This window comes from Vulpes vulpes, chromosome 9, assembly GCF_048418805.1.
Source record: "Vulpes vulpes isolate BD-2025 chromosome 9, VulVul3, whole genome shotgun sequence".
Classification (NCBI taxonomy): Eukaryota; Metazoa; Chordata; class Mammalia; order Carnivora; family Canidae; genus Vulpes; species Vulpes vulpes.
The window spans coordinates 109,482,955-109,592,503 of record NC_132788.1 but is presented as its reverse complement, the minus strand read 5'-3'; the positions used below and the strand labels follow the sequence as shown (position 1 = coordinate 109,592,503).

At 64.1% G+C, this 109,549-nt stretch overlaps 5 protein-coding genes and 2 long non-coding RNA genes across 15 annotated transcripts; 2 read left to right on the top strand and 5 right to left on the bottom strand.

The window, feature by feature from the left end:
- Positions 1-4,352: 4,352 nt before the first annotated feature.
- Positions 4,353-23,313, bottom strand: MIER2 (MIER family member 2). Of its 7 annotated transcripts, none has more exons than XM_072722094.1 (16): positions 23,263-23,287; positions 19,250-19,354; positions 18,343-18,412; positions 17,777-17,867; positions 16,494-16,636; positions 12,860-12,985; positions 12,390-12,513; positions 11,862-11,953; positions 11,395-11,464; positions 9,269-9,420; positions 8,923-9,004; positions 8,748-8,842; positions 7,215-7,339; positions 6,985-7,112; positions 5,792-6,221; positions 4,353-5,327 (listed from the first exon to the last, which is right to left on the bottom strand). In XM_072722094.1, the coding sequence occupies exons 5-16, from the start codon at positions 16,626-16,628 to the stop codon at positions 5,306-5,308; spliced, it is 1,581 nt and encodes a 526-aa protein (XP_072578195.1). In that variant the 5' UTR covers positions 16,629-16,636; positions 17,777-17,867; positions 18,343-18,412; positions 19,250-19,354; positions 23,263-23,287; the 3' UTR covers positions 4,353-5,305. The 7 variants fall into 7 exon arrangements, with proteins under 7 accessions (XP_072578195.1, XP_072578196.1, XP_072578194.1 ...); XM_072722095.1 differs by lacking the exon at positions 23,263-23,287 and adding an exon at positions 22,614-22,690; XM_072722093.1 differs by lacking the exon at positions 18,343-18,412 and having other exon boundaries at positions 23,263-23,313.
- Positions 23,314-29,681: 6,368 nt separating this feature from the next.
- SPMAP2 (sperm microtubule associated protein 2) lies at positions 29,682-40,877 on the bottom strand. 2 transcript variants are annotated; one of them, XM_026019231.2, is made up of 9 exons: positions 40,573-40,877; positions 39,620-39,736; positions 39,295-39,366; positions 38,147-38,208; positions 37,257-37,326; positions 35,962-36,079; positions 33,527-33,686; positions 29,798-29,942; positions 29,682-29,763 (listed from the first exon to the last, which is right to left on the bottom strand). In XM_026019231.2, exons 1-9 carry the CDS (start codon positions 40,875-40,877, stop codon positions 29,682-29,684), a joined length of 1,131 nt encoding a protein of 376 aa, XP_025875016.1. The 2 variants fall into 2 exon arrangements, with proteins under 2 accessions (XP_025875016.1, XP_025875017.1); XM_026019232.2 differs by lacking the exon at positions 39,295-39,366.
- An 18,892-nt stretch (positions 40,878-59,769) lies between these two features.
- C2CD4C (C2 calcium dependent domain containing 4C) lies at positions 59,770-63,098 on the bottom strand. Its single transcript, XM_072722089.1, has 2 exons — positions 62,913-63,098; positions 59,770-62,620 (listed from the first exon to the last, which is right to left on the bottom strand). Exon 2 carries the CDS (start codon positions 62,586-62,588, stop codon positions 61,317-61,319), a length of 1,272 nt encoding a protein of 423 aa, XP_072578190.1. The 5' UTR covers positions 62,589-62,620; positions 62,913-63,098; the 3' UTR covers positions 59,770-61,316.
- A 4,211-nt stretch (positions 63,099-67,309) lies between these two features.
- Positions 67,310-91,052, bottom strand: SHC2 (SHC adaptor protein 2). 2 transcript variants are annotated; one of them, XM_072722086.1, is made up of 13 exons: positions 90,529-91,044; positions 80,785-80,855; positions 79,298-79,358; positions 78,727-78,846; positions 77,410-77,463; positions 77,201-77,252; positions 76,995-77,121; positions 76,064-76,217; positions 75,413-75,476; positions 73,347-73,490; positions 71,301-71,611; positions 69,181-69,314; positions 67,310-67,752 (listed from the first exon to the last, which is right to left on the bottom strand). In XM_072722086.1, exons 1-12 carry the CDS (start codon positions 91,015-91,017, stop codon positions 69,186-69,188), a joined length of 1,776 nt encoding a protein of 591 aa, XP_072578187.1. In that variant the 5' UTR covers positions 91,018-91,044; the 3' UTR covers positions 67,310-67,752; positions 69,181-69,185. The 2 variants fall into 2 exon arrangements, with proteins under 2 accessions (XP_072578187.1, XP_072578188.1); XM_072722087.1 differs by lacking the exon at positions 69,181-69,314 and having other exon boundaries at positions 67,449-67,752; positions 90,529-91,052.
- LOC140593998 (uncharacterized) lies at positions 72,262-74,995 on the top strand. Its single transcript, XR_011994553.1, has 3 exons — positions 72,262-72,464; positions 73,785-74,004; positions 74,108-74,995. It is a non-coding gene; the product is annotated as an uncharacterized lncRNA (long non-coding RNA).
- LOC140593999 (uncharacterized) lies at positions 90,375-92,606 on the top strand. Its single transcript, XR_011994554.1, has 2 exons — positions 90,375-90,419; positions 92,464-92,606. It is a non-coding gene; the product is annotated as an uncharacterized lncRNA (long non-coding RNA).
- Positions 92,607-93,288: 682 nt separating this feature from the next.
- Positions 93,289-98,246, bottom strand: CIMAP1D (CIMAP1 family member D). Its single transcript, XM_072722088.1, has 4 exons — positions 97,665-98,246; positions 96,578-96,685; positions 95,084-95,197; positions 93,289-93,961 (listed from the first exon to the last, which is right to left on the bottom strand). Exons 1-4 carry the CDS (start codon positions 97,765-97,767, stop codon positions 93,477-93,479), a joined length of 810 nt encoding a protein of 269 aa, XP_072578189.1. The 5' UTR covers positions 97,768-98,246; the 3' UTR covers positions 93,289-93,476.
- Between the last annotated feature and the right edge of the window lie 11,303 nt (positions 98,247-109,549).

Sequence of the window (109,549 nt, the reverse complement as noted above, 5' to 3'; positions counted from 1 at the left end):
GGGCCGGGCCCTCCCATGCGGGGCTCCCCCTGCCCGGCCTCCCCCAGGCTGCGGCACCCGCACACCCGCTGTCCCAGCAGGAGCCAAGGGGGTGGGGGGAGGAGTCGCCCGCCAGCTGGAAGGTCTGTGCCCCGCGCACACCCCCCACCCCACCCCGCGGGTCCTGGGAGCGCCCAGGCCGGGAGAACTGAGGCCCTGGCACGGGCACTGGACCCTGGGCTGACACCATCAGCCCTGCCCTGACCTGGCAGGACACAGGACAGCAGGGACTGTCCCTCCTCCAAGGTCACAGCAGGGGAAGATGCCGAGCTGGGACTCAACCCAGGGGCCTGGCCCAGGGCCCGCTCCCTCAACCTCTTAAGACACGTTCACTGCCCCAGTGCCTCCAACGACCCTGAAACAGGAGGATTCTGAGCCCTTCCTAGAGATGAGGGGGTCAGATCCAGAGACAGGCGGCCCTTCGCCGAGGTCAGGCCGCTGGGGCTTCAGCTCGGCCCCACTGACACTTGCAGGGTGCAGGGGTTCCAGGAGGGAGCCGGGCTGGGAGTCGGGGGACAGTGCACAGAGGATCAAGGGCTCTGTGACGCCTGCAGTGGGAGGCGGGATGTCCGGGACCAGCTCCCGAGCGCCCCAGACAACGTTCCCCCCCCTGAGCAGCCCCCAGACACCCCCACACACACACTCAAAATAACCCAGCCCACCCCCAGGACATGACAAAGTCCAGCATGGAAACTCCAGGACCCAGATTTTCCGGCCACGGTGTGGCGGAGAGACGGTGTGGGAGGCACAGCCCTAGCACCCCCCCTTGCCAACCGCACCCGCCAAGGAGTGGGGGGCGGCGGGAGGTTGCACATCCTTAAAAAAAAAACGCAGCTTCCTCCTGCCGCAGGAGTCACTGGACTCCCTCGAGGCGGAGGCGGCGGGAGACTCAGCTTTACTCCCTGGCTGGAGGGTTTTTCCAGTCTGGCCGGGGGTGGGGCTGCCGCAGGGTCCAGTTTCAGGCTCAGCTGGATCCAGCGTTTCTCCCACTCCAGCCGGGCGCTGCTCACTGGCTTTCTGGCCGCCACTCGGAGCAGGACGGACCCCAGGGGAAGCAGGTCCCAGGCTCCAGCTCCCTCCGTCCATCCGTTCACTCACTCGTGCAGCCCGGAATGGATCGTGGGTTCTTTGAGAATTGCCTGATGAGTGACATGCGGACGGCATCCGGGACACTCAGCAGCATGCTACATAAATGTCACCTGACCGTATTCCTGAACTTTCCTCACTTTAAGCTCAAGGTGACCACCCACCCTCAGTTAAAGTAGAGAATGTGAAAGGCTGCACTGGAGTCAACAGGGCTTCCTTCCTGAGTACCTACTGTGTGCTGGGCGGGGAGATGGCCGGGGGCAGCCCGCCAAGGGGACATGGCATGATGCAGGGGCGGGGGGGCTGCGGCTGGGCCCCGGGTCTCCAGGGGAGGCTCCTGTGGGCAGAGACCCTGGGTGGGAAGCAGCGCCGCCTGTTTAGCTGGGAGAAGCGTGGCCGGAGCAACAGTGTGGCCACCTGCCCTCCCCCACTGACCTCAATCTCACCCTGTCCCTAAATACCCGGGCAGGGTCAGGATTAAACTCTAAAGAGGACAGCAAGGATTAGGATTGGGGTCAGGGCTCCTGCGTCTGCTGGCTGGGGTCCCCCACATTTCAGGGAGTCTTCACACTTGGAGTCTGCTTTAACCCTTTACAGAGCACGCCTGAGGCTGGCGAGCCCTGCTCCTGGGAGCCAGACCCCGAGAGCTCCTCCTGCACCTGCAGGGGCAGACTGAGCCCCCGGCCGGTCCCCTGGACACCAGGGTTAGGGTTAGTCCCCTAGATCCACCAGGGAGTGAGCTCAGGGCTCAGAGGCATTAGTTCCCGTCCACCTGATGGGCTCCCGGTGCCTTTGTCTCCAATACAGTGAAGACTGGGGAGAGATGCGTGGGAGGGGGGCAGACAGCGCCTGGCACACAGTAGGTGCCCGAGTGCAGCATTCTTGGCGCTTTCTGTACTTCCCTGAGGGCTAAGTTCCAGCCCCACGTGGGTGTAAAGATTACTTAGAAGTCTACTCCTGGGGCTCAGAGAGGCCACACTGGAAGTTCTTGGGGCTTTATCCCCTGCTCAGGGTCCTGGAGTCGGCCTGCTGCCTCGGTCTCTCCACCTGCATGTCCCTGGGAGGGTACCTCCGCCCTGAGGTTGTACTCAACTGCCTGACCGGGAGCCCAACTCAGGGAGCACCGCTGGAGGGTTAAGGGGCCATGAAACGGTGGAGCAGGCAGGCACTCGGGGTCCCCTTCAGGTCACAATGTAGCATCAGTGAATTCCGGATCCACGCAGGCCACCGACTGCCCCCACACGCCATGTCCACGGCCTCTTTTAAGCTCTGGCACCGTTCCTGTGTCTGCTTATCATCCCCGTCCCCTGCCCTGAGCTCCAGGGCCAGCGGCCAGCACCCAGCAGGCACCCAGTCGACGTGGACTGAAGGAAACACGGCCTAGTGATCAGGAAGGATTGCACACCCACAGCCTGAGGTTGTCAGGCGACCACTGCTCCAGGGCCCCCCAGCCCAGGAGTCGTGGCCAGAGTGCGTGAGCTGCTTACTTCTCCACGGAGAGGGCTCCCCCTGCTGCACCCCCCAACCAGCACTGCCCCATAGCAACTCCCAGCCAGTCTCCCCAAAGCCCAAGTCCACTCCTGTGACCTCTCAACGCCCTTGCATTCCTGGCCAAGAGGGTGCGAGACTTGCCAGTCCCCGGTTCAGTCCCAGGCACAACACAGACGTGGTAATGAGTCTCCTTCAAGGGCTCCTGCGGGAGCTCCTGGGGAGATGCGCACTCCCGCAGGGACCACACAAGGTTCCCACACAGCCCGGCCGGGCCTGCGCGCGTCCACACCCACGCGAGGAAAACGACTCGTTCGGATACAAGCAGCGACACTGGAGACGCGGGGACCCGGGATCCAGGGGAAAACAGTTCACAGAAGCGTCTCTGGAAATGAGCGCCGGCAGAAACAGTGAAGATTCAGGTAACGGTTACAAAAAGGTTAATTTCTACAGGAAAAGGTAGAAAATGAAGAATTTCAGAAGAGAAATGGAAAAAGCCAAGTACAAATACTAGAACCAGAGCATACACGGTGTGACTTCAAGAGCACAGGGACCGGCCCACCCGGGGCGCAACAGCCGCTCAGGGCTCCCGGGAGGGCGGCACCCAGGTCGCGCAGCCGGACACTGGGGCGCAGCGGAGACGTCGGGCAACGGCGGCCCCGCCTCCGGAAAGGCCCCAGCCCTCGGCCCGAGTGGCTCCCCGTCAACGCCGTCAACGCCGCACCGAAGTGCGTCCCAACCAACCTGCTGGTGCCAAACACAAAACGGAGGCCCCCTCGGAGGGGACAGGCACACCCTGCCTGGAGAAACAGGAAACGACAGAAACCAGGAGTCAATGAAACATATTTAAAGTGTTCAAAGTCAACCTGGAATCCTATGTGGCTGCGAAGGCCACGCGGGACGGACACACCGAGGCCCCGACCAAGGCTCCAAAGCAGCCGGGAGGCCCGTCTCGGGTCTCCACGCGGTGACACTGCGCAGTCGTCGCGGATTTCTCCAGAAAAGGCCAACGCCCTCGGGTCTGTTCCCAGGGTGCGCGGCCGCGGCCTACGCAGCCTCGTGGCGTGTGTCTAGGCCTCTGCCCTGCGGAGCAAGACGCCTCGCATCCCAGGGTGCAGGTGACAGCCAGCAAGCGGCCGACGCCTCCCACGACGGGACAGGGGACCCATCGTGGACAGGAAGGCAAAAAAACAGATGAAAGATAAGAATCTCCAAACGCAGGGTAAAAAACACACTGGCGTACGCAGGTGTCTGCTGCAGGGGAGCGGGCGGGAGGCCGCGGGCGACACCTCTGAAGAAGCGAGGAAACTGAAGCAAATCCTCCACCCCGTCTGGACGCCCTGCCATCACCCACGCGCCCGCACCCCTGACCCCATACTGGAAACCCAGCCCTGCAGTGTGCCTCCTGCCCCCTCCACCAGGCTGCCCCCCAAGGTCTCCTGCCCCTCCCACCAGGCAGCACCCCACACACAGTGTCTCCTGCCCCCTCCCCTGTGCAGCCACCACAGGCAACTATAAACTGTGGCCTCGAGCCCCCCCTCCAGGGCCCCGACCCAGAACCCTCCCACCCGTCCCCCGAGCCTCTCCCCGGAGCCTCCTCCCGGCACCGGGCCTGCTGTCCTTGGCCCCCCCGCAGCCCCGTGTGGGCCACAGCAGAGCCCAGGTCACGGGGTCCGCCGAGTGAGCAGCAGCCCCCGCACCTCCTCACCCCGTCCTCCCCATCTACCACAAGGCACCTGTGGGCTTCAAATCAAGTTTAATAAATAAAACAGCAAGGGATTCAAGGCAGTTAGCACTTCACAGTGTGGTCCTTGGTGGGGTGAGGGAAGGTCGAGGCCGACACTGCAGGTGGGCTCGAGCCAAAACCCTCTCCTGGTGACACCCGGGGGTTGGGGAGCGCTGCCCTGGCCCCGCGGAGGACCCCACTCCAATTTGTAAACAGAAACATAAATAAAACTAGGGAAGCTGGAAAGAGAAGGACCGGGCCCCCAAACCACCTTGCTGGGGCGCTTCAACAGAAGTATGACCCACGGGGTCAGGGGAACGGACTGGGGCCGGCCCCTCGGTGCTGCAGGCAAGAGCGCCTCGGTACCCAAGGGGGTGCAGGTCACCCGTCTCCTCGACCCCACACCCGAGGCTGCTCCGGGCCGGAGAGAGGAGGAGGCAAGAGGGGCGTAAAGTGCGGCGTTTCCTGAAGTGGAGAGCAGGGTGGAGGTCGAGGGCGGGCGGGGCCGACGTCGAGGTATATGGCTCTGTGCCCCACGGGGTTTGGCACCGAGTAGCAGCTGCCCCCACCCCGGGCGGAGTGCTGAGGGCGCCCCGGACCGAGGCTGCTGGTGGGGGCGGCATCCTGCCCCATCGGCCCACCTCCCCGGCGGGGCGGGGACACCTTCCTCGCCTCTGCTGGCTGGACGGGGCTGGGCCCTCCGCATCCAGCTGCCCGACGGGTCCTGCGGGTGGGGCAGCAGCCTGGGCCGCGCGGGCGGCGGGGCGGGCACTGAGGGCGCCAGTCTGTGTGTGAGGAGGGCGGGGCAGCCCGGCCACCGCTCACCCCGTCCGTGACGTGTTCTGAAGCAGAGGAGGCGTGACCCGAGGCCCAGGCGGAGGGGGGGGGTCGGGAAGACTGGCAGAGGCGGGCCCGCGGCGGCCCCACGTCCAGTCCAGGCCACGCACGCCCGCCCGCGGCCAGGGATCAACAGGTCATCACGTTACAGCTGCAGGAGGAGAGACCGAGAGAGGGTCAGTGCGGCCCCACACACCGCACGGCCTGGTGCCGACGCCGTGGCTCCCGACCTCGCCTCCCCCAGCAGACCGTGACGTCACTCGTGCTGGCTGACAGGCTCCCCCAGGCAGCACTGTCCTTGGCGCCTGGGGAGGGCTGGTGGCTGGGGCAGGGGTGGGAGGAGCCTGGCACTGGCCCCGTTTGTACCTTTTTGGATTTTGAACCATATGAATGATTTACCTAGTCAAAAAAATAAATAAGCCAAATTAAAAGTAGAGAATAAAAGTAAAGAAACCAACAGAGCCTGCTCCTTGCGGCCACGCCATCCTCGGGCCCTCGGGGCACTCCCCTCCCCTCCCCACCGCTCAGCCGGAGGCTGGGGGCGCAGCAGGGGGCACAGCGGGGGCACAGCGGGGGACACGGGGGGCACAGGGACGGGGCAGGGGCCGCACTCACTGTGACAGGGGCTCCGAGTGCAGCCCGGGGGCCGGGCACGCTGGGTGGGCGGCCAGGAAGGGATTCACGTCCCCAATGCCGATGAGTCCAAACTCGGTGACCGACAAGGCCACCTGTGCCGGGGCCATGGCCTCCTCGGGCTCTCCGTTCATGTCCGCGTGGCTGGAGATGAGGGGAAGCTCCTCGGGGAGGGCCCCCGGCAGGGCCAAGTCCACAGCCAGTCTTGGGCTGCTGCTGGGCTCCGGGGTGGCCGTGGCCGGGGGGTAGAAGGCGGGCTCGGCCAGGGCTGGGGGCCGCCTGGGCAGGGACGCGGCTGGAGGGCTGTCCAGCTGCTGGAAGGGACAAGGCCCCGGCTCCGAGGACGGGAGGCTGTCGGAGCTCTCCCCGGGCTCACCGACACTGCCGGCCGCGCTGTCTACGCTCAGCGGCTCTGCGGGGGAGAACACAGCTGAGGCCCGGTCCCCAGGGCACCCGCGCCGGCCCTACTGGGACCTGGGGCCGCCCCCACAAGGCGCCCCGGGCCTCGGGCTACACCGTGTGCCCCTGCCGCGGACCCTCTGCACTCAGCGTCTTCACACACGTCACACGCACACGCTCACACTCAAACTGTGTGCCTGGCCCAACGGCCCTCGACTGGCCGGTCGTCACTCCCGCCTCTTAACCAAGACCAGAACGTGACAGGCTCAAAAAAATTAAGAGAAAGAAACGACAAAACAGAGTAAGACACGCTAGAAAACGCGGCAAGGTACAGACAGACGTGGAGTTCGAGAAGCCTCTGCACACAGGTGCGTGATTCGGCCCAGAAGGCCGTGGATGTGGTTCCTGGTTCCAAACCACGAACCAACCAGAGTCTGGAACAAAGGACAACGCACACCCCGGAGCACAGGAGACTCTGAACCAAGGTCCTCGTCCCCATCCCCGCGGTCGCCGCCAGGGTCTCCAGTGCCCGGCCAGGCCATGTCTTGGGCCCGTGAGGCCCTGGGCCCGGTCGCCAGGGAGCCCTGGACACACACTGTCCCCTCCATGTGACGAGGCAGCACGTCCCCGTGGCCGCGCGTGGGTGACGCCCCAGGCCCAAGTCTCTGGGGCGGGGAGGCACTGGCCCCTGCCTGCCCGTCAGCCCCGGGGGCCCAGGTCAGGCCACTCGTGAGCAGCGGGCTCCCCCAAGAGCAGGCACCCGCCCACACTCTCACCCGTGTGCATCCGCGCCAGCGGGTCCTGCTCAGAGGCCAGGCCGTCGGCAGCAGGGGGCAGAGGCGGCGAGGAGCGGGGGCGGCCTGCGCCGTCGGGGTCGCTGCCGTCCAGGTCCTGGTCTGTGTCCCTGTGGGGCAGAGCGCTGTGAAGGGCAGCGGGAGGTACCGCCCAGGGGGGAGCCAGCCCAACACCCCCCCCCACGGGGCCCCGGGGAGCCCGCGGCACACACGTGGCTCCGGACGGGCCGTATTTCCTCCGGCCCAGCCGCGTCTGCTGCGAGAAGTAGTCGTAGCGCTCGGACTTCTTCCACAGGTAGTAGTACTCCACGCACTCGCCCACAGACCGCGTGCGCACCTGCGGACGGACAGCACAGGGGTGGCCTCTGCCTCGGGGAGCACCAGCGCCGGACACAGCTGAGGCCGCTGCCTGCCGAGCACACCCTCCCGCCTCAAGCAGGGCGGCACCACCTATGGGCGCGGAGCTGAACCCTGTTCCCACGTCGGGCCCGCCCCCTGCACCCCAGACCACCGTGCCCACACCAGCGGCAGCCCTGCCCCTTGCAGGCCCAGCAGGGATGACGCAAGCCGCATCGCCCACTAGGTGCAGACGGTCGGTTACACGCCAGCGCGGAGCTGCCCACGTGTGCAAACAGGACTCCGTGAGAGGACACGGCACAGGCTTGACCCCGGCTCAAGGTTGTCATTTACAACGAGACACAAAAACCCAGAAACTCTCACATGTAAAGTGCCCCGGGGAGACTGGGTGCCACAGACCCGCGTCCAGCAGGCAGGTGGGCTCCCCGCGTCCGACGTAACCTCTCGCGTCGTAAGATAAACCACAGAGACGAGGAGCACCACGGGGTACAGCATCCATGACCGGGTGTAACGCCAGGGCCCGAGTGTGCACACGGAGGTGGGCACTGACCGCCGGCTCACCCCAAGTCTGTACCTCTGCCACACGCCTCAGACCAACACGACCTCGTGGGTCTGCTACGCTTCCACTAGAAAAACACTCTTTTCGGCCTGTCATCAGGACGTGGGGGCCGCCCGGCAGCCCCATCGCCGGTGATGGCACCGGAGCCCCCGCACTGTTCACCAGGAGGGGCCTGACCCTGCTCCAGGGGCGGGTCTGGAAGGCGGCGGGGACAGGAGCACACGCACCGTCCGCTCTGCTCCAGGAGACCCCTCTGTGCCTCCATCGTGCCAGCGGCTCAAGCTCCAGCAGAAGCCGGAGTGCGTGGGGAGGGAGGCCGCCGCCAGCAGGCCGGGCACAGGGGCACAAGGGCTGCGGCCACGCGCTTACGGAGCGGCCAAGGCCTGGCTGGGAACCTGCTCAGGCCGACAGGCATGGGCCTGGCGAGTCACCACTGCTGGGCACAGCTCCGGGCACCGTCAGCTGAAGGCCGTCCGTCCCACGCCCGCCCTAAGCAGACACCGCGTTCACTCCCACCCGAAGGGGCGCCCGGTGTCAGCCCGGCCCTCCCAGGGCCCGACAGCCCCGTGAGCAGCAAGGAGCCAGGGCTTCCAGCCCAGAGCAGCCCGGGGTGGGGGGGGCGGGGCGGGAGCCCCGGTGGAGGACAGGAATACGGGGCAGACGCCCCAGGCTGTGGCCCGGGGTCCCCTGGGAGTCCTGCACTCAGATGTGCGGAGACCAGCAGCGGCCCGGGGCTGCGCCGAGCTGGGGGGCTGCGCCGAGCCCGTGAGGTGGGCCCAGGCCTACGACAGACTGCAGGTGCCGAGCCACGCGGGAGCCGCATCCTCACCTTGTTGGCCTGGATCAGATGGAAGTTCTTCCCGTGCACTCGGAAGCCGTGCTCAAAGTTCCTGCACTCCTCCTCGCTCCACGCGCAAAACCCATCTGCAGGCGGAGGAAAGAAGGTGGCACCACGGCGCCCAGACACGCAGCGGCCGGGCGGGGAAGGCCGAGGCCGCGCTCACCTCGGATCACCTTCACGTTGAACCGCAGCCTCCGCAGGGCTTCCTCCGCGTTGAAGTTGCACTTCACCAGCTCGTAAAGCGCCTGGGGAGCCACACGGACTTCCCACCGGCCCTCCTCACCCTGCCCGCCCCCAGGTAACAGCAGAGGCGCTCACCGCACCGGGGTGGGGCTGGGGGGTCTCACCGTGCCCACACGGGACAGGGGCTGATGGCACGCCCTCCACCCCGGGGCCTTTCCATTCCCCACGCCCCGCCCCGCCTGAGCCCCTGAGCCCTCTGCCCCGCAGCCCCCGCCGACCTCCGACCTCCGACCCCAGGGCCCTCCTCACCCCGCTGGCGGCCCCACCTGCTCACTGTCTTTCACCACCTCTCCCTCTGGAAGCTGCGACCCAGCCATCTCGTGCCACCTCCGCTTCACCGCCCGGTACAGGAACTCCTCTACTTCCCTCTCAGGGAGGACGTTGGGATCCCAGAGCAGCTGGTCCTCGTTCTCGTAGACTGCGGGAGGGAGGACTGGGGTCACGTTGGGGCACACATCTGCGCCCCGGCCCTGGGAGCAGCTGGCCCCGTCCTCTGGGCCCCCGGGCGCCTCCGCAGGCCCCGCGTGGTTCTCGGCAGCGAGCAGGGACCACACGCAGGTCGCCAGACGGCATCTCCTGACCCCGTGGAGCTCAGTCCAGGACATGAGGCTGCTTCAAGCAACAACCTGCGTTTCTACTGATGGAAACCAAGGAGAGACCAAATTTTTCACAAGATCTCCTGTGACGGCACCAAGGCCACAGAAACCCCGCTGGTCTCAGGATGGGATCCGCACGTCTCCACAAACATAACTGAGGATTTGGGGCGACTACTCGACGTGTGAGCGGCCACGAGGCCGGATGACGAGGCGGGAGGACAGGTGTCACCACACACTTGGCTCCCAGCCACCACAGCAGTGACAGCCAGGGTCCCGTGAGCGCGGCAGGCTCCAGGTGCGATGCCAGCGCAGCGCCCACTGCCGACCCGCACGTCCAACCGCACGCAACAGTCGCCGAAGTCGCCAGCGCCGCACGTGACCGGGACGCCGAGGGAACGGCTCCCCTGGGCCGCACGGTGTGGTCAGGACAGACGCAGACAACCCAGACCTTGGCACCCCGGGGGACGCGGCCGTGCCGGAGAACACGGCAGGCGAGGGACCCGCATCCGGAACGCCACAGGGACGCCCGCGGGTCAAAGAGAAACGAACACAGTGTAAACACGGGGAGGGAGGCTGGGCAGGGCCGCACAGGAGCCCCGCAAGCGGCCAGGACACGGACCCCACCCTCGGACGCCGCTCCTCTCCCGCCACGGGAGCTAAATTCACCAGCACAGATGGCGTCCCGCGCACGAGGACACATGGCAACAGCTGCTCCCACGTGTGGCTCCGGGGGCGGCTCCCAGCCATCCGTCCACCGACAGACACACACACACGCCGCAGCCACACGCGTGGCTAACCACGGCTAACGCCGACCAACCCTCCATTCGCACCAGGAAGAGGCACATGGCACACAAGGGCCGCGTCCACACGCGTGGATTCCACCTCTGGGGTGTGCGGCGCGGCGGAGGGAGAGCCAGCCCCCAGCCCTCGGGACCAAGGCCCAGCCGCTCCCCGGCCGCAGGTGCGTGGCTCGTGGAAGAGGAAGAGGAGGAGGAAGGGGCCCAGAGGCCACACTTCCTGTGGCCGTGGCTGCACCTGGGGAGCAGCTAACAAGGCTGCACCGGGGCCTCTCCTGGAGGAGGGTCTCCTGTGTCCCCTCCACCGTCCCGACCCAGCTGACCCACTCCTGTCGGCTCCGCTCACTGCAGGGCCAGCACACGCGCCGAGCCCACGACCCAGCGTCCAGCCCCGAGTCCCCGCCTCCTCTGTTGGCCGCACCTCACGGCCAGCCTCAGCCACTGACTCATCCTGGGAGACACTCCTGACCCCGGGGCGCCAGCCTGGCCACAGGAAACAGGGCTGGGCCCACAGCCAGGGGACTTCACATCCCGTTCCCTTCACCTGTAAGTGCAGGTGGCAATGCCTGTCTCAAAGGACAACCGGCCCCCTCCGTGTTCTAGGGGGACGGAGAACAGACAGACGTCCAGTCCAGACGGTGCGTGCCCTGAAAAACCGCGCCGGGCAGAGACACGCTGGTCTCGGGAGGACACCTGGGACGAGGCCCGGACACGGGAGGAGCTGGGGGGGAAAGGCATGCAGCCTGATGAGGCAAGGACAGGGCTGTGGGCAGGAAGGGAGGAGCGAGAGGGCGGACGAGCCGAGGGCAGTGGGTGCTGGCCACGCAGGAGGGCCGCCCAGCAGGGAGGGGACGTCCACCTTCTCTGGCCCCAGCCTGGGCCCCAAGTGCCCGGCAAGGACTGGGGAGCTGGTCCTGGGGGGCACACAGCAGCTCCCCTGGCTGCACGGGGTCTCGTTCCTCCTGCCCCCGTGTCCCACGCTCACCCTGCCCGACTTACGTTTCTCACCGTGGCGCTCCAACTGCAGGCCGCTGAGGTCAGCTTGGAACTGAGGCCCCACCATGATCTCCTGCAAGGAAGAGGCCCCAGACGCTCAGGGCTGACGAGGGCCCCAGGGCGGCCGCCCGGCTCCTGGGGCTCATCCGGGCCATCTGCCCAGACACCAAGTCCTGTGGCCCAGAGCATGCAAGGCAGAGGCAGGCGCGTGTGGGTGCGAGCGGCTGTGTCCGCACCCGCCTGCCACCTGGTACAGCCAGGCACGCAGCAAGGGAGGCGAGGCGCGAGCACCCGGGCTTCTGCGGTCCAGCCCCCAGGCTCCCAGACAGGACCTCGGGCCCCGTCACAGGGAGAGCAGCACCGAGGTCTCGGCTCCCGAGAGCACAGTCCAGCCCCGGCCCGGCCCAGCTCAGCTCCCGGGACCAACGCACAGACCTGTGCCCACCGTCCACTGGGTCAGAGCCGCTCACCTTCTTACACTTGTTGGCAGGAAGGGGGTCCTCCTCCGTGTCGGATGAAGCGGAGGAGCCAGGCTCTTTGTCTGCGTCGGCCAGGAAGCAGGCTGCGGGGGAAGGCGGGCAGCTGAGGCACGCCTGGGGCAGCAAGTGGCCCACCCTGGCTCGTGAGCTCTGGGGCGCCGCTGCCTGCATCTGCCCCGACTCCCCGACCACCTGCCCCCCCCCACCGTGCCTTTCCTGCAGGGAGTGTGACCCACACCCGGCCGACAATGGGTGCATGATGGGCTGGGCCAGGGGCCGCAGGCGCCTCCCCCACAGCAGCCGCTAACCCACCTAGCCCCCACCCCACACCGCTGCCAGGCCTCCCGGGGCCTCCCAGGCCGGCCTCAGGGTGCGGCCCCAGGTCTGACACTTTGAGCCACAGGCACCGACCCGCTCCCCCCTCGCATCCAGCACCGCGGAGTCTCAGCTTGCAGAGGGCCCCACCGCCTGCATCCCGAGCCTCTGGTCAGCCCACGTGGAGGGGCAGGGCACACCTACATGCAGTCCGGTTAGGAAACAGGTCGGAGGCCTCGTGGGAGGTCACGGACGGGGTAAGGTCATCAGCCGACGACTGTGTCTCTTCCTCTTCTTCCCCTGAGAGCAAATCCTTCGCTATTTGTTCCTTTTAATGAGAAAGCAAAGAACACGTTTTTGGTTTGTTTCGACCGTCTCAGGAGGACACCTGATAACGGCAATTTCGGGCGCGCAGAGACATGACGGACACGCAGCCCCACCCCACACGTGCTGTGGGAGCTCCTGTGCCGACGGGGGGACCAGGCCCAGGGCAGGCCAGCCAGGGCCGCCCCGTCCACAGAGCATGTGGTGTCCACCCCGTGACCTGGCCCAGGGGAACCGGGCGGCACGTCTCCACGCCGCTGTCCGCTCCATCCCTCCTCCAGCGCCCACTGTGGCAGCTCTGGCCAGCGGCTCGGCTGGGTGACCAGGCCCGACCCCCAGCCCCCACTCACCTTGTCCAGCGTCATGTCCGGGAGGTTGGCTGTGGTGTCGCTGCTCTCGCTGCCCTGCTCCGAGATGGGGTCTGAGGCCTCATAGCCGTAGAGGGCGAGCAGCTCGTCGAGGGGCATGTCGCTGCTCTGCGGGGGCAGGGCCATGTCAGGGGGCTGCTCAGGCGTCCGGAACCGCGCGGCTGCTGCGAGCAGAGCTGCCCGCAGCCGGGCCCCGGCCCCTCCCCCCTACACCCCCAGAGGCGGACGAGACCCCCGCGCCCGGACAGTCCGCGGTGAGCCCGAGGCTGCAGCCTGGCGGGACAGGGCCAGGACCGGCAGCTGAGGGGCGCCCCAGCACACGGGATGCCTCGACTCCTCAATCCTCCGCCACGGCTGCTGACGTGTCATAAGGGGAACAACGGGCCCATCCTGGCGACCGTGAAAGAAGGATCTGGTGAGCTGCAACGTCTGCTTCTGATGAAAACGCCCCGTACCCAGACGGAGGCGGGGTCCAGGCATCGGTGCCCAGACACGGTCGGCCTCGCCGGCGGAGCAGCCCCACCCCAGCAGCTCGGGGGGGGGGGGGGGGGGGGGGGGGGAGGGGGGATGGAGGCCAAACGCCCCGGCGCCGGCGGCGAACGAGACACAATGGGAAGGAAGACACCGGCGACCTGGCGCCCTCCCAGGTTCTGCGCCCAGGTCACCGCTGCACACGCTGGTCCCTCCAGGCCCGGCAGCAGCGCCGTGTGGCTGCGACGTGTCCTGGCCCACAGGTCTCACCAGCCTCCGACGTCCGCCGTCTCCCCAGCGGCCAGCACCCGGCCTCCCTCACGCCCTCCCCGCCGACGGGCACGGTCGCTGCGCCCACCGAGTTTCCACCTGTGCGTGTGCCAGGGGACTGACACTGGGACCTGGGACCCCGGACCACGTCCTCTCCGGCCCCGCTGGGCTGCGCGCGGGGGGACCGAGGGCACCGCCAGGCACAGACCTTACAGCGACCTCCTCGCCGCCCGCGGGGGTAAACGTGCCACCTTCCCTTATGGGCACCCTGGGCTAACGGCTTCTTTAAGTCTCTCAGGGCACACGTTAATTCTCCGCATGAGGCACGGGGAGCACGTGAGCGCCTGCCTGCCACACCCCGAGGGGAGGGTGTGCGTGGGGCCATCACGGCCGCCACACGGCTCTGCTGTGCCCACGGACGGGGCCGGTGAGGACGGACGACTCGGACCCGAGCCATGCCAGCCGCCCCTCCAGACCACGGACTGTGCTCGCGGCCGTGGAAAAAGTCCGGTGTTTGAGCAAAAAACTGTAATACTGGAAAGTCTGGATCTAACAACGTGAGCCTGACGATCTGTGGGACCGGCTGGCAACGTAACACGACACGGCAGCGCTCCTGCTTTTACCCCAGACGCGGTGTTCTCTATCAGTTTTTAATTTAAATCCAAGGTAGTTAACACACTGCAGCCCTGGTTTCGGGGGCAGCGCCCAGTGAGTCCACAGGTGCAGAGACCTCACGGTGCTCATTCCATCGGGCGCCCCCGTGGCGACCACCCTCCGAGGCCCCGTCCCCCCAGCGGCCCCCTCAGTCTGTTCCCAGAGCTCAGGGTCTCATGGTTTGTCTCTCTCTCTGATTTCGTCTTAGTTTTCCCTCCCTTCCCCTCTGTTGCTGTTTTGTTCCTTAAATTCCGCATATGAGATCACATGGCCTTTGCGTTTCTCTAACCTTAATCAGGTTTTAAAAACTGTATTTGAAGGAAACCTAGGTCAGGTATTTAACTAATACATGGATGATTTTGGTTTTTGGTTACTTTGAAACATTTTATATTCATGTTAAACTTTTTTAGATTTTTTTTTTTTTCTTTTTTAAAGAGTAGACTTTTGTCTTTGGTTGTAAGACCAAACTGGCACCAAGAGACACTCGGCACCAAACCAGGTAAATGCCCCGTGATTCCTGCTTTAAAAAAAAACTTTCCCAATACTTGAAAGACAGCTGATGACATCAGTGCTGACGATGTCCAACACCCAGCGTGACCGTACGTGGATGTGGACCTTTGCGGAACGACGTGAGGAAGGGGCTCTGATCCAACAGCATGAGGTGCTTCCGGAGCCCCAGGCCGCACACTCGCTCTCGCCACGCGAGGACAGAGGGGAGGCAGCCACCGCAGGCCAATGAGGGGCCTGGGCAGGAACAGCCGGCCTGACCCTGGCCCCACAACTCTGCTTACCCCACCCTCCCACCTCTGGTATGAACGAGCGGGTTTCTTCGATTGTGCCGTGTGAACGTACATTTGCGAGACGTGTGAGCTGGAGAAACAGTCTGTTGCACACACGTCACATGCAGAAGGTAAAAGACCACACAGCAGGCAAGAGCCACTCCAGGGTCACCACCAACGGTTCCATCGTGACCGTGCACAGGATGCGGTTGTAGAAGCCGCTCCGCAACCACCCTGCACAAAACTACCTCTTACTGCATTTGGGTGCCGCATCAAGGAACATCCACAATCATCTGGAAAGGTTGTTAGCACCCGCCCCTCTCTCAAGAACAGACTCGTACTTGCACCAGAAGAACACATCACAACGGGTTAAAGGCGGCCGTAACGACAGCAGCTGGGTTCCCATTCCTGCTTCCACTTTCTGCATCGACAGAAACATAGAGCTATTCCACTCTTCGCCCCAACCTGTTTTGGGTTTTCTTTAAGATTTATTTATTTACGCCGGAGATAAGGAGAAAGAGAGGGAGATAGAGAAAGAATGTGGGGGTCACAGGGAGAGGGATAAAGAATCCCACTCGGACCCCCACCGAGTGCACAGCCAGACGCAGGGTTCAATCCCACCACCACGAGATCAAGACCGGAACCGAAACCAAGGGTTGGACACTCGACCGACTACACCACCCAGGAGCCCCCCACCTGTTTTCGTTTTAAAAGTTATTTTTTGGGCAGCCCGGGTGGCCCAGCGGTTTAGCGCCACCTTCAGCCCAGGGCGTGACCCCGGAGTCCCAGGATCAAGTCAGCGTCGGGCTCCCTGCATGGGGCCTGCTTCTCCCTCTGCCTCTATCTCTGCGCCACGCCCCCATGCATAAATAAAATCTTTTTTTTTTTAAGTTATTTTTTCACCTTTTAAAATTATTTACTTCAGGGAGAACGTGTGCGCACAGGGGGAGGAGCAGAGGGAGAAGTACACTCCCCACTAAGCAGTGAGCCCGACATGGGGCTCAATCCCAGGACCCTGAGATCGGGGCACAAGCCAAAATCAAGAGTCAGATGCTTAACTGACTGCACCATCCAGGCACCCCTGTTATTTTTCCATTTTCGTAAACATTTATTATTTCTACTAACAACGCATTTACTGTATAACCCACACAAGGCTCTCCGAAATCCTCAATACTTTCTAAGAACATAAAGGAGGTTCTTAGGCCAAAAAGAGAAAACAGTGGGTTTAACGCTTAGAGCCCTAAAGCCCCAGAGGCGGGGGCAGGTCTGGCCCGACACCTGTGACCTCAGCTCCTCGCAGAGTGCCTGGCGCTTCACAGACACACAGGCAGTACTTATCCCTCTGAAACCTGAGCAGCCGGGTTCAGCCAAATGAAGAAACTGTGACCTTGCCCAGGGGGCTCCACACGCACAGGGGCAGGGGGACCAGCTCAGCCAAGTACCTGGGAGATGAAGTCCTTCTCCAGCTCCCCCTCGGGCTTCTCCGCGTCTCCTGTGGCCTGCTCACACTCCTCTCGGATGCCGTAGTTCTGGGACAGGATCTCTACGAGGTTGAACTGATGGTCTGCAGAGCCCATGGACACCACTGTGGGGAGACACCAGCCGCATGAGCTCCAGGCTGAGGACGGCTGGGGTAGGACACAGCAGTGCCCCAGCTGTCACCAGGGACGAAGCCCCACTGTCTGCGGCCACATCAGACGCGTGTGCATGTGCATACACATGTGAAAGGTTGTGTGCGCACAACGCTGTGTGTGGAAGGCTGGAGGTGTGCGTGTAGGCACGAGCATGCACTTACAGTGTGTGTGCATGCGTGTGTGTGTGCGTGCGTGTCTGCGCAGTGGGGGTCAGCAGGGTCAGTCTACCGCAGAGGAACTCCCAACACAATGACCTCTGGCAGAAGAACACAGCTGGCCCACTATACACACAAATTCTGGAACTGCAGGGGGACGTGTTCTCCCGGGGGCTTGCTGGTCTCCCTAACCAGACACCTGTGGGGAAAGAGCCCACAGACAAGGAAGAAATGAGCACCAGGTGAGGCAGGGCAGAAAGAGCAGGACCCATGAGGGCCAGGTCCCCATCTGCACACCCACCTCCATGCGTCACTGCAGGGACAGCACAGGGTGGGGAGACTGCCAGTGGGGACACAAAGGAGGCCCGGCCAACGCCAGTCCTCTCTCCTGCCTCAGCGGGGCCACAGCACTACCACCTGCACAGGCCAAAGGATGGCAGATGTGACCAGATTTTTGGTTTTCCCAAAAGAACCAGGATGTGTTCATTGCTCTCTCTCCATTCTGGTCTTCAGTAAGTCAAATTTAGACAAAACAAACACAAAAGGACATGGCACAGGCTCCATCCATACCCGGGCCAGGGAGCAATAGAGGCTGAGGCTGGCCTCCTCCCTCACATGGCTCCAAAGCACACACAGGAGGAGGTGGGGCTGCGAGGGGCCAGCTTGGTGGTGGGGGATGCAGAGCACCTGGGAGCAGTGCCCACCCAGCACCGAACAACCCAGTTTTCGTGCCTAAGCTGCCTGCCAGGTCTAAGGGCCACCCCAGGGAGGAGGCAGTCTGGTCCTCTCCTTGGCTGACCTGCCCCCACTACAAAATGAGGACAGAGTCCCGCACCCCTGTCCCTGGCTCTACCAGGCTGCACAAAACGCTGTCTCTTACAACCATAGCGGCCCTGGTGGCCCTGGGCAGGAGGAAGGACGGGGCAAGGAAGGTACCTGCTGCTGTCTGCAAGCTGGGCTCCCCAGGGCACAGGCTGTGAGTGAGGCAGGAGGCCACGCCAGGGCTCTGCCTCTCCAGCGAGGAGGCCTGCGGAGGAACAGAAGCAAGGTTGGCTCGGCTGGTCCGGAACCCACTGGCGGACGTCTCTGCATGACGCCTGGGAGCAGGTGCAGCTCAGAGCCCAACTCTCCAGACGACCTCAGGAAGTGGCCTCATCTGGGAGAGTCTCCGTTGGCTTCTATGCAGAAAATGACAGATTCCAAAAATCATACTAAAAGTCAAGGGACCCGGATAAGCCAAAGCAACCCTGAAATACACCACTTCCTGATTTTTAAATTACTACAAAGCTACAGTAATCAAAACAGTGTGGCAATGACGTAAAGCTGGACACTTACATCAAAGGGACAGACTTGAGAACCCAGAAATAAACCCACAGTCTTGTCACCAACTGAATGTCAACAAAAGTGACAAAAACAATTCAGCGGAGAATGAACAGTCTTTCCAAAAAATGGTGCTGGGACAATAAGAATCCACATGCAAGAGAATGAAGCCGAATGCCTACCTCACACCACACACAAGTGAACTCAAAACGGATCCAAGTCCTTCAGCAGGAGAGCTACAATTGTATTAGTCTTAGAAGAAAACAGAGGGACAGATCGTTTATTGCCTAGACACAGGCATGGTTTCTTAGATAAGACACCAAAAGCACAAGAAAAAAGAGAAAAGTACATAATAAACTGGACTTCATCTAAACAGAAGACTTTTCTACTTGAATCGACATCATCGAGGAAGTGAGAAGACAACCCACAGAGGGAGACGAGGTCTGCGGATCACACCGCTGAGAAGGGACCTACATCTAGAATACAACTCGTTAATGAAAACATAACGCAATTCAAAAATGGGCAAAAGAGCTGAACAAACATTTCTCCAAAGAGATGCAGTTGGCCCACAAGCACACGAGAAAACGACCATCAGAGGAGAGCAAGTCAGAGGTGGAAATGCAAAGCAGGGCAGGTGCTCTGGAAAGCAGTCCGCAGTCCCACAGCCGTTGGGCAGGGTCACGGGACCCAGCGATTCCACTGAAGGGGTCAGAGGGTGCCGCCCCAACGTATGCCACTCTGGCATACAGGTTACCGTGAGATGAAGGCAGCTGAGCAAAAGCAGACATGGGATGACCTCCGCGCTGCCCTTGTCTGCTTCAACGCAGAACGTAAGTCCCTGTGAGGTGCCTCCCCCTTCCCGCCCTGAACCAGGAGGGGAGCAGCTTAGCACCAAGCGCGTCTGCACAAGCCAACCTTGCTAACTAACTAGCCTGGCCTTCCACTAGTTCCCCGCATTTCCACCTTCCCACAACCTGGTGCCCGGACGGACTCAAAGCCCTCCTGTGTCGTGACACATGGTGCACGTTTACCGTTCTCTTGTTGAGATGCACACAAGCCCAAGTCCTGGCCAGCCCCAGGGTTACTCACTGTGACTTCTCCACGTGATGTGTGCTGCCTGTGTTAATAAACTGTGCTTATTTCTCTCGATAATGTCTTTTGTTAGTGTACATCACAGGGCCCCCGCCTGAAAACCTAGGAGGGGAAGGGAAAGAGTTGAGCCCTACTTCCCCCAAGATGCCCAAGGAAGAAGAAAACACACGTTTACACTAAAACTCGCACATGAACATTCATGGCAGGACCATTCACAAGCAGCAGAGGTGGAAAGAACACACACGTCCACCAGCCGATGAGAACACAAACCAAGGCAGAACAATGGAGTGTCCCCCGCCGCCGGCAGGAGCGAGGCCCCCCATGCCCCGGGGATGGACCCAAGCCCACGTCGCTCAGGGGGGGAGCCAGACACAGGAGGCCCCACGGGGTGCGAGTCCACGCGTGTGACACGTGCAGGATGGGGCGAGGGCTGGGGGACTGGGGCTGGGGAGCCCCTGGGGGGGCTGGGGGGGCTTCCCCTAGGGGATGGGACACTCTCAAGGGGGCTTATGGCCCTACAGCTCTGAATGTGCTAGAAACCAGTCAAGTCTGCATGTGAATTGCACGAACGTTCCTCAGTAAAGCTCTGCACACACACACAAATGATTCGAATATCTAATAAAATTAAGTTTAGGATTTGGAAAAAGTTTATTGGAGATTCCCTCACCGGGTCCTCAAGACGCCCCTGGAGGTGGGTAAGCCGCCCGTGGGGAGGCGGGGACCCGAAGCCGGGAGCAGCCACTGAGCCCGAGCACGCGTGTGTGCAGGCAGGTGTCTGGGCACCTGGAGCACCTGCACGTGCGGAGGCATGGGCGGGCAGGGAGGCCCTGCGTGCGTCTGCGCATGTGCGGGTCCGCGAGCGCACGTAGGCGTCTGCGCATGTGCGCCGTGTGCGCGTGCGAGTCTGCACGCCCGTGTCGGGCACACGGAGGCTCCGCCGGCGTCTGCGCATGTGCGGCGCGGCTTGTGGCGGGAGCGCGGAGCCCTGAGCTCGGGGCCGGGGTCGGCGGGTGGAGGCGGAGGCCGAGGCGGCCGGGGTCAGGGCCCGGGGTCGGGGCCAGCACCCTCCCCGCCCCTCGCAGGCGGGCAGGCCCCCGGGGCCCCGCGACCGAGGGCTCCGGCCTGCCCGCCTCAGGTGGACCCCGACGGCTGGGGCGCAGGGCCCCGGCCCCGGCCCCGGCCCCGGCCCCGGCCCCTGGCGGCGTCTGCTTCCCGCCGCTGCCCCTCCCGGCAGAGCCCACGGCGAGGCCGTGCGGATCCACGCTCCCAAGTGGCTGCACCCACGTCCCTCCCACCCGCCCTCCTCCCCCTGCCGCTCCTAGGAGCGGGGTCCGTGCGCTCCCTGGAGACCCGGAGGGCCTGGGCCTGGGGGGCCCAGAAGACTTCCAAGGCTAGGTCTTAAGAGGCAGCTCGTGTCCACCAGTGTCCTCTGGGACAGTCGCCGGATGCCACGCTGTGAGGAAGCCCAAGCTACACTGGGAGGCCACTGCCCGGGGTCCCAGCCAGCAGCCGGCACCAACGGCCTCGTGGGAGCAGGGACGCTCGCCTCCGCGGTCGGCTCCAACCCTGCGGCCAGCCAAGGGCACAGACCCTGCGGGAGAACTGCCCGGCCAGCCCGGCCAGCCCTCGGGGCCAAGACGACAATCGCTGTCCTACAACCAAGATTCTCAAGGGGACAGCCTGCGTGGTGAGGGAGGAGGGCCCAGCCCCACCCACACCGCTGACCCCGGGCTTCACTCCCCCCGCTCGCCGACATCTAGGGCTCACGGGCCCCGGGCCAGCCGCCCAGCCGGGTGCTGCGGCCCATCGGGAAACAGGTTCTGCCCGTCTCCACCCACACAAGGTACCGGGCTCGCTGGGCACACAGAGTCCTGAGGGGAGACAACGGGCGGCGGGGCGGCGAGGAGCCAGCCGGTCCCTCCCAGGAGGTCTGTGGGCACCACCCCACCGGGCTGAGGCCACGGGGAGGACACGCACTTCACCCTACGGGCAAAGGACCGCTCCGGACGGTCCAAAACACAAGACAAGCACGGTCCTTGAGTCGTCCAGGGACTCCTCTGGTACGTGCGAGGACGACAGCACGGGGCTCCACCACCTTCTCGGGGTGCTGACGCCGCTCCAGCAACGACGGAGACCAGGCGGCTGATACTGGCCACCCGCTCACAGGTAGCTCACAAACTGCCACCTTTACCGTAATTCCGTCAGGCTCAGCTTCCCCGTGCAAGCCACTGAGCCAAGGTCTTGCGAGACCTCAAATCTAGGGCCTTCCCGTTTCAGAGGCGCAGAAATGAGGCTCTGAACCGTCACCTGCCCAAGGTCACAGAGAGGAGGGGGCGCCTGCACTGCAACAAGTGTCCTTGTCACTTCTGTCACTTGCACACTTGTTGGTCCTTTACTGACCAGCCTCTCGGGCCTCTGGGAACGGCACCCTCGGGTTTGTGCTCACAGCCGGACCCTCAAGGCCTCGCACAGCGCCAGGCACACGGGTGCGCTCATACACGGACCTTCTCCAGGGAAACCAACTCAGATCCACTCACCAGGGCAGCAGCGCGCACTGTCCGCACGTGGGGCAGGGGCGGCCTGGGCAGCTGACCGCTGCGTGGGTGCCAGGGCTTGCCACTGGGCAAGGCAGAGTCAGGACCCAAACTTGGCCCCACCTCTCTGAGACACACAGCCACCTGCCAGCCCAGGAGTGCCGCCCAAATGCCACGCATGCCCGAGCCAGGAGCACACACAGACACCGACACAGCACCACACCTGCCTGCCGGGCCACCGAGAGACCTGGCTTCTGCCTCTGACCCCCCGGGAGGCCTCGGTTTCCCTAAATGCTCCCTAAGGAAGCAGAACTAAGAACCCTTTGGATCCAGTCACCCAGCACATCGGGCTGGTGAGGTCCGGCCTTGCACCCAGACATCTGCGCCCTCTCTGCTGCCCCTCCGGTCACCTGCGGAAGAGAGTGGCCATTCCCACCTGTGCATCACCCACCGTGTTGTGCTAAACACAAGACCCGGCTGGGTCCCAAAGCCGTGCCGAATACCCCATGAGCCTGCCAAGCCCAAAGGGTGGGCACCTTCTCCCCTGGGGGCTGCAGAGGCCCCACCCACTGGACGAGGATCACTTGCTGAGTCTGTGGGCCGGTCTGGCGTGGGCCCTCACTTCGCGCGTGGACCGGAACGTCGTGCACCAGGGGTCAGGTGTAGGCAGCCCCGGCGGGTGCACCGTCTAACCCTCAGCAGGGCCCTGAAGGGTGAGGGCATTCCGCCCGCCTCATCCAACACTCCAAAGTCAAAAACCGACCAAATCAGCACAAATACCCCAAAGTGAAAGTTTCCCGTCCGCGGTGTGACGCGCCTGAAGCTACCTGCGGCTCCTGCTCGCCCAGACGGTCCTGGGCGCGTCTTCCCCCGCGTCCGGGCTCCGGAGCCACAGAGTCCGCGTCCCCACGCGCATCTGGCCGCGGGATTCCGCGGGGGGGGGGGGGGGGGGTCGCAGGCCCGCTTGGCGCGCGGAGGCTCTCAGAGGTAAGGCTGGTCGGGCCCCGGGGAGGGTCCGCGCCGGGTCCGCTCAGGGCGGGCCGGAGTTCGAGTCCCGCCCGGGGTCCCGACCGCGCGCCCGGGGAGCGCACTCCGCGAAGTTGGCGGGCGCCGGGGGCGGGGGGCGGGGGACAGGGCTGCGGGCGCGGGGCCGAGGGGCCCGGGCCGCCGGGGGGGGGGGGGCGCCCCCAGCCCGCGAGCCTCTCCCTCCGCGCGGCCCGCCCCGTCCCCCGCCCCCCGCCCCCCGCCCGCACATGCGCACTGCGCCCGCGATGTGGCAGCGGCGGGGGGGCCGGGGGCGGCCGCCGACGGAGCTCCGCGCCCCCCGGGCCCCGACGGGTGCGGCGCGGCGGGCCGGGCCTGCGCGCCCCGGGGCGGGGGGGCCGTCGGCGCTCGGGGCCCGGGGCGGCGGGACCCGGCGGCGGGGGCGCGGGCGCGCGGGGGCGGGGGGCCGGCTCCCCCGGCCCGCTCACTCACCTCCGCCATGGCCGTGTGTGCGCGGGAGGCGGCGGCCGCGCCGGGATCCCCGGATGCGGGGCCGCGCGCTCATTGGCTGCGGCGCCCGGGGGGGCGGGGCCGCGGGGCGGGGCCGGGGCGGGGCGGGGCGGGCGCGTAGTAGGTGCGCGGGGCTGGCGGCGCGGGCGCGCGGGTGGGCGCGCGGGGCCGGGGTCGGGCCGGGGCGGCGGCGCCCACACCTGCCCCGTGTCCAGTCCGACCGGTGCCCCGGGTCGGGGCCGCCCGCGCAAGTGCTGCCGCCGGGAGAGGCCGGCCGACGTGCTTCTGGAACTTTCTGCGCTCGGGGCCCAGCGAGACCCGCCGGCGGTGCCGAGAGCCACCCCCGAGCCGGCGCGCAGGTCCCGCGGACGAGCCGGGAGGTGGTGCCCTGCGCGTGCAGGACCCGCCCCCGCGCCGGCTGGCCCCGGTCCCCAGGTCCCCTGTTAGGGTTAGTGGCCCGGGGCGCAGCGCGCAGGTCAGCCTGGCGGCTTAGGGTGCATCGTGCATCCTGCTTCGGGCATCCTGCATCGGGCATCGTGCACCCTGCAGCAGGCATCGTGCATCATGCATCGTGCAGGTGGCATGAGGAGAGGAGCAGAAAGCAAGGGACGCACAGGAAGCCCAGCACGGAGGCCATCGGCTGGGGCAGAAGTGGACGGTGCAGGAAGGCGGACCCCCCATGCCTGGAGAGAACGAGGACGCCCCAGGCTTCTGGCATGGATGACCTGGTGCTGTTCCCAGCAAGGCAGGGGAGGTGGGGAACGCAGGAGCCTTCCATGTCCCGGCCAAGAGCCAGTGGCCCGGGGAAGTTGAGCTGCATCGGGCTCTATGCTCCTCCAGCCCTCTGAGACCCTGTGCCAGGCTCGGGCCCTGGCCATCCACCGCGACCTGAGTCAGGGCACTCCCTACCCCTTGTCGCAGATGCACCTCATTCAGATGGGAGCGTCAGGCCACTGTGACCCACAGGCCTCACTGACCCACAGAGCATTTGGTCATCCATTCGGTCACTCGTTCAGCCAATCAGCTAAGCACCTGCCCCCTGCAGCCCTCAACCGGGTGCAGGGCCCGTGGGGTCCAGCAAGGCAGGGAGACGAACAACAGATGCAGTGAGTCGCGTGTCTGTGTTCTAACACGCGGCAGAAAGCAAGGAACAGGACAGAGTCAGCCTAGGGTAACCAGAGAAAACTTCTCAGAGAGGACTGCGACAAGAATCCTCGGGGACGTGTGACGGGTGGAGGGCAGGCATCAGATGAAGACAAGGACCTTTTTAAGGCCTGAAAGTTTCTCTCCACTGACTGGTCGTTAGTTACAGTGTAGAAATGAGGCGACATTGACCCAGTGATAAAAAAAAAATAACGTCATGGTAGTGAGGGGCAGATGGACACCACGTACCTCCCAATGTGATGCCCTGAGAAGGACACTACATCACTTAATCTGGCCAGAAATGCAAAACTTGTATCTATATTTGAGAAAACTTCGGACAAACCCCAACTAAGGAACATTCAATTAAACAAAGAAGGACTATATTCTTCGGAAATGCTAACGCTGTTAAAAACCAGGCTTTCAGGGCGGCCTGGGTGGCTCAGCGGTTGAGCGTCTGCCTTCGGCCCGGGGCGTGATCCTGGGGTCCCGGGATCGAGCCCCATGTCGGGCTCCCTGCATGGAGCCTGCTTCTCCCTCTGCCCGTGTCTCTGCCTCTCTCTCTGTTTCTCTTTCTTTCTATGTGTCTCTCATGAATAAATAAATAAAATCTTTAAGAAAAAAAAACAGGTTTTCATACAGGACAGCTCCTGGATCTGGTTAGTGTGGAGGGAAACGCTAGAAGGGGCATCACTGGGTCAATTGACAAAATTGGAATTGAGGTGTGGATTAGATAAATACATTATATCAATGTCAAGCTCACTGAAGTTAATGACCGGCTGTGGTTCTGTAAGAGAGTGTTCTTATTCTAAAAGAAATTTACACTGAAATATTTAGGGGTTAATAGACTGAACGTCTGTGTTTCCCCCAAAATTCCCATTTGACATCTAATCCCCAATATGATGGTACTTGGGGGAGCACCCTTGTCACTCTACCCTGTGAGCATGGCACGGAGAGAGAGCCTAGGATGCAGGAAGCAGGTCCTTCCCGGACACCAAAGCTGCGGGCGCTCTGATCTTGCACTTCGCAGCCTCTAGAACCATGAAAAATACATTTGTGGTCTTTATAAGCCACCTGACCTGTGGCATTTTCGATAGAGCAGCCCAAAGGGACAAAGGGGTGAGGTGCCACGATGCGTGCAACTTCAGTGGTTAGGAAAAGTGTAGCTTGTCTCTACCAAACATGGACGGGGCGGGGGCGGGGGGGAGGTGAGCAAAAGATAAAGGAAGAGGAGCAAGATGTTAACAGCTGGTTGTGGGAACGGGTGTGTGGAGTTTCTAGCTGTACTTATTCTTCTGTAAACCTGAATGGTTTTCAAAATAAAAAGTAAAAGAAATAGAGCTAAGAACTTGGCAGTGTCCTTGATCGAGTCTTAAAGGAAGAAGCAGAGAGGCAGGGAGCGCACCCCTGGCGCTGGCAGTGGCCAAGGCCCGGACACCCGCGTGAGCGTGGGCACCGTGCCGCGCACCTTCTTTGGTTGTCATCGGCCCAAGTGACGGGGACTGTGCAGCCCTCGTGGCCTCGCAGGGGCTGGTGACTAGGTGCTTGGGCATCTCAGGGCCTGTGGTCTGGGCCGCCCTGCGGGTCACAGAGAGCGAGAGTGAGCCGTGGAGAGTGTGCGCTGCGGGTGGGGAGGGCCAGCTTTCAGCCGCAGCCTGAGGTGGCTCTGCAGACCGCAGCTCACCCCACTCATCGTTCCGTGCACGTCTTCCCTCAGAAAAGGAGGCCTAGCACAATCTTGGGTGAGACGTTTCCAGAACACTCTACGTGGACTGAGCAGCTCTGGGTGGACCGCAGTGGATGCCGTGGGCACCATCCGACGCCCCCGACATGTGGAAGCAGCATTTCTCCCAGCTGCTGGGGTCTTGGCGGCTGGTGGCTCTAAGCTGAAGGTCCCCCGGGCCCTGCTTTTGGCCGAAGGGAGCCCCCCTCCTCCGCAGAGGCTGTCCACGCTGGGGGCTTGTCTGTGCAAACACATGAGCCAGCACCTGTGGCCAGCAGAGGACGAGTCTGAAGCTCCAGAGGCCCCGTCGGGTTGGCTGAGACGGTCGCCACGGCCCCGTCCCTCTGTCCGGCCCTTCTTCCTTCACTGCCTGCCAAGTGCGGTCCCCAGGAGCCCTCCTGTCCATGATCTCTGTCTCAAAATCTGCTTCCCGAGGGCTTCGCCTCTGATATAGGGCGTGAGTCGCAGCTTGAAAGATTTAAAGAACAAACACAAGCAGTCAGGCAATTTCGATGTGCAACACAAGAAGGCGAAGAAGACCCACCGTCTGTCCCGCCCGAGGTGTAAGTGGGCCCGCCTCAGCTGGACCCCCAGGAGGATGAGGGCGCAGATCGCGACCGCGGGCGTGAGGGGGACAAGACAAAGCCGGCGGCAGCGTGTGCCTTCCCCGCTTACCCGAGTTCTGGAAAATTCCAATTCAGGGACACCGAGTGGAGCCTGGGGATGGGCACTAGCTGACAGCTGAGCAGCACCAGGGAATTTCGGAGGCAAACGACAGTGTCGTCTCTCTCAACCGGGAGCTGGCGGTGGTGGTGACGCAGCTGCGTGCCTGCCGGTGCTCGAGAAAGCACACCCGGAGGCGCAGACAGCCTGCCGTGTGCACACGCGGTCTCAGCGAGGCCGACTGCGAAACCCAGGTGCGACGCCAACGCGTGGTTCCCGGTTGACGCCTGGACTCTGGAGGTGGGCAGCTAAACGTAGGCTGGTTGACTTTTATTTCATAGATATATTTGCGTGAAGTTTGCATTTTCTCAACTCGACAAAGAACGCTAAAATATGAAGTGGTCTTTTTCTTTAAGGTGTCATTTATTTATTCATGGGAGACCCAGAGAGAGAGGCAGAGACCCAGGCAGAGGGAGCAGCAGGCTCCCTGCGGGGGGCCCGAGGCGGGACCGGGACCAAGGCAGCCGCTCCACCCTGAGCCCCCGGGCGCCCCAGAAGTGATCTTTGATGAGATCCTGCACATCATTTTGGGCAGTTGGTTTAGGGCTTTCGGGGTGCCCGGCGGGCTCCGTTGGAAGGCGCACGACTTGACCTGGGGGCTGTGAGCCGCAGCGCCACCTGAGCGTGGAGATCGCTTACGAATAAATCTTCAGGAAGAAAAAATTTTTCAAAGCTCTTAGTGTGTCTTGTTCTTTTATTTTGTTTTGTTTTGGTTTGGTTTTTGGTTTTTTGGGGTTTTTTTTAGTGTGTCTTATTTTAAAGATTCCTAAGGTGGACGATCCGTCCGACTTCTCTTCCCTGGGGAGGTGTGTTCCTCCCTGCAGCCTTGCGAGTCCCCTCCCTGACATCTCGAGTCCCCCTCTCTGCCATTGTGTGTCCCCCTCCTTGCTGTCTGGAGTACCCTCCCTGCCCTCGCGAGTCCCCTCTGTGCGTGGCGGGGCTCAGCGTCCCATCGCCCATCCGACAGGCCCCCTCGTGCCGCTATAACCAATTGCCACCAGAAGGACCCACACAAAGCGACAGGTGCTGTTCACCGGGCAGGAATGAAGGTGCCAGCGGCCGCGCTGCCTCCCAGCCCCAGTCCTCCATGGAAGCCAAAGTGTGACATCTCGCCGAGGTGTCCCAGCACCCTCCTGGAAGCGCGTCATTAGGTTGCACCCACCCAGGGTTCCCGGATAATCCCTTCATCTCAAAATCTTTAAAACTCGCTTACAAAGTCCCTCTTGCCGCATAAAATAACAGTCCCAGGTCTCAGGACATCCTGGGCCGTTGCTCCGCTGACCATGGAATCCAACCTGCTGGACTTGAGATGGGACCTCGGGACACGGGTGGGGGTCTGCGTCCCGGCTGTCACCCGCCGCCCTCCTCACAAACACCTCCAGCAGCACGAGCGCGACCCCAGAGCAACATGGACCCAGGCCGGTCCCTTCCACTCCTTGAACCTGCCTTTCCCACCGTCTCCCTCAGCTCTTCAAGAAACACTTGCGCAGGGGTGCGTTCGAGCCCCACGCTGGGTGCAGAGGTTACTTAAAAATTTTAAAAATACTATTTTTTTTTTTAAAGAAACGTTTCCGCAGCAAACCCCATAGGCTCTGAGCTGGGAGCCTCGCCTTCTGGAGTGTCGATTATTTGTCAGTTTGTATCAAGAGCATGCGGGTGGGGTATTTTTTTGACTTTTTACTTCTGATCACCTGTCTAGTCCTGCACCTGTGAGTATTCCATATACATCCGTTAAGTTATTGAATGAATGAATCTCCTTAAATAACTTAGAGTGTGGTAATGCCCTGGATCCCCAGACGCAAGGCCCGGGACCTGACACGTGGGACACTGCGCGGAGGGCCGGCCGGTCGCACAGCGCACCACCAGGACCCAGTGAGCAGTCCCCAGCAGCCTGGCCAGAGCCAGCAAAATACGGGGCTTTGTTTAGGGTTTCAGAGAGAAGGTGTTTCTCCCACCAGAGTCAGCCGAGCAACAGCCCTCAACGATCCCCATGTCATTGTCCCCGGACCTGGACACGTCACCTCCCGCAGCAGAGGGGACCTGGTCGAGGCCCCGAGGTGGGGTGACCCTGGGGTCCCGGGGGGCCCTGCATCCTCACCAAGTCCCCCCAAGAGGGAGGCAGAGGGGGGAGCCCCAGAGTCAGGCAGACCCCGCACTGCTAACATTGAGGACGGAGGAGGGGCCGCAGGCCAGGGAGGGGGCACCTCTGGAAGGTGGAGGGCAAGGGACTCTCCCTGGGGCCCCGGGAGGGGGGTGACCAGCCCCATCCACACGTGGGTTTTAGGACTTCTGAGCCCAGAACCATCAGAGCATCGGTGTGAGCGGTGGGTCACTGCGGCCTGGGGAGGCTTGGATGAGCCTGAGTCTTTCCCAACCTCTCCGAGGCTCAGTGTCCACCTCCGTAAAATGGGCGCAGTTCCGGTCCCCCCTTCACTGGGTCACTGTAAAGGTCAGTAAGCCGTGCAACAGCCATCGGCTGGTTTTCCAACGGAGGGGACTGCGTTTGAGGTGCGTGTAGACACCCAGGACCAGGTGGACAAGCACGTGTGTGCACAAGAGAGTCAGAAGGAAATTCTGAAGTTGAGGGAGGTGGAAGCCAGGCATCCGAGAGGCTGGAGAGGACGGACGGGCTTTGGGAAATAACAGGGCCATACAAGTCGCAGGTTGCATGTTGAATGTAAACATAAATATAATTATTTTCCTCCTCTTCCTCCCTTTGGCCGTCCAGCCTGCCCTCCCACCCTCAGGCCAAGACACTCAGAGCCAACCACACGCAGGGTTAGGATGCATTTGGGTGTTTACTGGGAATGGGACCTCAGAGGCCAGGCCTGGGTCGCTCACACTCTTTTGGTGATGCTCTTGGGGACGGCGAGCTCGTACAGGCGAGGGGAGGCCTGAGCCACCAGGGACGCTGGGGAAATGCGGTAGGGGTCGTAGCCCTCGTTGAGGTCCTTGCGCACTTTGGGCTTGGCCAGAGAGATGATCCGGGGACTGGCCACTGCCTTCTTGGTGACGTCCAGCACCTCCCAGCGCGGATCTCGGTCAGGAACACACTGGTCCGACTGGGCCTTGGGCACTGGAGAGGACAGGAGAGGGGCCCGAATCAGGCCCGCGGGGCTCAAAGCTCCCAAGCCGAACAGCAGAAGGATGGATGCAGACAACACGGCCCACCCACGCGCGGGAACATCCCTCCACGCCAGGAGGAGCGAGGCCCCCCGCCGCCCTGGGGACCAACCGCAAGCCCCGAGGGAGCTCCGTCCCAGGGAGGGAACCAGACACAGGAGGCCCCACGGGGTGGAGTCCACGCGTGTGACACGTCCAGGATGGGCTCCTGCACGGACGGAGAGGCGGCTCGGGGGGGCTGGGGAGTGCTGACTAGTGGAGAATGGAGACGGGGTTTCTCTTTAAGGAAATTAAAATTCTAAAATGGGTTGTGGTGATGGGTGCACAACGCTGCAAATGTGCAGAAAACTATTAAATTGTACACATACCGTATTTTCTTACTGTCGCATATTAAACTGTTTAAAGGGGCAGATGGTAAAGATAAAACTATCTCAAAAGGCCACAGGTCCCAGACAGAGGGACATGGCAGGGCCAGCCTAGTGGCCAAGGTGAGGAGGGGGCCTGGTGGGTCCTTCACCTCCTCCCCCCAGCCCCCTGCTCTGATGCTACAAGCAGACAGGTGTGGATCTCCTCTCCCTGGTGAGGGCTGCACCCCCGGGGGGGGCCCAGGGGCAGCTCCCGGTCCCTGTGGGACTCAGTACCAGCCTCTGGGCCTAGCACGCTGCCCGGGGCACTGGCTGGCCGTCCTGGGAGGTGTGGCTCCCACCGCCATGTGTGACCAGAGTACCTGATGTGGGCTGAAGTTTTATTTGAGTCAATGGAAATTCAATTGATTAGCTCATTTAGATCAACCAATGGGTTGGCTTTAACATCATTGAAATAGCCGCACACGGCAGTGGCTGCGTCGGGGATGAGCTCCCACAGGGGCAGGGGCCTGTGGCTTCGCCGGGCCCGTCTTCTCCCCTCTTGGCACCCCAGGCCTCTTGTGCTGGTCAGTGCCTCCGCCAGCCCCTCCTGCAGCACATGGCCTGTCTGGGGACCAGCAGAGGGGTGGTCACTGGTGGTCACTGCCTTAGCCTTCAGACTCTGGGAGCTTCGGGACCCTGAGAGTGGAGGGACATTACAGGCCTCTTGCAAGCCCCTTTTGTCCAGAGCCTCCGTACGAGGGGCAGAGGGCTGACCTGCTTCTCAGCGGATAAGCCCTGGCTCGGCGAGGGACCCTGGTGAAAGGAAAGCAAGGTCCCTCCCGCCAGGCAGGCGCGAGTCCCCGTGGAAGCCACCAGGGCTGGACAGAGCTGTGAGGGGACAAGCCCCGGGCAGAAGGGCCTCGGGGGGCAAGACCCAGGCCTCTCCGAGCTCCTCTGACAGTTCGGGGGCTTTCACGCAATCGTGACATCTGGGCTTTACACCTGCGCCAAAGACGGGCCCCCGGGGGTGCAGCCGGCGAGCATCCGCCTCCTGGTGTGGCCTTGGGTGGTGATCTCAGGGTCGTGACCCCGGGGCGTAAGACCGAGCCCTTAGTGGGCCCCACACAGAGCAGAGTCCGTCCCGGGTTCCCTCCCCTTCTCCCTCTGCCCCTCCCCCCTCTCTAAAATAAATGAATTAATTGGGACGCCCGGGTGGCTCAGCGGTTAAGCGTCCATCTTCAGCCCAGGGCATGACCCCGGGGTCCCGGGATCGAGTCCCACATCGGGGTCCCCGCAGGGAGCCTGCTTCTCCCTCGGCCTGGGTCTCTGCCTCTCTCTGTGTGTGTCTCTCGTGAATAAATAAATAAATAAATAAATCTTTTAAAAATTAATTAATTAATTAATTAATTTTAAAAATTCTCCCAATGAAAACTTGAGAGTGGAATGGTGACAGAGTCGCCGGCCGCACAGCACAGTGTGGACACGCACAGAGAGGCAGAGCGGCCACGGACAATTCCCGCGCCGACACGGCGGGAGCACGCGTGTCACTCCTCTCCCATCACGGCCATTGGCGGGCGCAGGTCCACTATGTGAAAAGGACCCCGTCCCACCGCAACACAACCCGCGCACACCCGAGCACGGTGCACAGACACGCGACCGCATTCACACGCGTGCCTCTGCGTCAGACCGGTGGGCCCAGCCCTCACATACGCACACGGCTCACGTGCTCGCACGCTTCCTCTCCCTTAGCCATTCACGTACGGAATATCAAGGGAGCGGGTAAAGGAATGAATAAACGAACTAAAGACTTCATAAGCCCAGCTAAAAGAGGAGAGGCAGACGCGGAAGAGGGTATTTTGCAACGTGCTCAATAAAGGGTTAGTGATCATCTTATATAAAGAGCTGCTCTACATCAATAACCAAAACAAAAAAAAAAAGAGAGAGAGAAATAGAAACTTGGAAAATGATAGAACCGAGTGAGCCAAGATGGCCAGCCAGGCTCTCAGGTGATTAAGTGCCTCTGACACCTCGGGCCTGGCAGCTAACAGACCACACGCGTAAGCAGACACAGAAATACGTGGTGACGTATGTCAGAAGGTGACAGGTGCTCGAAGAACAGAGACGGGCCTGTAGGTGCCCAGATGGGAGTGAGAGAGGGCAGGAGGCGCCTCACCCAGGGCGCAGAGAGGGCCAAGCGCTGCGGGAGGCGGAGGACTGAGCCCTGCAGGGGTCTGGGGAGCGCGTTCCGGGCCATGGGAGGCCCAAGCTGGATGGAGCCCGGTCAGGGAGGCCAAGGGACAGATCACACGGCCCGTGGGCCACACTGAGAGGGGCAGGAGCCCCAGAGGGCTGTGAACGGAGAAGGGCGGACTCGGAGTTGAGTTTAGCAAGATGCGTCTCCCTGGGACATGGAGATGGGTGAGGGCGGGCTACGGCCTGGTGCAGGGAGGACGGCCAGCCTCGGAGGGGAGGCGGGGGAGGGCGAGCTCTGGGCCGGCTCAGGGCTCAGCAGGCACAGCCCACAGGAGTCCTACAGAGGTCGCGAGGGTGCGACAGGAGCACAGGCGGGAAGAGCGTCTGGGAGGGTGCGCCCCGGCATATACGCGTGGCCACCGGACGTTGAGGACCGGGGTACACAGGGCGTGCAGACCCAGACGGAACTACAGCGCGTGCCCGTGCTCGTGCGCTAGGATTCCGTCCTCTCCGTGCTCTTCTGGACCGTCCGACTCTCTACGATTTGTGTCCGTTACTTTTGTCACTGGGGGAACCAGGTGCCTCGTTCGTTTTAAACAAAAGGGAAAGAACCAGGTTGACGCCATTTTAAAGCTGCCCTTGGACCTCAGCCGGGCTGTCACGTTGGTGCCTGGCTCTGCACCCCACCTTGCTCTCCTGCACCCGCTTGCCCTGCCAGGAGGCCCACTCGGGCCAGTACCCTTCTCAGTTCTGCTCCTGGGGAACAGTCCTCTCTGCCAGCTCCCAGAAGCACACATGTGGGCTGTGCTACAAGCGGCACACGGGTTTTTGGACAACTGATCTCCAGTTTAGGAAAAAGATGAAGAGAGAAGCATGAATGTGGAAGAAGCAGGCCTGGAGCCCAGGTCTTTGGCTAGTACCCCACCCCGTGGCCTGCGGCCAGTGCAGAAGGACAGAAGGGCCTGATAAGGAGCCAAGCCCCAGCAGAACTACTTACTGGCCAAGTGAAGGAGGCGGTTGTAGTCTGACACGTGTGGCTTGGGTTTCGGCATGGGGTCCCACTCTTTCAACAGGGGGGCTGGGGCCCTGGGCTTTGCCAGCCGTAGGATCCTTGGGCTGGGGATGGCCAACTGGGCTGCCCTGGATACCTGGGACACCTGGAAACAAGTACAGGGAAAGAACACAATAATACATGATTTCTCACAGGTCCCTGGATCAGAAAGACCCCACAAGCAACAGTAAATGACACAGGACTAAGTTGGAAGAAGTCCCTTTGCAATGAGTTCAGCAAAGGAGTAGTAGCTATCATACATAAAGAGTTCTGGGGCCCCTGGGTGGTTCAGTGGTTGAGCGTCTGCCTTTGGCTTGGGTCATGATCCCGGGGTCCTGGGATCAAGTCCCACGTCGGGTTCCCTGCAGGGAGCCTGCTTCTCCCTCTGCCTGTGTCTCTGCCTCTCTCTGTGTGTCTTTCATGAATAAATAAATAAAATCTTCAAAAAAACACACACACACAAAATGCGATGATGGTAGTTGATGGGTCTACATGATAATAGAGTTTAAAATGAGGGCAATGAGGCAGAGCTGCTCAAAATGGGGAGGGAGGCCCTGGCTGAGTCGGAGAGCCCACTTGCTCCATCGATAGCTTCTTACATTTTTCCAGAGAATTCAGGCACAACCAAAACTGTCTGCTTTGCTACCTTGCATCAGCTTACACAAAGGGAGCCCCTAGTCTCCCCCGTGCCCCCAAAAAAGTGCACTCAAGACCCTCTCTTCCCAGGCTGCCCCCAGTGCACCTTCTTCCATGACCCGCCCGCCCTCCAGCTGGGTCCTGCATGTGTGCAAACGAAGCAAAGGGTGGACAAAATCACCCTTGAACGTCTCAGACCGTGACAAGGCGAACAGGAGCAGGCCGCTCCTGGTGCCTCTGGAGAGGGAAGGAGGAGGCAAGGGTCATCGCCGAGACGTTTTATTCCTCAAGGAGCGGATCTGAATAAGCCTGTAAAACGTCAGACTAAGTCCACGAATGTTGGGCTGGGGTCGGTTATCTGCAACGGTCCGTGTCGTGCGAAGGCTGTCGCACAGCACGGCTTATCAGGCGACCTCTTGGGAGCACGAGTTGGCTGAAATGACCTCCAGAGGTCAGGCTGAAATTTGAGTCCCTTTCCTGTTAAAATTGTGTCCCCTAAGAATCACAGACGCTGCTCTCATCGAGGACGTCGTGCCGTTTGTGATGTTACGTGCATGTCCTCCTTCTCCTCCCTTCCTCTTGCGTCCTTTCTTCCCCCACGACTCCCACAGCGCAGGCCTGACTGCTGCCTGGACACGGGCCCGACGCCGTCCTGCCTGAAGGGGCGGGTGGGCAGGTAAACAGCCACCTGGCCATGCCTTCAGCTGGCATGGATTGCCCATCCGTGCCCCGCATGAGGTAAGACAAGCTCGGGAATATTGCCACGAAAACCGAGAAGGATGCGGCCGTGTCTTGCGCGGCTCAGGGTCCCTGGAAGGGTCACCAGTCCGTGCAGACGGTGCGCTCGGGGCTGGAGAGGAGACGGGAGCGTGCGGGGCGCGGGAGGCCAAAGGTGGGGTCCCCAGCACTGCTGATGAGGGCGAGCGAGGGGTCCCAGGCGGCAGGCCCCGCACGCAGCCCAGCGAAGCAGGGGCATGAAGGAAGAGAGGGCAGGAGGCGCCAGGGCTGGCCGAGCCTTCAGTTCTGGGCTTGGGAACCTGGGCTTTCCCGGGACCGGGAGTGGCGCCGGCTGGGTGAGGGGGGTGGGGGCGGCTGGGCAGACAGGCAGCCCCGGAAGCGGCAGGTGCGTCTCCAGGTCAGAGGGACGGGTCGAAGGACAGCGCATCCCGTTCAACCCATAAGGGACTTGTTGGGGACAACCGGGGAAAGTGAACGCAGTCGGAGGATTCGGACAGTCAGGTGCCCGCGGCTGTTGGTTACGGACACATTCTGAAGTATTTACGAGAAAAATGGTGTGATATCTGGATGCACTTGTAAACACTCGCTGTGACACGGGGGCTCTGGGAACCAACCACGTGAAAAAACCCGTCAACACATGACGTAAGGCACATGGAAACCACGGTGACATGCGGGCTTCCGAGCAGCTTCGTCTGCAAAAGCCAAATGCTGGAAACGGCTCGCGCGTCCTCGGGCGCGGAGTGGCCTGTCCGTGGGACGGAAGGCCACCCGGCCGGAGCCGCCGACACGCGCGGGAGCCCCAGGCACGCGGGCGGCCCCGCGGGACCCCTTCACCGAGCTGACCCCCGGAGCGGGCACGCCTACGCCGCGTGTGACCCCGCTTGCAGGCAGTGCCGGGGGGACCCCAGCTGCGCCCCGAACCCTGCTCACTCAGCTGAGCGCCTCGTGCAGGCCGCTGCGGGCCCCGCTCCCTGTGGCGCTGGCCCCGGGCGCCTCCAGACACCCACCTCAGACATGTTTATGCTCCAAATGTTGTTCCGGACCCTCGGGATGGCCAGGTCCCTCAGGCGACTAGAAGCTTGGTATTCCAGGGAGGAGCGAGGAATGGGCCAGATGGGGGTGCTCCTAGGGGACATCCACAGTTGACACAGCAGCCCAGCCCGGGGTGTGGGCGTCCCATCCTCCCGGCCTGCCTCCGAGCCGGGGGTCAGGGACAGCCTGGGACGCTGCAGGGTTTTGAAAACATCTCCGGGAAGGGATTGAGGAAAGAAACCCCAAAAGGAGGCCCCTAAGCGTGCTCAAGGGCAGAGCTACCCTCTCCCAAGGTCATCCCGGCTCAGTGTCCAGCGGCCACCCTCCCGGTCAGGACCCCTGAGCAGAGCGGGACGGGGGCTCCCCGGGCCTCTCCCCCACACCCCCGTCACTGAGGCTGGGGTCAGGACTCGGGCATTGGGGAGAACGGGGGGCGTCCTGCAGTTGTCACAGAAAGCTCGCTGGGCCCGCATCTCCTGAGATCAGATGCCAGGGCGGCCTCTGCCCCGAAATAAAGCCGTGCTGCACCGATCTGAGGCAGACTGTCCATACGTCCACCTGTGAGCCTGGACTGCAGCTGCAAATGCCCTCAGCCGAACGTCGCAAGGTCCACGGCCGTCCCTGCCTGCGTGCCCGCTGGTGTGGTTGCTGGCACTGAAACGGCCTCAGCCGAGTCACATGCATTCTCGGACCGACAGACACGAAGTCTGATTGCAGTTTACATTATCTTCGGATCACACTATGATCCAGCATTAAAATGAAAAGTCACTGTCACAAAGACAGGCATAAAAACACCGTGGAGCTGTCAACATCTCTGAGATAAAAAGGGATTCAAAACATTCGCAGTTCAGCTCACTTATTTCAGTTATGATCTTCCCTTTTATGTGCATAAAATAGATAATTAAAATCTGTGCCTAAATAACTCTGAAGATCACTTTTGACAAGCGCGGAAGTCCTGAGCCGTAGGAAGGTATTGCGCTGAAGGTTGTACATGCAGTAACGTCCCAGGCTGCTGGCTGTTTAGGGCCAACGGCTCCCATAATGGTGGTAAGTGCCATTCACCGAGCGTTGCTGGGTCGGGCACTGTGCTAAGTACCTTCTGCGTGTCATCTCCACCTCTACGCAGCCCTAGGTGGAGCGCGTAGCTCACAGGGGCAAGCGCTGCCCGGGGGCACCCAGCCCAGCGTGAAACCAGTCTGGTCCACTCCCCGGACCCAGACTCTCCCGGTGCCACAGCCTGGCGAGGGGAGCCTGGTGCCTCTTCCCTTACCTGCTGTTGTTGTAATACTCGGAGTAGAACCTCTTAGGTCGAGCCAGTTCCTCTACGCGGCGGGACACCTCTACACAACATAAGAAACAGCCCCGACTTATAAACCCACCCACCCTCAGGAATCTCCTTCTGGCTTGATTTAGTGTTCCACTAGCTACAGTGAGAGGACAACGCAAGGCCCTGAGGGCCTAGAGAGCTGAGCAGCAGACACCTTGCAGCACAGTGACTTGCGCTGCCCCCATCCTGGGCCCCATCAGCAGCCTGCAGCCCCTACTCAGGGCACACAGCATGGGAGCAGCAGAGCTGCAACGGGGAGCTCAGGCCCATCTGCCCCTCAGTAGAGCTCAGTGTGGCTCCAACAACCACCGGCGGGAAAGTGGATTTTGGTTTGCAGTTAGTACAGGCCTAGGGTTTACAGGGCTCAGTGTCCACTGTGGAGAAGATTCTAAAACCCCCAAGACGCAACCTGCCCTGTTACTTCTCTCCAAGAAGAGATTTCTTGAAATGCTTTATTTGAAGGGATCCGCTCTCTGCTCTCAGAGAGTGTAGATACCATTGCAGAAAGGAAGGCAAAGAGTCTTTTAATAAATTTAATACTAACCCTCATTTTGGCTGTAGAGCAAATTGGGTTTTTCCCCAGAGAGTTTGCCAGAGGAGCAATAGGGAATTCTGGTGAGGTTAGGCCACGAGGGGAGACCCCAGCTGGATCTCCTCAGTTGGATCTCCACACAGGCCGGAGTGGAATGGGGGTGACCCAGCCCCACGAGGCCAGGGCGGCATGTCACCCACGGTAGCCACGCACTAGAGCTGGGACAAGGGCCACCTCTGGCCAACTCCTGAGCCAGGTGACCCCTGATGGAGAGCGAGGGTGGTGGGTGGGCTCAACCTACCGGGCACTGTGATAGTGAGGGTGGTGTCTTCAAGAAACCTCTCCGTCCAGTACACAGAAGGCCTGGAATACACCGAGTCGCGGCTCAGGGTCGAGGAAGCCGGAGCACAGACTTCCCGTGCCCTGCTCTGAAACAGAACCCGGGACACCAAAGAGACGCCCAGGAGGGACACCACGAGGGTGGGTGGAGGAAGGAGGAAGGAGAGACACATGGAGAGAAAGTGGACGAGGGTAGGTCAGAGAGGCAAGGGGGGAAACACAGATCATTTTGAGCAGGGCTGATTTTCAGAGAAGGGAGAGCTGGGGAAAAAAAAAAAAAAACAAGGCACAGCTAAGAGCAAGACCCAGGGCCCTATCATGCGGACAAGCCCACCTCTCAGAGAAGTGGACTGGGGCCCAGAGCACCCGGGGTGGGGGGGGCGCTGGGAAGGCCCTTGGGGTGAGGAAGCCCCCCCATCGAGGGCCTTTCTCCCTGTCCTTGTGCCTGGAGCATCCCCCTCAGGGCAGGACAGATCCCTGGAGCATCCCCCCAGGGCAGGACAGATCCCTGGAGCCTGCCCCCCCCCAGCAGGACAGATCCCTGGAGCATCCCCCCAGGACAGGACAGATCCCTGGAGCATCCCCCCAGGGCAGGACAGATCCCTGGAGCATCCCCCCAGAGCAGGACATTTCCCTGGAGCATCCCCTCAGGGCAGGACAGATCCCTGGAGCCTGCCCCGCCCCCAGAGCAGGACAGATCCCTGGAGCATCTCCCCAGGGCAGGACAGATCCCTGGAGCCTGCCCTCCCCCCCAGAGCAGGACAGATCCCTGGAGCATCTCCCCAGGGCAGGACAGATCCCTGGAGCCTGCCCCCCCCCCCCAGAGCAGGACATTTCCCTGGAGCCTGCCCCCACCCAGAGCAGGACAGATCCCTGGAGCATCCCCTCAGGGCAGGACAGATCCCTGGAGCCTGCCCCCCCCCCCCCAGAGCAGGACAGATCCCTGGAGCATCCCCCCAGAGCAGGACATTTCCCTGGAGCATCCCCTCAGGGCAGGACAGATCCCTGGAGCATCCCCCCCAGGGCAGGACAGATCCCTGGAGCCTGCCCCCCAACCCAGAGCAGGGCAGGAGAGTGAGCCTGCCCCCCCCAGGGCACCCTGAGACTCACCACCACACACAGAACTGCAAGTTCCTCTTGCACGGGGACACCCAGGCAAAGCCCTGACAGCAGCACCCCGTCCTGCGATGAGACAGGCCCCAGCCCCCACCTTTGCTCTGCGGCTCCATTCGCTCAAAGGCCTCACTGTCCTTCGTCGGCACCCAGAGGCCACCCCGTCCCACCGCCCGAACCCTGACCTCTTGCCCCTGTGAACCTGCCCCGGGTCATCGGTGGGTGCCCACGGGGTGAGGGCACCCAGCAGCCGGGGTAACCATGGGCAGGCCAGCAGGAGCTGCCCCCAGCGCCCCCCAGCAGGGCCGCCCTCAGGCCTCACCTGTCTTTCAGGACTTGCCAGTTGGTCTTGGGCTTTGCCAGCTCAAAGACCCCCCTCCTCCTCTTCCTGCCTCTGGCCCTGGAGGCGCTGGGGACCCCCTGAGCAATGGACAGGCGGCTTTGGGAGAGGAGGGTAGGGTGCGGCTCAGGGCCCTCCCCGCTGAGGCTCCTCCCCCTGCGGGGCCTCTCGTCCCAGCTCCCAACCAGGCAGCTGCGGGACCCCCGCCAGTCACCCAGGCGCTGCCCTCTGCGAAGCGGGACAGACCAGCTCCCGACCCCTGAGGGGGCCGCGATGACTAAATCAGACTAAACCTCACGAGCGGGTACTAAGCGCCCACTGTGTACCTGGCCTGGAAGCCCAGGGCCTGGGAGGAGCGGTGTCCCGTGCCGGGGCACCTGGCCGTTCCCTGGCGGGGTGCACATGTGTGTGCTCATGTCACGGGCTCCACGGGGGGGGGGGGGGGGGGGGGGGCGGGGTGTCCCTGTGCAGGGGGGAGGGGGAGGGGGCCACGAGGAGAGCGCCCGGCCAGGATGAACCCAGAGCTGAACCCAGAGCACGGGCGCGGGGGGCCGGCGGGCAGGGCAGGAGGAGGGCCGCGGCTGGCAGCCCCGCAGGTGGGCGACAGTGGGCCCCTTCTTTGCAGAATTGGCCCCGAATCCCTCGCTGCAGGTGCTCAGAGGGCCAGGTGCTCCTCACCCGCCTCGGGAGCGGAGGCACTGGGGACGGTGGCCTGGCGCTGGGAGCTGCTCCCCGTGTCCCTCTGCCCAGGGGCCTCCACTCCCGACCCCGCTCTGGCCCCGAACCCTGTCCGCCCAGCTCCCCAGGGCGATGCCTCCGTAAGGGTGCCCGTCCCAGACCCCCGCCCCAGGGCCATACTTGCCTGTGCTGCCCTCCCACCCTCACCTGCACCCCCGCCGCCCCCGCCCCAGCCGCAGGGCCCCCTCGGTGCCCACCTCAGCTCAGGGATGCCGTCCTCTGTGTCCTTCTCCAGAACCCCCTGCAGTGTCATTAGGGCCGCCTCGGGGCTCCGGGGACTGGGGACTATGTCTTCTCCCATCACCTCCGGGAGGACCTCCTCATCTTGCTCTTCGGATCTCAGGTCCCCGTCGTCCGCGTACCTGGGGTCCTGGGGTCCTTGGCCCCCAGGCCCCGGACCCCGCATGCCCAGGACACCCTCGTGCTGCCCCCTGTCGGGCCGGCCTTCCGCCTCGGCGTCCTGGCGGCTGCGGAGCGAGCTGTGCCGCCGCCGGTCGCCCATGGACTGGGCCCTGCCCGCCTCAGCCCTGCGCCCCCAACCCCCAGGGTGTCTGTGGTCACCCGGCAACGGGAGAATGGCCCGCCCACATTCCACCCTGGGGCCACAGCTCCGGGTGGTCTCCCCCCCCCCGCCGCCCCGCCCTACGGCTTGTAGATTCAGGGAGCCCGTGCGGGTGGCCGCGCACCCCGGGACTGGTCCAGGAGCGCGGCCCGAGGGGTCTGCAGGGCGCGTCTGGCAACCACTTCATCTCTCTCCCAAGCACGCCCCACCGTTGGGGACTGCCCGCGGTGTCTAGAGCATGGGCAGCCCTGTTGTGACCACGAGGAGGATTGAGCCTCTGCCCCCGCAAGCCCGGAGCCTGCCCTGTGTCTGGGCTTCCTGTCGCCCGACAGTGAGCTCTCCTGGCTCTGAGTTGCCGCCGGTTTCCTGCGCTTGCAGCCAAGTCACCCCACCGGATGATGCACCTTCTTCCAGCCCCAACATTTCCAGAAACAGCTTCCGCTACAGCTGGTGTTCAAAACAGGCTTTCTTATGTCATCAGAGCGCGGCAGAGGTGGTGAGGGCTGGAGCACCCCCGTGGCCCAACGCATGCCCCCCGCTCCCCGGCTGTGCACAGGAAGCTCCTGGCTGCGCCCGCCAGGCCACACTCCAGCCATCGCAACCATTGGTGTCCCCCCCCCATCTGCTTGACTGTTTCCAGCTCGGCTCGTGGTTGAAGGAATGGGCCCTTGCCCGGCCCTGCCCCCGGCTCCTACTCCGTTCCCCAGGGCCCGAGGGAACCCCCAAACCGTCAGGCCGCAAAGTCCTTTCCTGTTCTCCGTCCCACCTCCCTAATGCTTGGGCCGCCATCACGTCCATCAGGCAAAGGAGAGAAGGAAGGAGGCTCTGGGATGATCCCAAAAGAAGGGCTTTCGAGGGCCTCTGGCTCCATGTGGGGGACCCTTGCAGAATCCCCTGCAGTGGCCTGAAGTGTCCTAAACCCTCACCTTGTGCTCAGTGATTTATTTTTCCGCCTCAAGCTATATCCGACCCTCTTAGGTTAGATCCACGGGTCTTCCACGGCAGATAAGAGCTGCGGTCGGAGGGGCCCGACATCACTGCAGACTGTGATCTGTTCACTGGGGCGTCCACTTCGGGGGACGCGGTGGAGCGGGCAAAGCAGGTGACAGCAGTGTAGGGAGGGAGGGGACCGGGATGAGCACGGAGCCCCACTGGGTTCCTTCTCTGCTGCCGCACGACATGCCCCCGCACGCCTGGAGGCGTCCACGCCAGACGTTCATCACCTGGCACTTCTGGAGGTCGTGGTCCCTGGGGGTCCCGGCAGCTCGGATGGAGAGGGCGACAGGGCAGGGCCTCTGGACCCTGCGGGGAGGATGCACTCCCTGTCCCCGGGGGGGGAGCACAGCTCGGCTCCTGGAGTGGGAGGCGGGTGCCGGTCAGCCCGGGGCGGTCCCAGCTCCCAGAGGCTGCAGCCCCCGCCCGCGGCCGTCCTCCGTCTCTGTCCGTCTCCTGCTCCCGCTCATATCTCTGGTCCCAGTTCCTAAGGACCCACGTGATTACAGGGGACCCCCCTGGATAACCCAGGCCAGCGGGCCCACCCCAGGGTCTGTAACCTCAGCCACAGGAGCACAGGCCCTTCCACTGCTCATGGTACCATGTTCCTGGGTCCCAGGGGTGAGGCTATGGTCATCTCGGGAGCCACCGCCCTTCCCGCCACGGCCACCTCACACCACCCACAGAAATCCACCCTAAGTGATTCCAGGATGCGAGAGTCAGTACGAAAGAAAGTAAAGGGGATCCCTGGGTGGCTCCGCTGTTTAGTGCCTGCCTTTGGCCCAGGGTGTGATCCTGGAGTCCTGGGATCGAGTCCCACGTCGGGCTCCCTGCACGGAGCCTGCTTCTCCCTCTGCCTGTGTCTCTGCCCTTCTCTCTCTGTGTCTATCATAAATAAATAAATATTTAAAAAAAAGAAAGAAGATAAAGCAAGTGAAAAATAGGAAAAAGAGGCGAAGAGGCTCTTCACAGAAAACAACCGATGATACTTGGTGTCTGAGCAGCAAAACGCTGAAGAGAATGATCTACACGCCGAGTAATTCAGTCTCAGTTTGGAGAAGGGCTTGGCATCGTCTCCCAAGGCTGGACGTCTGTGAGCCCCAACACCCGGCCCCAGGACCCCAGTGGCGGAGGCCGTGGGGGGGGGCGGCGGGGGGTTCTCCATCACCAGCAGGAACGGGCATGCAGCTCAGGATACCGAGGGGATCCCCGTGTGCACAGGCGGCCCAGGACTCGCCAGGCCATCCCGGTGGCAAGGTCTGCGGGGCTGTGGAAGGGAGGCGGCGGGGTCCTCTGCGAGGCCTGGGGTGGCCAGGAGCACGTGGTGAGGGCCCGGACCCACGGCCGCAGGGGGGTCCACGCGGCCTCCAGCGATGGGCCCTTGGGAAGGCCTGGAGATAGGCGCTGGGATTCTGCACACCTGCCGTGGGACTCAGGGAGAAGGAGGAGGGGGAGGAGGAGGAGGAGGGGCGAGGAAGGGGGGAGGGGGAGGGGGGAGGAGAGGAGGGGGAGGAGGAAGGGGAAGAGGACTAGGAGGAGGAAGGGGAGGAAGAGGAGGGGGAGGGGGAGGAAGGGGAGAGAGAGGAGGAGGAGGAGGGAGGGGAGAGGGAGGGAGAGGAGGGGGAGAAGGGGGAGGAGGGGGAGGAGGAGGAGGAAGGGGAGGAGGGGAGGGAGAGGAGGAGGGGCGAGGAAGGGGAGGAGGAGGGGAGGAGGAAGGGAAGAGGACTAGGAGGAGGAAGGGGAGGAAGAGGAGGGGGGAGGGGGAGGAGGGGGAGAGGAGGAGGAGGAGGGAGGGGAGGAGGGGGAGGGAGAGGAGGAGGGGCGAGGAAGGGGGGGAGGGGGAGGGGGGAGGAGAGGAGGGGGAGGAGGAGGAGGGGGAGAGGGAGGAGGGGAGAGGAGGAGGAGAGGGAAGGGGAGGAGGAGGACTAGGAGGAGGAAGAGGAGGAGGAAGGGGAAGAGGACTAGGAGGAGGAAGGGGAGGAAGAGGAGGGGGAGGGGGAGGAAGGGGAGAGAGAGGAGGAGGAGGAGGGAGGGGAGAGGGAGGGAGAGGAGGGGGAGGAGGGGGAGGAGGGGGAGGAGGAGGAGGAAGGGGAGGAGGGGAGGGAGAGGAGGAGGGGCGAGGAAGGGGGAGGAGGAGGGAGAGGAGGAGGGGGAGGGGGAGGAGGAGGGGGAGGAGGAGGGGGAGGAGGAAGGGGAAGAGGACTAGGAGGAGGAAGGGGAGGAAGAGGAGGGGGGAGGGGGAGGAGGGGGAGAGAGAGGAGGAGGAGGAGGGAGGGGAGAGGGAGGGAGAGGAGGGGGAGGAGGGGGAGGAGGAGGAGGAAGGGGAGGAGGGGAGGGAGAGGAGGAGGGGCGAGGAAGGGGAGGAGGAGGGGAGGAGGAGGGGGAGGAGGAAGGGGAAGAGGACTAGGAGGAGGAAGGGGAGGAAGAGGAGGGGGGAGGGGGAGGAGGGGGAGAGAGAGGAGGAGGAGGAGGGAGGGGAGGAGGGGGAGGGAGAGGAGGAGGGGCGAGGAAGGGGGGAGGAGGAGGGGGAAGAGGGATGGAGGAACGTCCCCCCCCAGCTTGCTTCTAAAGAGCCCCGGGCGCAGCAGGGAGGCGGGTCCTGCGCTCAGTACACCTGCTCGGCAGGTGCCGGGGAGACGCGCTGCAGGGACGCGCCGTGGCCACCAGGGGTCGCCCCTGTCCAGGGCCCGCGGGTGTCGGGAGGACGGGGCGGGCACTCGCTCAAGGCCAAGGTGATGCGACCTGCCCCAACCCAGGTGACCCGCGGGGCAGGGCCTCCACCCCTGTCGGTCCCGCCAGGGCAGGTGCGGGCTCCTGGTACCTGGGGACACAAGTCTCACCTTCCCAGGTGTGTTCATCCCTTTCCACCAAAAGAGCAGGTGTGTCGGGCCGGGCTGTACAAGCTGCACGATAATTACAGCTTCAGTTGTTTTTTATTTTTAATTTTTTAAAACACTATTGATTTATTTGTTCCTGAGACAGAGAGAGGCAGGGACCCAGGCAGAGAGAGAAGCAGGCTCCATGCCGGAGCCCGAGGCGGGACTCGATCCCGGGACCCAGGGTCACCCCCTGAGCCCCCACCCGGGCGCCCTGATGTGTGTTCAGTCCTCGCTCCTGCTCGCTCGCACACCTCGTTTCTGGCTTTGTTCTGTGATGGCCTGAGTCCCCGCGCTCCGGCCCGAGTGCCAGGGCCCTCACCCCTCACCCCTCACACCTGCGCGAAGCCATCCTCCCGGGCATCTGAAGGCAGCCGCAGCCCGCACGCCCGGCGCCCTCAGCGCTCGCTCCGCGTCTCTAAAAACCAAAATAACGGTAAAAAGAGCGCTGATAAAACGCGGCTCTGTGCTCAAGTTCCATTCCTGGGTCAGGTCACAGGTGTCCCAGCGCCACCGCGGCCACACCGCCCTGGGGCTGCCCCACGCGAGGCGCGGCGTTTAGGAGGCCCAGGCGCCCTCCACTCGGACCATCCTTCGCTCTTTCGGGAACTACACACTTTTGAGTTTTTGGCCAGTGATTTTCCGAGGCCTCGTCTGCGTTGCCCTGACGCTCTCTCCATCGGGGAGGCCGCCCCCGACGCTGTCCCTGCTCCCCGACGCCCTCCTCGATGACGCAGCGGCCCGGCAGGTTTCTCCAAAGCAAACGCCTTTCCCCCTGAAACCCGAGGCCATCGCCTGGGAGATGCGTTAGTCACACTCGTCAAACTTCCATCCGTGGCGTTTCCAGCTTCTTCCTCTATACGGAGAGGTACGCGGTTTCCCATTGACGACGTGACGCCCCCTCTTCTGCTGGCGCCCACTGAGGCAGCGGAAGGGGCGCTGCCAGAGGCGCCCGGGCCGGGGCTCGCGTGTCCGCAGACTTGGGCTCCCCGGCGCGGCTCCCACCATCCGCCGGGCAGAGCGCAGGCTGCCCGCGGGCAGTGATGTGTCGCCGTGGGCCTGTGCCCAAAGCACACTGCCTGGTGGCACTCCACGAGCCCCCCTGGCGCCTGCAGTGACGGCCACAGAGGTAGTGGCTCCAAACCACACACATGGACTTCCTGATGGTTCTGGGGTCAGAGCTGACTGGGCCTCCCTGGGCGGCAGTCCTGTTGGGGACGGGCTGATTCCCTCCCAGGGCTCCAGGGGAGGACCCGTTCCCGCGGATCCGAGAAGCCACGCTGCGGCTGGGGTGACACCTCGGGGAGCCCCTGCGACGACCACCACCGTCGGGGCCCAGGGCAGAGGCGCCCTGCAGGAAGCTGGGACCACGCAGGCCGTCCAGGAGCCACAGGGTGACGCCCCTGCAGCCGGAGGAAAGGACAGGACACAGCCCCCAGCCTCTGGGTCCCACGGGGGCTCACGGTGGCAGGAGTGCGAGGGCTGGGGTCCCGGAGGAGCAGGCTCTTCCCTCCACTGGGGGGGCGGCTGGCGGGGCAGGTGGGGCGAGAGCGGGCACCAGGCAGTGCGCCACCTCCACGAAGCCTCTGCGGATGCAAACCCCAATCCCCTCGAGTGTGCAGGGCTGTGTGTCCTTGTAATGTTGACACCTGTCGCCCGCCATGCGGTCGTTCCCAGAACTTCATGAGGTGGGAACTCTCTACCCCCTGTAGGAGTGTCCCCCACCCCCGCCCCGTGTCAGTGACTTCGGAGCTCCCCTCCGCCCACGAGGGGCCTGGACCCACGGGGAGGCGCTGGGCCTGCGGGAGCCCAGGGACAGTGGGTGCCGGAGCGTGTGCCAAGCACACACCCTCCCCCAGGCCTGTGCCTCTTCTCCTCACACCGGTTTTGCAGCAGGAGCTGGGGACGGGGCGCCCTTCCCCCCCCCCCCAGGTGCACAGGCCTCGGAGCACCAGGCCTCCTCCCCTCTGCTCGTCACTGCCAGGACACAAGGGGCAGAAGCAGATGTGGCGCAAAGCTTCCTCACCCGCCCTTGGGGAGGCGGACCTGGGCCCCGCACCCACCCTCCACCCAGCGGTGGACGCAGCGGGAGGACCCAGCGGGTCTGCGGGGTCTGAGGGGGGCCTGCCCGGGACTTGTCCAAGCAGCCGGGAGGAGCTGGCCCCCTCTCTGGGTTTTACTGAGATGCAACAGGGTTTCTCCATTTGGGCTCCTTGCCGGCTGGGTCGTCCTCCGGGGAGTGTGCGGGGCGCCGGGTGGGCGCCGTGGTCCCGCGGCCCCTGTGGGGAGCACCCCCAGGTGAGCACGGACGCGGGTGAGGCAGCTGCGCTCAGCGGCGCAGGAGGGTGAGGCTCACGCCGGCTCAGAAACACCCTTCGCTCGAGTTGGAGAAGCTTTGACCCCAAAGAGGGTGCTTGTCCCGGGGCTGATTCCTCTGATGCCGTGAGGACAGTGTCTTTTCCTGTCACCCACACTCGGTGGCTCCCGGCCCGTCAGCATTGCTCTCCGCTCCGCTGCTCGGGCCCGCTGGCTCCGCTACTTGCTGCCTCGCCTTCCTCCCCGACGGCACCAGCGTGGCCGCAGCTACTCCAGAGGCTCACGGCTCACCGTGGGCCGCGAGCACTAGGGCACTAGGGCACTAGGGCCACGAGCAGAATAACAGCCCCAAAGACATGCACCTCCAAGTCCCCAGGCCCCGGACTACGTCTGGCTGCATGACAGGGCGGGGTGGGGGGTCGGGGTTGCAGGAATTAGGGCTGCTAATGAGCTGCCCTGGAGGCCAGGAGCTAATCCCGGTTTATCTGGATCCGAAAGGTCTTGAGAGTGAAGGGGGCAGAAGGGACAAAGCCAGAGCTTAGGTGTGAGGGTGTGAGGCGTCCGCCCAGTGCTGACAGGGTCCTAAGCGGAGGAACGCAGCCGCTTCTAGAAGCTGCCGCACGCCCACGCGAGCTCCCTCCTGTCTCCTTGGCCAGAGGGGGCTGCACGTCCACCCGCAAACCCGTCCACAGCCAAGAGGGACGCATCGGTGAAGATTCATGCCAGCCCCGGACAGAAGGGACTGCCCTGAGTCCCACCGTGGGGAGCAGACACCCCAGTGTCCAGGGTCCATGGGGAGGGAGGCCAGCAGGCGGCCGACCCCAGGGCCATCGTGCGCCTGGAGCAAGAGTGGCGAGTCCCCAAGGCCCGGGCAGCTGGAGAGCCCCCACGTGGGGACCGGACACGGGACACCCACCGCCTCGCCAGCGGCGTCCTGGCTGGTATCTCAGCCCTGGGCCCTCAGGATGCTGGACTCCACTTGTAGGGGGTTGCTCGGGGTCTCTCCAGAAGACGTGTTCACGTCCCGACACCCTGTCCACACCAGGGGTCTGAGAAGACCAGGAGGAGCTTCACTCTGTGGGGCCCCAAGGCCCCGTTAACCTGACCCGGGGCAAGGCCATTGCCCCCTGTGGTGGGGGCTTCCCCCCTTCCCCCACCCCAGGCCCTCCGCCCTCCGCCCTCAGGCCGCTCCGCCCAGGCTCCCCTGAGTGGCTGCCGCTGACCGGGCTGACCCGCTGCCAGCCTGTTACCAGGGCAACCAGCTCGTTACCTTCGCCCCCCAGGGGGACATCACTGGAGCAGCCAGTGACACGTGAGTGTGCACAACGTGCAGGACCTGAGCCCTGCACGGACGCGGACGTGAGTGTTCTGAGTCACGATCCCCGCGGCAGGTAATAAAGGGGGATCCTGGTGTCGCGCTGCGCTGTGGCCGACGGGGCTTGCACCTCCAGTTTTAAGTGTTCAGAAGAGTGCGTTTAAATATGAGTGCGGGGGTGCCGGGGGCTCGTTGGGGGGTGCCGGGGGCTCGTGGGTTGAGCGCCAGCCTTCGGCTCAGGTCGCGATCCTGGAACCGAGCCCCTTGTCGGGCTCCCTGCTCAGCGGGGCGTCCGCTTCCCCTCTCTCCTGCCCTCCGCTCGTGCTCTCTCTCTCTGTCTCTCAAATAAATAAATAAAATATTTTCAAAAATTAAAAAAAAAACCAACGAATGTGTGCATACAGATGACAAGAGTAGACCCAGAAGACGAGGAAGCAAATGGGCAAAATACAAGCAATGGAGAACCTGGGCAGAGTGTACAGGAGTTTCTGGTATTAATCTTGAAAATTTCTGTAAATGTGAGATTATATCAAAATCAAAAGTTATGCGTCTCTGTGTCTCTCGTGATTATATAAATAAAATCTTTTTTAAAAAATTAAAAGTTGGGATCCCTGGGTGGCGCAGCGGTTTGGCGCCTGCCTTTGGCCCAGGGCGCGATCCTGGAGACCCGGGATCAAATCCCACGTCGGGCTCCCGGTGCATGGAGCCTGCTTCTCCCTCTGCCTGTGTCTCTGCCTCTCTCTCTCTCACTGTGTGCCTATCATAAATAAATAAATAAATAAATAAAAAATTAAAAAATTAAAAGTTATGAAAGCAGTATCCAAAGTGCAGAGTTCCCGCCAGGAGACCTGGCTCTGCAGGTGTGGGCAGGCCCGGCGTCTGAAGTACCCAGCAGCCCAGGACAAGAAGGGTGTCGCGGGTGGGACTACTTGGCCTCGGACACTCAGGTCCCACCTCCCAGAACCCGTAAGTGAGACCCTATTTGAAAACAGGGAGTTTGGAAATGAGCTGGAGTCAAGACAGAGTCGTACCCGAGTCGGGGGCCCTAAATCCAATGCCCCGTGTCCTTGCAAGGACACCGACGCGCAGAGGAGGACAGAGGCGGAGATCTGCAGGCCTGAAGCAAAGTTCTGCAGGCCAAGGGCCACCGAGGAGCGCAGGCACCACCAGACCCTGGGGACAGGCCTGGAGTGGGTCCCCCCCCATGCCCCGAGACCCTGGCGTCTGGCCTCCGGGGCCATGAGAGAGCACTCCCGCCTGTTTGCAGTGCCCAGTGGACGACGCTCCGGCCCGGCGGCCCTGAGGGCAGAGGGCATCGGAGCAAAGCGGGGAGGGGCCTCTCATCCCACTGGGAGCACCAGACCCAGATCCAGACACTTCCAGAAGAGCTGGCCCTGGCCCCGCACAGCCAGTTGCTCACAGACACCTCAAGCATGTATTGGGCACCTGCTCTGTGCACAGCCCAGCAGAGCGGGGGCCTCGCTATGACCAGAACCAACCAAACAATCTCCGCCCTCCTGGAGCTGACCTCTCGGGAGATGACCTAAGGTCACGAGGGTCACAAGGGAAGGCGTTGGGAGGAGAGAAATCCAGCAGACACGTGGGGGCCTGGGGACAAGTTACATAGGGCGGCGATGGGGGGCCTGTGAGCGCGGATGCGAAGGACGGCGGCGACTGGGGACGGTGCAGCTGCGGAGGGGGGGGGCAGCCCAGAGCCTGAGGGAGAGCGAGGCAGGGTGGAGTAGGGGCTGAGGGGCAGGCAAAGGGGACCCCACGACATTGGGGTGTGGCTGGGCAGGGCTGGCCACCACCCTGCAGATGGGAGACGTGTGTACCAGGTGCACGCCTGACCCCGCCCGCGGGCAGCCACCCCGGCTGCTGCCACACGCGCAGGAGGCTTCCCCAGCCTGCGAGGGGCACGTGCAGGGTGCACCGTGGAGGAGCGTGGACCAGACCCGCCGCGTGCCCTGAAGTCTTACGTTTGTTCACCCGTTGGTCTGCCCCCTGACAGTGCAGTTAAGGTACTGCAGGTGGGGGGGACACCTGGGGGCTCACTGTGTGAGCATCTGCCTTCGGCCCAGGGTGTGACCCAGGGTCCCGGGATCGAGTCCCGGATTGGGCTCCCCGCACGGAGCCTGCCGCTCCCTCGGCCTGTGTCTCTGTGTCTCTAGTGAATAAATATTAAGATCTTAAAAAAAAAAAAGAAAGATACTGCAGGTGGACAGTTTTGCAGTAAAACGTCCTTCCCTGTGGGCCAGAGACGGCCTGCAAGGCTGAGCGCAACGGGCGGTGCGCAGCTGCCTCTGAGGGGCCAGGAGGCCAGGCCCCTGCACCCGCCTGTGACTTCTCAGCTTCGAGTCCCGACGGCCCCTCACTGGTGCATTGACCCAGCAAACACTTGTACAGCACCTGCCGTGAGCCAAGCCCTGCCCCAGGCCTGGGGTGATCCTGGTCATCCTAGAGCAGAAGGAAACTGAGGGCAGAGGGAAAGACGGGGGCATTCGAGACGTTCTGTGGAGATCTGGAGAAAGAGCACACCTGGTGAGGGCGCAGCACATGCAAAGGTCCTGGGCTGGCCGGGCCCTGCCTGGTTGGAGCGGTAACCGGGAGCCCTGGGAGGGGGAGCTGGAGGAGGGGCGGTGACAGGGCCAGGCGAGCAGGGAGCAGGGTCCCGTGGGAGGAGGGGAGCCCCGCAGGACAGCGGGCAGAGGGGGAGACCGGCTCAACTCGGTGCTCGCCGGCGCCCTCTGGCGGCCGCGGGGAGAACAGGGCGGGGGTGGGGGTGGGGGGCGGGAGGAGAACTGCGGTGGTCTTGGGGGGGTGGGGATGGGGGGAGGAGGAGGGGGAGATGGGGGGAGATGGGGAGGGGGAGATGGGAGGGGGAGATGCGGAGGGCAGGGCGGTGGAGGGGGAGGGGTGCGGATGGTGAAGGGACAGGGCGGAGGAGGGATCCCAGCGGGTGGTGAGACCTGGGGCAGCAGGGGCTGAAGGGGGGGGGTAGTTCTGGGCACGTTTTCACCTCCTTCCCGTAGGACCGGGCCTCTGTGGACGGCACAGCCTGAAACTGTATGAAGCGCTGGGACCTTTTTAAAAAACTAACCGAGGGATCCCTGGGTGGCGCAGCGGTTTGGCGCCTGCCTTTGGCCCAGGGCGCGATCCTGGAGACCCGGGATCGAATCCCACGTCGGGCTCCCGGTGCATGGAGCCTGCTGCTCCCTCCGCCTGTGTCTCTGCCTCTCTCTCTCTCTCTGTGACTATCATAAATAAATAAAAAATTAAAAAAAAAAAACTAACCGAGAAGTCGGATAAAAGTAACCATTTTGACGTGAATAATTTAGGAGCATTTGGCACATTCACAATGTCGTGCAGCCCGCTCCTCTGTGTGATTCCAGAACATTCCATCGCCAAAATAGAGACCCCGTGCCCACCGCCGTCACCCCCACCCCCACCCCCGCCCCCGGCCCCGGCCCCCTCCCCGTCCCGCACGTGTCCACGCCTGGACTCGCCCCCGTGGGGCCTCCCGTGTCCGGTTCCCTCCCTGAGCGTCGGGGGCTCGGGGTCGTCCCGGGGAGGGGGGGTGCTCGCTCCGCTGACCCGCGGGGGACATTCGGCCGGTTCCCCCTGTTGGGCACCGTCGTGTTGGAGGCCGTCTCAGTCCCTTGGGAGCCGTGGGAGGGGTGGGGGCGCCGCCCCGGGAAGCGGAGGAAAGGCCCGGGTGCTTCGGCAGGTGCTTCGGCAGGTGCTTCGCGGCAGGTGCTTCAGGGCAGGTGCGCGGCCCGCCATCGCCGGGTCTGGACGGTTCGGGTTCCTCCGCGTCCACACCATCCAGTGTGACCCGGTTTCCTTGAGCACCACCGCGGGAAGGCGTCTCTCCTTGTGGCTTAGGTCCGCGATCTCGGGCGCCTGATGGGGTTGCGCACCCTCCCCGGCCTCGCTGGCTTCTGTATCGTCTCTGGAGAAGCGTCTGTTCCGGTTCTTTGCCCATTTTTTAATGGGGCCGTTTTTTGTTTTTTGGTTTTTTTTTTTTTACTGATTTAGAAGAATTTTTAAAATATATTCTGGATGCTTGACCCTTGTGAGCTCCTCGAGCTTTTTTTTTTTTTTTTTATGATAATCATATATATATGAGAGAGGCAGAGACAAGGCAGAGACACAGGCAGAGGGAGAAGCAGGCTCCATGCACCGGGAGCCCGACGTGGGATTCGATCCCGGGTCTCCAGGATCGCGCCCTGGGCCAAAGGCCGGCGCCAAACCGCTGCGCCACCCAGGGATCCCTCCTCGAGCTTTTATAAATAAACTCACCACTGTAACCACCACCCAGGCCAAAATATCAACGGCGACAGGTCCCCAGAGGCTGTCCTCGCCCCGTCCCGGGGACCACCCCAAGTGGCCACCGTCCGCCCTGAGCTCCGTCACCCTACACTCATGTCACCTGTTCTTGAACTTGTGAATAGAAGCCCCGGCGTGTGGGCTCTTCACACCCATGCCGTGACCCGCGGCTTCATTCTTGCAGGGACGGCTCTGGGTGTGCCGGTGGCCGTGACTGAGTGGGGCCGAGAGACCCTGGCGCCACCCCGCCCGCATCCCCACATCCAACCCCAGCACAGGCCAGAGGCTTCACCTTGACCTCAAGTGGATCCTGCCCCCGCCCCCGTCCACTACCCCCCCCTGCTGCCCACAGTCCCCCTTCCCCAGACCGCAGGGGGGCCGCCTCAAACATCTGTCAAAAGCCGTGAAGTCCACACACCTCTCAGCCCACGGGCCTCCTGGGTGGTCCTGGGGCACATGGCACTTGCTGACTCTCCGTAGGCACCGCTCTTCCCTGCCTCCGCCTCCAGGAAGCCCCCTGGGCAGGGCTCTGGCCGCTCAGAGGGAGCAGGTACCCCGAAACTCAGTGATGGGAAGCAGGTGTTTCCTATATTGTGAATCCTGTCCCTCAGGATCCCGGGGGGGAGCACAGCGGGAAGATGCGTCCGCAGGTGACACCAGGGCCACCAGCTAGAAGACCGCGGTCCAGGCATGCACTTGCTCCAGGTCCAGAAACATCGCGGGGACCAACAGCCCGAGCCTACGCAGTCTCTCCGCAGGGCCCCTTCCCCGCTGGCTCGGGGTGCCAAGTGGGAGATCCCAAGAGACCGCCAGGCCGGCGCCAGGTCCTTACTGTGGCCTGGCCTCGGGTGGCACACGGCGTCCCTTCCGCTCCAGCCGGGCGTGAGGGGGACGCACAGAATGCGCTCCTTGCGGCACAGGTTCTGAAGAGCACGCGGGGCTGGAGTCACACGGCAGAGGCATCCTGGAGGCTGCGGCCTGTGACAGCAGGACACGGGTGCAGGGCGGCCGTGGGGCCCCAGACCCAGCGAAGGGCTCGGCAGGGAGCGGGCACTTGGTCAGGATCTGCCAGGTGGCGGAGGACAGCTGGTGCACGCCGAGGGCTTAGCGTGCGGCAGCCACCGTGCCAGCACGTGTCCTCCCTCAGCCCGTCCTCACGTTAGAAGTCACCGGAGCGGGGCAAGGGGCAAGGTGACGCTCTGGGCAGCATCCCCGATGCCCACTCACCTGGTGCCAGAAGGACCCACGGTCACGGCGACCCCGGATGTCCCCGGGGTCACACGACATCCCCCAGGAGGGGAGCCACTCCAGGTGAGAACCTCCTTCCAGAGCCCGCAGCAGCCAGGCCACCGCAGGGCCACCTGCCGCCCGGGAAAGGCGCCTTATCCTCTCCTCCCACCGGTGCTGCAGCCGGGGGTCAGCCGCTCACCTGACCCACGGGCCGCGGGCACGCGAGCTCTGCGCACGGACGCGCTAGGGCCCTGGGAGGCCCTCGCCAGCGTTGCTCCGCCCCGGGCTTTGTGGGACTTGAGCGTCGTCTGAAGCAGCTTTGCCCCCCTTGGCGTCCGCGTGCGCTCAGGTAACCCGGGACACGAGCGGCCGCTGCCTCCTTGGATGTGCTGTCAACCTTGAAAGTTGGCTTTGCCATCGCCGCACCCCCCAGACGTGACAGCAAGCTTAGCACCTTATTTTACACGGGGAAACTGAGGCTGGGGGGGCGTCTCGGGGAGTTTCAGGAGTGATGGCCTCCCTGATTCCCAGGAAGAAGGACGGGGCTCTGTGGCTTGTCTGGGGGAGCTGAGGTGGTTGGGGATCAAAGGCCGGCCCTACCCAGGGACCCGGAGCATAGGGGGTGGCAGGGGCTGGTCAGGGGCTGCGGTGGGAGGAATTCAGGTGTCACCGGGCAATGTGGGCCCCAGGGAGGCCATGGGGCTGGGCGGGACGGTGCCCAGAGGCTGCAGAGCCAGGAGGATGAGACGGCACAGTCTCCACTCTGACACCAGCGGCAAGTCCGGGTGTCCCCAGACCCCCATCGGGTTCAGTAATTCCCTGGAAGGGACTCACAGGTGAGTGGGGCAGAGGGAGGGACACGCGGCTGCCTGGGAGCCGCCCCCTGCCGCATCCAGCCTGACCCGGGCCGGCCCGTGACCTCCGCGGCACGATTTAGCGCCCCCAGGCCCCACGTGCACCCACGGGCTAGTGTCCCTGGTGCCCGCGTTAGGGACCACCTCCCAGAGCCGCCGGGCACCTGCAATGCCCTCCTCCAGCGGCAGCAAGCCAGACCCACGGGGGCCGCTCGGAGGGCCCACCCCCGCCAGCACTGGGCAGAATGCGGGGCGCCCTGGACACGGGCTCACGGGGGGGGGGCGGGGGCACGGATTCCACCCCAGACCCTGCGGCCCAGGTCGGATCGGAAGGCAGGAGAGCGTGCGCGTGGGAAGCCTGGCACGGCCGCGCGCGGGGAGCTTGCAGGCTGGGTGTGCCCCTGGCCCGGTGGCAACTGCCTCCTGCCGCCTGCCAGCTGGCTTTGCCTCCCTGTGCCTCAGTTTCCCCCCGTGTGAGGAGGGTCAGCAGCCTTTCTGTAAGGATCCAGCGGGCCATCCTTCGCGCCCATCTCAGGCTTACAAGCGGGGCCCTGGGGCATGTGCACATCGGACGTAACCCTGGAAAGGACCCGCGTCTCCACTGAACAGGAGGGAAACTGAGCCCCGGGCAGCCGGGCAGCCAGCACCTGAGCAGTGGAGCCAGACTCGGGGCGCCAGTGGAGCACCCGAGCTCCCGCCCTCTGCTCCCCAAGGCCAGGCACCTAGTGCAGGGACGGCGGCTGGGGGAGGAGGGTGTGCAGATGCAGTCACCCCCCACACCCACCCCAGTCCTCCCTGCTCCTCCCTGCTCCTCCCCCATCCTCCCTGCTCCTCCCTTGTCCTCCCTGCTCCTCCCTTCTCCTGGGCTCCTCCCTGCTCCTTCCCTGCTCCTCCTCTATCCTCTCTGCTCCTCCCTTCTCCTGGGCTCCTCCCTGCTCCTTCCCTTCTCCTCCTCTATCCTCCCCCATCCTCCCTCATCCTCCCCCCTCCTTCCCTGCTCCTCCCCCATCCTCCCTGCTCCTCCCTTCTCCTTCTTGGCTCCTCCCCACTCCTCCCTGCTCCTCCCTCCTCCTTCCCCCCTCCTTCCCTGCTCCTCCCCGTTCCTCCCCCCTCCTTCCCGCTCCTCCCCTGTCCTCCCTGCTCCTCCCTTCTCCTTGTCAGCTCCTCCCCGCTCCTCCTTGCTCCTTCCCCATCCTCCCCCATCCTCCCTCATCCTCCCCCATCCTCCCCACTCCTCCCGGCTCCATCCCCGCTGTCCCCTTTTTGCCCAGGTTCCTGCGCAGAGCAGCAGGCAGCCCTTTGCTCCAGCAGCAGAGGAGCAGAGGAGAAAACAGAAGCTTAATTGAATCCCACACTGGAGGGAGGAGCAGGTGCCGCGGGGGGAGGCCCTGGCGCCCCAGGCGAAGGGAGAGCCCGGCCTCAGTGGCTCTGATGGTAGCCTATAATTACCGCCCTAATGTGATTATATCAATTATCATGGCAATGTTGTGGCTGCTTCCAGGGACCGTGCCTGTGCCGTGAGCCCTCCCACGGAGGAAGCCGGCCCTCGCAGCCCCACTCTCAGGCCCAGACAGGCCACGTGACTCCGAGGCCACAGCACTGCCCTCTGCCAGTGGGAAACGGGGGCTTGGTGCCACTGCAGAGGACCCAGGCCCAGAGAAGCGCAAGCCAGGGAGGTGGGCGGCAGGCACCACTGAGGCAGGGCCTGCGGGGGGGGGGGGGGGGTGCGGTGCAGGCCACCGGCGGGGCGGGCAGGTGGGGGCCTGGGGAGCCACGGAGGTTTGAGGGCAGGGGCAGCCGGCCAGGCAGGGGCAGGCCAGGGCGGGGTGGAGGCCCATAGTGGGCCCCGGTACCCACGCGCCTTTCCCGGCCCTGGAACATCCCTGCTGCCCCAGTGCCCCTCCCGTCCGGATCCTGCCCCCCGCAAGGCCCTCCTTGACTAAGGCCCGGGGGAGCTCCCTCCCTCACCATGTTTCCCAGCCCCGTGGGCTGTAGGAACCCCAGGCCCCTGGCGGGGCTCCCTCTGCTTTCCCGTGTCACACTGGGAGGCCCCTGGGTCAGCGCAGTCTCTCCTTTCCCAGCCCGAAGACTTGCTGCACCCGTGTTCTCTGACTCCAAATGGAAAAACAAAACAAAACATAAATAAATAAACGTCAAACTGCTTTAAGCAAAGAAGGGAACTTACTGGCCCTCTGAAGAGAAATGGTATACAGCCGTGGACTTCAGGCACAGCCAGCTCCAGGTGCCCACGAGGTCCCCAGACGTCTGACCCCTCATCTCTTGGCTCTGTTGTCGCCTGTGCTGGCTCCATTGAGAGAAAGGGGCGGCGTTCTATGATTTGCACCAAATCAGGTACCTACTGCTGGTGGCGGCCTGGACTTCGGTGGCTCCCCCGAGAGCAGCGACGCTCAGGGAGGCAGCCAGGCTGCCAGAGAGAGGACCGCTGCCTCCCCGCCTGCACCCTGGGCTGAGCGCCGATCAGGTCGCCATCACGGACCGTGGGGGGGTCTGCCCTCACCGGGGTGTGGGTTCCCCGGGTTGGAGAAGGTGGGTGGAGCCCACGCGAGGGTGCTTCCAGCCGGGCGCCAGCAGACGGGACTGAGGGGCCTGCTCAGGCCGCCGGTCCCGTCTGTGCACATCTTCTGGGTGTCCCGAGGCACAAGGCAAGCGCGCACTGGTGCATGTGTGTACCTTGTCCCCTGCGTGCACAGAGACACACACACAGGCCGCGCGGACAGGAGAGCACACACCAGCTAACACACATACGAGGCTACACTAGCGTGTGTCCATTGTTCACACGACTACACCTGCACTGTGTCTTGTGTGTACAAACAGGACTGCACTGACACGCACAGGTGTGCAGATGGGCACACGCACACGGTCGACAGGCACGCAGAGGCACGTGGTTGTGTAGGGGCACACGGGCAGGGCACATACACGGGCACACACAGACACACACACAGGCTGCCCGGCAGTAAGTGGCTAGCAGGGAAGACGCAAGAAGGTACCCGGTTGCCCTGGCAACACATCCTGGGACCCGACCAGGCCTCGTCAGTGTGGCTCATCTGGCAGGCTGAGCGGGCGGGGGGGCTGCTCGGGACCCTAACCCTGCACGACGGCTCCTGGGGGCTTTGTGATGGTCCTAACAGCCTGGATCCCATGGGGACAAGAGGACAGAAAGGAGCCGGGCTTGGGGTGAGAGCAGGAGACCAGGCCCTGGCCCGGGGCATGCCCTGGGGCATGCGAGGGGCACGGGGCTCTTGCCTGGAGCACAGGGCGCTCTCGGCCTGCCCGAGAATCCCGGAGGAAGCCAGCCCTGGTGTGCAGGTCCTCGGGGACCCCAGCTCTGAACCAGCAGTGGGGTGACCCAGCCCAAACCTCGTCTGTGCTCCGTCCTACTGTGCGCAGGTTCAGGGCCCTCTCTCTGGCGAAGCAGGTGCACACAGGAGACCGGATAACTGTGTAGGAGCTGCGCACAGCAGGCCCACGTCCCGAGCTCCCACCTGGCTCCTGCGTTCTCTGTCTGTGACACGGGGCTTCCCGGCTGGGATCTGAGGCTCCCCACGGAGGTCCGTGTCCAGCATCCAGCAGGGGCCCAACAGGCACTCCCCAGCTGGAGGACCAACACTCAGGCGCCTCCGCTCCCCCCACAGCCCACCCAGCCTGGCACGGCCGCCCCGTCCCCCAGGTCTACGTGGGAGTGGGTGTGCCCGCCCAGGCTCTGCAGAGTCAGGGGGCAGGGAGGCACCTGCCCTCTCCTCAACCCGCCTCGCTGCCCCCGCAGGTTCTCCGAGCTGTGGCTCAGGCGTCCCCCCTCCCCAGTGGTGACCCCTCGACTACATCAAACGGCTCTGTTCTTGTCCCCAGCCTGAGCACCCGCCCGGGGCGGCCCCCCCTGGGAAGGCTCGTCTTTCCAGCTTTGTCTCATCTCTGTCGATCCCAGAACTGGGGTGGAGGAGGACGCGCGATCCCCTTTCTGACACGAGTCTCAGCTGCTCCTTAGGTGAGGGCAAGGCCGGGGTGGGGCTTGGGCCTCCCCTTTACTACAGGCTGCCTGGTTCCCCAGCGACCCCCGCAGGAGCCCGGGAGGGGGCCCAGCATGGTGTCGGGGCTAAGGACACACGGACCGGGATGAACCTGCCCCAACCCTGGTGTTGGAGACACATGTGACCCCCACTGGCACGTGAGCAGCGATCGGATGTAGGACCCACTGAGGAAAGCCCCCTTCCCCCGCCGAGGGAACTAGGAGGGCTTCCAGGAAGAGGCACCTTCTCAGCTGAAGCCTGAAAGTGAAGTCGGGGGCTGGGAGGTGTCCCCAGCTGAGGGAACAGCAGATATCCGGGGCCTGCAGCCCCCGCTGTCCCTGCTGCCCCGCCCAGGGGTCTCCAGGCCCCAGGACAAGGCTGGGGGTGGCCTCTGGCTGAAGCACTTGCCCTGAATCCTTCTGGCTGTGGGGCGGGGCGGGTGCTGCTCTGGCAGCTGACGGCGTCTAAGGGGGTCCCTGTTGGTGACGACCCCACGGGTCCCCCTTGTCCCCAATCAGCAGAACCGACAGGGGCAGGCCCTGGGCTCCCACAGTGAGGGGGTGGGTGCAGGTCCCCGCTCTCATTAGCCAGGCTGCCGGCAGTGGTTCCCGAAGCACCTGTGCCCTCGTCCGTGGGGCGGGCTGTCCGTGGGGCGGGCTGTGTGTGCTCAGAGGGCGAGGACAGGACCGCACACACCCCTGCTGAGTAAATGCCGCCGTCACCCATCGCCCCACAGGGCCTGCACGTCCCTGGGGCGTCACCCTGTGGCAATCGGGCCTTCCCGCCTCCGCCCCCAGCAGGAGACAGAGGATCCCCGGGCTTCACAAGCCCCCCCCCAACTCAAGGCAAAATCCCTCTTGTTATTAAACACCAAAGCAAACATCTCCACCCCCGCACTCCCAAAACACCTTTATTGCACTAAAAACAGCATTTATAAACAAACACACTGGGGAGAGGCTGCGAACTCGGAACACAAAGATGTCAAACGGTGCAGGGCATGTAAGACGGGCCCTCCGCGGAGGGCGAGCAGGGGTGCGAGCGCCAAGCATTCGCCCTCCGTCCACCTGCTCCGGGCCTGTGGGGGCCCCTCAGGCCTAGGACGGGGGGGCGGGGGGCACAGCAAGGGACCTCAGCTCCAAGGGCCCCAGAATCTCAAAGTGCAAAGGGGAACACGTGCTTTCCCCAGCGATGGGGGAAATCATCCCTCCCCCAGTGCGATTTGGAAACCCAGTCAGGAGGACAACGTTTGAATGGGGAGGAGGCCCCAGGGTTCCCCAGGAGCAAGCCTGCCAGGCAGCTGGGGATGGGCACAGAGGCACAGCCGGCCTGGCCTGGCCCCTGCTTCGAGCTGTACCCCTCGTTTGGTGAAGCTGGGAAATGTCCACAGACGTCATTCAAGGACCCACATTGCGACACAACAGTTAAACCCATGCAGCATGAAGGGCACAGCCAGGGTCCTCCCGGCCTGCCGCGTCCTCCCTGCATCCCCCCCACACTAACCCGAAGCTATTTACCATGCACAGCAGGAGCCCAGCACGCTCCCCTGCTGTCACTTCCCGGGGTCTGCGGCCAGGGGTGTGCAAGGGTGGCGGCGCCCAGCCTCGGAGGGACAGGGAGGGCCAGGGGCTGGGGGCCGCCCTCGGGGCTCGTGGTGCACGGCCCCGCCGGGGAGGGAGGCTCCAGATGCCCCGGCAGGGCCTCAGGTCAGGCCGGCTGGCCGGCAGGGAAGGTGCTGGAAGAAACCAGCAGACAGGAGACGAGCCCCGGCTCCCGGCGTCATCTCCAGGCTCTCCTCCACCGCCAGCTCCGTGGCAACCCGGCCTCCCTCCTCCACCCGTCGGGTGCTGGCTCTCGGCCCCCATGGGCTCCCGCCTCGCTGACCGGCTCTGCCTCCGGAGCCTGGGAGGGCCGAGCGCGGCCAGAGCCAGCCGAACCCGGGGCGGTGTGTCCGCAGCCCTGCGGCCGCTGTTGGCACATCCCAGGCCCGGTGCTGCTCGCCGGCAGGGCGACTCTCCGGCCACCACCAAAGCTACTTGACTCGGCCTCAGGACCGGCAACCTCCCGGTCCGCCATCCCTCTCTGCAGCCCCCCGCATGGGGTCCCAGCCGCCACCCCGCCCCCGGCCAGAGCCCCTTTCCAGAGCTCAGAAAGGGGCAGGGCGGCACGCAGCTTAGGGCATGGGGTGGGGGACACTCAGCCCCGCAAAGCGTCCCCTTCTCCTCCCCGGCAGCCCCCTCTCTTCCTCCTCCAAAAAAAATCAAGCCGTGAAAACTACCGTCCCGGTCACCGTTGGCAACCGGGTACTGGCCAGCGCGGACTGCCGCCCAGCCTCGCCCAGCCTGAGTGGAAACCCCCCGGCCCCCCGCCACTGGCCTCCTGCCCATCGGGATCCGGGTGGGAGGGGAGCTGGGGCGTGCCCTCTGCACCCCCAGGAGAGGCCCTTACAAGGAGGGGAGCAGGGAGGTGAGGGGCAGCTCCTTCTCCCCGAGCAGCGTGTCCCGCTTGAGGCTGCTGCCCTTGTTCACCACCTTGATCCTGAGGGCCAGCTTTCGGACGCTGGCCGGCCCCAGGCCGTCGAAAAAGAAGTCTTCGTTGAAGATGGGGTGGCGGCTGTTCTTGATGATGGTGCTGCGCTGCTTCTGCAGCTTGCCCGGGACCAGGCACAGCCCCACGCAGCAGTTGATGCTGCGGGCGTCGCACAGGCAGTCATAGAGGCCCTCGGCGGCCAGCAGGCGCACCCGCAGGCGGGCCTGCGCGGCCTCGTACTCCGCCAGCAGCCGCACGCTGCCCCGGGGGCCCATGCGGACCGTGTGCTCAGCGCGGGGCGCCTGGCCAGTCTCGGGGCCCGGCTCGGGGGCGGCCCTGCGGGTCAGGCGGCGCCGCGCCCCGGGGCTGGTGTCGGGCGCGCCGTCCTCGGCGGCCAGGGAGCCGTGGCGGCCCGCCGACTGCTTGAGCTGGCTCACCTTGGCCTGGCTGTCCTGGGCAAACCCCTTCAGCAGCGACACGGAGCGTGAGAGCAGAGGGGACCCGAACGGGGAGGACTCGGCCGAGGACCCGGTGTCACTCTCCCCGCCGCTGAAGTAGCGGCTGGGGCTCATGAGGGCCCCCGCCGTCTCCCTGGGCACCCCGTCGCCCCCATTGGCCTTGGCGGCACCCCCCCGACGGCGACCGGCCCCCGGGGAGCCCACCTGAGCCAGGGCCCCGTGCTCGCTGTGGAACAGGGACTCCTTGCGCCGCGTGTGCGGGCTCTCGGCCAGCGTGGCGAAGCCATAGGATGTCTGAGCCTTGGGCACCGACGGCAGGGACATGGCGCCCTGGGCCTGGGGGTCGGCGTTGGTGGCAGCCTCCTCCACCGGCCAGTCCTCCGCGCTCTCGATTTGGATCACATGTCGCGTGGCCGCCTTCAGCAGGTTCTTGCTCTCAGCTGCCAACTTGGCCGGCAGCCGGGGGCTCCGGGGGGCTCGGCGGGGCGGGCCCGAGGCCGGGTTCTGCTCGGTGGCTGCTGCTGCGGGGCCCGGCTCCGCCTGCCCCTCGGCATCCGTGGGGCCGGCGGGCAGCTTGGGGGGTATGAAGAAGTCGGGGATCTTGTCGGGGGTCAGCACGTTGCTGTACAGGGGCCCCTTGGCAGCCTTGTCCCCGGCCTCGCTCCCGGGGGTGCCGTGCTCCCCAGACCCCCGGAGCCGCTCCAAGAACCACATGTTGGTCTTCCTCATGGGGGCAGGAGGCCAGGTGGGGTCTGCAGGGTCTGGGGAGAGAGGAACCGGGGCCCTGCGACCGGGGCGGGGGCGCTTGGGCGCCTGCTGGGGTGCACCGGGCTGGGCCCGGGCGGGGGGTCCTGCAGGGCGCGTCACCCCCCTCCCCTCCCGTCCCCTCTCGAGACAGACCCGAGGCGCCTGGGCAGGTGGGGGCGGCGCTCGGACCTGGGGGGCCCCGGACCGCGACCCCCCCCCCCCCCCGGGCCGGGGCCCCCGACGTGCTCCCCACGGGTCCCCCCACCTGTGGCTTCGCCCGGCGCCGGGCGGGGGCGGGACGCTCACCTGCGCGGCTGGGCCGAGGCCGGAGGTCGCCCCGCGGGCTCGCGGGGGTCGGGGAGGGTCGGGGCGCGCGGGGGACGCGGCCGCAGCTGCTGCCCGGGCGGCGGCGGCGCAGGGACTCATTCACCCGCGGGGAAGCCCCGCCCGGCCGCGCCGCCGTATTCCTCCTAGTACGGCCGCGCGCCCCGCCCCCGCGCGCCCCGCCCCCGCGCGCCCCGCCCCCGCGCGCCCCGCCCCCGCGCGCCCCGCCCCCGCGCGCCCCCGGCCCGCCCCCGCGCTCGTGCCTGCGGATGCGCCACGCCGCGGACCCCGGGCGCCCCAGCCCGTGCCTCAGTCTACCCGCGCGGGGCTGGCAGCGAGGGGCGGGGCTCTGAGCGCGGCCCCCAGACCCCAGCAGCCCGGGGCGCGCGGAGCGTCTCCTAGAAGGCAGCCGCCTCCTCCCCGCTGCACCCGCGTCCACCCCGCCCAGGCGGGGCACAGCCCACGGAGCAGCCGGTGGACGCGGGCGGCGTTCTCGGGATGCCCAGTGCCCCTGTACCCCGGGGGACAGGGACGCGGGCAGCCGCCAGTGTGGGTTTGCTGGCTCCAAACGCGCACCGGGAAAACACGATGCAGGGGACACAGGAGACGGGGGACCTGCTCCTCGGGGCTCAGGTCGGCAGGTGGCTGCAGCCCCAGGCCTCGCAGCGCCCGGCGGCAGGTCCCCTGGGCGGCCCCGGGTCCTCTGCTTGCTCAGCCGCTGCCCGCCCTCCCAGCCTCGGCGTCCCCCTCTGTCCCCCTCAGTCCTGAGGCCTCTCTCGGTCCAGCTACTGCATGGAGGAACCCAAGCCTGGGCTTGATTAGATCACGAGTGTCCAGGAGGCTCCTGTGTTCCGAGAGGGCCCCAGGCCTCATAGTGGCCCCCGCTGGGGTGCGGGCTGGTCAGCAGAACGGGGTGCAGCCCGGAACTGCCGCCCTCCACACCTCCCTTGACTTTGGAGCGGGTGCGGCTTCGAGTGCCAATGTCCAGATGGGAGAGGTCCGTGACGCCCCCCGAAAGGCCTGTCTCAGCTTTGCTCTCTTAGCAGACATTGAGTCCTCTGGGTGCCTAGGGGGGGCCCGGGCATGGCCACAAGGGTGACAGGGAGGCCGATGCCAGTGAATGCTTCACTTCCCCTCTACCTCCAGGAAGCCCTCCCTGCTTGGCAGCCAGGCAGGCCCAGCATCACAGCCTGACGCAGCCCGCTGCACCCCAACGTGAGCTACCGTGGAGGACGCCCCTGAGCACACACATTGCTCTTGTTGGGCCTGGAGCTCCTGGGAAAGGGGGGGAGTGTCTCCAAGACACTGGGGTCTTTCATAAACACCTGCCAGACAAGTGGATGACTTAGCCCCAGAGTGAGGAGGACTCCTAGGTCAGTGCTCGTCCCGTGGGGGGCAGGACCGAGGGCCTCAGGGCCATCAGTCACCTTTGTCCGTGCAAGGATAGGGACAGTGGTGCTCACAAAGGGGAAGTGCCCAAGCCGGTCTCGGGAGGGGGGGACAATGCCAGGCTTTCTGATGACAAGCCAGCCCGGGCACTGGGGGCTTCACTCCCCGCTCCCCTTACCCAGCTCCAGCAGGTTCTCCGCCCCGTGGGTGGAGGGAGGAGGCGTTAACTTTATTCTGTGCTGATTCCTGTGCTAAGCTCCTGGGGACACTAATCTGGAGGTGCTCCACTGGGGTTCGCATCGGACTGCTGGCCGGCATCTGGACCGTCTGGACAGGTGTCTCCTGGGCAGTCCTCGGGCACAAAAACTGCCCCCCTGCACCACAGCCTCAGAGCGAGGGTGGCAGGTGATGACACGACAGGGCCGAGGCTACTGCGATGGAGGCGCTGGTCACAGCTACTTGGGGGGGGAGGGGCTGGCCAGGCCTCAGAGGGGACCCCGGAACCTGATCCCACCACAGCAGGCTCAGCCAAGTCCTCACCTCTGTGCCCCCACCCCACACTGAGGCTCAGAGAGACAGGAACCTGGGGATAGGTCTTGGGAGGGGCGGGTCCCGCAGGCTGGCCCTTCCAGCTGGTCAGTCAGCCTTGGGGCGCACGAACGGGAGCCCCTCCAGGCCACAGAGCCCTGAGGCCGCTGGCAAGGCAGCCCCCCCCCACCCCAAGCTGCAGCCTTCCCGGGATCTGAAACAGAGAGTCTGCGGTCTTTAGGCCCAAGTCGGGGAGGAGGCTCGGGTGAACTGACCAGCCCTCCCACCCCGAGTCGTGGCCCTCGTGCTGCCCGCGCTGGTCCTCCGCTCCCCCCGCCCCCCGGGACCTGACGTCCTGGGAAGGAGGAGCCCGGCTGTCCCCGGCTGTCCCTGCAGCCCCCAGCAAACAGGGCTTCGAGGAAGGAGCTCAGAGGAACGGCTCCAGGTGGAGGGGCCACCTCGTCCCCACACAGCTCTCGGCAACAGCCCTGTCCCTCCCTTGGGAGGGGCCCCGGAAGGCCTGTCCGCCAGCTCCCAGGAGAGACCTTGGCCACCCCCCGGGGTTCCACACGGGGCGCAGGGCACCCCGTTCGGGGAGGGGGGAAGCAAGCGGCACAAGGCTGCTTCCCGCCGAGGCTCCCCGAGGATGAGGCTGGCACGAGGAGCATGTGCGGACCACACAGCTGGAGGGAGATGGGGTGGGAGAGGGGTGCGAGGGACCCCACCGCAGCCAGGCTCCTGGGGGTGATGGGGGGAGCCCCTGCGCCCACATCTTAGGTGGGGACAAGGCGACGCCCACAGCGACGCAGCCCTTGGGTCCCGCTTGGGCAGGGCTGGGAGAGGCTTGCGGGACCAGCCTTGCGGGACGCGGGGGAAGCCAGGAGCGAAGGAACAAGCGCATCGGGGCCCCTCTCCAGCCCGCGGATCTCTGGAATCTGATGCTTGCTGAGACTCCCCTAGTCCAGAACCCAGTCAATCCTCCGGGCTGCCCTGCCTGCCTCTCCTCTCCCCAACAGCCGATTTCCCACTCAGGAATCTGATCACTTCTGTGCTTGAAGGGTCCCAGGCGCTCTCCTGGGCACCAGGCTTCAGCCCGGCGCTCTCCTCCCCTCCACCACCCCTCTGCTCTCACCTCCAGTCACACAAGCCGTCCTTCTGTTCCCGGAATGTGCTGGGAGCCACACATACCACAGGGCCTTTGCACATGCTGTTCCTTCTGCCTAGAACTCGGTCTTCCTCACCTGGGCCTCTCATCCTCCAGATCACAGCCCCTGGGTCATTCCCTCAGAGAGACCCTCCTGGATTTCCTGCGGTCCCTAAGTTGCAGGACTCTCCCCCTTTCAGAGTTGTCATCACACGCCGAGCGGTGATTTGATTCATGTCCCTTGACTATCAACTGCATGAGGACAGATCTGTCCCGGTCACCGCTGCATCCTTGGTATCCACCTGGCCGAGGTCCTGGCAGGTGAGGGGAGCCCAACGCAGGCACAGAGCGGATATCAGGATGGGGGAGCGGCGGGTGGACCAGTGAAGGGAACGAATAACAGATGGACGGCGGATGCGTGGAGAGACAGAGGGACGGACGGGCGCCTCTGTCTCCGCGTTCCTAAAGTAAGACACACGGCGGCAGAGTCCCCTCTGGCTCTGCCTTTTTTGAAAGCTGCCCCCCCCCCCCAGTTACAGACCAGAGTGGCTGTGGCTCCCCAGACTCTCTGGGCTCCCTCAGGGCAGGGGACGGGGCCTGCTGGCTGCAGAGAGAGCCAGACGGCGGGCGGGACACGGGGCGGGGGCAGCCGCTGGGAAGGCCTCTGGGAGCGTCAGAGATGGGGTCTCTGGAGGGAGAGCCCGGGAATCACATGAGGGAAGGTCTGGAGCATGGGCTCTGATGGTGATAGGAGGGGACACCTGAGAAGTCGGGCCACATTCAGGTAAGTCGGGAGCAGTGAGGAGGAGGAAACGGAGCTGCCTGCCAGGTATGCGGGGCGCCTTGTACCAGAGGCTTGCAGCGTGTCGGAGATACACCACGGTGTTTCCAGGCACGGGGGGGGGGGGTGTCTAAGAGGAGGGGGTGCATTCCCGGGGGTGGTGGAGGTGTCCGGATGACGTCCGGGTTCTGGGGGAGCCCCCCCAGGGACACACAGGCCCACTCCCCGTGCTCCATTCCCCACACCCTCCAGCACCAGGGAAGCGGGGGTGACAACTGTGCCTTGGCCTCCCAACCCCAGGGCCCCCCAGCATCAGGTGGGCTGGCTTCCTCACGGTCCTTCCCACGTGGGATTACAGAGATCCCAGACGTCCAGTCCAGGGTGACAGCCGGGAGGGCAGGGCCCTCAGGACGACCCCCACCAGGGCCTGGCACTGCCTGAGCCCTGAGACCCCCCACTTCACCACCCATGGGTGTCCTGGCCTGAGGGCCCAAAGCACCTCAGTTGTTCCCCATAAAAGACAACTGTGCACTGATATTTCAGGTGGGAAAACTGAACTGGTCAAGCACAGGAATCCAGCTCTGCAGGGAGGTGAGCTGAGGTCCCCCCCCCGGGCAAAGAGATGGAACCTCCTGAGCCACGCGGGGACCCTGGCCAGGGCTCGGAGAGAGAGGGCTGCGTTTCCGTAGTATATTTTCTTTAAAGGTGAGAGGAGGTTCTGTCTTTGGTATGGACGGCCTCACCCCAGGCAGAGGGTGGAGGCAGGCAGGGGTCAGCGGGACGAAGGGGTCTTGGGCCCCCATCTCTTGGCCTAGCTGACCCAGCCCAGGGCCGGCTGAAGAAGGGAGATCCAGAGGCCCAACCGGAGGAAGGAGAGACAGCGGCGGTTCTAGCCTGACCAGAGTCCGGAGAGAGGCTGAGGAGCCCTAAGGCCACAACGGGGGCATCTGTGCAGCAGGACGGGAGCCGAGAACCATCACCTGGGGAAGAAAGGGACGGAGACGTCAGCGGTGGGCTGTGCAGCAGCCACAGCAGGAGCAGGGACCTAGGCTCAGGGGCTCCCCGGGTTACAGGGCCCAGCGAGGGTCCTCGGGCCGAGGGGCCGGGCTGAGGTCTCAGCTCCACACGCTCTTGCAGTGCGACCTGGGGCAGTGCCTTCCCCTCTGTGCTGTTCCTCCTCCTGCAAAATGAAGATGCTCAGAACCACCTGGGGCTCAGGAAGCTTCAGGGGGTGCTGAGCACCGTGCTACCGTACTAGCACCGCCATCGGCATTGCTTCCCAGGTCACAAACCCCTTTGGGGACAGAAGGGAAGCATGTCTTACCCCGACGCGTGCAATCACACGGCCCAGCGGCACTGCAGACCATTCCAGGGCTGCCACGGGCCAGGAGAGCAGCCAACCTGGCCACAAACTCCTCTGCTGAGCCTTGGGGAAGCTCCACAGGCCCCCCTTGCAGCCCCTCCCTCCGCAGCTGGGCCCCCAGCTCCTGGCTTCCCAAACGCCAGGTCCCACGGCTCCCGCTCCCCAAGACAGTTCATGCACCCCTGCTCCGCCTCATCTTCTCCGCCTAAACCACCTCCCACCTCCCCCGGAGGCCACAGTCTCTCACCAACAAGGTGCTGGAATTACCCAGACCTGCTTATTCCTCCTCAGCTCAAAACTCTCCCACGGCTCCCCAGCAACAAAAGCAAAAAGCCGAGGTGCCCCTCTCATGTCCCCCAACGTCTCCTCGAACATCCACGCTAGCCCCTCCTCCAGCGCAGCACCACCTCCTCCCGAGATTTCTCATCAGCAGTTAAACACGGAGTCACCACCTCAGCAACTCCACCCGCAGGTACAGACCCGGGAGCAAGGAAAACACGTTCACACAGAAACCTGGACGTGCATGTTCTGAGTGGCATTATCGTAACAGCCAAAAAGTGGAAACAGCCAGATGCCCGTGAGAGTGAACAGGTAAACACGTGTCCACCCACGTGCAGGCACGTCACCAGGCCTGAGCAGGAGCGAGGTGCCCTTATGCCCTGCCCCGGGGACCAACCCTGAGCCCACGACGCTCAGAGAGGGAACCAGACACAGGAGGCCCCCGGGGGTGCGAGTCCACGCGTGTGACACGTCCAGGACGGGCTCGTCCACGCATGGGGAGGGGTTGGGAAGGCCGGGGGAGGGGAAGGGGGTTGGGGGGCTGAGGGCTGATGGTTAATGGGGACAGGATTTCCTTTTGGGCCAATGGAATGTTCTGGAATTAGGTAGAGGATGATTGCGCATCTCTAAACATGCTAAAAACCACTGAGTGGCACATTTTAAATGGGTGGATTGAGTAGTTTGTGAATTCCTGCTTAATTTTTTTAAATGAGAAAGGAACTGGATGAACGGGTGAACGCTGGGAGCGCGCGGGCCAACCACACACCTGGCTCAGGGCTCACGTTTGACCACCCCGCGCAGATGCAGCTCGCTTTCGGCGGCCACGATGGGCTGCCCGTTCTGCAGGTGGTAGTCGATGAGGTGGCTGATGCTCTCGAAGAGCACATCCTTGGTCCGCACCTGCAGGGCCAGAGGCCTCACCATCAGCGCCCCTGGGAGCTTGTAGGCAGCCTGCTGACGGGGAATCTGCCTCCCGAGGGCCCGCCCCGAGGGTCTGATGCAGGCTCGAGTCTGAGAACCGCCGGCCCAGAAGCTTCCAGTTCAACCACAGAGTCAGACTCAGAATTCCAGAGTTAGGTAGGGACACAGGCTCTGAAAGCACAGGATGCGGGGGCCACACTTCCTGCCGCAAGTTGAATGGAGGCCCCTAAAAGACATGTCTGTGCCCCAAACCCTGACACCTGTGGATGCGACCTTATTTGGAAAAAGTGTCTTTGTAGAGGTGACTAAGTGAAGAGTCCTGTGGTGAGCTCGTCCTGGAGGCCCCAAAGCCAGCGACTGGTGCCCTTGTAAGAGCCGGCACAGCAGCGACCAGAGGGGCACGTCAACAGCCCAGGGACACCAAGGGCTGCCCGCACCTCGGGGGCCAGGAGAGCCTGGACGGAGCCCTCCGTGGGAGCCCCAGCAGGAGCCAGCCCTACAGCGCCGGCCTCTCGGCCCTGCGGCCTCGGGAGCTGGGGAACAACACTCTCCTGACGTTTACACCACTCAGTTGGCCGTCACTCGGCAGGGCAGCCCTAGGAAATCTCGGGGACGCCTAACGGAAAACAATCTGCTGCATCTCGAAACGAGAAAATCTTAGCATCACCACATGCTACGACTGGATGCACCAGGGCCGGTAGCCCGCTGGCCCCGCTGCCGGCTAGTCCCTGGACAAGGCGGGCTCACTGGACGCAAGACATCCGGAGAGCAGGCTTCAAACGCACATTCCTAGGCCCCGTGGCAAAACCCTCTACTTCTTTGGAACTGGGACAAAGAATTTGAAGTTCTGAAGCTTCTGGAGCTTTAGGAATTGCCAGTCCTGTCCTGTAGATCCCTTAGCAGAGAGGGAATGGGGGTCCAGGGGGTACTGACCTCACAGGCCAGGCCAGAGATTGCAGCTCTGAGCCAGACACAAGGGGAACGGAAAGAACAGCCCCCCACCCCAGGCCAGGCCCCCCACCTCACCCCCGGACTGTGACCTACACGGAGACGGAGAACATACCGAGCTCCCCGGGGGCGGTTCTGGGGACTCAGCACTTGGTAAACTCTGGCAAGACTCTAACACCCCCAAGCTCCTTCCCCTGGGAAATAACTGTGAACCCAAGGCCCTTCTTGGACGCTGGGAAACGCTGCATAAACCCTAGAACTCCTTGCAAATTGAAAAATGCTTTGCAAACCCTGAAATGCTTTAGGAGCTGTACAATACCAAAGCTCAAATTGACTCAAAGCAGCGGTCAGGTGCGGGATGATTTCATCTACCACGAGGGGGGGGAGGGGGACCCACAGTGAAAGAATCATGCAGTTCAAGGACGGAGTTAAAAACACACAGGCTAAAAAAACAAAAAACAAACAAACAAACCCACACAGAAAAAAAAAAAAAAAACCCACACAGGCTTCAAAGACGTCAAAACAAGGGGAAAGTGTGCATCTAGCAACTTGTACAGCCTAGAACTCCCTGTAAATTGAAACATGCTTTGTGAGCTTTAAAATACACCGGAAAAGAAAACGTCATATTCATCCAAGGCACCAATATTTGTAGGATGCACACTGATTATAGACGGTGGGGAAAGGGCATCAGATATACTCCTTTGTAAACCCTGAAAGGCCCTGAAATTGGAAAAGGTTTTGTACCCCGCAAAATGCTGTATTGACTTGGGAACTCCTTTATAGATTCCCAAATTCTTGACAAAGTGGGAAATACTGTGTAATTCTAAATTACCTAGTAAACGGGGACAGAATCCGTCAACAGCCGGCTTTGTAATCCGGGACAGACTTCCCTGAACCTATAGGTGGAGGTGGACGCCCGCCCTGGCCCCGCCCCGGCCCCGCCCCCGCCCGCCCCGGCCCCGCCCCGTCCGCCCTGGCCCCGCCCCCTCCCGCTGTGGCCACGCCCCCGCCCCTTACCACGCCCTCTGGGTCCACCAGCAGCAGGTGCTTGGGCTGCCCCGCGTGCATGCCCGTGAGGACGTACTGCCCGGGGTTAGTGACGCTGTCGCGCACCAGGAAGTCCCCGTCGGCTCGGAGCAGCTTCTCTGCCGCCCTCCGGCTCATCTGGCCATGGTACCAGGGTTCCTGCCGCAGCTGCTCCTCCGTGGGGGCGATGGGGGCCCGGCGGGTGGGGGGGCTGGGCCACTGATCCTCCACGGGAAGGGGCGCCACCGCCGTGCCCGCCCCCGCAGAGCACTCGTGCAGCTTCAGAGCATCCTCGAAGGGTCCTGCGGGCGAGGACGAGGACGTGGCGCTGGAGGCAGGAGCGGGCAGCTGCCCCGTGGGGGCAGGGCTGGAGGGGGAGGGGTCTGCGCTGGGAACCTTGCACTGAGCCCGCAGGCCCTCACTGGGTGTGTGCTGAGTGTGCACCTGGGGGGTGCTGAGTGGGTGTGTGTGTGCTGTGTGCACTGAGTGGGAGTGTGTGAGTGTGCACCTGGGGGTGCTGAGTGGGTGTGTGTGCTGAGTGTGCACCTGGGGGTGCTGAGTAGGTGTGTGTGCTGAGTGTGCACTGTGTGGAAGCATGAGCTGAGTGTGTGTGTGTGTGTGCATTGTGTTGAGCAGGTGTGTGCTGAGTGGGTGAGTGTGCACTGTGTGGAAGTGTGTGCGGAGTGGGTGTGTGCTGAGTGTGCACTGTGTGGGAGCGTTGCTGAGTGGGTGTGTGGTGGTGTGTGTGCTGAGCGGGTGTGTGTGCTGCGTGTCCACTTGTGGGTGTGTGTGGTGAGCGTGCACTGCGTGCTGTGTGCCTGTGCTCTGCCTGCCTGCTGTGCGGCGCCAACCGTGCACCGCTCTCCTTCACCGCTGTCGGGTCCTGGTGGTTGTGCGGCACATACAGGCGACGACAACGTGCACACACACTTTTCTTGTCTCGTCCCTGCAGCCTCCTGCCCAGTGTCTGTGGCACCCATGTCGTGTAGCCCCTGCCACACGCAGCCCCCGCGCCAGCCATGCATGCCTGCCTCCTACAGTCCCGGAGGCCCCTGCGGGTCCCCAGGGGCTTCCTGAGGCTCCCGCCAGGCACCAGCGTCACCTGGACGTGTCACCCGGACGTGCCGCTCGCCTCTCTGAGCCGGTCTCCTCGCCGTAAGTGGGATGCGGGGCCGCACGGGTCAGGCTCCCCGACGCCCTGGCGACCCGCCCTGAGCAGCCGTCCCCGGGGCCCCTACAGCCCTGCCACCCCCTGCCCCTTGGGAATCCTGTGGTCCAGGCGCAGCTGGACATCCAGCCGCCAGGACACGGGACCAGGCCTGGCCAAGCCACGTGTCCTCCTCAGCCTGCCACCCGCCGGCCCGGGGCGGCCCAGAATTCTCAAGGGAAGCCTGGCCGGGGTCGCTGGGCCATCTGGTCACCCCCAGGGGACGGCCAGCGTGAGGGTGGCTGTGAGGAGCCAGCGGCGGCTGCCGCAGGGACAGCTCGGGTCGGCTGGCGCTAAGACACTGGGCTGTTGGGCTGGGGGTGCTCTGCAGACTCGGTGAAGCCCGAAATTCCCAGCTGGCTTGGGTGGATCCGGGGCATCTCCCACTAGGGGGTGTCTGAGGGAGGGAAACGACCCCTCACGGGCCAAGACCCCGACGCGCTGGCGGAACAGGACGGCGTGGTTGGATCAGGAGGGTGCCCTGGACGCAAGCCTCCTCCATGAGACGAGCCCAGTGGGAGGGTTAGGGCCCAGGTCCTCCAACCAGGGAGGAGCCAGCTAAAGCCCCTCATCAGAGGGGGGGCGGGGGGCCGGCAGGGGGAAGGAGCCCAGGCCCCCCAGGAGACGGGGGAGTCTCATAGAGAAGAGCGCCCTCCCCTTACACTAGAGAGGAAACTCGCTTACCCCCTAAGAGACTGCAGGGTCCCAGGAAGGGGGGCCCTGGAGCCTCCACCATCAGATGGGGAGTCCCAGAGGAAGCACTCGTCCCCATGCCACCCTCACCAGCTTGCCAAGCCCCAAGGGGCAGCAGGCTGGGCCCACCCACGTACGCATGTCAAACAGATCCTTTTTGGGGCTGTCCTCTGCCTGCGGGGGCTCCGGGGCGTCCAGGCCCTGCGTGTTGACGTACAGGTGGTCCTCGTAGTCTCTAGGGCCCCTGGCGTCGGCCTGCACGTAACCGTCCCCCGGTGGGCCTGGGAACACAGGAGAGCGGCGGAGTCAGCGGGGGCCACCCACGCCCGGCGCCCCCGGGGAGAGACGCCGTGCAGCACCCTGTGGCTGACCACCCCGCCGTGTCCCCAGGGGCTGCGGGGCAGCTGGGCGCCACACTGGCAGGGCTGCTGCCCCCAGGCAGCCCGGCGGCAGAAATCCCTACATGAGTGTGAAACGCCCACGTCTGAAAAATAACAATGACACTGCTCCGCCTGTAACCGTGTCATCCACGTCACCCACGTGACGCATGGTCACTCGTTTCTGTTCTATTTTAGGAGTTCCTTCCTGTTCTCTTGAACGTTAATTGTGAGCGTGTGAAGCATTTCCGTGCTTCAAAAGCCTCCCCCGCAGGAAAAGTCATCCCTGGAGGGATTTGTCCCTCGGGTCCACTCAGCGCCCCAGCTTCTGCGGGGTCCCGACCGGGCCACCTGTGCCCAGTTCCCCGGCGCTCCCCGCGGCGTCCGAGCAGGTGCCGGGTGTCTGCGGGGCTGAGAGGTGAGACGTGGCCCCACGAGGACATTAGCTCCCGTTTCCCTTATTTTGAGCAAGGCTGAGCCTCTTTGCAAGGTTCAAAGTTAACTCCTGTGTGTTTTTCCAGAACCGTCTGTGGATCTCTGAACATCACCACTTGTAGTCCCGGCACAGAAGCGATGATTCCAATACACAGTTTGCAATGTCCCTGCTATGCCCACTTCGTCCTTCCCCGTGGACTTGGGAGCTCACAGGCCGACTCCGCCTGCCGTCCACGGACACGGGCACGTGAGCGGACCTCTCGTGACCAGTCCCTTGCTCTGTGACACGGGGAAAATCGGAGCTGCCCCTTTACAAGCAGGGGCATTAAGCCCACAGGACAGTGTCCGGCAGGGGTTCCGGCTCAACAGGAGTGGCAGCCTGGGCCCACCCGGAGGACGGCCGGTGCCCCAGCCTCTCGTGGCCGGGGCCGCGTAACAGGGACAAACCCCAGGCGGCAGGCGTCCAGACGGAGAATCCCAGGCCGTGGGAGCTGGGGCAGGAGTGTGCTGCCGGCGTCGTTGGCTAGAGAGCGGGGAAGAGCATGCGCAGAGGCTCGGGCCGGGAGATGCTGGGGAGCCCCGGGACTCAGGGGTGACACGGGGCCGTGGGCCCAGCACCAGGGCCCCGGTGGCTGCCCAGTGACAGAAGGGCTCTTTTACCACGGCGCTGGGAGTCAGGGAGGGTTCTGACGTGTGGCAGCGAAATGCCCAGATGATTCGGGAAGATTGAAAATAGCAGCAAACACAGCGCAGGTGTTGGAGAGGCTGGAGGGAACAGGCAGCCGCAGCAGGCGGGTGGGCGAGGCGCCTGGCACGGCCACCTGGGAGGGCGGCCTCGGCTCGCTCAGCACGGAGGCCCTGAGCCCATCAAGAGCAGCGGGGGGTGGGGGGGGTGAGGTCCCGGAGGGGAGCCGGGCCCAAGGCGGATTCTAGCCTCGTGTCGTTTTGAATGATGAGTCACAGGATAAAATGCTCACGGGCTGAAAACGGAATCATTTTGTTAAAAACACCTGACGGGAGGGCAACTGCACGCTTTCTCCGGCCCCGGTGCGGGGTCGGCCGTGTGGCGAACGCACGGTGGGAGTGTGCACACGATGCACCATCTGCAGGAGCGAGCCGGATGCTGCATGCACTGAATTGGCTTGACTGCACATGGAAAAATCTGGAAAAGTAACGCACGCTAGCAACGACGACAGTGGTGGCCTGACCGGACGTGGACGGGCCGACGGGACTTGTCGCTGAACGCCTTTCTATGCGCTGGCATTTTGAACCACGGGAATGCAGTATCGCTCCCCCCAAAATGCAAAGCAACGAGTCTGGAGCCTGGGGAGCGAGCACCGGGTCACGGGTAGAAGAGGAGGGGCCCGCAGCTGAGCCCCCGGGGCACCTACCAGCACCTGACGGGCCCAGGTCCCACGGCAGGCTGCGGGCATCCCGTCGAGCAGGAGCTGCCCCCTGAAACAGAAAGCGGGGGTCCTCCTGCAGGTGCAAGCCCCCTGCCCAGCCTGGCGAGCCCCCCCCCCGCGGGGCTGGAGACAAAAGTCAGACACAAAGGGCAGCTCCCAGGCCTCCCAGCCCTGCTCAGCCCCTGGCTCTGCAACTGCCCTCGTCTGTCCGTCTGTCCACTCGCCTCCGCTGCAGCCTCAGCTGCCCGCTCGGCTCCTGCCACACGCTGTTCCCTCCGCTGGGGTGCCCTTCCCTGCACTGCTCGCCCAGGCAACTCCTATTCACCCTCCAGAGGCCAGCCCAGACACTGCTTTCCCGGCCACAGGGTCAGTCTCCCCGTTGTGGACTCTTGAGACCACCCCTGGGAGCTCGGCTCACGGCCCCAATTAAACCGCTGACATAATCTCCCGAGCATCTGGGGCGGGGAGTCGTGACCGCGGATCGGCCGTGGGGCCGGACGCATCTGTGCGATTTGGGGAAGGAAGTGGGGGAGGCAGGGACCCTCCATTAGTATCACGGGGAAGGGAGCAGGAGAAGCTGGGGGCCCAAGGACCACCCTGGCAGCCCCCCGCCCCCAGGAGGCCCACGGGGCTGACCTGGCCGAGGGCCCCGAGGGCGCCGGGCTGGGCCAGGGCGAGCCTGGAGTCCACCAGCCCGCCCGGGGGCGGCTCCTTCCCTGGGATGCTGTTGTAGTAATTGTGGTCCGCTTCGTCCTCGTCGCCCCAGGCCGACTCCTCGGGCCTGGTGAGCCTGCGCACACACACAAGCACAGGAGGCCCCGCGCTCAGGGCCAGGAGGGAGGGTTGGGGAGGCCAAGGGCCTGTGTGTGGCCTGAGCCTTGCACGGGGGGCGGGACGAGCCGGGCTGGGGGCCCCGGCCAGGAGGCGGGTGTGCAGGTGGCACGGGACGGGCAGGCGGCTGCCGGGCAGAGCGGAGGGGACTCGGGGGCGCCGGGTCTCTCTGCAAACCCTTCCTGTGCCTTGTCACGCACGTGTGAATTCTTAACACGCGTGTTTACTCCATACGGGGTCTCCTTCTGCCCGCTGAGGTACGACCCGGCCCCTGGCCCACAGCTGCGGGGGCTTTCTACGCTTTTCAGCCACAGAACTTTGAAACGATTCAGAGAACGTCCAGAGAACAACGATGTCTGGTGACGCGGGAAAGTGACACGAAATCCGAGATTTAGCGTCTATAAATAAAGGCTGGCTGGCCCGGGGCCCGCCGAGCGCTAGCAGCCCCCACGGCTGCTCTTGCCACGCGGCCGAGACAGGTGGTCTGGCCCACGTCGCCGAAAACATTGACTGTGGGCCCTTCGCAGACGCGCCGGCCACCCCCGTGCAGACTGGAGATGACAGCCGCCGCGACGGGCCCTGAATCCTCGCCTCAGCCGGGCGGGGGGCGGGGGGGGGGGGGGGGTGGTTAGGGGTCGGGTTTTCATCTGGGTTTACAGGTGCGGGAACCGGACGGCGGCTGAGAGCCAGGGCGGAGGTGAGCGCGGGGAGCGGGAGGCGGGGAGGGGCCTGGTACCTCTCCGGGGGCACCGCCACCCTGGGCGGGCTGTGCAGGTACTGCTTGAAGCGCAGCTCGAAGGCCTGGCCCACGGTGCTGATGATGCTCTGGGCGAGGCCCTCGCAGCACTCCAGGATGTGGCAGGCTGCGGACGGAGGTCACGCAGCATTGGTGTGGCCGTGCGGGCTGGCACACCCCACCCCGCCCGCCCCGCCCGCCCTCACCTCTCTGGTTGATGGGATCCTTGGCTACGTAGGCCACATAGTCCGTCATGTCCTGGGGAGAGAGGACGGGTGACCCGGGTCAGTCGGACCCCCTGCGCCAGCCTGCCCGGGCTTCCCGGCCTCCTCGCCTAGCTCCACGGGGGCAGAGGGTCTCAAGGCTGCAGGGGACACAGGGAACCAGAAGTCCACCCCCCCGGCCCCGGCCTTACCGTGTCGCCGCCCGACGCGAAGGAGATGGACTGCATGTGGTGGTTGGCAATGATCTGGCCAGAGAGAGACACGCGCAGTCACGGGGCCGGGTCGGCTGTTCACTAGGCCAGGGCCGCAAGGAGGGCCCAGGGAGGGCGGAGTGGGCAGTGGGCACCGGGGACCAGGAGGGCGGCGGGGTGGGGAGCCCCCTCCCGGGCCGAGTGCGGAGGCCACAGCCAGCCTCACACATGCACACTCCCGAGGCCCGGACACACACACACAGGGACTCACTCAGACCCACGCACAGGGCCTCCCACGTTGAATGCCCAGAGACACAACCAGTGCCACCGACCCCCAGACACACTCGAGCCTGTCTTCACACCCTGGCACATCGCGCTTCGGGCCTCATGTCCACTCACACGGACACTGAGGTGTGGCACACTCACCTGGCACACCCAGTGGAGCCATGCAGGGGTGAGACCTGCCAGAGGCCCCAGTCTGCACACCGCCCCGTGTGCTCGTTTGCATGCTCATTTTTATTAACTTGCTTATTTGCATGCTCATTTATTCACTTGCTCATTTGCATGCTCATTTATTCACTTGCTCATTTGCATTTGTGCACTCACACACATATTCACTCATTGCAGACTTGCTTGGTGTGCACATTTGCACACTTGTTTCCAAGGTCATTTGTGTGCCTGCACCATTCGCCAGCCCCTGAGTGGACCCGTTGCTGCACGAGCCACACAGCAGCTGAGGCCCCCGCACGGGCTCCCTCCTTTGCACCTTCACAGCCACATGTCACAGCACTTCCCAGGGTCACGGCACTGTCTGGACACATCCCAGCTTCTCCCCATGAGCCTCACTGACCCCTCCAGCTCTGTCTCCCGACGGAGTGACCTCTGCCTAGAATGTCCTCTGCTCACTTCCTCCCTCAGAGGTAGCCCCACCGCCTCCAGGAAGCCCTCCACCCCACCCCTGCTCGGTTACAGAGCCCTGTGCACACCTATAACAACCCTCGCCTGGCCTCTCGGGGCTTTTTGGAATTTATAATTATCCCTTCTTTGTGCAATGATATTTTGCTGGTTTGTCCACCAGGAGATTCCATGGCAGGGCTCTCATCCCGGGCACGGCGAGCCTGGTGCGGGCCGCTCTCTACTGTGGGGTTCAGCCGCACCCCCCCCCACTCACCCAACTCTGGGCATCATGAGGCGGCCCGGCTCCGGCTCAGGGTGGGTCTCGGCAGGTGTCCAGGTGAGCACGTGACACCACGCCCAGCGCTGTGCCCACCGGCCCCGGCCCGCCCGCGTGGGGCTGACGACCCCCGCGGCACCTACCTGGCGCGTGGCGGGCACGGAGAGGTTGAGGCCGTCCGTGGAGATGCTCACGGCGATGCTCATGCCGGCGAAGCGCAGGTTGCTCTTGCCCAGGATGGAGGCCAGCGCCTTGTTGGGGGCCTGGGGACGGGGGAGGGCAGTGCTGAGCCTGGGGAAGGGGGGCTGCAGGGGGCTGGCTGGGGGGGTCCGGGAGCGCCCCTCCCGCGCCCCTCCCGCGCCCCTCCCGCGCCCCAGCCACGCCCACCAGCGCCACGCCCCACCCCAGCCACGCCCACAAGCGCCCCTCCCACGCCCCAGCCACGCCCGCCAGCGCCCCGGCCACGCCCACCAGCATCCCCCACCCAGCCACGCCCACCGGCCCCTCCCACGCCCACCAGCGCCCCTCCCCCACCCAGCCACGCCCACCAGCATCCCCACCCAGCCACGCCCACCAGCGCCCCCCCCACCCAGCCACGCCCACCAGCATCCCCCACCCAGCCACGCCCACCGGCCCCTCCCATGCCCCAGCCACGCCCACCGGCCCCTCCCACGCCCACCAGCGACCCGCAAGGCCCGCGAGCCCCTCTCCCACCTTCTTCTTCCAGGAGCCCCGGACGCCAGGCACCGCCTCGTGGAGCCGGTTGATGGCTTCCCTGTGAGGGGGAGCAAGGAAGGGGCTTTAGCGAGCTGGGGGGCGGGGAGCAGGCAAGCGCTCGGAGGGTGTGGGGGTCAGAAGCCACAGACCAGGGAAGGAGGGTCCTGGAGAGAGAAGAGGAGGGACGGAGCCCCCCACCCCCACGGCCCCTGGCGGCACCGGCCCCCGCCCCCGCCCCCGCCCCCACCCCCGCAGGGACCAGCGCCTCCCGGGCCACAGCCCAACTCGGAGCCACAGGGCCCCGATTCGGGGAGACCCGCCCAGCCCTGGAGCCTGCACCCCACGATGCTCGCGGCCACAGTCCAGAGCCCCATCCGAGGCCCGAGCGGGCGACCCCCAGACCACAGGACGAGACTGTGGAACTGCTGGTCCCCGAGGGCGCGACACCTCCGGGCCCTGAGGCTGAGCCTGCCCGGCCCCTCGAAACCGCTGGAAGCAGCAGTGGGAGCCTCACCCCGGCAGGCGGCCCTGTGCACCGGGTCCCGGGGCCCCTTGGGCGGCAAGACGGAGTCGCACACACCTGCACCCACGTGCACGCCCGCGACACGCACGTGCACACGAGGCCTGCACAGGCCTGTTCACAGCGACACAGGTCACGGGATCACCCAAGGGCAGAAGCCACTCAGGTGTCCGTCGACTGGTGAACAGACATAGCACGTCCCCCCCCATGGGCACGTCCCAGCCTTGAGCAGGAGCGAGGCCCCCGACACTCAGGGAGGGGACCAGATACAGGAGGCCCCACGGGGTGGGAGTCCACGCGTGCGACATGTGCAGGATGGGCTCGTCCATGCTCTGGGAGGGGGCTGGGAAGGGGATTGGGGGGGACAGGGTTGCCTTTTGGGGAGATGGAATGTTCTGGAATCAGGGAGGGAGCGGCTGCACAATTCTGCGATAAAACCAAAACACCCAGAATCGTGCATCGTGAGCGTGTGAATGCTGTGCTCGTGTCAAAGGGTGTCTTCACGTCTGCAACGAACCGACGGACGACCCTCCTGCCCTGGTCGGACCCATGACTCTTCACGCCTCGATCGCGGCAGCTCAGAGCATCAGCGCATCCACAGACCTGCCGTCCCACCGTGACCTGGGCCACCCCTGGGGGGCAGCCCACACAGGGGGTCCCATCCCACGACATGCTGAGCCGTCCCCATGGACCCACACACGGCGAGGACCAGGTACACAGTCCCGGGTCTGGGGAGCAGGAGCTCCCGAAGGGCAGGACACAGGCTCGGTCACCACGTCCCCCCCCGCAGGCCGCACCGTCCCCTAGGCTGTGAGGCAGGAGGGACTGTCACAGCACCCACCACCCCGGGTTCCCCTCACAAGCTGTCTGAGCCTGGGGCTGCCGCCCCTCCAGAGTGTCACATCGGCCCTCCCCCAGCTGCCCCCAGCCCCTGGCCCCACAGCAGCCGGCGTCAAAGGCTCACCTGGTCACCTGGGTGCGAGTGTTAAAATCCAGAGAGCGCATGGAGCGGAGGACTTCGATGCAGCCCATGTACTGCGGGGGGAGGAGAGACCGGCGGTTAGCAGGCAGGCCCCGAGCACCCGCCGGGAGCCCGCGCCAGGCGGCAGGTGAGCCCAGGCCTTCCTCAAGCGCCCGCTTCACTCTCTTCTCCTGCCCCCGCCCCCCCCCCGCAATGGCCGGCCCTGCTGCCTCAGGCCCTTTGCACCTGCTGTCTCCCTGCTGCTCCCTTTCCCCACCGGCTCATGGACCGATTCCTTCCCCATCTCGAGGCTCAGCGTCGCCTCCTCTGAGCTGCCCCCACCCCCGGCGCTACGCAGGCTGCCGCATGGGACTGGGGGACCCCTCCAGGCCCAGGGCGCTATTGGTTTCATCTGCTGTTTGTTCTCCCTTTCTGTTCCACCCGGGGGGCGACGCTCCTGCTCACCACCGCAGCCCCGAGGCCCAGCACGGGGCATGCAGGGGCGGGGAGGACAGTGCCTGGTCCATGAGGCCCCTGCACATCGACTACCTGACCCCTTCCAGGCAAAGCGGGTCAACCGCTGCCGAGGCCACCATCCCCCACAGAAAGGGACATCGGGGCCTCCAAGATGACGCTGGGGGACGGTGGACCCTCAACTACTGCTAGGGGAGGGCAGGGACCAGGCTAGGCCCACGGCCTCCTTCCAGCTGGCATCTATGTGCTGCGGGAACACGCGGGATGATGGCTAATGGGGACAGGTTTCTTCTGGGGTGACGGAACGTTCTGGAACTAGACAGTGGCGATGGCTGCACAACTTTGTGAAGGTACTAAATACCATTAAGTCATATGTACACTTTAAAGTGGTTGATGGTTGGGGCATCCGGCTGGCTCAGCCGGTGGAGCATGCCACTTTTGGTCTCAGGGTCCTGAGCTCAAGCCCCACGTTGGGCCCCGACTTTACTTACAATGAAATGAAATAAAGTGGTTCGTGGTTAACTTGGTTGTAAATGTCACCTCAATGTTTGAAAAATCACAAATGCACACACACTTTGACCTTGAAACTCCATTTGTAGGACTTTTTGCCACAGATACACCAGCCCAGGGGCTGCCCGTGTGTGCAAAGCCACCGTGTCTCACCCTCTCCACAGGGCTCGCAGCCTGCAGGACTGCACGGGGACACGTGGGCAGGTGTTTGCTGCCCCAGGGGATCAGCACCCGCCCACTCCTCCGGCTGGCCCTGCTCTGGGAGTCCCACATCCCTCTGTCCCCCTCAGGTACGCCCTTTCGCACACACCCTCCCTTCCCACTGGGGCCTGCAGCACTGAACAAATCAGCAAGAAATTAGGGACACCCTAAAACTCAACACATCCAGGATTGTGAGACTCCACATGTGACCGCAGTTCAATCAGAATTGCCGCTAAACAATGACTGTTTCCTTAGTATAAGTATGTCCCAAGTAGGGCATGTGACACACTTACACCAAAAATCACTGGAGTTTATTGGAACTTTTAATTTAACGGGGTGCCCTGTATTCTTGCTAAATATAAGCAAATCACGGTTCTTGGAATGGAAGAGTACGCATTTGTAAAAAGAAAAGACCAGAATTTTTTTATGCGTTTATACGAAATTGTCTCCAAGGTATGTCATTAAGTAGCAAGAACAAGGTATAGGGTAGAGGTCATGGTGAGTCACCATTCATGCGGACAAGGGGTCAAGGAGGAGCTTGTGCACATGCACATGTATACGCAGCGCGTGTGTGTTTGCACGAGTACAGTGGCTGCTTCTGGGAGAGAAACCGTACGTCACTGACAGACGGTAAACATGGTCGCAAGTCATTCCTCCCCCTTCCGAGCCGTTGGGTTGACCACAGGACTTGTTTGCGTGCATCGTGAGCGTGTGAATGCTCACACAACGCCAATGCGTTGTCAGCAGAGTTGCCACAGACGGGGTCTACAAGGCGCTTGTGCCCTGGAGCTCATCCCCTCACTGGTCTCAGACACGTGGCCCATCCCCGTCATCCCAGGTGACACCGGCCAAATGCCGTGTGAATGAAGAGCCCGTTCAGCCCCCGCTGACCCAGAGAACCACAAGAAATAATAAGTGCTATTGTCCTGTGCTAAATTGCAGGGTGACTTGTTACATGGTGACTGCTAACGGAGATAGTGACCAGAGGAGGAGTACGACTCTTCCCAGCCAAGAAAAGACCCAGGCCAAGGGAATGGCCGGTACAAGGCCCAGAAGTGAGAACAAACATGGAGACATCACAGACTCGCTCCCGTAGAGCTAGAGCAGAGAATCAAGGAGCAAAGAAAGATAACAAGGTGGGACCAAGGAGGCTATAGGGCCCTAGGGCTGGGTATGCTGGGTAAGCTGGGGAGCCATGGGAGACTTTTAAGTAGGGGACTGAACAGATCTGTCTTGCCTTCCCTTGGACAGATGGTTAGACGGATGGATGGATGGATGGATGGATGGATGGATGATGGATGATTAGATGGATGGATGATGGATGTGTGGGTAGATGGGTGACGGATGGATGACCATAAGGATGGGTAATGGATGGATGATGGATGGATGGTTAGATGGATGGGTGGTGGATGTGTGGGTAGATGGGTGATAGATGGGTGGTTGGATGGATGGATGGGTAATGGATGGATAATGGATGGGTAGATGGATGTATAGACAATAGATGGACGGGTGGTTGGATGGATGAAGGATGGGCAGATGGATGAAGGATGGGCGGATGGATGATGAATAGATGAGAGACAGGCAGATGGATGGACCATGGATGGATGGATGATGGATGGACGGATGGGTGGGCAAATGGATGATGGATGGATGGGTGGACAGATGGATAGGTGAACAGGTACACGGATGGACGGATGGACAGGAATGGCCTCTATGCCAGGCATGTGTAGACATGCAGGACCTCAAGGGAACTTGCGGTGGTCCTTGCTCCAGGAGTGGATTTTCTCACTGAGGGGACAGCTTTGGTGGGGTGCCGGCTGCCCACAGGTATCCTGCCTCCAGCAGAGCACGCGTGTGTGGGGTGCAGGCCGGCGTTCTAGGCCCAGGGCGAGGGCTTCTGATTCCCACACCACCCCCAGGCTCACTAACTAACACACAGTGTCGCTAACTGCGAGGCTGATGTCCTCCAGGGTGCCCCCCGCCCCGCCTGGACGGAGGGTGGGGTGCACGCCGTGACCGCCCTGGAGAGATGGGAGTGGGCGCAGGAGGGGCCACACCGGGACGGCCCCGAAGGCTGGGAACAGGGACTGCGAACCCAGATGCCTCGCAGCGCGGGAGGCAAGCAGACGGCCGGAGGCTCCCGCACACACGGCTGATCCGCACCCACGCGTCCCGCAGCGTGCTGCATCCGTCACCTCTCTCCCTGCGCTGCACCCACGTCCCCACGCTCAAGTGACAGGCATCACCTCGTAGGAAACGCAGGCCCAAGGAGGCTCGATGAGAGTCAGGGCACAGAGGCCGCCGACGGGATTCGCACCGGGCCCTCCAGGGCCAGAGCCTCACCACCGCACCACCCGAGCTAGCGTGGACGGTGCAAGCTGCTCGTTCCACGGCCAGAGGGCCCAGGGCGCCAGACACCTGACTTTTACGAGAGAGGCCAGACATCCAAGGCTTTTGTGTGACACCTTCTAATTTGTAAATGTGGACAAGAAATTGGAATTTTATGTTGAAATGGAAGGGGTGGGGGGCGGTGCTCAGAGGCCCACTTGAGCCTTGGGTCTGCCAGCGAGCGGGACCTGGGCCGCACAGCTGTGGTGGGTGAGCCCCCGCCTCCCCGGCTTTGCCCCCACGCACCCCCCAGAGCCACCAGACGGGCCTGGATCCAGCACGGGCGTCCCAGTAAGATGCACCGATGGATCCGCAAGGCGAGGCTGCCCGCACCTGCCGGGCCAAGAGCCTGCACCCCACCCTCCCGGGAGCCCCCAGAGCCGGCCTGCGGCCCCTCAGCCTCAGCCCCACGGCCTCCAGAGCCCGAGCCCGAAGAACACTCGCTGCGTGGGGCCCAGTGCGTGGGAACTTGCTACTGCCGCCCCAGGACACTGGCGCAGAAGGTCGGGGGAGGGGTCCCCAAATGCTGTGTCCCATCCTCCCTTTTGCATATGCAGCCCCTGAGGCAACCCGAGCCCACCCGAGGGAGGAGCTGATTTATAAGTGTCCCCCACACTGCCCCGGGGATGGACACGACGCTTACGGAGGGGACCAGACACAGGAGGCCCCACGGGGTGTGAGTCCACGCATGTGACATGTGCAGGATGGGCTCGTCCACGCACGGGGAGGGGGCTGGGGGCCGGGGGGGAATGGGGGTGATGGGGCCGGGGTTTCCTTTTGGGGAGATGGAACATTTGGGATTAGATTATGTCGAGGGTTTTCATAACCCTGCAAATGTACTAAAAACCTCTGAATCGTACAATTCAAATGTGCAAATGTGATGGTATCGACTTCTATCCTGTCACTACCATCGGCCTGTGGTTTGAGGCCTAACAGAGTCCTCCGCGTGACCCGAGTACACAGCCCGTCGTCCGGGAAGCATCCATCCGTGCGACCAGTCATTGGGCGTCTGTTGGGCACCGGGACGGGGGCACAGCCCCCATGTCTTCCCCCCAAAGAAGCTCCAGGACAGACTAACCCCCACGCGGGGGGCAGGCGGGCCACGGGGCAACAGGTGCCGAGCGCACCCTGCCGGGAACCGGAGACCCCCAACGCCTTAGATGTTCCTTATCCCTCAAGGTCTGGCCAAGACTTAACAGGGACACCCCGCAGATCCCTAACTAGTGGTAAGGGGAGCTGACGACCCCCTCACCAGGTCTCAGCCCCCTGCCCCCCCCTCCCGGAGACCACACATGGGCCGGCTCCCTGCGCCCCGCACTCCCTGACGCTGGCGGCCAAGGACCCGGCTTGCAGGCCCACACCCCAGCTGCCGCGGCTTCCCCCCTGTGTCTACACTTCGCTCCTCTTAGGACACCAGTCGTGTTAGATTGACATGATTGGGGGCCCCGGGGAGGCTCGGTCAGGTCCTGGGGTCGAGCTCCAAGTGGGGCTCCTGCTCCCTGGAGAGTCTGCTTTGCCCCCTCTCCCTGCCCATCCCTCTGACTCTCCCCCTGCCCCACCCCCTGCTCTCTCGCTAAAAAAGAACCAAAAAAAAATATTTACCACCCACCCTGCTGTGGGATGGCCTCACGATCGCCACATCATATCCGCAGAGACCCTATTTCCAAATAAAGCCCCATTCTGAGATGCCAGTGGACGTGGATTTGGGGGAGCTCCACTCTTACCAGTACACCGAGTGACCCGGGTTTCCAGAGCTGGCATCAGGACGGGCACCCCTCCCTGCCGCTCGCTTTGCTGAAAGGGGAAGATGCAGCCCGCCACTGTGCCTCCCGCCCAGAGCGCGGCCCGGACCCAAGGCTGAGCAGACAGCACAGGCAGACAGGGACAGCCGCGGGGTAACCTGCGCGGGCTCTCAGAAGCTGCGTCCTCTGGGACGAGCAGTGTCACCCGGACGCCAACGGTCCAGGCCCCCGGGGACCTCAGAACACCCCACCGGGGGACCCCGCAGGATCACCTAGCGCACAGCTTAGGGCACAGAGCGCACTCACCCCACCCTGCATCCACCCCCACCACTGTCTCCAGAACCTTCCGTCTCCCCTCACGGAGACCCCGTCCCCAGGAAGCACTGACCCCCCGCTCCCCGCCCTGCCCCGGCTCCCACCACCTCCTCTGTCCCTGTGGACGGGCCTCCTCTGGGGACCTCCTGGGAGTGGGGTCCTGCAGGAGGCATCCTCCTGGGTCTGGGTCCCCTCCCTGAGCCCGGTGTCCTCAGGGTCCGTCCACGTGGGGGCAGGTGTCAGGGCCCTTCCTCCCCGAGGCCGGGTCGTGTCCCGGTGTGGACAGGCCACGCTGAGTGTGGACACCAGGTGCTTCCCCGTCCTGGCTGCTGTGACTCGTGCTGCCGTGAAGACGGGGGTGCAAATACCTATTTGAGTCCCAGCTTTTACGTCTTTGGGAAACGTGTGTGACGGCGGGGCCAGGATGCTCTCAAATACACCCTGAATGTCCTGGAACCATCACGCAGGTTGGCAGGAGGCTTTATTCCGGGCGGCTGCGACTTTCCCGGGCACCGCCCCCGACGGCAGAGGGGCAGGGCACCTGCAGGGCCCGCAGCAGCCCTGGACCGCGGCAGCTTCCGCCGTCCCCACACCTGCCACACCTGCCCCTGCTCACGCACACGCCAGGTCCTTGTGCGTCTCCTTGTGGTCGCTGCTCAATTACAGCAGATCGACTCTCGGGGGAAATCAACGTGGGGGGGCGACGGGCGTGTGCGGAATCACGCCGGGTGGAAGGCTGACTGCGTGTAGGCTGCGCTTGATCCCATGGCCCTGCGAGCAGTTGTCTTGAGCTGCTGGTCCCCAGACGATCTTGGAAGAGGGAGCGGGACCGGGGCCCCCAGCGCCGCACACAGATCCCGGGGAGTCCGCGGGGCGGGTTCCCTCCGTTCGCACCCTCCCCTCCGCCGAAGGCCGAGGCCAGGGAGCAGCCGAGCCCTCGTCCCGCGGGCAGGCGGGGCCGCACATGACCGCTGGGATTGGATTTAAAATCAAGTAAGAAAAAAAATAAGAAAAAAAAATAAGAAAAAAATAAAAATTAAAATTAAAAAATAAATAAATAAATAAAATCAAGTAAGATCACGGTTTAGCTCGCTGGCCACACTGGCCACACTTCAAGGGCCCCGTGGCGGCACGTGCCGACCACGCGGGACAGTGGAGACCTAGAACGTTCCACAGCCTCAGGAAGTCCTCTGGGCAGGGACCATGTGGGTTCATCACACGGCTTCAGCAGTCACCGGACATGCGCCCGGCCAGCAAGACGTGGGGAGAGGCTGCTGGGCGGCCGTGGACGGGTTCCCGTAGTCATGCGAGGCCCCCAGAGGAGGGCTCTCTAGTGCAGGGGGGGGGCTCTGGGGTGCTGGCGGCCCGGGGCGGCGGGAACAGCCCCGATGGGGCAGCCGGGAGCCGCCGAGGCACGCTGTCGCGGCCGGGGACGGGGTCTGAGGGGCGGGTGTCGGCGCAGGCGGGCTCCCCCCGAGGCTCCGGGGAGGTCCCCGCGGTCCCCCACATGCAGCCAGCTCACTCTATCCTCCCGCCCTCCGCTCCATGTCCTCACGCAGCTTCGAGGGACACACTGGATTCGGGCCTTGTCCTCCAGCCTGACCTCGTCTCCCCTTAATTCATTACATCTGCAAAGACCCCATTTCCGGACCCATCACGTTCTGAGGTTCCAAGTGGACGCGGATTTGGGGGGGACGCTCTTCACCCCAATGCGGATGGGGAGAGCCCGGATCCACGCCGAGGTCATTGGGCTGCTGGGTTACGCGGCCACACGGCTGCCCCCGGGGTCTCTTCTCACATGAGACAATGGCCTCCCTTCACCTGGAGGCTGCCAGTCTGGGTGGGGGAGGGATCCCGGGAGATGGGTGGGCCCCGGGCCATGGGGACCATCCACGCTGACCTACTGTGATGTGCGTCCACCTCTGCTGGCCCGGGTGCCGCCCTCTCACCTACAACAGGGATCGGTCCAGGGGCTGCGAAGTCCGTGGGCGCGTCCGCCAGTGTCAGCTTCCCCTCGCCACTTCCACAAATTACCCACGTGTGACACCGATGTACCCCCTTAGGTCTGGGGTCAGGAGCCCCCCATGGGCCTCCCGGGGCTAAACCCAGATGTGGGCAGGACTGGTCATAAGTTCCAGACACATGGGTCCTGTAACCCGAACATGCCAAGCTCATTCCCTGCCACTGGGCCTTTGCACATGCTATGCCCCCACCCGGACCTCTCTTTCCCCAGTTGCCTCGTGTCTGGGGCCTCATGGCTTCAGCTCTCAGTTTAAATGTCATCTCCTAAGGGATGCCTTCCCCGACTTCCCCGGCTGAAGTAACCCCCCAGTCTCTGCCTCTGGCATCACTTTAATTTCTTTTTTTTTTTTTTATTGGTGTTCAATTTGCCAACATATAGAATAACACCCAGCGCTCAACCCGTCACTTTAATTTCTGCATTTTAATTTAGCGCCTGCCAATATCCATCATTTATTTGTTCTCTTATTTACTTACCGTCAATGCTTCCCTCCAGAATCTAAGCCCTATAAAAGCAGGGACCAGACCTTCTCATTTCCTACCCGGTCGTCAGTGCCTGGCAGGGTGGGCATGCACTAGATATTGGCTGCATTGGCCAAAAAAGGTCACGATCACTGGAATAACCCAACAGCCTGCACCCCACAACCTAAGCATCTCAATTCTGGACAATTCTAGAGCACCTGCACCCAGGCCAAGGGGCAGCTAGGGCTCGCCCTGCAAGGTTCACAGCAGCATCCACGACGCACTCTTGCTACAAAGCCCATCCTGAGCCCAGCCAGGGTTTAAAAGACCCCACTCTGGGCAGCCCCGGGTGGCTCAGCGGTTTAGCGCTGCCTTCAGCCCAGGCCGTGACCCTGGAGACCCGGGATTGAGTCCTGCCTTGGGCTCCCTGCATGGAGCCTGCTTGTCTCTCTGCCTGTGTCTCTCTCGCTATGTGTGTGTCTCTCATGAATAAATAAATAAAACCTTTATAAATAAATAAAATACTTTTTTCAAAAAACCAAAACAGAAAAGACAGCAGCCATTGCATTAGGGCCACCGGACTCCGGGATGACCTCACCTTAACTTGATTACTTCTCCAAGATCCTATTTCTTTCTCTTTTTTTAATATTTATTTGTTTGTTTATGATAGATACAGAGAGAGAGAGAGAGAGAGAGAGAGAGGCAGAGACACAGGCAGAGGGAGAAGCAGGCTCCATGCAGGGAGCCCGATGTGGGACTCAATCCCGGGACTCCAGGATCATGCTCTGGGCCAAAGGCAGGCGCTAAACCGCTGAGCCACCCAGGGATCCCCCAAGACCCTATTTCTAACTAAGACTCCATCCTCAGGCCCCCCCTGGATGTGAATCCAGCGGAGAAAGCACAGAACCCAGCTCTGGGGGAGGAAGGACACGACGTGTCTGGGACACTCGTGCAGGGAACACACACACATAACCAAATGCAAACATGGTAACTTCCAAGGTCCTGGCCCCAGAGGCCCCCGAGGGGGTGTGCATGCGTCCAGAGGCTGGATGACAGGTGTCGCGGGCGGGTCCTCCGACGGAGCAGTGAGCTGCAGGTGCGGGAGGACGGGCGCCCTGGGACGCGCACCGGCACCTGAACCCACGCACAAGGGGGGGGGGGGGTGTTCGAGTGGAGAAGGTAACGGTTTAGAGGGTTTAGAGTCGCCCGTACAGGTGACACCTGTTCTATTGGTCCGACTGCTCCCGAGGAAGCGCACGGCAGGCCCCTCCCCCCCTCCGCGCCCCGGCCCCTCTCCAGGGCGGCCCGGGCCTGCGCTCCCCAGCTCGGCTGAGGCCCGGTCCCGGCGTCGGGATGCGCGCCCCCCCCCCCCCCCCCCCCGCGCGCCCAGGCCGAGCCGCGGGTCCGCGCTGCGCATGCGCGTCCCCCACCCACCTGCCGCCTCTCCCCGCCCTCCCCACGTGACGCCGTGGGAACCGTGACCCCCGCGCCTCGGGCTGGGGGCGGCCAGCGCTGCGCAGGCCGGAGGTGGGGGTCCGGCATCCCGGGGGCGGGGGCGGGGGCGCAGCGAGGATGGGGAGGGGCGCCCGGGCCGGGAGTGCGGGAGGGAGCCCGGGGATGCCGCCGCCGCACTCACCCGCACGATGTAGGAGACCCCGGGCCCCAGGACCCTGGCGTCGGGGTGCAGCCAGCCGTGCGCCGGCTTGTGGATGAAGCTGCCCTTGCGGATCCACTCGGCGGCGGCGGCGGCGGCGTCCGGGGGCCCCGCGCCCCCCCGCGCGCCCCGCGGCCCCCGCGCCCCCGCGGCCCGGCAGCGGCTGAGCGCGGGCAGCGGACACGGCGCGGCGCAGCGGGGCTCGCAGGCGCCCAGGACGGCGGCCGCCAGCGCGGGGACGCCCCCGGGCGCGGCCTCCTCGGGCTGCGGGTCGGCGCCCCCCGCGCCCCCCGCGCCCCCCGCGCCCCCGGCCGTGCGCGCCGCCGCCGGGCCCCGGCCCAGGAAGCCCGCGGGGGCGGCGAACTTCCACTGCGGCATGCGCGGCAGCAGCGCGCAGAAGGTGGTGGGCGCCTCGGGCTCCGGGGGCGCGGGGGGCGCGGGGGGCGTGCGCCCGCCCGGACCCTGCGTCATGGCCGCGGCCGCCGACCCAGCCCGCCGGGCGCTGCGCCTGGCGCGGAGGCGGCCCTCCCCGGCCCTCCGCGGCCCTCCCCGGCCCGCTCCCTCCCGCCCCCTCCCCGCCCCCGGCCCGGTGATGTCATCCGCCCGGCCCAGCGCGCAGCCGCGGGGGGCTGCGCCCCTGGGACCCGGGCCCCGGGCGGCTGGGGAAACTGAGGCGCGCCCGGGGCGCAGCGAGGTTGCAGCCCGAATTCCTGGCAGGACGGGGGGGGGGGATGGGGGGACATCACCTGCCTTGGCCCGTTTTCGACTGAGCCGAAAAGCGAGGCCTGGAAAGGGGGTGCTGAGCGGGGCAGGCCCCTCCCCCCGCAGCGTGCCCCAGGGGCGGAGTGCGCCCTGCCCGTTGCGGATGGGGAAACTGAGGCCGGGGGGGGGGGGCGCGAGGGAGGCTGGTACCCGGCAGCGGGGGCGCGCCGGCTGGGACTCGGGGCGAAGCTGCAGCCGCGCCCCCCTCCCCTGCTGCTGCTGCTGCTGCTCTTCCCGGGGCTTCGGATCCGGGGCGCCCCCGCCAGCTCTGGGGAGCTCTCGGGCCTCGCCCTCCCGCTGCGACCCACACCCACACCTCGCAGGTGCATTCCCGATGCCCGGGATGCAGGGCCCAGCACCCCCCCCCCCCCCGCTCGGCCCGACAGGTCCCCCCTCCCTCCCCCGCCTGGGGTGCGGCCGACTGCCGGGAAACAAAGGGAGGGGGCCGGGCGCGGGCAGGTGGGGAGGGAGGCGCGAGGCTGCCTGGAGCCGGATCGATAAATCAGAGGAATGAGATCACGGCCTGGCGGTCGCGGCGGAGCGGGGGAGGGCCTGGCGGCGGATTGGCCGACGCCGGGGTGGGGCTGGGGTCGGTGGTGCCGCCCCAAGCCTGCCCGAGTCGGGGCGGGGGTGCGGGGGCTCTGGAGCATCTGCAGGGTCGGGAGGAGCTGGCATACAGCGAGCGGGCGTGTCCTTTGGGGCTGCAGGGGGCGGGGTGGTGTGGGGGTGCAGCCCCCTGTGGATGTGTGTGTAGTGTCCCCATGTCCCCATGGACCCTATGAGAGTCAGCTTGTCTGTGTATCTGGGCAGGTCTGAACACGTGTGGGCAGGCAGGGAGGGCGTGGGGCTCTCCTGAGGGGTGCAGGTGTGTGTAGGGGTCCCCAGGGTGTCCACCCAGTTGGGTAAAGGGCTGCATGTTCCAGTGGGGCAGTTCCAGGCTGGGGGAGAGAGACAGAGCAAGGGTCACGCGTCTCAGGACCCCTCAGGGCCGTGCCTGAGCTGCCACCCCTTGGGCCACCTCCTGGTGGCCGCAGGCTGTCCCTCCCAAGCTCCTGGGTCAGGGTCTTTCTGGGTCAGGGGTTTAGAAGGCCTGCGCTTATCACACAGGAGGCTCGGTCACATGACACCATCCGTGTGTTTCCTTCCTGTCCCCAGGAAAGAATGGCGGGAACGGAGCCCGATGGCCAAGATTCAAATCCTGGCATCAGAGGGACACAAGGGCTCACAGTGCGCCCTCGGGCAAACGTCCAATCTCTTCAAAGCCCCATTTTCTCTCGGTAAACATCCACGGTGTCCTGCGCTGCTGTGAAGCTTAGATGATCCTTCTCGGTGGCGGCTGAAGCGCGGGGGCGCCCACTGAAGGGGGTTAGAACGCGCTAGACTCTTATCCACCCCTCAATACCCAGCTTCAAGGTCCCCGCTTCCAAGAAGCCTCCCGGGCTTCCCCGCTTCAAAGCCCTGGCTCTACCTCTGGCCTTGCCAGCCCCAGATCCCTCCTCTGGTCCCATGCGGCCCCCCAGCGGCTGCAGAACCGGGGGGTCTGGCTCTCCAGAGCAGCGTTGAGCCTCCTTCCTTTGCTGTGGACTCGGGGTTAAATGAGCTCCCGTGCGCGACGCCAACAGCTCTTGCGCCACAGAGGAGGTTTATTCATCGGCAAGCAGCTAGTGTGAGAGAAAGAGGCTGCTTCCAGCCCGATTTGGGGATTTGGGGCCGGGACCAGGCAGGCAGCTGTGCTCCCGTGAGACGCAGGGAAGAGCCCAAGTTGAGCAGAAACCCGAGCCGTGCTGGGGACCCAGGCCCTAGCAGGGCGGACCCCGAGTTCTAGGACACAGGAAGCACATCTCGGGCCAGCCGCTGGGAGGGCCGGAGTTGTCCCTTTCTCTGCCTGGCCCGACTTGGCCTGGTGTAACCAGGAGAAAGAAACTGGGGCGCTGGAAGGCAGGGCACCTTGCACGGGGCCGTGGGGTCACAGCCTCCAGGGACCAAAGGAAGCAGGTGGCCTAGAAGGACCTCAGAGTTCAGAAAAAAGGAAGGAAAGAGACGCCTGTCCCCCACTTCTCCAAGCCCCCCACCGGCCAAAGCCAGGCCTCGGAGGGGCCCACCTGCACCCCACTTGGCAACATAGGTAAACTGAGGCTCGGTCCAGGGGCAGCTGGGACCCAAAAGTGTCAGGGTGCGGTGTCCACAGGCATGGTGGCAGCCCGTGTGGAGTGGCGGATGCCCATGGTGAAGGCTGGGGCCCTGGCTTTGGTCACGGTGACCTGCTCAGGTCTGTGGGTGCCCGGTCCAGGAGTCTCCTCTGGGGGGCGGGGGGCGCGGGGCCGGCCCAGCATGGTGAAGGCGGGCCGCCGCTGACGGTAGGTGTTGGGGTCTGGGCTTTCGTACTGGCCCGGGCCTGGTATCTCAGCAGGGTCCTGAGGGGGGCGGGCGGGGGGCGTGCGGCCCGCCGCCGTGTAGCTGGGGCTGCTGGGCTTGGTGAGTATCTGGGAGCCCCAGAGGGAGGGCAGCGTGTAGGTGTTGGGGGCTGGCGCGGAGGTGTCCTGGAGCTGCGGGCGCAGGCGGGAGCCCAGAGTGAAGGCCGGGGGCGTCCGCTGGCGCACAGGGGCCACCTTCTCTGGGCTGTAGGCCCCAGGGCCTGGTGTCACCTCCAGACCTGTGAGAGTGGGACGTGAGGGTCGGCAGGGTCCTCACCAGCTAGAAGACCTTGCATGGCCTCCCACTGCCCTCCTGCATCCTGGAGCTCACCCCATGCCTCACGCAGCCCTGAGGTATCTCCCCTGCTCCCAGACCTCCCTGCACAGTAGTCTGTGTTCGCTCTCCCTCTCTCTCTCAGAGGGGGAGGGGGAGAGGGAGAGAGAGAATCTTAAGCAGCCTCCACACCCAGTGAGCCCGACGTGGGCTTGATGCCTTTCCCACCCCCTCCTCCTAGGCAGAGCTCTCACAGCCCTTCCAAGGACCCCCAGGCTTGGGTCTTCTCCTCTAGACATGGGCACAGTGAGGTCTCCACCTGGACCTAACCCCACCACCAGACTGGGGTCTTACAAAAAGCAAGGGCGTGTCAAATCTACTTCATCTCCCCAGCGGGATGCGTGTTTGAAAGGATGCGTGAGTAGAAGGATGGGTCGTGAGTGGTTGGGTAAGGAGTGAGTAGACGAATGGATCCATGGATGTGTAGATAGATGGGTCAGTAGGTGAGTTGTGGAAGAATGGATGGATGGACGGACAGATGGATGGATGGGTGGATGATGGGGTGGGTGGGTGGATGGACGGACGGATGGATGGATGGATGGATGGATGGATGGATGGATGGATGATGGGGTGGGTGGGTGGATGGACGGACGGATGGATGGATGGACGGATGGGTGGATCACCGAATGGACGACCAAATGGGTGATAGGTCAAAATACGGAAGGGTGGATGGATGGGAGACGGAATCCGGTCGTTCAATCAGGCACATTGGGTGGAAATGAGTTGTTTGGAGCCTGTGAAGGGGATTGCCGTGTTCGCCACAGTCCCCACTCTGCCCTGTCGTCCCCTGATGCCAAGATGAGCCCCAGCTGCCCTCACGGCGCCACATGTGCACAGGTCACCGTCACCCTGGCCCACTGCGCACACTCAGGCTCCCTCGGGCCGCCAGCCCCTCCTCGGAGCCCTCGGATTTTGTCATTCCAAAGACACTGACCTTCCAAGAACCGGGTGGTGGGAGGGGACAGAGAGGACAGAGGCAGGTGAAAGGGTCTGGGTCCTTGTGGGGCAGCGCTGGTCACATACTCACCCCGAGACTTGCCCCGGCCCTGCATGGAGTAGGCAGGGGTGCAGCTTCGGCCAAACCGGGTGACTTTTGGGTCCAGGAAGTAGACGGGCCCAGGGCTGGCGTCCTGTGGGGAGGCTGGGGGGAGGAGCCCCGGGTCCTGAGGGCACCTCCCATGGCCCTGTTGACCCCACTCAGTGCCCAGGTCAACCCCAAGGCTCTCCCGCCCTCCAGACGGCCCCAGCCCCACCCCGGAGGGCAGGACCTCCGGCCGCGCCCCGCTCCACCTCTCTTCTGCCGCGGACTCGCGAGCCAGCGCACGGCTGGTGAGAATCGCACGGCTGGCAAGACTCGAGGGGGGCACACCTCCGGGGGCCCGGGTGACGCGTGGGCCACAAACACGCGTGCACCTTTGTGTGCGCACGTGGGACACGTACTAGCCGTGCGCATTGCTGTGAGACACGTCCCAGCTCACGCCTCCCGCCGCAAGGCCCGCGCCCCGGCTGCCCGCTCCCCCTGAGTCCCGTGTCTCCCGGGGGTTCGGCTGAACCCGTCTCATCCCACGAAGCCCAGACTGCAAGCCCCCACCTCCAGGAAGTCTTCCCTGGGCCGCCCCTCACCGTCCCGACCCCCGTCCCGTGCATCAGAGCCTCTGTGCGGGGCCCTCCCGACCTGGGCCCGCGGGGGGCGTCAGAGCAGCTCCAGGAAACAGGGAGACGGACCGTGTGGGCACTGACCTGAAGGGTCCGGCGCCGCCAGAGCGCGACGGCGACAGCGCTGGGGGGCCTGGGCGGCCTGCGGGGCGGCAACCCCGGTCACTCACAGCCCGCTGCCGCCCTGCCGCCAGGAGGAAGCTGGGCGACACCGAAGCAAGGCTGCTGCCGCTGCCTGGCCACGCCACAGAAACGGTCACCCCACCCCTCCACGACTGTCTGTGAGGGGCCCCATCTTGCAGACAGAGAGACTGAGGGGGGACCCCTTAGGATCCCCTTTCACTGGGCACAGACCCTGCACCACGGAGGCGGTAGCCCTTGGAAGGTGCTCACCCGCTCCCTGAAGTCACCGGGCACCCGTCTGACAGCTCGGGAAGGAGTAAACTGTCAGTGTTTGCAGAGGGGGAAACTGAGGCACGGGGCAGCTGAGCAGCCCGTGTGGAGTCAAGCAGCAGAAGCCGCCAGGCCCAGAGCACAGCTCGGGCCCTGAGCATCTGTGTTCCCAGGACACAGAGGACAGTGGCCCCCAAGGTCACTGTGCAGGCCGGGGGGGGCCCAGGGGCCTCAGGGGATGCCCCCACCTCCAGGCCCCCATCCCACCCCTCCAGACTCCCATCCCCACCCTCCAGGCCCCCATCCTCACCCCCCAGGCCCCCACTCCTACCCCCACTCCCTCCAGACCCCCCCCGACCCCCTTCAGGCCCCCACCTCCACCCCCCAAGCCCTCATCCTCACCCTCAGGCCCCCACCCTCACCCCCCAGGCCCCCACCCCCAGGCCCCCACCCCCACCCATGGCAGCCTTACCAGGGCCGGGCCTCCAGAAGAGCGAGTAGGCCGGGCTGACCGCCCTGGTGCAGTCGTGGTTGAGGAAGCCCACGGTGGATGGCAGGACGTACAAGCCAGGTCCAGAGCCTGTGACCAAAGCCCTCAGGTCACGGCCTGGGGCCCTGCACTCTGACGCCTCGGGGAACCCCGGGGTCCAGCCCCTGAGCCCCAGTCTGGGCCTCCCACCACCCTCCAGGGCAGGGGTGGGGTGGGAGAGGGAGGGAAGGGCATTGTGAGTCACACCTGAGTCAAAGGTAGGAGGGGCTGCTGGGCCAACAGGCTCCTCCTGCGTTGGGGCACATTGGGGAAACTGAGGCACAGACACGGGGGGGAACTGAGGCACAGACACAGGTGGAGAAACTGAAGCCCAGATACAGGTGGAGAAACCGAGGCCCAGACACAGGTGGAGAAACTGAGGCATAGACGTGGGGGGGGGGACCGAGGCCCAGACACGGGGTGGGGGGAACTGAGGTGCAGACACAGGCAGGAAACTGAGGCCCAGACACGGGGGGAACCGAGGTGCAGACAAGGAGGGAACCGAGGCTCAGACACGGGGGGAACCAAGGCCCAGACAAGGGGGGGGGACCGAGGCGCAGACACGGGGAGGGGGACCAAGGCCCAGACACAGGGGGAAACCAAGGCACAGACACAGGGGGGAACCGAGGTGCAGACAGGGATGCGTGGACACAGCTGCAGTGTCAGGTGGCCCCGGCAGGAGCGTCAGGCGGTGGGGCCCACGTCCTGCCGCACACACACGGTGGCTGGGCCAGGCCCACGGAGGACTCCCAGCCTGGAACGTCCAGAGCGCCCAGGCTCCGCTGGCCGCGCTCTGCCCGCTGCTCTCCCGGGGCCGTACCCCCCGCAGCGTGAGGGGCCCCAAAGGGCTTGCTCTGGGTTGGCTGCAGCCATGCGCAGGAGCCCCCCAAAATGCGGCTTCATTTCTGGGAGGAAAAGTGAGGCCTGGGGCAGGCAGGGATTGCCAGAGCCGCCCCCCCCACGGGGCTCCCAGAACATTCCAGGGGCCGGAGCCCACCGCGCAGCCCCTCTGCTCCCCGCCGGTGCCTACCGCTCTCCAAGGGGGCGGCCCCGCAGGGCTGCCTCGGGCCGGTCTCCGGACTCTGGGGGGCCGCGCTCAGTCGCGGGGCTGGGTTGGCTCCCAGGGTCCCCATGGCAAGGAGCGGGGCCAGGGGCACCGGGCCTGCTGCTGTCCCTGGCGGGCGGCGGCGGCGGCTCTGGCCGCAGGTCCTCACAGCCGGTGCTGCTGTTGGCAGAGGCCTGGCCTCCCCACGCCCCCCGGGGACGCACAGACCGTCCCTTGTCCCTCGGTACCGAGCCTTGGGGCCCTGGCCCTCGCGGGCTGGTCGGCGGCCGCTGGCCTGGAAGCGGGGCCAGGATCGAGTGTCGGCCCAGGAAAGAATCCGGTGTCAGCAGAGCGGATCCCCTGGGAGCTGCCAACCTGGGCAGCCGGGGCCACAGGAGGCTCCAGGGAGCTGAAGTCACAACACGACACCTGCAGCCCTGTGGCAGGAGGGACGGCTGAGGTCACGGGCAGCGTGGCCCATTTCTACAGCCGGGAAAACTGAGCTGCAGTGCAAGGCCGCTCGGTGAGCGTGCCCGCCTGCCCGCTTCCATTCCTGCCGGCCTCCCTCCTTCATCCAATAGGCACTGATTGAGCACCTACTGTGTACGAGGTTCTGTGTGGGTTGGCAGAAACAACAGGAATACACAGACGGGGGGACATTTTCAGGAGGGGACAAAGGAAATAAACAATGAATTAACCGATGCGCACAGACTATATGAGAAGGTGTTAAACGTGCTAGAAACACAGAGCCCGGCTGGGAGCCCGTGACAGCAGTGCGGGGCAGGAGGACAGCCGAGGGTCAGGGTCGGGGCAGGAGGACAGGTCACAGGATTGAGAAGGTGAAGGAAGAGCACTTTGTGAACAGGGAACAGCTGTGCAAAGGCCCTGGGCACAAGCGAAGATGGCAGTCCTCCGGGACAACCCCCGCCTCCCAGAAGCCAACAGAGATTTCCTCCCAAAGTAGAGTTTATTTCCCTGCGGGCACTAAAGGCAACCACCGTGCCAGGCTCTAGGAAGGGGCTCAGGGACACTTGGCAGGGCAGAAAGCAAATTCTTCTCTCTTCATGTGTGTGGCTGTGTCGGCAGGCCACTTTTACTGGAGTTTTTAACAACTTTATTGAGTTAAAATTTGCATGCCCTGCACTTAGCTCCTCAATGTAATCTTAATACAGTGTATAATTTTTTGACTTTTTAAACAAAATGTTATAAGGTTATAACCGGAGTCTGAAATGTTTATATTAGAAAAGAAGAAAAAAGATCCTAAAGTCAGTGACCTCAGGTTTCACCTTAAGAAGCTAGAAAAAGGGGCACCTGGGTGGCTCAGGGGTTGAGCGTCTGCCTTCGGCCCAGGGCATGATCATGATCCCGGGATCGAGGTCCCACGTCGGGCTCCCGGCATGGAGCCTGCTTCTCCCTCTGCCTGTGTCTCTGCTTCTCTCTCTGTCTCTCATGAATAAATAAATAAAATCTTTAAAAAAAAAGAAATGCACAAGGGAGGAAACCGTAGAATCAACAAAGCCCCTCCCCCCCGAGAGCTGGTACTTTAAAAAGATCAACAAATTTGATAAAGCTCAAGCTAGAATGATCAGAAAACAATGAGAAAGCACATAAATGACCGATGTCAAGAATGGGAAAGAGGCATCACTACAGACCCGCGCACATTAGAGGGATAATATGGGCGACATGAGGCTGCCGACAGGGAACCCCCGGGGCCCAGGCACCTCGTGCGCACCGCGCTGGTTAATCATCTCAGCATCCCATTGAGGGCAATGCTGTTGCTAAACCTCATCTGCGGTCACAGGTGGGGAAACTGAGTGCAGAGAGGGGAGGTAACACATGCAGGTCCCTGAGTAGTTTATCAGCAGAGCCAGGAGTTGAATCCAGGACGTTCTGACTCAGACTTTTGTTCAGATCTGAGGGTCAAGGGCTTGTCCCCAATTCTCACCCCAGCTCAGCCTTCTGGGAGTGCTGAGAGCCAGGGTGGACGCCTGTGGCCCTAAGGGTCCAACCCGAGCCCTCAGGGGCACACAAGGCCCAGTCCTGTCCCCTCCACCCCCTGCCCTCACCTTCCATCCCTCAGTCCTTGCTCCCTGTACTCTGGCCACACCAGCACCCCTAACCCTTGAAGCCACTCAGGCCGGTTCCCACCTGAGCTGACCCGAGCCCCCTCCGCCTACGGCGCCCTGGCCAACAAGTCAGCCCGCCACCAGCTCCGTTCTCAGTCACCTGTGGGCCCCCCAGATTGGACAAGCCATTTGCTTCTTTCTGGAAGCAGCACAAACCCCAGCACTGAGGACAGGCTGGGCATTGACGATGGAGGTGAGAGACACATACCCCAACCCCCTTCTGCCCCGGCCGGTCAGTATGTCCCCTCGACCGAAACTGGCCAGAAGTGCGGGAGCCCAGGGTCACCACCACAGAGACCAACGTCAAGGACCCAGGACCAGGCACAGAAAGGACCAAGGTCCCGGCTGGGACTCTGCCCCGGCTGCCTCAGTTTCCCCACTGTGACACCAGAAGGTGCCAAGAGCTAATGCGGGGTGGGGAACAGACTGCAACAACTGGCTGAGCCTGAAAGGGAGGTTTTGGGGGAACTTAAGGTCCAGCAACATCACCAGATGGAGCCGAGCCACAGACCCCGCACCCGCCGGTCCACCCGATCGCACCTGCTCCTCTCTGCTGGAGCTCCTCACTGCCAAGTAATGGCCCGTAAATGAGAAGCTAATTCTGGGGCGCCTGGGGGGCTGGGTGATTGAGCATCTGTCTTGGGCTCAGGTCATGACCCCAGGGTGCTGGGATCGAGTCCCGTGTCGGGCTCCCCGCAGGGAGCCTGCTCTCCCTCTGCCTGTGTCTCTGCCTCTCTCTCTGTCTCTCAGGAATAAATAAATAAAGTCTTAAAAAAGACAGAAGGTGATTCTCAGTCCACGGAGATGAGCCTCGCGCTTAATCCGATCTGACCTGAGATCAGTGAACTGGACACGCAGCCTGGCCTGGCGCTCGAGGCTCCTGAGAGAGGCAAGCACCTTAGCACCTTTTACCTCACCTTAGAAGGCCAAGGAGCCCCGTGGAGAAAAGTAGAGGGCAGAGAGGGCATCGAGAAGGTGGCGTGAAGGTGGAGACCTGGAGGAGGTGAGGGGGGACCGAGGCGTGGGGGGAGGGGGCGGCACAGCATGTGCAAAGGTCCTGAGCCTCAAGTGTACCCAGCATCCCCGAGGAGCAACGAGGACGCCCCCGTGGGCTGGAGAGGAATGAGTGAGGGGAAGGGGAAAGGAGGGGGAGGAGGGGGGAAGGGAGGGGAGGAGGGGGGCTGGGGCGGTGATGGGGGGTTAGGCGGGGAGCCCCGCAGGGCTGAGGGCAGAGAGGGACGGCCCGACTCGGTGCTCGCCGGCGCCCTCTGGCGGCCGCGGGGATAACAGGACGGGGAAGCGCCGGGAGCCCAGTGGGGGGACTGCGGTGGGCCTAGGGGGTGGGCGTGGGGGGAGATAAGGGGAGACGGCGGGAGATCCGTGGGCTCCACCCGGTGGTGGTGGTAGAGGAGGGAACAAGCAGGTGGGCCCTGGACCTAATTTAAAGCTAAAACCAGGGATCCCTGGGGGCTCAGCGGTTTGGCGCCTGCCTGCAGCCCAGGGTGTGACCCGGGGTCCTGGGATGGAGTCCCAGTCGGGCTCCCTGCAGGGAGCCTGCTTCTCCCTCTGCCTGGGTCTCTGCCTCTCTCTCTCGAATAAATAAAATCTTTATTAAAAAAAATAAAGCTAAAACCAACAGGGTTTGGGGTGCATCTGACGCGGAGCCTCCGTCTGGGCCTGAGGATGTGGCAGGGGGGGTGGCCCGGTCGGGGAGAGGCGGGTGCTGGGCCCTGTGGCAGGCGGACCCTCCGGTGGGCAGCTGGCGGCCAGGTCCGGGGTGCTGGGCCTCAGGCCTCCTAACAAATCCCCCGACTCGGTGGCTTTAAAACCTCGCACAGGGGCCGCGTCCTGGGCTCGGGCTGAGCGCTGTCGCGAGGCCCCGGGGTTGTCGCAGGGCCTCCCTCCCTGTGATTGTAGGACCCGGGCCACGTGGCCCCCTCCCCTGGCGGCTCAGGTTTGCAAAGGCAGCAACGGAGAAGGTCTCGGCGGCCTGTAGGTCGGAGCGGGCGCTAGCTCTGGCAGTGGCAGCGGAAGGCATCCCCCCCAAGGACCCCGCTCTTCCTCCCCAATCACCCCCCCCCAATTTCACTCGTCTCCCCCCTTCCTCTGAAACCCACTTTCTGCCCAGAAACCAAATGACCTTGTGAAATCAGAAGTCACCCCACGGCCACGTCCCGCTGACAAAACTTCCCCCGGCTCCCGCTGTGCCGCGAACACGTCCAAACCTCCCACCTGCCTGCCACGGGCCAGGAGGGCGGGTGCACTTGCTGGGCGGGCACCTCCTGCGTACCAGCCTCTGCGCAGGGGTGACCAAGAGCCCGTGACGAGCACAATGCAAACCACACGTGCATTTTTGAGTTTTCTAGCAGCCTTGTCCAAAAAACCCAGAAATGAGGGCAGCCCCGGTGTCTCAGTGGTTTAGCGCCGCCCTCAGCCCGGGGTGTGATGCTGGAGTCCCGGGATCGAATCCCACGTCAGACTCCCTGCATGGAGCCTGCTTCTCCCTCTGCCTGTGTCTCTGAATAAATAAATAAGATCTTAAAAAAAAAAAAAAAAAAAAAACCAGAAACGAGATGAATTAATTTCAATACATTTTATTAAACGCAACAAAACCAAAACATGATCATTTGAGCACAGAAACAGCGTCATCAGTACCCAGTACCTAGCCTGCGGTGGACAGTCCGCGTTCCGTTCCCCCTCCCCGTGCTAAGGCTGCGCTCGCTGCACGCCCGGCTCTGGAGCAGCACAGACTTGCGGAGCCGTAGAGCCAACCCTGCGGTCCCGTGGTCCCCAGCCTGGGGCCCCCCGGGGACACTGGGCATTTTCGGTGGCCGTGTCTGGGTGGGAAGGGAACTGTCGACACCGCGTGAGGCCAGGGATGCCGGGGGCTGCGACCAGCGGTGGGGCACTGAGGTCCGGGAGAGGATGCTTCTGGCCCATCCCGGGCCCTCTACCCCGGGACCACCACCCTGACCTCAAAAGCAGGGCTGTGCTCGAGGCTGCTGCAAACAATGCTGCTCCCAACCTTCCAGGCAGCGGGCACAGCCTGTGCAAATGTCCTGGGGAAGCCCTGGGCCTAGTACTGAACAACAAGGAAGCCCTAGAGGAGGAGGGGGGATGAGGGCAGGGCACGGGCTTGGCCTTTTACCCTGAGGGGGTGCACGCCCTGAGGCTCTGCGCAGAGGAGGGCTGAGGCCACTTCTAAGAAAAGGAGTCAGGACGCCCACCAGGCCCCACCGGAGTCCCCCGCAGAGCAGATTTGAGGCCTAACCCGGAGGAGCGGCCGCTGGCCACCGTCCGCCTGCCCCGCACCCCTCGCCGGCCCCGGCAGCACACGCAGGGCAAGTGCATGACAAACCCGGCTGGTGTGTGGGTCGAGGGGACGGACGCGGGGACATAACGGCCGCTGTGGCTGCACGTCCCTGTCCCGTGGCTGCTTCCTCAACCACCTGGGGCCGAGCATGAGGATGCGCCCCCAGAAGGCTGGCGGGGGGGGGGGGGGGGGGGGGGGTCAGATTTTATTTATAACAGTGAGAGCGCATGGGGGGGGCAGGGAGCAGAGGGAGGGGCAGGGGCCCGTGTGGGGCTCGACCCCGCGTCACCACCTGCCTGGAGCCGGGCTGTCACCGACCGAGCCCCCCAGGCGCCCCTGAAGGCCGGGTCCAGGAGTGACCTGCACGCGGGGGGCAGGCCAGGTGTCCAGGGCGCCCCCCCAGCCTCAGCGGCCGCTCTGACCTCCCATCTGCCACACCTGTCGCCCCCCACGCCCCTGCGGCCACCCCTCCCCGCCCACGCAGGCGCCTCGGGGGCTGCTTTGTTCCCAAGGGACTCACAAAGACGACGTGTCCTCCCGCAGACGGGGACGCAGTGCACCCGCCAGGCCCCCTCCTGCCTGCCCCGGGGCTGTGGCAGCTCAGCTGGGCACCGGCCGCAAGCCCTCGAGTCCATTTTGCAGATGCAAACGCCGAGCCCGAGGAGGGCTGCACAGGGCTCTGCACTGGCTTCCCTGGGGCCCACGATGTCCCGCCCAGTCGGGCCCCTCCTCTCCGCTCTGGCTCACCCACCCCTCGGGCAGCCCCTCTGGCCTCGGCTTTCTAGAACACTCCCCGCAGCTGCGGCCACAGGGCCTTTGCACTCCCCGCCCCGCCCACCTGCTTGCGACCCCGTCCCTCGGGCCTCCGCGCCTGCGCACAGCTCCCCGCGCCTCATCGACCTCTCGGGCGCTCCCGTCCCTCCTCCACCTTCCCGCAGCGTTTGTCACCCGCCGACCCGCGGACCCCCGGCCCCCGTGGGCGCTCCCTGCGCGGCGCCGGCCTCGGGGTCTGCGCGCCCTGGGGCGGGGCCTGCCCACCTCGCGCCCCGCGGTCACTCCGACCCCGGGCGGCGCGGGGCCTTGTGGGAAACACCCGGGCCCGCGGCATGCCGGGAGTTGTAGTCCGGCGGCGCGGGGCGAGCGCGGGGGGCCGCCGGACTCGTGGGCGGCCGCGGGCGGGGGGCGGCGGGTGGGAGCGCGCTGCGGGGCGGGGAGCTCGGTCACCCCGCCCGCCCCTGGCCCTGGCACCTGCCCGAGCGCGGCCCCTGACCCTGATCCTGACCCCGACCCTAACCGTGACCCTGACCCTAACCCTGACCCCGACCCTAACCGTGACCCTGACCCTGACCCTAACTGTGACCCTGACCCTGACCCCGACCCTGACCCCAACCCTAACCATGATGCTAACCCGGACCCTAACCCTGACCCTGACCCTGACCCCGACCCTGACCCTAACCGTATGCAGCACCCACAGCCCCCCTGAGACTCCCAGCCTCAGCTGTGGGCACTCAACTCGACCGCCAGCCCCTCCCTGGGACCCGCAGCCCAGCTTGGCCCACCCAGACTGCTCGGCAGACACCCAGGCACCGCCCTGCAACCCCTGTAGCCCCCACCCCCAGCTCCCCCTTAACCACTCCGGCCTGGGGCTCCCGGCAACACGCCGACCCGGCTACTAAACTGTCCTGCCCGGGCCGGTGACCGCTCTCCGAGGGCAGGTGCAGAAGGGAGCTCCTGGGCCAGAGCTTCCCCCCGGGCTCTGGCCTGTGCGCTGATGGGCCCCGAGCCCCCCCCTCCGCTCCGCAGCCTGGCCTCCCGGACCCCCAGCCCAGCCGCTGGCCTCCGCTGGCCTTGGGGCTCCACTGCCCCCTGGGCCGTGGGGGGGCCTCCCCACTCCATGCCAGGAGCACCCCAGCTCTCACGGCCACGTGTGTCTCCTAAGGGCAGGATCCCCGGGGTGAGAACCACAGTCCTAAGCGCATGGAAGCCAGAGGTTCCCACTTCCCACGGCTCAGCCTGGGGTTGGGTGGAGAAGGAGGTGCTCCCCCTCCCAAAGGACATTCCCGTCCTGTGCTCAGGACAGGCCACAGCCCCTGCTCACAGGGCACACGGGTCGCTTACATTCTCCAGCAACCATGTCGAGAAAAAGTGGCAGAAATAGGGGACCCCTGGCTGGGTCAGTGGTGGAGCCTGGGACTCTTGATCTCAGGGTTTGTGAGTTCCAGCCCCACGCTGGGTGGAGAGATTACTTAAAATTTTAAAAAGAAAAAAAAAATTTAAAAAGAATCTTTAAAAAGTGGCATAAATAAAATGAGTTTTGATAAATGTAGACTAAAACATGTTTGAGATACAGTGTATCCAAAATACAGCTGTTTAGATATGTGATCAATGTTCAATAAATTGGGATGTGTGACATTCTTCATACTAAATCCTCAAAATCTAGTTTGTATTTTACACGTACATGTATTTTGCACTTAATTTCTACTGGGAATATCTCATCTGTATTTAAGATTTAATAAAACAGGGATCCCTGGGTGGCGCAGCGGTTTGGCGCCTGCCTTTGGCCCAGGGCGCGATCCTGGAGACCCGGGATCGAATCCCACGTCGGGCTCCCGGTGCATGGAGCCTGCTTCTCCCTCTGCCTGTGTCTCTGCCTCTCTCTCTATCTCTCTGTGACTATCATAAATAAATAAAAATTAAAAAAAAAAAAGATTTAATAAAACAGCAGGGACGCCTGGGTGGCTCAGCGGCTGGGCATCTGCCTTCGGCTCAGGGCGTGACCCCAGGGTCCCGGGATGAGCCCCACGTCGGGCTCCTGCCCAGCAGGGAGCCTGTTTCTCCCTCTCTGGCTGTGCTCTCTCCACCTCTCTCTAAGTAAATAAATAAAATCGTTGAAAATAAATAAAAATCTTAAAATAAAAGCAGATTCACCAACCTGAATTGTCCCAGACATGCTTGACAGTTTCCCAGCAAATGAGTCCGGTGTCTGCTTTTAAGTTGAAGTTTCAGTTAAAAATTACGTTTCAGGCGCTCAGGGGCACAAGTGGCTGGTGGCCCTGCCCGGTCCGCGGTTTGTGGGTGACCCAGGGTCGCCCCGCCTCCAGCCTGGCTCTCCTGGGTTAGGGTGACGCGTGCTGGGAAACCGCCTGACGGGCCCACCCCTGGAGCCGGTGACCCACGGGCAAAACCCGCTTTTTGAATTTATCACCGCACGTGTGCATCGGAAAAGCCGGAAAACCCAGAGATTCGTCAGCACCCGCCTGTGTCGGCGGAAGCGGGGTGGCGGCCGCCTGCCCAGACGCCGCGGGGCGCCACGGAGGGAGGCCGCTCGGTTGGGGAAGCGGCCCGGCAGGGTGGGCGCGGGTGGACGAGGGACGGGGCGGCAGACGTGCGGACGGCGGGCAGGCGAGGGGCCGGGGCCCGCCAGGTGGGCACACAGGTGCGTGGATGTACCTGGGGTGTCTGGGAGGGGCGGGGACCCGCCTGCCGTCCCAGCGCCAGGTGTGGGGCAGAGGTGATCAGCAGCGGCCTGGGCAAGGGCCCCGCCTCACAGCCCTGTCCTCTATCTGGTCCGCCTGGAGCAGAGCCAAAGTGCCCCGAGGTCCCACCTCGGCCACCCTGTCCCACCTGTCCCCCCGCTGCCTCCAGGGACAGCTGGACCACCCTCCCGGGCCACCCTTCCCCGGTGGCACTGCCCCATTCTCCGGCTTCCTGTCACCCTTTTGACCCCGCCCGCAGCCCAGTCGCCGGCCCCCCAGCCCAGGGCCCATCAGCCAGGAGCCCCACCGGAGGGCAGCGCGGCCGGAGTTAGCAACAGGGCCGCAGGTCAGCGGCTACACCTCGGGGAGCCCTGCCCCGGCCGCGAGGTGGTGGACAAGCACCCCAAAATCAGCTCTCACCAAGATGTGCCTTCCTGCTCCTCGGGGCAGCCGAGCCCCCCTTGGCTGTCCAGCTCCTAAGGGAGGCGCTACCCCAGCGAGCCCTCCCCCTCCGGTAGGGGATGAGCCCCAGTCCCCAGGGAGGCAGGGCCTCTGAGGGCCACGCTGACCCCACCCCACCCCGGGGGCCTCCATCCAGGCAGGGCCTCTGAGGGCCACCCCGACCCCGCCCCACCCCGGGGGCCTCCATCCAGTCTGTCTGAAGGCAGAAAGCCTGTGTCCCCTTGCTTCTATGACAACTGAGACCTCAGGCCCTGGGACAGGCCTCGAGGGGCGGCGGCAGGCCCTGACGGCCAGGGCCAGCTCCCGGCCACCGCGGCGTGCGGCTCAGCTCCACAGACACAGAAGTCGCCTTCACGGGCGTTCAGAGCTACTTCTTTCCTCGGGGGTCTGGCTCCCACCCCTGGTGCCCGGGCGCCACCCCTCCCACGTGCCCCCTTGGTCTAGCTCAGCCACGCGACTCCAGGGCAATTTCTCCAGCCTTCTAGAGCCTTCTGTGTGGGCTTCCATGTCCTTCCTCCCTCTCCCTTCCCCGGGGCCCACAGGAGCAGGGAGTAGCCCTGGGGGGGCAAGAGGGGGGCACGTCGTCGGTACGGGGTCCTCCACACCAGAGACCCTGCCACCCCCGCTCCCGCCCACCCCAAAGAGCGAGCTGCGAGCCCCGAGCTGCCCCGCGGTGCCAACGAATGGAGCTGGCCCAGCCCAGGTGAGAGGGTGTCCCTGGAGGGCGCGGGCATCTCCGGGGGTCTGGGGCCAGCTGGCCTCTCCTGGACACCCTTGGGGCGGGCCATGCCCCCTCGGAGCACCACGGCTGATGTGGGAAGGTTGAGGCCAGGATGACAGGTCTTGGGGGGACTGGGACCCTCCTGGGAAGGAGGCTTCCCGCCAAGGCCACCGAGGACTTCCTCCTGGATGGGGACAATGCCAGGAAGGGGGAGGGGACCTGCAGGCGGGCAGGCACCGCAGGAAGCTCAGGTGGGGGGGCCGGGGATGTAGAGGCATGACCTCCGTCCCCACCCGGGGGCAGACTGGGTGGGCTCAATGTCCCCAGGACGAGACCAAATGTCCCAGACGCAGGCAGGAAATGCCGTTCAGTCCTCACTAGTGCTGGGCTTGGGCCCCTGTCCCCTGACCCCCGGGACCCTCCCTCCACGCCCCTGCCCCTCCCTCCGCCCACTCCCCCCCAGCGTAGGTGCAGGTCGTCCTTCCCTCTGCCCACCACCACCCTCTCTGAGCCCAGAGGTCTGCGTCTGCACAGGTAGAGCGTTTGGAGCCTGCTGCGAGCACCACGCACCAAGCACTGAGCACTGAGCACCAAGCACTCAGCGCCAAGCACCGAGCACCAAGCTCCTGGAGGGCTGCAGACGCCGGATGGACGGCGCTGATGGATGGGGCAGGCAGGGCTGCGGCCCGCCCTCCGAGGGGCCTCGGGGGGGCGGGAGGCAGGAAGCGGGGTCAGGGGCTGGGAAGAGGCCCATTCACCAGTCCCACTGCCCCCTGCCCGGGTTAAGAGCCCAGCTTCCCGAGAAAGGCCCCCACCTCCGGCCCGGGGAGGGCCGCACCTTGGAGTCCACCTTCCTGTGCCGCCTTTCCCGGCACAGGCTCGAGGGGGGATGGGAGCGCGGGAAACGGACTCCGAGTTCAGGCACCGGGACCCTCGCCTCCCCGAGACCTCAGTTTCTCTCTCTGCCCCGGTCGCACCTCTCGGGCGCTTCAGTTTCCACCCCTGGCGATCTGGACGCTGAGGAGATCCAGGCACAGAGCTGGTGGGGCCTCGACGCCTCGTGGCCCGGCCGCCCCTTCCTCATCCCCACGCCAGGGAAACTGAGGCACAGGCGCCATCCTGAGGTCAACATGAAGCAAACCAGGACCCCCCCATTCCTTTCCCCCTGCGTCCGAGCTGCGCGTGGGGCCTGGGTCCCCGGAGGGGAGGCCGCAGCAGACAGAATCCGCCTCCTGCAAACGGGAAATGTGCTTCTAGCTCCGACTTCATTAAGGGCCGCGGGGAAAATGCGGTGAGAGAAAGGGAGGTGGGGGGAGGCGGCTGGGGAGGACTCCCTGGAGGCGGCGGCGGCTCCGGGCGGAACAGGGTGAGGGCACGGCAGTGCCAGGGCCCAACCGACCCAGCAGCTCGGAACCATCTCTAAAACCTTGGAGGACGGACGGAGAGCCAGGCTGAGGGGCGGGGGTCGGGTCGGAGGAGGAGGTGGGGGCTCCTCAGCACTCCGGGTGGCTGCATGGCCAGATCCCTCCCAGGTCTCCCTGAGGGCAACGGCCCCCTCCCTGTTCCCGCTCCCCAACCTGAGCCCCAGAGGACAGACAGGCTCAGACAAGGGGGTGAAGCGTCTCATCTCCGTCACCCAGGAGACCGTCACCTCTAACAGAAAGACCCCCACCATCCCCACAAGGCCCTCACCCCAAGGTTCCCACTCCCAGGGACCCTCACCAGCAGATGACACCCCCAGGGACCCTCACGGGTGGGGGAGGCCCAGCCCA

Coding starts and splice junctions, on each gene's coding strand:
- MIER2 (XM_072722091.1), bottom strand. Junction 12,986..16,493: donor AGAAGGACTTCATCTCCCAG/GTACTTGGCTGA, acceptor CTGCCCCCGCAG/AGCAGCGACATGCCCCTCGA. Junction 6,222..6,984: donor GCTGGCGCGGATGCACACGG/GTGAGAGTGTGG, acceptor TCTCCCCCGCAG/AGCCGCTGAGCGTAGACAGC.
- SPMAP2 (XM_026019231.2), bottom strand. CDS start 40,877: ATGGGCGACCGGCGGCGGCACAGCTCGCTCCGCAGCCGCCAGGACGCC. Junction 39,737..40,572: donor GACGGCATCCCTGAGCTGAG/GTGGGCACCGAG, acceptor CCTCTCCCAAAG/CCGCCTGTCCATTGCTCAGG. Junction 36,080..37,256: donor GAGTATTACAACAACAGCAG/GTAAGGGAAGAG, acceptor GATGTCCCCTAG/GAGCACCCCCATCTGGCCCA.
- C2CD4C (XM_072722089.1), bottom strand. CDS start 62,588: ATGAGGAAGACCAACATGTGGTTCTTGGAGCGGCTCCGGGGGTCTGGG.
- SHC2 (XM_072722086.1), bottom strand. CDS start 91,017: ATGACGCAGGGTCCGGGCGGGCGCACGCCCCCCGCGCCCCCCGCGCCC. Junction 78,847..79,297: donor GGGGCTCCTGGAAGAAGAAG/GTGGGAGAGGGG, acceptor CCCCGTCCCCAG/GCCCCCAACAAGGCGCTGGC. Junction 77,253..77,409: donor TCGCGTCGGGCGGCGACACG/GTAAGGCCGGGG, acceptor CTCTCTCCCCAG/GACATGACGGACTATGTGGC.
- CIMAP1D (XM_072722088.1), bottom strand. CDS start 97,767: ATGGGGACCCTGGGAGCCAACCCAGCCCCGCGACTGAGCGCGGCCCCC. Junction 96,686..97,664: donor GGCCGCCCCCTTGGAGAGCG/GTAGGCACCGGC, acceptor CTTTGGTCACAG/GCTCTGGACCTGGCTTGTAC. Junction 93,962..95,083: donor GGGCCGGGGCAAGTCTCGGG/GTGAGTATGTGA, acceptor CCACTCTCACAG/GTCTGGAGGTGACACCAGGC.